The 143,764-nt window shown below is 34.9% G+C and overlaps 1 protein-coding gene and 2 long non-coding RNA genes across 4 annotated transcripts; 1 reads left to right on the forward strand and 2 right to left on the reverse strand.

The window, feature by feature from the left end:
• Nucleotides 1-24,962: 24,962 nt before the first annotated feature.
• On the reverse strand, nucleotides 24,963-25,631 carry LOC128093601 (uncharacterized). Its single transcript, XR_008212623.1, has 3 exons — nucleotides 25,521-25,631; nucleotides 25,126-25,455; nucleotides 24,963-25,064 (listed from the first exon to the last, which is right to left on the reverse strand). It is a non-coding gene; the product is annotated as an uncharacterized LOC128093601 (long non-coding RNA).
• Nucleotides 25,632-65,040: 39,409 nt separating this feature from the next.
• Nucleotides 65,041-108,779, reverse strand: LOC128093600 (uncharacterized). Of its 2 annotated transcripts, none has more exons than XR_008212621.1 (3): nucleotides 108,495-108,779; nucleotides 101,487-102,264; nucleotides 65,041-66,056 (listed from the first exon to the last, which is right to left on the reverse strand). It is a non-coding gene; the product is annotated as an uncharacterized LOC128093600 (long non-coding RNA). The 2 variants fall into 2 exon arrangements; XR_008212622.1 differs by lacking the exon at nucleotides 65,041-66,056 and adding an exon at nucleotides 92,353-92,764.
• LOC120422004 (uncharacterized) lies at nucleotides 91,394-92,241 on the forward strand. The gene is made up of 4 exons (XM_039585319.2): nucleotides 91,394-91,501; nucleotides 91,567-91,731; nucleotides 91,803-91,961; nucleotides 92,021-92,241. The coding sequence occupies exons 1-4, from the start codon at nucleotides 91,448-91,450 to the stop codon at nucleotides 92,180-92,182; spliced, it is 540 nt and encodes a 179-aa protein (XP_039441253.1). The 5' UTR covers nucleotides 91,394-91,447; the 3' UTR covers nucleotides 92,183-92,241.
• Nucleotides 108,780-143,764: the final 34,985 nt, after the last annotated feature.

Genomic DNA, 143,764 nt, shown 5'->3' on the forward strand with positions numbered 1-143,764 from the left:
TAGGCAATTTTATTGGAAATTTCTAAACTTTTCGAACAAAAATAAAAAAAAAATGGACATTCATGGATTTTTTTTAATAAAAAAACCGTGATTTTTTTTTGAATCTTGAAAATGAAGCACTTTATTCAAATATCTGTTCATTACTCTTTGATTGCAAATTTGATTTAATTTTTAAAACTGCATTAAAAAATCTTTTTGACTGAAAAATATTTTTTTTTTCAAAAAATTACACCTTGGCGGCAACATTTTTATCCCTACTTCTCAATGGCTTGAAAGTTGCTGTTTCTTGATCCCTAAAACATATCAATAAAGTTCAAAAGTTTTAAATTGGGTACTAAAGCCCTTTGTCAATTTTTATGTACAACGGTTAAAAACACCATTAAAAACCATTTCTGATCACTTTTTTTCATTTTAATGCAAAAAATTTCTATGACAAGACAACATTTTTTCGATGGATCAACTATGGTTCCCTTGGAACGAGCTGTCAAGTAGGAGCTTTTCTGTCAAGAAGGACCGCGAGGTTAATTTTTCAAAATTGATTTAAAAAACCATTTTAAACTCTTTGTGGTCGTACAAAGGGTCATTGTACTCAGAAAAATAAGCTTTATCGCTGCAAACAATAATATCAGCAATCTAAGCTTCATTTTAGGACCCAATTATGGATTTTATTCAGAATAGTCCTCATCAATACCGACAATTTTGCCGAAGGCAATTCCTTCAAAAGTTACAGGTTTTTGAATATTTACGTTCCATTTTAGTATGGACAGCTGTAACAATTGTATGAAGCCTTGTATGGGTGAACCAATGACGCAAATTGGCTTCTTTAGTCTCCAAAAAGTTTGAGTTAAATAAAAAAAATACAGATAATCCGTTTATTCTGAATAATCATTCTGACATAATATTTTTAGATTATTTGTTATACAGAATTATAGAAAATCAAAATCAAAGCTTAGTTTTTTTTGTGGCTCCCAATTTATAATCTTTTTCCCTTGACTTGGCCCATCAATGCTTCTAGAAGCTCAATTCTCAATATTTGATGAATGAATCTCAAGTGAAAATCCATATCGATATAATTAGCTCGTGCATCAGCAATAAAATAAATCTCCCATTCCTCGTTATCACAGAATTTCCCTCCCTTCTCGTTAAATTTTCCCTCACCCTCTGCTCTGAATAATGAACCAGCGCGCGTGTCATCTTCTGCTACGAGCTGCTCGTCAAAGTCAACAATGTATAAATTACTTCCCTTTCCCTTAACATCAAACGACAATCCTGGCTGGCACGAGACTTTGCCGGGGAGAGGAGGGGGTGCAGAGTGGATAAGCGTGAAAGAAAGTCAATTGTGACATCATCTATCCGTGTCGTGCTCACCCCGCCCCCTCCCCCCTCCTGCCCAGAGAGCAGTGTCACGCGACATGAAAACAGTGGGTGAGGGGTTGAACAAGGGGTCAACCCTCGATTGAATGTTGGAATAAGATATTATTGACTTCTAAATAATGACAAAAATAAAGAATACAACAAAACATATTTATTTCAAGCGATTTAAAAAATATTTTGAAAATTTCAGAGAAAATGGAACAACCGTCCCGATCTGAGCTCTTTCAAGGTTTCCGAAACATCACCGCCATCATCATTTCCTTGAAGATGTCGTCGCTAGGCACCGCTGAGACGGATTCCCCGGAATTGGAAAACGGCTTTCCGCGAATTGGAAATATCCAATATGGCATTATATTGCTAACGAACGAATAATAATAATACTTCGAGCTGTTGCGTGCATTCCGGCCTCGAACCAGGAGGAAGTGGATTCATATCGTGAAATTCTCGACATATTTGAATATCGTGCTGGAGAGAATTCCCCCGAGGCTGCGCGTTATGAAATGGATCGTGACGTCATTATTGCTTTCTTATCGCGAGTTGGGTTGGTGTGTGGGAGGTGGGTGGGAAATATATTGGTCTTGGACGTGTTTAGATCGAATGTTTGGATCCATGGGATAAGCCTCCAAGTAAATGAGCCTAATTATGTCAAATTATTTAGATATCTTTGTTTCGAGAATGAAAAATGGTTTTAGTTCGAACAAAGGATGATTAATTGTAGAGATTGAATAACAGAAGTTCCATTTGAAAAGAGCCTAATCCAAATTAAAAATCTCCGATCGGGCTCAAAAAATTTCTTGGGTTTACTTTGCCAAAATAATTAGACCAGTATTTTTATGATTGACCGTTAGGGTGACCTACACATGGCCATTTTCGTCATTTTCGTCAATTTTCATAATTAAATGACTTTTGGTACCCAAACATGGTCATCACTGAAATGTTCAAGTTAGAAAAGACAATATTTTCCCGTTTTCGTCGTTTTTTCAATTTTGCGCGTGGCGTGCCAAAAATCTCAGTTTTTATTTTCAAAAAATCATCATGTTAATGATCACCTCTCATTTATGAGTATGTTACGTAAAATTATCCAAGGAATCCGATACAAATATCTTCAGACATAGGCTTTTTGGTCCAGACACCGTCATTATTTTGGCAATGTAACCCCCAGACAAATGTTGAGCCTGATCGGAGAATTGCTGTATACTAACCTCTGAACTTTTCAAACAATTATATTTTCATCATTTGATAAAACTCATAATCTTTGACTAGTTCTAGCGTATGAATGATCTGGCAAAAAAATAAATGAAGATCTGGCATCCCCCCCCCCCCCCCCGGCACTTATCTGTATGAAACCGAGTAAAAATTCTAGCAACCCTGTCTCAAGTTATGACCACATATGAGATATTCATGCACTTTTTTTATAATCCACATCACTCTCATTGTGTGTGTGTGTGTGTGTGTGTGTGTGTGTGTGTGTGTGTGTGTGTGTGTGTGTGTGTGTGTGTGTGTGTTTTTTTTTTTTTTTTTTTTACAAGGTCGGAATCTGCTATCAGACACCTGAGAATTCATTTCTCAGGTAGTGTGGGGTTGGGAAAACAAAAAGAGTTTTCCCGACCCACTAAACCAGTCCTTGAACGCCGTGCCCTTTTCCCCCCGGGACCACCTTTCGGTATAACTTCGGGGGGAGGCGTTGCATTTTCTGCACTAGTCTACTTACAGGATCCATGCCGGGTGCTAGAACCATTTCCTGTTCTACATACATATGAGTCCATGCAAGGGTTTAACCGCGCCCAAGAATCGCGTTGCTTTTGATCGGCTAGTCATATGCAGCCCTCTCCTTGGACCATCGAGACGTGTACCGATTTGGTAGAGCCAACCGTCATAACGTGCTCTCCTTCACAGCCACACTCGTGGGTTCTCAACTCCTGTGACCATCGAGACGTGTACCGATTTGGTAGAGCCGGCCATCATAACGTGCTCTCCTTCACAGCCACACTCGTGGGTTTTCGACTAGGCTTCTAGTCGTTCCTCCTCTGGTCGTCTCTCCATCTCCGCTGGAGAGCCGAAGTGATCTGCGTCACCGCTCCGACGACAGCATTCCACTTGGCGATGTCGCTGCACATTATCCGGACTGGTGTCTGCTCCGATAATGGCCAGCATTTCGCTTCGCACTGCCTCGAAGCGAGGGCAGCCGAACACCACGTGCTCCGGTGTTTCCTCGCAATCGACGCAGTCCGGACAGAGAGGAGACTCTGCATGTCCGAACCTGTGCAGGTACTTCCTGAAGCAGCCATGGCCCGACAGGAACTGTGTGAGGTGGAAGGTGACCTCTCCATGCCTTCTGCTCACCCACGTGGATACGGACGGGATAAGCCGATGCGTCCATCTGCCTTTCTCCGTGGTGTCCCACTCACGTTGCCACCTTGCCAGCGATTCGGCTTTCGCAGCTTCCCGGATACCTCTCGTGCCTCTCCGGGTGTAGCGCACGGTGTCCTCCTCCAGTGTGATGCCGATGGGGATCATTCCGGCTATAACGCCAACCGCTTCCGACGAAATGGTCCTGTACGCGCTTGCAACCCGCATGGCCATCAGTCTCTGCGTTCTGTCGAGCAGCGCTCGATTTCGCTTCGTCCCCAGCGCCGTCCACCATACCGGTCCGCCGTACCTAAGTATGGACGTCGCGACACTTGCCAAGAGGCGGCGCCTACTGCTCCTGGGTCCAGCGTTGTTCGGCATAATCCTCGACAGTGCCATGATCGCCTTAGCCGCCCTCTCGCAGGCGTAATCGACGTGGCTGTTGAAGTTCAGCCGGTCATCCACCATCACCCCGAGGTACTTGAGCGCTCTCTTCGAGTGCACGACGTGTTCTCCAACGTGTATCTGGGCCTGCTGCACCTTTTTGTGGTTACTGACCAGTATCATCTCCGTCTTGTGGTGAGCGATCCGCAGCTTCACCTCGAGCATCCAGTTCTCGATCATTGCGATTGCCTCCATAGCCAGCACTTCGACCTCCTCGACATTTTCGCCGGTTACCGTCAGCACTATGTCGTCTGCAAAGCCAACAATCTCTACGCCGTTGGGTAGCCCCAGTGTCAACACTCCGTCATACATTCCGTTCCACAGTGCTGAACCCAGAATGGATCCCTGCGGAACTCCCGCGGTAACAACAACGTTTTTTTGTCCATAGGCAGTGTCGTAGACCAGCACGCGGTTCTCGAAGTAGCTCTTCAAGCTCATGCACAAATAGTCAGGCACCTTCATTTTGTGCAGCGCTGCTGCTATGGCCGCCCAGCTCGCACTGTTGAACGCGTTCTTGACGTCAATCGTGACTATTGCGCAGCAACGGTTCCCCCTGCGTTTTTTCCTCCGCGCTTCGTCGGCTTTCTCGACAACTTTCCGGATGGCGTCCACCGTGGATCTCCCTTTACGGAAGCCGAACTGCCTCGCTGCTAAGCCATGCTCGCTCTCCGTGTACTTGGTCAGCCGGTTAAGGATGATCCGTTCTAGAAGCTTTCCGAGGGTGTCCAGCAAACATATAGGCCTATACGATGATGGGTCCCCCGGTGGTTTGCCTGGCTTTGGCAGCAACACGAGCTTTTGAACCTTCCACGGGTCGGGGAAGTGTCCTTCGTCCAGGCATTTCTGCAGGACTGTTCGAAACCTATCCGGGAATGCTTGAACCGCCGATTTCAGGGCGAAATTCGGGATTCCATCCGGGCCGGGAGCTTTCTTCACCTTCAATCTCTTCGCTACTGCCACAAGTTCTTCGTTGGTGATCAGATGACCTTCGGCGTTGCTACCCCCTTCGTCGTTGTACGGTGTAGGAGGCCATGTCGTTGGGTCATGTCTTGGGAAGAGCCCTTCCACAATGACCTTCAGCTTGTCGGGACACGTTTCAGCAACCATCGATGGGCCTCTGATCTTCGCCATCGCGACACGATATGCGCTCCCCCAAGGGTTTGCATCAGCGTCTTGGCATAACTCCTTGAAGCAGTTTGTCTTGCTACATTTGATCGCTTTCTTGAGCGTGGCCTTTGCAGACCGGTACTCCTCTCTGCACTCCTCTCTAGTTGCTTCGGATCTTGCTCTCTGGACTCGTCTTCTGGCGCTGAGGCAACTTGCCCGAAGGGTACCGAGTTCTTCATTCCACCAGTAGGCTGGACGACGACAGTTCCTTGGCTCCAGTCTCCGCGGCATGGTTGTGTCGCATGCTGTCACCAGTTGTGCTGTTAGCACGTCGGCACTCAAGTCTTGGGGACCATCACACCAATGGAGCGCTTCCACGAAGAGACCCTCGTCGAAGTACTGCAGCTTCCATTTCCTTCCGTAGGACCGGCTGCTCCTATCTGGTACAGGGGCTCGTCTCCCGATGCTGTACCGGATCGCTTGGTGATCGCTATGGGTATAGTCCTCACTCACCCTCCAGTTCATGTCGGCCGCCAGTCGCGGGCTACAGAACGTAACGTCGATAATGGACTCACGACCGTCTTTGCGGAAGGTACTGCTGGTTCCGCGATTCGCCAGCCTAACGTCTAGCTTTGCCAGAGCTTCCATTAGGCTATGCCCCCTAGCATTGGTGCATCTGCTACCCCACTCGACCGCCCACGCGTTGAAGTCACCTCCGATAACGATCGGGCTTCGTCCGATCAGTTCATCGGTCAGACTATCCAGCATCTGCTGAAACTGCTCCAAGGTCCATCTTGGGGGAGCATAGCAGCTACAGAAGAAGGTTCCGTTTACTTTGGCGATCACGAATCCTTCAAACGCCCTCGAGACCACTTCCTGTATGGGGTACCGCCCCATCACGTGTATCGCCGCCATTCTTGCTGTATCCGCGGCCCAGTTTCCGTTGTCGTGTGGAACTCGGTACGGTTCTGCAATAATTGCCACGTCACACCCCGTCTCCGCGGTCGACTGCCACAGCAGTTGCTGTGCAGTGTCGCAGTGATTGAGGTTCACCTGGGACACCTCCATTACTTTTTGCCCGAGGCCAGCTTCTTGTACACCGGGCAATTAAAGCCACCCGTCGCATGGCTATTGCCATCGCCTTCTTTACAGAGCACGCACTTCGGCTTATTTTTGCAGTCTCTTGCCATGTGGCCTTCTCTACCACATCTTCTGCAACTGTTGGTTCGATCGGGACCGTCGCAATTTCTCGCCTGGTGGCCAAAACCCATACATCGGAAACACCTCGTCATCTGCTGGGTCACTCGAGGAACAGGCCTCAGTGGGCACACCGACCACCCTACTTTGACCTTGCCGGCTTCCAGCAGCTTAGACGCCGAAGGCGTCGATAGTCGGATCGACGCAATTTGCGTGCCGCCGTAGGCTTTCCTCAGCCGGATTGCCATCGGTGTCGTACGGTCATCCAGAAGAACGATCAGCGCATCTTCTAGCTCTTCCTCCGTCGTGATCTCGTCCAGGTTCCTGCACTCAATCGTTGTCTCCGGCGATAGCGCCCTTACCTTCGACTCGTAGCCTACGGCTTTCTCGACGAGGGACTTAAAAGCTGAGCTCTTGACCGCGGGGTCATTCTTCAGCTCAAAAAGCATCGCTCCGGTCTGTGTGTTCTCGCCAAGCTCCTTGAGTTCCGGATCAGTTCGTACTTTCCGGAGGAGGTCTGCGTACGAAACACCTTCCTTCACCTCGACCACCAAAGCCTCGCCTTTGTTACGCTGTATGTGTGTGTGTGTGTGTGTGTGTGTGTGTGTGTGTGTTTTTTTTTTTTTTTTTTTTTTTTTTTTTTACAAGGTCGGAATCTGCTATCAGACACCTGAGAATTCATTTCTCAGGTAGTGTGGGGTTGGGAAAACCAAAAGAGTTTTCCCGACCCACTAAACCAGTCCTTGAACGCCGTGCCCTTTTCCCCCCGGGACCACCTTTCGGTATAACTTCGGGGGGAGGCGTTGCATTTTCTGCACTAGTCTACTTACAGGATCCATGCCGGGTGCTAGAACCATTTCCTGTTCTACATACATATGAGTCCATGCGAGGGTTTAACCGCGCCCAAGAATCGCGTTGCTTTTGATCGGTTAGTCATATGCAGCCCTCTCCTTGGACCATCGAGACGTGTACCGATTTGGTAGAGCCAACCGTCATAACGTGCTCTCCTTCACAGCCACACTCGTGGGTTCTCAACTCCTGTGACCATCGAGACGTGTACCGATTTGGTAGAGCCGACCATCATAACGTGCTCTACTTCACAGCCACACTCGTGGGTTTTCGACTAGGCTTCTAGTCGTTCCTCCTCTGGTCGTCTATCCATTTCCGCTGGAGAGCCGAAGTGATCTGCGTCACCGCTCCGACGACCGCATTCCACTTGGCGATGTCGCTGCACATTCTTCGCACCACATTATCCGGGCTGGTGTCTGCTCCGATAATGGCCAGCATTTCGCTTCGCGCTGCCTCGAAGCGAGGGCAGCTGAACACCACGTGCTCCGGTGTTTCCTCGCAATCGACGCAGTCCGGACAGAGCGGAGACTCTGCATGTCCGAACCTGTGCAGGTACTTCCTGAAGCAGCCATGGCCCGACAGGAACTGTGTGAGGTGGAAGGTGACCTCTCCATGCCTTCTGCTCACCCACGTGGATACGGACGGGATAAGCCGATGCGTCCATCTGCCTTTCTCCGTGGTGTCCCACTGACGTTGCCACCTTGCCAGCGATTCGGCTTTCGCAGCTTCCCGGATACCTCTCGTGCCTCTCCGGGTGTAGCGCACGGTGTCCTCCTCCAGTGTGATGCCGATGGGGATCATTCCGGCTATAACGCCAACCGCTTCCGACGAAATGGTCCTGTACGCGCTTGCAACCCGCATGGCCATCAGTCTCTGCGTTCTGTCGAGCAGCGCTCGATTTCGCTTCGTCCCCAGCGCCGTCCACCATACCGGTCCGCCGTACCTAAGTATGGACGTCGCGACACTTGCCAAGAGGCGGCGCCTACTGCTCCTGGGTCCAGCGTTGTTCGGCATAATCCTCGACAGTGCCATGATCGCCTTAGCCGCCCTCTCGCAGGCGTAATCGACGTGGCTGTTGAAGTTCAGCCGGTCATCCACCATCACCCCGAGGTACTTGAGCGCTCTCTTCGAGTGCACTACGTGTTCCCCAACTTGTATCTGGGCCTGCTGCACCTTCTTGTGGTTACTAACCAGAACCATCTCCGTCTTTTGGTGAGCGATCCGCAGCTTCACCTCGAGCATCCAGTTCTCGATCATTGCGATTGCCTCCATAGCCAGCACTTCGACCTCCTCGACATTTTCGCCGGTTACCGTCAGCACTGTGCGTCTGTGTGTGTGTGTGTGTGTGTGTGTGTGTGTGTGTGTGTGTGTGTGTGTGTGTGTGTGTGTGTGTGTGTGTGTGTGTGTGTGTGTGTGTGTGTGTGTGTGTGTGTGTGTGTGTGTGTGTGTGTGTGTGTGTGTGTGTGTGTGGGTGTGTGTGTGTGTGTGTGTGTGTGTGTGTGTGTGTGTGTGTGTGTGTGTGTGTGTGTGTGTGTGTGTGTGTGTGTGTGTGTGTGTGTGTGTGTGTGTGTGTGTGTGTGTGTGTGTGTGTGTGTGTGTGTGTGTGTGCAACCAACCAACCAAACGGGACCACGCGGTGCTTCTTAAAAATTTAGTTGTTTCCATGTATTTTTAGATTTTATATTCTTATACATGCAAATAACTCGCATATGCATTTGGAAGGTGTTAGCTCTGCCGAGCTTCGGTGACCCATTTCTACGCTGGCTAGCCGAGCGTGAGGTACCTCAGCTTTATCGACAAGCCCCGCCCTGAAAAACGTTTGTATCAATCGGATTCAAACGTTAGCGCGTATATAGTTGATAGTAACAGTATTCCTAATTCCAGTCATAGCTCATCAAGCCGTTATGGCCTAGTGGTTAGCATTTTTGCTTACCAATCCAAAGAACGGTAGATCTAATCCCGAATCGAGCGGCTTTGATTTTTCGTTCATGTTCAGAGTTTCAAGATTAATTAAATACTTTCTCATTGGAAGCAGATGGGAATCGAACCCAGGACCATTCGCTTACAAAGCGAACACCGTAACCAGTCAGCCACGGCCGCTCCCATTTTTTTTGTGTGCTTCAAATAGTTGGAAAACATGTAAAATTATCAGAACCATCCAAAGTTCAACTTGAAAAAATGACTGCTTGGTAAACAAGTGCTAAGAATCGGTCACAACATTTTTGTATGGACAGCTGCCAAATTTGTATGGAAAATTATATGGACGAACTAATGATGCGAAATGGCTACTTTCGGCAAACCGAAGGCACCAAAAAAGTTTCAGTCAGATTAAAAAATACAAAAAAAACAAATGACCGAATTCTGAGAGAACTGCTCAGAAACAAAACGATTTTATTGTTGTGGAGAATAGGATTGATTTTACTTGCTGATAAACAAATAATACTTCTAATAAAATACTAATGATCATGTTTTGGTTTGGTATGATTTGAAAGACAGCTGGTAAAATTAGAAAAATTAAATATTTTCTTGAAGTTGTATAATTGATCTTCACACTCATTTTGACCATTTAAGTTGATGTTCTATACAATATTGATGCAAAATAATCATCAAAAAAGGATCAGAACAATTCTCTAAAAATTAAATATTTCCCGGGATTCCCGGGAATTTTGAAACTCCGGAAAATTGAACGCTCTCGACATTTTTCGGAATTGCAAAAATAAATATTGGACCCGTTGCAAAACTTAATTTTTTCAGCACTCGTCGTATTCATCCAACTCTGCGAACCTCGTTGGATAAATGTATGACTGGTGCTGAAAAAATCTTCTTTTTGCAACTGTTTGCATAAACTTCTGTTCCGATTCATTGCTAGTCTACAATCATTCTGCAAATTTTTGTTCTAAATGTTAGAATTACACTTCTGGGTCAATGTAGATTTGAAAAGTACATTAAATTTCCCCTCAAATGACATGTCCTTGTTTTTTATTGTTGAGTAACGAAAATTGGCAGAGTTTTTGTAACTATTTTTGTTATTCGTTTTATCGGTATTTCGTCACCAGATCGGGCGTTTTACATGAAAGTCCCTTTGACACCAAATTTCCATTTCATCACCATTTTAGGCTGCAAATTATTGAAAAACGCGTTTTTTTTCGAATGTTTTTGGATTCGTAATCGCGATCAAAAATTAAACCTTATGAAATTTCACGCAAATCCAGGAGGGTCGGAACAACTTATTCAGATTTCAGGTGAGTTGGCATAGAATGACTCGAATACGTTTTGTGATTTTATGAGAGGTGGTCATGGAATTATGACTTCTTTTTTTCTTTTAATACCGTCAGTGGGGGTGACTATGGGTCAAAAAATGATACACCTCTCGAAATTTCTTAATAACAAAAACAATTTAAATAACATCGAAAATCATTCAACGTAGATTTGTTCTTAGATAGTTTACTAACATTTTCCCAAAATATGGTGGATTTTGATGAACACTACCTTAAATGCCAATAGTTTGAAAATTGACCCAATCTCACCCCTTAGAGGGGGTGACATTGGGTCAAATGAAACTAAAATGATGCTCAAATACAACGATATGGTAAAAACAAGTCATCCAACAGCGTTTCTTGTTCGAGGGAACCGTATTGACACGCTACAATGTTTGAAGTGGAGATTTTCAAACATTTGGGTAGTTTTCGAGCAATTCTAACAAAAATATTAGAAAAATGATTTTTCGAGAGGTCATTTTTGACCAAAAACGTACCCCAACTTTAGATATCTGCCAAAATAACAGGATTTTTTCTAGGAACCAGATTTTTTCAGCGAAGTCATCTTAAGATGTCCCCTACACAACCCTTTTAACAGAATTCAGTTTCATTGAAAATAACCTGAAAAATGGTAAAATCCGTAAAAAATCACTTTGACCCAATCTCACCCCCCAGACCCAATGTCACCCCCACTGACGGTATATAAAAAGAATTCTTAGATCGTCATCTTAATTGACGACCACATTACCTCATGAGATGAAGTCGGCAATTTAAATTCTTTTTATGAGTGGTTTCTATCTAATTCTAAAAATTGAGCCTTTTAAATCGCAATACATCAAACTTTTTATTTCGTGTGAAAAACACCATCCTTCAATGCTCACTTCCTTCGCAAATTGTGCACCCGGAAAAAGGCAGCATAACGAGATCGTGTGAAGTAGTGCGCCACCATGTGCCAAGTGAGCATCGAAACGCCGAGGGAAGTGGAAAATCCTTTCGGCTGGAAAAACTGAACACAGAAACGGAAAATGGGGAAAGAGAGCCAGAGGAGGCCGTCGCCTGTCTGATGCAAAAAGGCTTTCCATTCAGTGTTGCCTCATGCGGGAATATCATGGTGAGCGGGAGGGGTGTTTGGGGAGCTACTTTTATCGATTTTCCCTCGATAATATACCATATCAGGTTACATAATCGAAAAACGAACGAACGAACGCGCGGGCTCGGCGTCGGCAAACGGAGCTAAATAAAAACGGAAGAAATCTAATTTTCCCTGGCGCGGCACCATAAATGCTCTTGGCCTTAAAAAGGGAGTTTGTTGCGGGGGTGGGTGGCTGAGCTGGGAGACAATGGAGGGTGGAATTGATTACATAAAAATCAAGGCAATTATTGTACACCTGCCCCTCGGTTTAAGCACAGCAGAGAGAAACGAGGGTATTAACAAGGTTGTGGGTGGTGGAATGTAACGACCCTGCTGGTTGAATGTTTGATAGTTAAATATTCAAACGAATTGAACGAAACCCGGACTGCTAGGAGAAAGTTCATATGGAAATTAGTTTAACGACTTGTATCTGTCTGTAAGTGCTGCAACAGGGGACTCAGCTTAAGTGTTACATGAATATTTCAGACGAGGTGGTTGATAGGACAATACCATTTTTTTCAATTGCAATACATTCTTTTATTCATATTAGTCTCCATACAAATGTTCCAAGTTATAGATGATAACTTTAAACATGCATTCAAATTTCTTCTAATAACAAAACTCTAATTTAATCGAATCACAAAATTTTATAAGACAAGCACTAAAATTGAGTACATCATTCAACAAAATTTGAACAATAATTATCGTCGCTCTTTAATATGTTAGTATTTGTGCAATTCTCCACCAATCCCTCAAAGAGATTTTACTTATATTTTTTTTTTTGAATTGGCTCAAATTTTGTTGGGGCCTTCCCTATGACCAAAGAAGTAATTTTGTGTCATTGGTTCATGCATAAAAGTCTCCATATAATTTTGGCAGCTTTTCATACAAAAATGGTAATTATTTGAAAATCTGTAACTTTTCGAGGAATATATTGACTGATTTTGTGTGTTGTGTTTTTTTTTTTCGTTATTGAAAAAAATAGTTACGCGGAAAAAAAATGATTTTTAAATTAACTTTTTTTCACCAATAATCAATTTCTTAAAATCCGTATTTTTGAATTTCTTTTTAATTTTTTAGGGGACAAAAACCCTCAGCCATTCAAAAGCTTGGACCAATATTTTGCCGACGAGTCATGATTTTTTTTAATAGTTATTTGTGTTTTAATTAAAATCTCGTTATTAAAATTTATTTGTCTCATTTTTTATGTTAAATTGAATATGCAATCGAAAAGTACTTAAAAATCATTTTTTAATAGGTGCAACGTTTTTGAAATATAGCCGTTGAAAATTAAATTTTGTCCGATAAATTCTGTTTTTTACTTTCAAAACAATGTCCATGATTGTCCATTCCTAATTATTTTTCGAGAATTTCAGAAAATTTACTATAAAATTGTCTAAGAGACATTGAAGGTTACCTCTGGTTGCTGAGTTACAGCACCTTAGTGAAAAAGAAAAAGGAAAATTAAAGTTTTTGAAGTTTCGTAAAAACAACCCTTCAATTTCTAAAGCCGATATCTCAACAACTAATGGTCCGATTTTCAATACGTGAAAAAATGATACATTCGTGAAATTGAATGTTTTCGAACAAAATATTTTTAATTTTTTTAAAATAGAAAATGACGTTTAAATGCGCCAAACATTATATATTATGCCCGTTTGAACAGTTAGTCTTGATTATTTAAATAATCAATTGATTGAAATTGATTTTTATGAAAATGTTAATTTCAAAATAATCAATTTTATTTCCCCATGTCTACTTTTTAATCCTCATTAAAAACTACAACTTTGCCGAAGAAACCAAGTCAATCAAAAAAAAAAAATACTTCAAAAGTTACAGATTTTAGAATATTTTTTTATCATTTTTGTAAAAACAGCTGCCAAAATTGTATGGAGACTTTTATGAAACAAAATGGCTTCTTTGGTCATAAGGAAGGCTTCAACAAAGTTTGAGCCAAATCAAAAAATATTAGTAAAATCCAATTCCGTGTTTGGTGGAGAATTGTTCATTTTTATTGTATTTTTGTATTTTTGTATTTTTGTATTTTTGTATTTTTGTATTTTTGTATTTTTGTATTTTTGTATTTTTGTATTTTTATATTTTTGTATTTTTGTATTTTTATATTTTTGTATTTTTGTATTTTTATATTTTTGTATTTTTGTATTTTTATATTTTTGTATTTTTGTATTTTTATATTTTTGTATTTTTGTATTTTTGTATTTTTGTATTTTTGTATTTTTGTATTTTTGTATTTTTGTATTTTTGTATTTTTGTATTTTTGTATTTTTGTATTTTTGTATTTTTGTATTTTTGTATTTTTGTATTTTTGTATTTTTGTATTTTTGTATTTTTGTATTTTTGTATTTTTGTATTTTTGTATTTTTGTATTTTTGTATTTTTGTATTTTTGTATTTTTGTATTTTTGTATTTTTGTATTTTGTATTTTTGTATTTTTGTATTTTTGTATTTTGTATTTTTGTATTTTTGTATTTTTGTATTTTTGTATTTTTGTATTTTTGTATTTTTGTATTTTTGTATTTTTGTATTTTTGTATTTTTGTATTTTTGTATTTTTGTATTTTTGTATTTTTGTATTTTTGTATTTTTGTATTTTTGTATTTTTGTATTTTTGTATTTTTGTATTTTTGTATTTTTGTATTTTTATATTTTTGTATTTTTGTATTTTTATATTTTTGTATTTTTGTATTTTTATATTTTTGTATTTTTGTATTTTTATATTTTTGTATTTTTGTATTTTTATATTTTTGTATTTTTGTATTTTTGTATTTTTATATTTTTGTATTTTTGTATTTTTATATTTTTGTATTTTTGTATTTTTATATTTTTGTATTTTTGTATTTTTATATTTTTGTATTTTTGTATTTTTTATTTTTGTATTTTTGTATTTTTGTATTTTTGTATTTTTGTATTTTTGTATTTTTGTATTTTTGTATTTTTGTATTTTTGTATTTTTGTATTTTTGTATTTTTGTATTTTTGTATTTTTGTATTTTTGTATTTTTGTATTTTTGTATTTTTGTATTTTTGTATTTTTGTATTTTTGTATTTTTGTATTTTTGTATTTTTGTATTTTTGTATTTTTGTATTTTTGTATTTTGTATTTTGTATTTTTGTATTTTTGTATTTTTGTATTTTTGTATTTTTGTATTTTTGTATTTTTGTATTTTTGTATTTTTGTATTTTTGTATTTTTGTATTTTGTATTTTTGTATTTTTGTATTTTTGTATTTTTGTATTTTTGTATTTTTGTATTTTTGTATTTTTGTATTTTTGTATTTTTGTATTTTTGTATTTTTGTATTTTTGTATTTTTGTATTTTTGTATTTTTGTATTTTTGTATTTTTGTATTTTTGTATTTTTGTATTTTTGTATTTTTGTATTTTTGTATTTTTGTATTTTTGTATTTTTGTATTTTTGTATTTTTGTATTTTTGTATTTTTGTATTTTTGTATTTTTGTATTTTTGTATTTTTGTATTTTTGTATTTTTGTATTTTTGTATTTTGTATTTTTGTATTTTTGTATTTTTGTATTTTTGTATTTTTGTATTTTTGTATTTTTGTATTTTTGTATTTTTGTATTTTTGTATTTTTGTATTTTTGTATTTTTGTATTTTTGTATTTTTGTATTTTTGTATTTTTGTATTTTTTTGTATTTTTGTATTTTGTATTTTTGTATTTTTGTATTTTTGTATTTTTGTATTTTTGTATTTTTGTATTTTTGTATTTTTGTATTTTTGTATTTTTGTATTTTTGTATTTTTGTATTTTTGTATTTTTTTGTATTTTTGTATTTTTGTATTTTTGTATTTTTGTATTTTTGTATTTTTGTATTTTTGTATTTTTGTATTTTTGTATTTTTGTATTTTTGTATTTTTGTATTTTTGTATTTTTGTATTTTTGTATTTTTGTATTTTTGTATTTTTGTATTTTTGTATTTTTGTATTTTTGTATTTTTGTATTTTTGTATTTTTGTATTTTTGTATTTTTGTATTTTTGTATTTTTGTATTTTTGTATTTTTGTATTTTTGTATTTTTGTATTTTTGTATTTTTGTATTTTTGTATTTTTGTATTTTTTTATTTTTGTATTTTTGTATTTTTGTATTTTTGTATTTTTGTATTTTTGTATTTTTGTATTTTTGTATTTTTGTATTTTTGTATTTTTGTATTTTTGTATTTTTGTATTTTTGTATTTTTGTATTTATGTATTTTTGTATTTTTGTATTTTTGTATTTTTGTATTTTTGTATTTGAGCAATTCCATGTCAAATAGAGAATCGGTTGTACCCGACCCTCTCCGATTCCGATGAAACATTGTAGACATGTTATCCTACGCTTATTTAAGCCATTTTTGTGAATATGGAGCGAGTTACACTCGATAATGACATTTGAGAAAGGCGTAAGTGTTTTAAATATTTTTGTATTTCGTAATTTGAATATTGCTGTATCTCAAAGCCGTTGCATCGTATTAAAAAGTGGTCAAAGACAAACTTGTAGGAAATTTGACGGGCTTTTCGAAAAAAATACACTGAAAGAAAAAAACACGCCACTTTTAAGAGATTTTTTAGATTTTTAAGTTTAAAAGTCAAATTTGAGGGAGACCAAACGATTTTTTTTCGTTCAAAATTTTTGTGAAAGTAGCCTAAGATGTTACAAAAAGACTCACGAAAAATGCAGGATGGAGCAACGAACCTTAAAAAAATACAAAACATCATTTACTGAAACTGTTTTTTTCAAAAGTGCTCTAAACATCAAAATTTTCAAAATCCGAACACGAGAGTCGATTCTCCAGACAATTTTACATAAAAGTCTCCATATTGACCATTATCCTGAGTCCAATCCTTTTGGCTTAAAAAATTAAAATGTTGAAAAAATAGGTTTTTGATGGTTTTTCGCAATTTCTATATGACAGACTTGATTTTTCAGTCTCGAAAATATTTTTACCGGAAAGCTCGTCCAATTTCGTTCCACATATCATTAAGCCCATACATCCAATTGAAATGTGGCCAACGACAAACTTATGGGAAATTGGACGAGCTTTCCGGTTAAAATATTTTCGAGACTGAAAAATCAAGTCTGTCATATAGAAATTGCGAAAAACCATCAAAAAACCTATTTTTTCAACATTTTTATTTTTAAAGCCTCTGTAACTTCACAAGGATTGGACTTAGGATAATGGTCAATATGGAGACTTTTATGTAAAATTGTCTGGAGAATTGACTCTCGTGTTCGGATTTTGAAAATTTTGATGTTAAGAGCACTTTTGAAAAAAAAAACAGTTTCAGAAAATGATTTTTGTATTTTTTTAGGTTCTGCATTTTTCGTGAGTCTTTTTGTAACATCTTAGGCTATTTTCACAAAAAATTTTAACGGAAAAAAATCGTGGGCTCACCCTCAAATTTGACTTTTAAACCTAAAAATCAAAAATTTAAATTATTTTATATCATAAGCCTTAAAACATATTCGTCGACGTGCCTTCCGATCCTCGATGATATGCAAAGGACTTAATCTAGCAATACGACTTGCTTGTCTCAAAAAACAAAAATCGGATCGTTTCTATCGGAAACTGTATAAAGAGAACAAAAAAAAAACTCATCGGCCAACGAACGCGAAAACTAAAAAAAAATGAAAAAAGAAGAAGAAGAAAATCAATCACCCCATGTACACAAATAGCGACGCAAAAGAGACGGAAAATAACACGAAAAAAAACGAACTGCGCGTCCCCACAGGCACCGCACTACTCCTTAAATAAGCATAGAATAACATTACTACAAAGTTTCATTGAAATTGGAGAAGGTCGAGAAAAAAAAGTACATAGAAAATTCCTGTTTTGGGCTGGAATTGCTCATTTTTGTATTTTTATTTTTGTTTTTTTTTTTTGCATATGCCTTTTCACTGAAAAGATTTGCTGCCAGAAAAACAAATTCTACGAAAAGCACCTCATTCACACTCTACAGTTTCGTTGATGCCTTCATTTATTTCATTTTCCGAAACGCACAGAATGGAAAACATATCATCAGTTTACGATGCGAATCAAACCAAACTTCCATTTAATTTCCTGGCACTCTTTCACCAGCCCACAGGCAGCGTTTTCCTGCAAAAGTCGATGATGGGGTGATTCATGGAAATATCTAGGCGCAGTCAAAAACTGTTATCGGCTTGTTCGCAGAATATTACCCGAGTTTGATGGGGCTTTTCTTCGAAGTGGTAAGCTACGTGAGGGACGTTGATAACGAACTGGGGAATTGTGTGCATCACCCAATGATGGTGTTGATGTAAAATCGAATGAATGTGTATTTAAACATTATTCGATTACGTTCATTTAACAAATTTTAAAGTTGCTGTCGAAATTTAAATAAAAACATAATATTGAGGAAATCGTCAGAATTTGCCGAACCCGCTAGTGAAACCACCTGACGACATCAGAACTGAAGCTTTTTTAGACTAGACTTTTCCACCATTTGCGATTCTTGCCACCACTCTCCATGCCTCCAAGTGAAACTAAGAATGTTGGGAACAATTTGCTAAAAGCACCCAGCTTCTACATCAACAGAGTTTAGGATCTTGGTTTTCGTTTTGGTCCGCACCCTTTGCGTCCAAATGCCAAAACACATTCCGGAATGTCCACTGGCTTAGAAAGAGGATAAATGTTTGCGGAAATAATCTGCTTCCTGCTGTGAATCGAATGGGCTGGTCTTTGGTAATTTTGTTTTCCAACTTTTTATGCTGTTAATTTTCATTGTATAAAGTAGAAAGAAATACTAAAAATGAATAAAACACAGAGTTAAATTTTATTGATTTTTTCAAAGCTAATCTTAGAAACTAATTATGTCTAGAACAGTTGAAAATCTTTGCTCAGTCAGATGTTAACCTTTTCGTAGATTGAACGATACCGTCGGATCCGGCATCGCGTTAATTATTTATGGTTATGAATTTTCGCCCCACCTTTTCCACTCTTTCTGTTTACATTATTAACACCAAAACAGTCCACCAGCTGCTGCTACCACCAAACTCTTCTCATCTCTCGTTATCTCATCTTTTTGTCTCTGTTTTCCCCCTTCGCGTGCCGCTGCAGGTTTGTTTGTTTAAAGGCAAAATTAACATGAAATTTAGAAACGGGTTCGAGATTTCCAGCATTTTTCCACGTTGTAGAAGGAGAAGGTGGAAAAAAAGAGGAAAACCCCAACTCTGGCTTGGCTCTAAAAATAAGCCACATGACAATCCGCTGCCGCCGAGTTCACGACTCAGGGAATAAAAAATTGACTCCCCAACTTGTGCTGTCTCGGGGAGTAGTGCGGACTCGGTGTTTTCGTTTTGTGTTATTTTTCACTCAGTGTACGCCGCCAGTTTCCAGTTTAAATATTTATCTTGTCCCCAAACGAAACGAAACCAAAACCGGCGAAAGAAAAACTGACAAACGAGGGGCCCTTTTTGCTGGGAGAGCGGTCTTTTTGAAACGTTAAACAGCCGCGAGAAAGGATTGCAAAATCTGAGCGCGTTTTTTTTTCTTGGAAATGGCAAAACCCGCTGAGATTGATATCTATCCAGGGGAGAAAATCTAATTGCTCAGAGTTGGATGTTTTGGTTATTTTGAACAATTTTAAAATTTAGCACAAAAATCATTTTGAAGAAAGCGACTTTGTTTCATGGGTAACACGATGAAATAACACTCAACCACTCAAAAACTTATTTTATAAATTGATTCTTCGAAGACGTTTAAAGTCTACTTTTGCAGAATATGTCATAACATTTTAGTTGAATATGAGCAAACACTTGCAGGTTGATTTTTTGGGTTTCTTGGGAAACGGGAATAATATTTTTTACAATTCCTCATGTGAAACTGACAACTTTTTCTGTCCTTTTGGAAAAACGAAACGGCCTACTTTTACCTACCAAAATTAACAGAATGGAAAATTAATACCTTTCAATACCATTGCTAAAAAAAATAATTTTCATCACTAAAATGGGTGCTTTTCATGTGTTGAACTTTTCAACACTTGTATCGAAAAGTAACATTTTTTCAATATTTTTTTTTTTCATTTTGAACGGTGAATTTACTAAACATTCATATGTTTGACATAAAATTCCATTCAAGAAGCGTTTTTTTTTTGGTATTGCAAAAAATGTCGTACACAGAAAAAAAAGTTGAATTTTGGAATGTTGAAAATCTGGTAGGTTGAATATTACATTTTTTTTGAGTAATATTACAAAAAAAAATGTGTAAAAATGTGAACCTGATGAATATTCATCAACAACTTATGAAAATTCATCATTTTCTGGGGTAAAATCAATCATTTTTTGACACGAAATCTGTCACCATTTCCTGATGAATATTACCATCATTTTTTTTTTCTGTGTAAGCAACTCGTTGCCAAACTTGATTTTTTCAACTTGCTACAAAAACCCCTATTTTAAAAATGAGCCACATGAATTCCCGGGATTCCGGAAAAAAATGAGCAATAAATCTATGATTTATATTATATTTAAAAAAAATCACGCTTAAAATTAAGAAAGAGCTCAATACTAAAAGATTTACCGAACACTTTTAATTAACCAAGAATAGAATCAGTAAAATAACTAAACTTTTTGTCAGTCACTAAAAATTGATTTGCAAAAACAAAACACAATTTTTTTTTGTTTTGAATTGTTTAAGAGGAAATAAAATGTCAATTTTTCAAAAATTTCCTGAATGTGCAATAACATCTTTGACCGAGTCATACAATTTTGAATCTAAACTTTTTTTTTTTAAATTGAAATATTGATCGCAAATATTTATTTTTTTTAAATCAAGCCTAAAATTTCAAAAAGGCTAAACATTCAAAATTACATACTTTTGAAATTTTAGTCTTGATTAAAAAATTTAAGCATTGTTTTCGGCAAGATCGGAAATTTTCACAAACCTTTCGTATTTTAACATTGAAAATCGGACCATTAGTTGCTGAGATATCGCTGTCAAAAAATTGTGGGTTGTTTGGGTGAGACTTAAAAAAAACTAACTTAATCCACCTATGTGGTTGATGCCTTCCTCACTTTTTACCAACAATGGGTAATATGAGTGGTTTGGACATATATTTCAGCTATTTTTTAAGGTCCAGAAAAATAAGTACACAGATATAACTTAAGTTGTCATAACTCGAGATAGGGTTGCCAGATTTTCAATTATGTAGACTCGTTGGAAAGGTCTCTTGATTACCTAACCAACGATGGGTCGGATGGTGGTTCCGGACATCGTTTACATACATTTAAGTGAGATCCGGCTTCAAAAAAGTACATCAATATCACTTAAGTGGTCATAACTCGAGACAGGGTTGCCAGATCTTCAATGTTGTGGACTCGTTGGAAAGGTCTTTCGATTATCTAATCAACGATGGGTCGGATGATGGATCCGGACATCGTTTACATGCATTTAAGTGAGATCCGGCTTCAAAAAAGTGCATAAATATCACTTAAGTGGTCATAACTCGAGACAGGGTTGCCAGATCTTCAATTATGTGGACTCGTTGGAAAGGTCTCTCGATTACCTAACCAACGATGGGTCGGATGATGGATCCGGACATCGTTTACATGCATATAATTGAGATCCGGATATATGTGAAAACACATTTTTATACATAACTTACTTATCGAAACTTCAAACAATTCAATAGCGATGTATGGGACCCGAATGCAACTGGTTCGGTCAAAATCGGTTCAGCCAGTGCTGAGAAAACTTGGCAAGATTTTTGAACACATACATACATACACACACACACACATACACACACACACATACACACACACACACACATACACACACATAGACATTTGTTCAGTTTTCGATTCTGAGTCGATATGTATATATGAAGGTGGGTCTTCGAGCTTTGCATGGCAATATCTCAGCAACCAAGGGTCGTATCAACAAAGTTCAAAAAAGCAAAATATAGAGAATTTTCTCAGCCTTTCAATATTTTTTTCAAAAGTGGGCAAACATGTGCACTAAATGGACCTGAAAATGGATTTAATTTGAAAACGGTGCACTTTATCAAAATTTCACTAAAATACTTCTTGATTGCAAATTCGATTTCACATCGAAAAATTAAGTTGACCAATTTTTGCGACAAATATTTCGATTTTTTGAGAAAATCAGTATTGATTAAAAAAATCATAACTCAGTCAAAGATTTTTTGCACAACCTGGAAATTTCTGAAAAGTTGGCATTTGATGTTCTCTAAAACATATCAAAAAATTAAGAAATTAAAAATAGTGTTTTTTTGCATATCAAGTTTTAGTGACAAAAAATTAATTAAAAAATCACCATTTTTTTTACCGTGTATAATTTTTTCCAGTGTAGTCCGTATCCATACCTACAACTTTGCCGATGATACCAAATCGATCAAAAATTCCTTCAAAAGATAGAGATTTTTGAATTTTCATTTATCATTTTTGTATTGGCAGCTGCCAAATTTGTATGAAATATTAAATGAACAAATAAATGATGAAAAATGACTTCTTTGGGCATACCGAAGGCACCAACAAAGTTTCAGTCGGATAAAAAAAATAAAAGACCAAAATCTCAGAGATTTACTCTCCTTTATAAGCCAAATGAATACTGATATATGCTGACATTATTTTATGCTGTTAAATTCTTTTAGTTTACTAATTATTAAAGTGTTCATTTATTCCACAACGAAATCTTAATTTACAGACCAAAAAAAGATTTTTTTTTCAAATTTCGAGATATCCCAGGACAAAACTAAAACGTTTTCGGGATTCGGTAATTCCCGGTTTTAGAAAAAATCCGGGATTTTTTTTCCGCAGAAATCTCACGATAGACGCAATAAAGTTATTATGAAATCGACCAATGTCATATATTTTCAAACGATACTGAACGTAAGGTTAGGATGACAACTTTAAAAAATTAAATATAAGAATAAGCTAAAATTTGTTTTAAAACTCAATAATATCTGGAAATACAATTAATATTTAACATTTAAAAACTAATGAAAATATACAATATTTCAGCTATTCGTTAAAAAATCAACTTCCTGCCTGCTTGCACTCACGTATAACTCCCTGTTCAAAAATTCAGTAAAAATATGCCACTCTCACACTCACAACCCAGGTGCTGCCCCAATCAGTCTGCGACGGCGCGTTTTGTTTACATGTTTTGACAGTTGACACATCTCTGTCGCCGCTTCACAGGCGGCGTGTGAAACCCCGTGAAAATTAATTGCTTGACACGGTTGCCCCCGAAAAGGGGGAACCGTCCATAAACTACGCTTTTAAAAATTGTGTTCTTGTTCTCATTAACTTTTTTCTTAATTTTGATTAAGACGCAAGAAATTGGTGGGGAAGTGGTTTACGAATGACCCTCCAAAGGCCCCCCCTTCCTTCTGCGAAGGAAAAGGGTCACGTCGTGTCTGGTCCGGGGCCACTTCTCGGAAAGATTTATCGGTGGCATTAGTCAGTTTTGTTGCCGCGATTAAGATTGAGCGGGCGGTGTTTAGGGGATCATTTGATCGTGCGAGGGGGGGGGGGAGGGGCGGGAAGGGCAAAGTTGCAGTAATTAAGGGGTCATTTGGTGCGAAAACGGTGCGACCCACGCGGGAAGATTAATCGGCGGGGCTGTTTGGAGTTTGTTTGGGTGACACGAAAGCAGATTTAATTCCGGTTATTTTGCGTCTTAATTTGGGACTTCCGAGTTAATTTGTAAAAACGAGCTGGATTTTGTACAATAAAGTTAGGAGAAAAAATGTTCATTTTTTTATGATTTTTTTAAGTATGTTTTTAGAGAATATTTGAGACATAGATTCTTTAAAAAACATATCAGCTTCGGATTTATCCAAAGATAGTAAAAGTGTTTTAAAATTTCTCATGGAAAAAAGTAGTTAAGTCAGACCTTGAGCTTCGGAGTTCCTCGCTCCAAAAAAACATCCTACTTATTGATTTATGATAAAATTAGTCAAGTGGCGAAAGTATTGAATAAATTTTCACCAGCCTTAAATACATAAATTTCCCTTGGAAAATGTAATTTCGTAAAATTTCTTGCCTGAAAAAACCCTAAATTGGCCATGAAAAACTGTCAACCACTTTGTGGATGTCCTGTTTTCAATGGTTGAACAATATTTCAGCGGCAATGTCCGTTTCAATTAATCTCAACTTGGTACCACCGGAGTCGGACTATTATGTGGCCGATCAAGTGAAATTCAATAAAAGATTTCCAAGAAGAGATTCATGAATTAACGACATGATCCGCAAATTGGTAAATTGATGGTAACAGGTTCGAAACGTTCCACGAAATTTGACACCTGAGCAATTCTCTGAGATTTTAGTCAATCGTTTTTTTTGTGGTATTTTTTAATGCAGCTGAAACTTTTTTGGTGCCTTCAGTATGCCCGAAGAAGCAATTTTGCAACCAGCTGTCCATACAAAAATGATATATAAAAATTCATTAATCTGTATCTTTTGAAGGAATCTATTAATTGATTTGGTGTCTTCGGTAAAATTTTAATTATGAATAAGTATTACCATAGACTAAATATATATAGATACGCCACTCCCCTGTTGGAGCTGGTGACACTACCGCCACGCCAAAATTGCGACTGGTGACAATTCACAGGTACTAATTTTGGGTGTACCCCTTTGGGAATGCCGAGAAAAAAAAATCTCCCAAGTTTCAGTTCAAGTGGTTGGGCTGCATCGTAGCAACTGTTGCCTTTCATGTTGTTTATTTTCTGTCAACGACAGCGGAACTGGAAATCATTGGTCGTTGGTTTTTTAAATCTCTTTATAAAATTCCTCGAATTCGGGCTGGCCCACACCCCCACAAATCACATGGAATCGATTCCTTCGGTGGTGCCCACCGTTAGGCATGGAGACGTGTCGGCAAGTGAGTAGAATTAAGTTCGACAAAAAAAATGAGTACTGGAAAAGCTACCCTGCCAATCATTCCGCCATTCCAGCCCACCAAAACGGACGATTTTTCAGCGCGCAGCCTTCTTTTTGCTGGACTCTCAAAAACCAGCGGAAATCGAACGGTCAATTTCAAATACATGCTGGAGCCTGTATAGCAGGATTCTACGACAAATCGAAGCTTCTGCTCTATCCGGCCTGATGGCAAAAGGATCAAACAAGATGCAAGGATTTTTGTCGCAATTTATTTATTTCTGTAAATATTTAATCATTTGATAATAAATTCCTTGAACAGTTAGGGTTCTGTATTTCTTATCATTTCGAGCCTGTCGGGGGTTCTATAATCGAAACACGTACGGCAAAACTGTGCGAAATTATAGCTGGATTCGCCTTGATGCTAGTCAGATTCATGCTTGCGTTCTGCCGGAAGCTTTGAAGTTTTTTTCTTATCTGAAAAAAGCAAAATGTCATCTTCACAAACCAGACTTCATGATGCTGTTTTGAAACTAACCTTCGTTCATCTTTTCGAAGATCAGAATTTTGCTAAATGCGCTCACCGTCGATTACCCGGTGACGTCTGAACACGTTACGTTTCAACCTGTACGGGCGGTACAAAACTGCAACGGTCACCGAGGGGGCACTGTCCATGATCGGCTTGAGGTGGATCAACTCTTCTTGTTCCTTTGTTTTGGTCTGCTGCTTGGTATCTCCTGGATTCGCCACTTCTGCTACCGCTGCCGCCACCTGCGCTGTTGGCATTGGCCTGCCATATTCCTGTTTTTTCGCGATTAATCGACGACGGAAAAGCAAATTGTGAAAGCGCGTGTGGAATATCGTGACACTTTGACAAAAAAACAAACATCAAACTGGCATAGAGTACTATGATTTTGTTTAACAATTTAGTACCTGTAACTCGACTGTGGTGGCGCTCGGAGCGCTAAAGGGGTGTCGCCAACTTGATGTATGGAAAAATCCCAAAGTGAGACATCTAGGTAATTAATAATCTATGGTATTACACTTAAAAAAAGATTGACGGTAATTTTTTTTTTTCAGTGTAGTCCTTATCCATTTAAACAATTTTGCCGAAGACAACAAATCGATCAACAAATTTCTTCAAAAGATACAGATTTTTGAATTTTCGTGCATCATTTTTGTATGGACAGCTTCCTAATTTGTATGGAAAATTATGGACAAACTTATGATGCAAAAGGGCTTCTTTGGGCAAACCGAAGGCACCAAAAAAGTTTCAGCCGGTTAAAAAAAACAAAAATGAAAATCAAAAAATAAAGACCTATTTTGTAGAGAATTGCTCACCTTGCTTTTATATTGATATTGAAAAAGGTTACATGATGATTGAGGTTCAATTGATCGATTTTATTCAAGGAAAGTGGTATTCAATGCTTAAAATATTCGAAGAATTTTACTTTATTATGTTTATAACCAAACAGAGTTTTCTGGTTTGATAGGATTCATTCAAAATTAAGTTCAGCAAAGTTACATGATTTTGATCTTGAATACAGCACCCATTGGCAACTTTACAACACGAAACCAAATAAATCAAACATAACAGATGATGTGTAATTGCAGCTGATTAAATCTGCCCAAGTGAACTGCATTGTGCCAACCGATCTCCGGCCAGTCAGCCAGCAATCCATTCCAATTTCGCATCATTTATGCATTTGTGATTTCGATATGAGACTGGTTCAAGGTTCTATTGTGGGCGCTGCTTGTACCTGAACCAGCTGGCTGGCTGGCTCAAGTAGTTGGTGTTTCAGGTGTGCACTCGCCCCCCAGATTAAACACATAACTCAACGATTTTGTACCATTAATATCTCACCGGGATCTGCCAGGGTTTGTTCTCTGGCAGATTGTGGATTCCAGCTAAAGTTACGCAAAAATACTTCTAGATTATTTCAATTTTGACCACTGTTGCACCTTACCATGGATCAACCCCGAGTCCAAGCCAACAGCATCCGACGAGGATGCTGGGTGATTATGATTTACGGTTTCGTTGCTAGTCGATGCACCCACCATAGCTGGGAAACTCCCCCCAGTCATAAAATTAGACAATAAATCTACACGTGTGCCAGCAAACCATTTTTGATGAGCTGCTGGGCCTCCGTTTCCGATTGCAATTTGAGGAACTTGTTGTTGTGTGTCGAACGACTTGATGGGCGGGTGTAAATATAGATCATCTGGAAAGTGATTAAACGTCACGTTTCTTTTACAGTGCGGTGGTTTGCTACTTCTCAATGCAACTGAACTTCTGAAAATGGTTTCAAGCTCATGTTCTTTTATTTGAATTCAAATTCAATAGTCACTTAAGATTTCAATTTCAATAGAAGGCGACGAGAGAGTTTACCCAGGGTTTTTTTTTCTGAGTCTTACGTGACATTTGCCCCTCTCGATTAACGTTAAATTTTGTTAAGATTCCCGGGAAGGTCAAACTTAATGCTGATCTTTTATAATTAAGATCAATCCTGGGAATTTCCGGGAGATGGAAAAAGTCATTCCCTAGAATCGAAACTGTTTAATTGACTTTGATTGGAACAGGGGATTTCAAACCATTCTTTTGCTTTTTTTTCTAAAGCATCTTTTTTGTATTTGTCTCTTCTACATTCTTGTAGAACAATAGTACACTCTGAAAAGTAATCCTGTACAATTTCGAAAAACGCGTAATATTAAAATATTTTTTATGTACCTAAATAAAAAAATCCAGAGATTTTTTGAAAAGGTTCTTTAACCCGAGCATGGGTAAATAACAAGGGAAATGCGTAATAATACCTTTCTCTGGTATCAATACCAAATTTTGGTATTCCTGGACCCTTTAAAATTTGTCTTAAGGATTATGCAAGAGCAAAATGTGGTATCATACCAATTTAAGGTATTGTTTTGGTATTGCAAAATTGCAGAATTTGTCAATGATCGAACACCACATTTTGGTATTCTTTTGGTATTACAGTATTTTATCAAATTCCTCTGCAACTATGGGAAAATTTTGACCAATTTTTTAAAATTATGTCTCAAAGCGAATGCTTTCATTCAAAACCGTAAATTTCAAACTATATTTTAAATATTTTTGATATGCCCCCTATAGAAATGACTTGAAATTGTGGAAAATATTCTGAGTCAGGATGGCAAATTTTGGTATTATTTTGGTATTAAAGTATTTTATCAAAATCCTCTGAAACTATGGGAAAATTTTGACCAAATTTGACAAAATAATTAATTTTTCGCTAAAATGATGTCTCAAAGCGAATGCTTTCATTCAAAACTGGAAATTTCAAACTTGATTTTAAACATTTTTGATATACCCCCTACAGAAATGACTTGAAATTGTGGAAAATTTTCTAAGTCAGGATGGCACATTTTGGTATTATTTGAATATTGAAAGGTTTCATCAATTTTCTCTGAAACTATGGGAAATTTGTTAAAAAAAAATTACGAGTTAATTAATTTTGCGCTAAAATGACTTGAAACCCAAAAATGTTAAAGATGATTTTAAAAATTAGTGTGATATACCCACTAATATTTTTTTCAAAAACGTTGAAATATCTCTATGTCGGGATAACCAAATACTTTGAAAAACGAGTCAATCGACAGATTTATGAATTTTGGTGAATTTCAATTCAGTTTCATTTTAATAATACTTATTTTTCAATCTTGTTATTTTTCAGAAGCTTCAAGAACTTAAAGCACAGGCCGTTCATCAATGACAAATGCATTCGGTGTGGTGAAGAATATTACTAATAACAACATGGAATCATCAGGTGAGTAGATTTGGCTGTTGCATATGAATAATTTCCGTTTTTTCACTAACTGCAACTGCTGCACTTAAAATGGTATGAAAATACCAAATTTTGGAATTACTTGTTCAAATACCAGCGACCATGTGCTCTTGGTTGCCCAGTAATAGATGGTAAAATACCATGAAATCATACCAAAATCATGTATGTGAAAGACCACAGAAATACTAAAATATGATTTTCCAAGGGCGCGGGAATACCTAAAAATAAAACCATGTCAATACCAAGTTTTGGTATTCAAGCAATGTTCAAAAATCCAGAAGACCTCAACTTGGTATTGAAATGGTTTTATTTTGAGGTATTATTTTACCCTTGGAATAACATGGTTTGGTATTGTTGTGCCCTTCCACATACAAGATTTTGGTATGATTTCATGGTATTTTACCATCTATTACTGGGCAACCAAGGGCACATTTTGGTCGCTGTTATTTGCCCATGTAATACAAAAATTTTTTATTCCCGTGTTATTTACCCCTGCTCGGAAAGCTATTGTGTTTCATATAATTACAGTACCTGATTAAAAAAAGTCTGGAAATGCATGGTTCAAAAATCCCTTAAATTTCCCAATAAATACGATTCTTGACAGTAGAAACGGAAAATGGTAGTGATTTAAAATTATGTTTTGACCTTTAATGAAAAAATACGAGATAATGTAGATCAAAAACAATTGTCTGAACGCAAATGTTAAATTGAATGCAAACCCCTAAAAACAAGTTGAATTTTGGATGGTTGAAAGTTTAGTTGGTTGAATATTACCTCTTTGCTGAGTTATTTAGCCAATACAGTAAAAAATAGTCTAAATTTTGAGGGTGTAATTTTGGATAAGTTGAATATTACCTCTTTTACGATGTATTTTACCTCAATTTAGACTTAAAAAGTGGCTGTATACCAGAAAAGTGGTAAAATTACACATTTTTTCCCACATAAAAGATGTTCCCCTTCTAAGATGTAATATTACCATGATTTTTTTTTGTGTTTTGATGAAAGTTCAAAAGATACTATATTACACATTTTGGTGTATGGTGTTTACTGCAAAGTTATAGATTTTGGAAAGAAAAATTTACACGCTGTGAAAAATCACCTGTATTTTATTTATTTTTGGCAAATTCAACTTGAATTCCTAAAATTCGTATATTTTCTTCAATTTTGAGCTTTTTGAGTATGAACAAAAAAAATCCACTGAATTATTTAGCATGCAGAAATAGACATTGTTTCTCAAAATATCCTATTTAAAAAAATCAATAGTGTTCAAAAAAATAGTTTCCGTAAAAAATCTAAGTTTAAATTCCGGCTTGACTATGATAGTTATAGTTTTCTTATTAAAATCATATTTAAGATGTACAAACTTCATTTGTACGTTAAATGTACCATCACTAAAGTAGCTGATATAGTTTTGAAAGACAAAAAAAATCTATGTTTATATTCAATTACTAAGTTTATTAGCATTTTAAAGAAATAATATATAAATCTAAGGTAAAATTGTTAAATAGTCGAAATTTTCCCTGAAATTTGTTAAAGCTAGTTTTGTTTATAAAATTGTCGATTTATATTGCATTTTATACTGAATTCGAAGCACGAATCACAAGTTTTTACATTTTATACGACATTTGTTCAACAGAAATTGCCTATAATTTTGGAGATTTTTTGAATTGTGTTTCAAAAACACATATTGATTTTTATTCACAAATATATGTTTAACCTTCTCCTAGTGTAAAGTTGTCCAAAGAATCCGAAAATGCATTCCGTTTCCCGATTCAAAATCATGTTCATTGAAATTTTAGTGAAGACTTATTAAACCAGTTCCGTGTGCCGATTTTCTAAAAGTTTATTTAAAAAAAAGAAAAAATATTTTTGTGGTTTTCATAGAAAAAATCAAGCTTCCCTGCACCGTGCGGTACACGCGGTTCACTTGTCCCTCGGGTTTGCTTTGCGCCTGCTTTGTTCGGTTTACACCCGTACCCGACTCTCTCGAGCCGAGGGTATTTTGGTTCAACGTACCAGCGCACCACGACACTCTCGGTTCGTCGCCTTGGTTGTGTGTCTGGCACTCACCCGAGGCATGAACCCAGCGTATAAACCAAGGTGCTTCACTCGGCACGAGCCGAGGTACGTGCCGTGGTACGCGCTGGCGGTACAAACCGGTTTCAATACCACGGCGCGTACCACGGCACGCTGGGTTCTTGCCTCGGGTGAGTGCCAGACACACAACCGAGGCGACGAGCCGAGATTGTCGTGGTGCGCTGGTACGATGAACCAAAATACCAACACACAATGGGTTCAGGCTCGTGCCGAAGCTAGAAAACCAAACCCGCGGTGTGCGTTGGCACTGGCGCATGGGAAGCTTGGAAAAAATCGTCAGTTTTTCATTTTTGTATTGACAAAGAACTTTGTCCTAAGGGCACTGTCTATGGGTGTCAATCCAAAATTTCGCGAAGCGAAAGTGTAACGATTTATTTAATTGTTCAAACGCTTATATTTTCATTTCATATTCCGAACCATACTTGTTTTGGTAATATTTTCGTGTGTTTCGTGTTTTCGTGCAATTTATTTCCACAGAGATGCCAATAATTGAAAACATTAAATAAGAATTAATTATTCAGGATTAAATAAATTGGAAAAGAATTTAAAAAAACCAAATAAAAATAGAATAATTTTTCAGAGTTTTGTACAAAGTTCTTTAACATATTGGTCATGTAGAGACATAACCACCTGCACCTTTATTTCAAAAAGGCAAAATTTAAAAACCGGGATTCGTCATGCAAATTTCAGCCAATTCGGTCCATCCCATCTCGAGATATCGTGGCACCCGTAAATCAACTCGGTGTTTCGAGAAAAACACCCAGAAATTTTGACAGTTCGCTTTTTGCATGGCAAAATTTTTAGCTAAAAACATTTCTTACTCAGTATAATAATGGAATATCTTCATGAAACTTTCAGGAGTGATAGAAAATCATCTTTTTGTGTATTTTATAAATTTTCTGTTAGATGATTTTTTTTTATTTTCTTCATGTATGTAACACCTTAACTAGTGCGTCCATTTCAAAAATTTCCTGGAAATTACAGGGTTTTTTTTCCTAAACAAGGAATTCCCGAAATTGAAAAAAAATCAATTTTCGGTCTGGAAACTCCGATTTAGTTGTAGAAATAGATGAAAGTTGAATACTTAGTAATTGATAAGAATTTTAAAGCATTAGAAAATTTGTATACGGCACATTTCAACATTTATTTGGCTTACAAGGAAAAATTATTAAAAATTATATTTACGAATTTGCAAAATGCCTAGCGCATTATTATTTTCCATAAACTTTTATTTTTGCCTTCCTCACTGAGGTAAGGCTATAATCCTGCTCTAAAAATGAACTTTGCAAAAAAACGTCGTAGACCCACCTTCATGTATACATATCGACTCAGAATCGAAAACTGAACAAATGTCTGTGTGTATGTGTGTGTATGTGTGTGTGTATGTGTATGTGTGTGTGTATGTATGTATGTGACCAACAAACTAGCTCATGTTTCTTGGCACTGGCTGAACCGATTTGACCCGAACCTGTTGCATTCGACTAGGTTAAGGGTCCCATAGATTAAGTTTTATACAGATTGAAGTTTCGATAAGTAGTTCAAAAGTTATGTATAAAAATGTGTTTTCACATATATCCGGATCTCACTTAAATGTATGTAAACTATGTCCGGGTCCATCATCCGACCCATCGTTGGTTAGGTTATCAGAAGACCTTTCCAACGAGCCTAAAACATTGAAGATCTGGCAACCCTGTCTCGAGATATGCCCACTTAAGTGATATTGATGTACTTTTTGGAAGCCGGATCTCACTTAAATGTATGTAAACTATGTCCGGATCCACCATCCGACCCAACGTTGGTTAGGTTATCAAAAAACCTTTCCAACGAGTCCAAAACATTGAAGATCTGGCAACCCTGTCTCGAGATATGGCCACTTAAGTGATATTTATGTACTTTTTGGATGCCGGATCTCACTTAAATGTATGTAAACTACGTCCGGATCCACTATCCAACCCATCGTTGGTTAGGTTATCAGAAGATTTTTCCAAAGAGCCTAAAACATTGAAGATCTGGCAACCCTGTCTCGAGATATGTCCACTTAAGTGATATTTATGTACTTTTTTATTCCGGATCTTAAAAATAGATGAAATTTTTGTACAATTCCATCATATCAGTCATTGTTGGTAATAAGTAAGGAAGGCTCCAACCACATAGGTGGATTAAGTTAGTTTTTAATATATTTATTCGTTTAAAGATGATTTGGAAAAAAACCATGATCAATTATTTTTCTTCAAACATGGGCATCTGGAGCAAATCAGGACAACAGTTACGAATGAATACAATTCAAGCCATTTTTTTGTATAATGTTCTGATATTTTTTACTGAATTGAAAAATTAGTTCACTGATTTTCAAATTAATTGCTCTTATATATCCTGTACCTATTCAGACCACAGTCCCGATTTCTCCCAATTGGCGGTAGTGACTTCAAGATGATTTGTAAAATATGTTTTGTAGAAAACATTAAATTTTCTAAAATATTACATTGGATGGTATCATTTTATTTGTTTTTGTTAGTCAAAAATTATGATTCATATAAAATCTGAAGCACAACTGTTGTTTTTATTTAGATTGAAGCTAATTTTAAGCAAGAAAAACATAACACATTTTATGAAAATGTAGATTTTATGACAGCTTCGAAAATTTTCGTGGAATTCGCGAGATTAAAAAAATCCCGTTTCCCGGGAAATTCAAAACCCGGGAAAGTTGATCGCCCTAAGTTTAACCATGTGATCTGTTTTCTTAATAATCGATTAATCTATTACAAGGGCACATTTTGGTACTTGTTATTTTGCCAAGTAAAGGGATAGAAATCCAGTAAGCTAATCCGGTAACTCTTTGTTGCCGAATTTGAAAATGTTTTCAAAATAGTTTCAAAATCAAGTTTGAACAAAACTTTTGCCGATTTTGAAAACGTTTACTCATAATAAAACTCTGTTTACAAATTCGACAGCGCAGAGTTATCGGGTTAGCTTACAGGATTTTCATCCGTGTAATAACAAAATATGGTATTTCCGTGTTATTAACTCCTGCTCGGAAAAGACACAGGTTTTCGAATGTTTGGATGCCTATTTTAGAATTGTGACGATTTCATTTTAATTAATCTTTTGAGTTAATGAGTCTATTGACTTTATTAAAATGAGTTTGTTCTTAAGTTGATTGTAGTAGTCCGTAAAAATGTTTAATTGTGATGTATTGTTAGAGGCTATTGCTCTGTTGAGTTTAAAGTATGACGAATCTATTTTTTAAGCACAATTTAAACAATTCCCACTAAAAATTGAGAACCTTCGCGTTGAAACCCTTCAGCCAACATAAAATACTGTCAGCAGAATTTTCTCCCGCACCTGAGTGGCATGCTGCCACTTCATCAAAGTGCTGCCAGAAACATTCCACCCAGGATGTGTGTGTTTTCACCGGAAATTGAAGTCATTTTTCGGAGTCACCACCATCAGGAGCCGAAAATGTTGCCACGGTAGTTGGCGGAAAACGTCTCTTGTTCAATCCGCCCGTATCAATTCACCCTTTTCTGCTTTCAATTTACTTTAAACAAACACAGACAAAGTGTGTCGCTTCTTGAAGATTGTATCTTGGTGAGGAGTCCTCTCACTTGCTTCGCTGTGTGCCTTTCATCGTCGAGTTACGCATCCTTTTCGAGCTCCAGCACTTTCGAATCTTTAGAGTCCTTAGTTTCTGGTTGAAAATGGGGTGAGTTTTGGTTTTTTTTCCATTTTCCCAAAATTTTAAAACAAAGTGAAATAGAGGATTAAAAATATTTTAATTTGGTAGTTTTTGAATAAATTCAAATTTCCAAATTTCAAACAATGTTCTTAACAATTTCTATTATAAAAAGTCACGAACATCGTTACTTAAATAATTTCCCGTGCTTAGAACGAAAAAAAAAACGACCTCCTTTTTCCAGAAAAAGTCTGAAGCTGGCGAACGGTGGCTTCCCGTAGCCATTCTTTCTGGGAAAACCGGTAACGCAACAGCTATTTCAGTAACGTTTGAAAAATGCAGCGAGAAGAACGAACAAAAAAATAGGTAAACACCGGCAGGAGGAAATAAGATGCCTCGAACGAGCGGGGTTCTTATCGTTTGCCGAAAATCTCGGCAAACAGCGTGTGAGGACGCCGTAGGGCGATGTCTGCTTCTGGGAGATAATCTTAAAGTTGAGGTTGAAAACGGAAGAAAGTGTGGTGGAAATGTTTGTTTTTCTTAGAATTTTTCTAATAAAAGAACAAAACAATCTAAAGTAAGAAGTAAGAAGTAAGAAGTAAGAAGTAAGAAGTAAGAAGTAAGAAGTAAGAAGTAAGAAGTAAGAAGTAAGAAGTAAGAAGTAAGAAGTAAGAAGTAAGAAGTAAGAAGTAAGAAGTAAGAAGTAAGAAGTAAGAAGTAAGAAGTAAGAAGTAAGAAGTAAGAAGTAAGAAGTAAGAAGTAAGAAGTAAGAAGTAAGAAGTAAGAAGTAAGAAGTAAGAAGTAAGAAGTAAGAAGTAAGAAGTAAGAAGTAAGAAGTAAGAAGTAAGAAGTAAGAAGTAAGAAGTAAGAAGTAAGAAGTAAGAAGTAAGAAGTAAGAAGTAAGAAGTAAGAAGTAAGAAGTAAGAAGTAAGTAAAAGATTTTTTTCAAGAAAAAGTGTCGATAATCAGCAAACAAAATGTTTCAAGTGACCATTCGCAAGTTCAGTTGTGACCCAAAACAAAGCTGTTTGTTAAACAAATCACCCTAGCTTAAGGTCAACCTCAATTTTGGCACGATCTTCCAACCTGCCGGTACGGTTATGCGGGGGTGTATATTTTTAGCAAATATTTCGTGGAAAATGATTTGTGCCACAAAACCGCCACCATCATCATCGTCGGAACCAGCCCACCTAAGCCTAGAGAAATTTCATCAGACAGGAAAGGCTAAACGAGAGAAGAAAAATTCAATTCTCCTGTTTGTACCGACAAAATATACACAGGCACACAGTAAGATGGGGGAAAAAAACGTCATCAAAGTTTAGCCGGCTTTAAAAAAGGGGCCCATTTCGCTCACACCGGAGACAGTGTTTGAGATTTTGGGTTTGGGAATGTTTGGACAGATTTGCGAAAGGCAAGGATTAGCTTTAAATGGGGCCTCTAAGTGTGAGGGAGGGATAAACATTTGGTCGTGGCAGGAATTTTGCTGTAATATTCGGGTCTTAAGCTCTGTACAAAAGCAGGTGCTGAGGACAGATTTGGGTCATCGTTTAGAATTCTTTGTGAAGTTCATAAAAAACTATGGAAAATTGAAATATCTGGAATGCATCTTTTTATTTCCCTTTATTTAATTTTTATTACAGTTAGTTGTCAAATTGTCAAATTGTCAAATTGTCAAATAGTCAAATAGTCAAATAGTCAAATAGTCAAATTGTCAAATTGTCAAATTGTCAAATTGTCAAATTGTCAAATTGTTCATTTGTTCATTTGTTCATTTGTTCATTTGTTCATTTGTTCATTTGTTCATTTGTTCATTTGTTCATTTGTTCATTTGTTCATTTGTTCATTTGTTCATTTGTTCATTTGTTCATTTGTTCATTTGTTCATTTGTTCATTTGTTCATTTGTTCATTTGTTCATTTGTTCATTTGTTCATTTGTTCATTTGTTCATTTGTTCATTTGTTCATTTGTTCATTTGTTCATTTGTTCATTTGTTCATTTGTTCATTTGTTCATTTGTTCATTTGTTCATTTGTTCAGTAGATATTTCTTTTTTTCACTTCTGTTTAATTAGATTGTTTGCAGAAAATTTAAAGACTGTTTTAAAACAGTTTGCCTAAATACCATTGCTTCATTTCAAAGTCCAACGGCATAACCTCAAAAAATCGTTTTCGCAAGCGTTGCATGAAATTCATTTCAGCTTCCCGAGAGCTGGGCACACACATACATTGCTCTATGTATTTAAAACACGACTGCTCTACCAGTAGAAAGCTTGCCGAAATTTCGTTCGTACAACAAACATACGCCCCAGGATTTTGTTTGGGATTAAGGGAATGGAGGTATTTGTATGAACTTTAATTTATTTTGAAGAGTCAAAATAATGATTTTGAAAGAAAAAATGAAGTTTTAACCTAATATTTTTTTTCTTCTTGAAAAACCACTCTCCCCTAAAACACACACACATACATACCGTGCAGTACGATTCACGTGCAAATCAAATACCGTCGGAATAAATGTTGGCAAATAAGCTTCCCGGAGCTAATTTCATGCTATTTACGTTTTCTCATAAATACACATCTATTCAATATTTATCATTCTAAATCCTACTCCCCCCCACCCCATTCAAAATGTTGTTCCCAATTCTAACTTCTAGCTCGATTCGTCCTTGGCCTCCAGTCTGGGCATTTCCTTTTTGCGTTTTCAACTTTTCCATCTCTCCGGAGACAGAGAGATAGCATAGCAAAGAAAGGAGGCCCAGCCAGAAGATTGGACCTGTTTTGGAAAATTTGGGAAATTTTCACCATCATTCAACATGGCAGCCGGGAAGAAAGCACAAACAAGTATACGTAACCAGCAAATAGAGAAGCACATTCGGGGCTGTTTTTTTGCCGCAAGCAACGAGTTGGTACTCTACAGGCAGTGGGAAAAGCGGTGGGTGGTGTTTGGGAGGAGACTAGTGGATTTTATCGGGATGGAAGAAACGGGATGGCTTTGTGCGTCACGCATGCCGGATCGTGGCAACAACAATTCCAGCTCAGGTTTTCCACCTGGGAAATAAAGTGTTGTGGTGCTGGTGGCTTTCAAACTTGCTGGATATTCGATGGATCAAGTGTGTAGATTAAATCTAAAACTACATGGCTATTCTTTTGAGGGGTTCAAACATAATTTCCCCAACTTTAAGAGTGTCTAGCATGTTCAAGTTGCTCTAAAAATAAGGTTGACAAGTTGAAATTAAAAAAAAAACACGGGATGCAAAAACTTAAGTTAAAAAAATTAACTAAATTAACTCAAGTTGCACAAGTGTTACTTAAATTGATTTAAATTTAAGTTAAAAAAATTAAGCAAAAAAAATCAAGATTGAAAACATAACATAAAAAAATTAACATTTCTTAGTTAAAAAAAACTCAAAATGCAAAAACAATTAATAAACAAATAAAACAGAATTCTCACTAGAAACAGAATACACCCCTTTCATTTGAAAAAAAATGTTCAAAAAAACATAATAAATAAAATTTCACTTTAAATTTACTTAAAAACAGATTAAAATGCATTTTCGTTCGTTTGATTTTTTTTTTAGTTTTTAAAAATGTTGTTAAAATTTCAATAAAATAAATATTAAATGAGTGATAAAAATACACTTTAATAGTGTAAACGCATTTAAGCAACTCTCTACCAAAACCGGAAATGGATATTATTTGTATTTTTGATTTGGCTCAAACTTTGTGGGGGTCTGTCTGTGTGGATCAATCGGACCGCGCACTGGACTCACAATCCAGAGGTCTCCGGCTCGAATCTCGGGGCGGACGCAAAAAATTCTAAGTGTAAATATAGGTATTCGGTGCCCTCTCACCGTGCCCATACCTTCACACTTAGGAGACCCGGGAGGCGGAGTCTTGTCGCAACCGCAAGGTTTAAGAGGGCCACATTATAAGGTGTTACGTCGATTCCGTTTGTGGGGGTCTCCCCTATGACCAAAGAAGCTATTTTGTGTCATTGGTTCACCCATACAAGTCTCCAAACAATTTTGGCTGCTGTCCATACAAAAATGGTATGTAAATATTCAAATAGCTGTAACTTTTGAGTGAATTTTCTGATCAATTTGGTGTCTTCGGCAAAGTAGTTGGAATTTGTGAGATCTATTGAGGAAAAATAAGTACACGATAAAAATTGCTGATTTTTAGATTAAAATTTTTTTCACAAAAACAAGTATTTTTTTATTTTCGAGATTTTTTGATATGTTTTAGGGGATAAAAACCCGAGAAATAGAGAAACATGGTCAAAAATTGTGAGTAATGATTTTTTTTAAAAAATAGTGTTTTTTTGATAAAATCTAAATTTAATGTAAAAGCAAATTTGACAAAAAAATTTAATGTAGAATTGAATTACCAATCGAAAAGTAGTTTACAAATTTTCTGATACAGGACTCTGTTTCCTAGTATAGTCACCGAAAGTTTGATTTAAGCAAAATATTTGTAATTTTTCTATTTTTGAAAATGGTGACCATGAGTGACCATTCCTAAACAATTTTTTTTTGAAAAGTTCAGAAAATTTGCCATAAAATTATCTAAGAGTCATTGAAGATTGGGCCTCTGGTTGTTGAGATACAGCGGCTTAAAGAAAAAAGAAACAGGAAAATTGAAGTTTTCTAAGTCTCACCCAAAACAACCCACCATTTTTTAATGTCGATATCTCAGCAACTATAGTTTCAATTTTCAATGTTAAAACATGAATCAGTCGTAAAATTTTGCGATCTTTTCTTAAACAATATTTTGAAATAAAAAATAAATCAAGACTTACATTTCAAAATGGCGTAATATTGAATGTTTGGCCCTCGAAAAATGTTTGTCTTGATTTAAAAAACGAAAATATTGCTTTCAACTTCGACTATTTTCAAAAAAAATACCGTAAACCGGGGTGACTTTGATAGGATTTCAATTTGTTTTTAGAATATTTTCCAACAGGTAAGGTTTTTCTCAAGATTATTATTTTTAAAACATGTACTGGGGTAGGCCACACAAAGTCCATGCACTATTTTGGAAAAAATGTTTTTTCAATAGTGTTTAGAAAAATAGTTACGTTAAAATTCTTGGTTTTAATTCCGGGGTGACTTTGATAGTCATAGTTTTTCTTGTTAAAATCATTTTTAAGATGTTCAAACTTTATTTGTACGTTAAATGTACCATCACTAAAGTAGCTGATATAGTTTGTAAGAAAAAAAATCAATGCTTATATTAAGTTAACTAAGTTTATAAGCTTTTTAACAAAATACATATAAATTTTAGGTAAAATTGTTAAAAAGTCGGAATTTTGCCTGAAATTTGTTAAAAATAGTTTTGTTTATAAAATTATCGATTTATATTGCATTTTATACTGAATTCGAAGCACGAATCACAAGTTTTCACATTTTACATGAAATTTGTTCAACTGAATTTGCCTATAAATTTGGAGATTTTTTTTAATTGTGTTTCAAAAACACATATTTTTTATTATTTACAAACTTATTTAACCTTCTCCTAGTGGAAAATTGTCCAGAGAATTCGAAAATGCATTCCGTTTTCCGATTAAAAATCATGTTCATTGAGAAAATCATGACACTTTGAGAAGTTTAAAATAATGACTTATATCCACATTTTCTTAACTATAGTTAACTAACTTTATAAACTTTTCAAAAATTTATGAAAAGTTCTTCATGAGGTACTTTGAACACTTCTCTACCACGGTCAGTATGTTTATGAACCATTCCTTTCGTATTTTAATTGTACTCTTCGTTTTGCGGAAAAATCGCAAACCTATCAAAGTCACCCCGGCTATCAAAGTCACCCCGTTTTACGGTACCTTAAAAATGGCTTTAACTTGAAAACAGTGCACTTTATCAAAAATTCACTCAGTTACTTTTCGATTGCAAATATGATTTTACATCAAAAAATCAAGCTAATTTTTTTTTGCGATAAATGTTTCGATTTTTTGAAAAAAATAGTATTAATTCAAAAATTTATAACTTGGTAAAAGATTTTTGGCACAACTTGGAAATTTCTGTAAAAAATGACAATATATAACAAAAATTTTTGCAAATCAAGTTTTAGTGGCAAAAAATTAGATTAACAATCACCAACTTTTTTTTGGCTGTGTATCATTTTTTCAGTGTATGCTTATGCTTGCTTATCCATACCTACAACTTTGCCGAAGACATCGATGAAAAAATCTCTTCAAAAGATACAGATTTTGAATTTTTATTCATCATTTTTTTATGGACAGCTACCAAATTTAAAAAAAATTTATATGGACAAACTTATGATGTAAAATGGCTTTTTAGGGCATCCCGAAGGCACCAAAACATTTTCAGACGAATTAAAAAGACAAAAATTAAAATTATATAAATCGGTATTTCGTAGAGAATTGCTTACCTGTACAATTTTTAGCATTCTACATTATCAAAAAAAAGTTTTTATTGAATGCATTGAAAGTAACACTTGGTATTGATTCATGAAGTCAATTTATAGAAAGATGTTATAAATAAATTATTGTCGGATATCGACGATAAGCTTTCTAAAATATTGCCAAGGCCTAACCTTAGTCAGGATGGCATATTTTGGTATTTAAGTGTTTCATGAAATTCCTCTGAAACTATGGGAATTTTTTTTATAAATTTTGACAAGATAATTAATTTTGCGCTAAAATGATTTGTAACCCAAAAGTGTTAAAGCTGATTAAGATTTTTTTTAAATACTTGAAATTTTTCTAAGTCGGGATAGTCAAATACTTTGAAAAACGAGTCAATCGACAGATTATTGAATTTTGGTGAATTTCAATCCAGTTTCATTTTAAAAACCCTTATTTTTCAATCTTGTTATTTTTTAGAATCTTTAAGAACTTCAAGCACAGGCCGTTCATCAATGACAAATGAATTCGATGTGGTCAAGAATATCACTAAAAGCAACATGGAATGCATATGGATCATTTCCGTTTTTTCACTAACTGCAACTGTTGCACTAAAAATGGTATGAAAATACCAAATTTAGGTATTTCTTGTGCAAATACCAGCGACCAAAATGTGCTAAAATATGGTAAAATACCATGAAATCATACCAAAATCATGTATGTGGAAAACCACAGGAATAACAAAACCTGATTTGGGGGGGTGCGGGAATACCTAAAAATAAAACCATGGCAATACCAAGTTTTGGTATTCAAGCAATGTTCAAAAATCCAGAAGACCTCAACTTGGTATTGAAATGGTTTTATTTTGAGGTATTATTTTACCCTTGGAATAACATGGTTTGGTATTGTTGTGCCCTTCCACATACTAGACTTTGGTATGATTTCATGGTATTTTACCATCTATTACTGGGCAACCAAGGGCACATTTTGGTCCCTGTTATTTGCCCAAGTAATACTAAAATTTGGTATTCCCGTGTTATTTACCCCTGCTCGGGTAGTTTCACTTAAATAACTCAAGATGAAAAAAAATTAGCTGAAAAAATTAACGTATTTAACTCAAGTTGCACAAGTGTTACTTAAATTGATTTGAATTAAAGTTAAAAAAAATATACCAAAAAATCCAACTATTCTTAGTTTCAAAAATTCAAGGTGCAAAAACAATAATTCTTAAAATTAAACAGAATACTCAAATAAGGACGATGTTTTTAATGATTTTTTCAACACCCTTTGCTTTTGAAAAATTTGTTCAATAAATCATAAAGAAAAATACAGAAATAAAAAAATAATTTAAATCTACTCAAAACAAAAAAAAATGCGTTTTCCTGCTTTTGATTTTTTTAGTTTAAAAAAAAAAAATGGTAAAATTTCAATGTTATAATTTCTAAATGAATGATAAAAATATACTGTACAACTGTATAACACATTCCACAACAATGTTTTAATGAAACTTTGAAACAATGGCTTCACATTAAAAATAAAACATTGAACAACCCAAATTGAAAAATACCACAGTTTGAAAACCTCAGTTGAAAAATGACAACTTGAAATAATGAAAACAATGTTAATTTATAACTAAATTCTAGTTGAAAAATGACAAGTAAAAAAAACAAAATGAAAATGTATGTAGAAAACTGATTTCTTTTTTTTTAATTTATGAATAGAATACTGACGGCAAATTCCTACAGAGAATCTAACTCAATTAAGATTTCGTCAAGCCGAGTCCTTCCAGCGTGTCATCGAACCTGGAAAAAAGGAAGACTCCAAACGTTCGTCACGGAAGAAAGTTTCTTCCGCTGGACACGGTCTGACGGATGATGCTGGCCGCCACCAACCGCCGCCCGCTCCCCCATCAGCACCAAAGGTGAAATGAAATAAACAGGACACGCAATTTTACGATTAATTTGTGTCAATCCATTACGACATCGGAGGTTGGGGAGCGACAAAACTGCGGAAAAAAATTGTGGCACACTTTGCACGCTTTTTCCCCGACGCTAACGGCCACTTTTCCACCACTTGGCTTGTCATGGGGTCTCCTTTTGGCAAACAGTCGTGAGCCACGTGGCACAGGCGCCGCAATAGGGCAATCAAAGGGAACGACGGCTTTTGGGGCGAAGGTAGGAGAGACTGTTTGGGAAGAAGGCTTTGGGTGGGTGGTGTGGGACACAAACTCATAACCGTGACCAAGCGTGAAAGTGAACGTAACAAGGTGCTGGCGGTTGTCCTGAGAGGGCACGGAGGGAATTATGATTTGTGATTTAGCATTTTTCAAAAACTTCACTAATATTGGTTATAATTTGACTAGAGCTCATAAAAAATTTAAAAAATAAAAAGCTTATCGCTAAACTTAAATATTTATAAAGGTTGAAGTCTATTAAAACGTTAAAACTGCTTGTTACATTATATTTTACTTATTTGTTAGCATCTCATCGTTAAATCCACTGGCATGGATTCATATTTCTTCAAGACCTTTTTTGGTCAAAATTACCAAACATTTTATGAGTAGTATGTATCGTGAACAAATCAATAAAAATCAACTATTTAATATAAAATTTTACAATTTTGACAACACTTTCCACCGTGTCTTCCGAAAGCTGAAAATTGTTTCGCCAAAAATATCTCCCCAACCCCCCACGACGTATTTAGTACCCATTTTGTTGTTCCGTGCCATTTTTTTTCCTCCTCCTCCTCCTAGACTCACCAGCATGAGGAAATACTTGCCAAGTGTAACCGTCTCACCTGAGCCCACCCACCAAATCCTCGCAAGCAACTTTGTTCGACCACCAAAGGTGCGAGAGTTTGGTCGCTGAAAAAAAAGGGCAAGTTAATTTGAGATCGTTTTTATTTTTGGCTTTTCTTTTTTTTCCACCCTCTATTTTTCTTCAGCCACCCCCGCACAACTCGAGTACAAAACTGCAAACGAGAGGCAATCAGTTCAAGTGGGTGCTTAATTTGAATCTGTTAATTTTACCCTGGAACAAAGTTCGCTGCCAGAGTGACGGATTGGGAGGTGAAACTGGTGAATGAAAAAAAAAATAACTTTGAAGATTTTTTTTTCTACTGGATGTTGTTATCAGTTTGATGGAGAATGTTTGGGGCATGGTTGCAGTTGAACAGGAATCCAATTAAAAGAACACTCGTATAACTCATCGAAGGGAGAGGCAGTCATTAGTAGGAATTTCATTGAAAACGATGATTTGAGTTCGTTTTGAGCTTATCGAGGTTATTTGGAAATTCAAACTATTGCGCAACTTTTATTTTATCGCATTTTGACCTTCGTAAATCCCGTTTAAAATTCATTCTTGTGCTGATTTTTGTGCTGATCACGAATCCGAGGTAGGGTAGGGTAGTCATCAATGAGACACTTTTGGTTTTTAACTTTCAACGATTTTTGTATTTTTTTCATCAGCATGTTTTAATGAGCTTTTTGTTGCATTTTCTTTCTTTTAATGTGTTCTAACATTGACCAAAATATGAGATCGATCCGACCTCTACAGCCAGAGCAATCCAACTGTCTCATTGTAGACGCACTTGGCAGGAACAATGAGACAGGTGGGGAACAATGAGACACTCTACGAAAATCAATACTTTTCTAGTAAAATATCATGCTTTTGTATTGTTCCATTGCAGGTGACTTACCTTGAACATTTTAAAGCAATTTTGCCAACTCGAAGCTTTCATTAACAAAAGTTATACTAAAAAGTATTTAAATTTAGTAAAATCCATTTATTTATACCATATAACTTTATATGTTTGGCTAAATGAAGTCAAAACTCAATAAATATGCCAAAAATCACTTCCGATTCATGTTTTGAAGGGTTTCCCAAGATTTTGAAAAGTTTAATGAAGAAAAATCAAAGTGTCTCATTGTTACCCTAAGGCTGAAAAGAGCGGGGAACAATGAGACAGCCCTGGATTCTGGGTATATTCTTAATTTTGGTCAATTCTAATGAAAGGCCATTGTAGCCCAACTCATGCCCTATGAAATGACGAAAGAAGTTTGGAGAAATTTTAGTTTTTGTATTATTGGCAGCCTATAAGCGAAAATGTAATTTTCAGTCATAATTTACTTTTACACCCAAAAATCAAACATTTATGAATAACTTTGCAAGGGAGCGTCCATAACCAAAGCCACAATTATAGCGGACGTGTATCCAGTAGATACACCTTTCCCCAAAATATGAGCCTGATTGGTTGAAACTACGACTTGTGAGAGCCATTTTATCATTGTTCCCCGTGTCTCATTGATGACTACTCTACCCTACAGTTTTTAATATCTCGTGACGGAGGGGCGGTACGGCCCCTTTCATTTTTGAACATGCGAAAAAGAGGTGTTTTTCAATAATTTGCAGCCTGAAACGGTGATAAGATAGAAATTTGGTGTCAAAGGGACTTTTATGTAAAATTAGACGCCCGATTTGATGGCATACTCAGAATTTCGAAAAAACGTATTTTTCATCGAAAAAAACACCAAAAAGTTTTAAAATTTCTACCTTTTTTCGTTATTCGACTTTAAGAGAAATTCAATGTACTTAATGAGTCTACATTGACCCAGAAGAGTCATTTTTTCATTTAGAACAAAATTTTTCATGTTCAAATTTCGTGCTTTTTCTAACTTTGCAGGATTATTTTTTAGAGTGTAAAAATGTTCTACAAAGTTGTAGAGCAGAAAATAACAAAAAAAATGATATGTAAACATAGGGGCCATCCATAAACCACGTGGACAATTTTTAAAGGAATCTCAACACCCCCCCCCCCCTCGTGGACAATTGTCCATAAAAAAAACTTTTTTGTTAGGGTGGTTCATGGATATATGAAAAAGACAAAAGTGTTCTATTTCGTTTGCATCAACCGGAATTTCAAAGTTCTATGACCCCAGAAGCTAGCCTGAAAATTTGAGCTCATTTGGTTAAGGTTTAGTTGCTCCAGTTTTGATCTGAAGTTATTATGGAACTTGATTCAATTTAATATGGAGAATTACATGTTCTTATAGAAAATTTCCCAAAACCCTATCAAATTTTCCTATTCATAGGTTTCTTATAGGTTTTCATCCGGGGAACAACTTTGTAGAACATCGCAAAGTGCTAAGAATTGATCCTGGAAAGATACAGGATGTTTTTTAGAGTTTACTTTTTTCGGCAAAATTTCAAAATATGCTAAAAAAATTAATCTGTATCTTTTCGGGATCATTTCCTAGCGCTTTGCGATGTTCTACAAAGTTGTTCCTCGAATCAAAACCTATAAGAAAACTCTTACATGATAAAGTTTTATCGGGTTGAGGAAAACTTCCTAGAAGAAGAGTTAAAAAGTGAAAAATAAATCAATTAAATTGATTGAAATTCCATTCTAACTTCATATCAAAACTGGAGCAACTAAACCATAACCAAATAAACTAAAATTTTCAGGCTAGCTTTTTGGGTCATAGTACTTCAAAATTCCGGTTGATGCAAACGAAATTGAATACTTTTGTCTTTTTCATATATCCGTGAACCACAATCGCCAGACCCCCCCCCCCCTCAAGTGTTCACGTGGTTTATGGATGGTCCCATATGGGGTTTGCTTATAAACATTATGAGTTATCGCGAATTTACAAAAAAAAAATGTTTTGAAGTAGTAGTTTATGCAACAAGTTGCAAAAAGAGGATTTTTTCAGCACGAGTCGTATATTTATCCAACGAGGTTCATCGAGTGCTGAAGAGTGCTGAAAAAATCAAATTTTGCAACGAGTTCCATATAACATTTTTTGCAATTCCAAAAAACACACACTGAGTGAAATTTTATGTCAAATTAGGTTTTATCCCTTATCCCCGAATCCCACTTTCCCGAATCCCATATCCCCGAAAATCATTTCCCCGAAAATTCCACATCCCCGAAAATCATTTTCCCGAAAATTTTACATCCCCGAAAATCATTTTCCCGAAAATTCTACATCCCCGAAAATCATTTTCCCGAAAATTCCACATCCCCGAAAATCATTTTCCCGAAAATTCTACATCCCCGAAAATCGTTTTCCCGAAAATTCCACATCCCCGAATGTCATTTACCTGAATGGCCATTTTACCGAACTGCTGTTTTCCCGAATTTACATATACCCGAATGGTTACTTCACCAAAAAATCATTTTTTTCCGAATGATGACCTAAATATAAACTAAATTGTTATTTAGAGATTTTTTTTATAAAAGAATGACGTTAATATTAAATTCTCCTACGTGTTTTGTAAGATTAAAAAAAAACAAATAACCGTAGAAGGCCATTAATAAACCACGCGGACACTTCAAGAGTGCGGGGTATTGAGATCATCCACGTTCCATAAAAAAAGACTTTTTTTTTGTAGAGGCCATTTTCAGCAAAGGACAATTTTCCAAAACGGTATCTACGTGGTAAGGATAGAACAGCAACGATAGCTTTATGCGACGACTCGATGCGCAGGATTCAGTTTGTTCTAGATTTTGTTTAACTGAACTAATTTGTCTTTATCAATTTTGGCTGGATGAAGGCTTTAAACAATTAATTTTTATTTTTTTACGCCCAATTCGAGTTCTGCGACCAACCCTTTAAATCTTATCTAAATAGTTGATTATTGAATTACAAAAAGCATTTTTTGAATATTTCATCACCGCCATTTTAGATTTAAAATTACTAAATCACTTTAAAGTAGTTTAGGAGCTATACTTAAGCTCGACAGCTGATTTTGGTTGCCAAGGTCCCGAGTAACAATTACAAATTTTTGCGGTAGTCGGGCCTGAACGTGTGTCAAACACGTTCTGACCTGAAATCCCTTTGGCCAGTTGTCGCACTTACATCAATTTGAATATTTAAAATTCAAGTGAAGCTCGGAATTTTTTGAACGTTCAATAGAGTAATCTACGTTCGTTTGTATTGCGTGTACGTACACAAAAATTAAGTGAGGTTAATTTTTTTCAGCCAGCAAAATCAAATGGTGCACTAGTGTGCGTACGCGAAACGTCATAAAGCTCTATTGTGGACATGATACTTTATTGATCGCTACTTCCCCGAACCCGGTCAGGCGGGTATGGCCGTTGTCCAGAACCGCGCGCGGTTCTGGGCAACGGCCATACCCGCCTGACCGGGTTCGGGGAAGTGGCGTTCGGGGAAATGGCCGTTCGGGATTATGGTCATTCGGGAAAATGATTTTCAGGGATGTGGAAAATTAGGGGAAGTGGTCATTCGGGAAAATGGTTTTTAGGGGAAGTCGCCATTCGGGGATGTGGCCGTTCGGGGAAATGGATTGTTCGGGGAAATGATTTTCGGGTAAATGACATTTCGGGAAAGTGTCTTTTCGGAGATGTGGCATTCGGGGAAATGTCTCTTCGGGAATGTGGGTTTCGGGGAAATGTCATAGATTCGTCAAATTATAATGTATTTTGTCAATAAATCGTTTGAATCAAAAAATGTTGAAAAGTGTTACTTTTCGAAACAAGTGCTGAAAAGTTCAACTTTTCAGCACCCATTTCAGTGCTGAAAAACAGAACTTTTCAGCATTTATTTTGAAAAGTGTTGCTATTCGATTCTGTTATTTTTGGTACAGAAAAGTAGGCTATTTCGTCGTTCAAAAATGACAGGAAAAGTAAGTAGTTTCACGACGGAATTGCAAAAAAAGCACTTTTTGTGTTTCTCTTTGTTTCGTCGTCCAACACTAAAGCGGGTGACGATGAACGGCCATGATCGACGACGAAAAAGATATTTTGATTTGATTTTTTGATATGTTTTAGGGGACTAAACCCGCAACTTTTGAGCCATAGAAAAGCATGGTCCAAAAATATGTAAAAAAAAAATATATTCCAATCACAAAGTACAATACAGATTTTTTGATAAAGGGCTCTGTTTTCAAGATATAGCCACCGAATGTTTAATTGAAGTGATATATTTGCAGTTTTTCGATTTTTAAAAATAGTGACCATGAGTGATCATTTTTGAAAAAAAAAATTTTGGAAATTTTACGAAAATTTGCTTTTAAATTGTCTAAGAGACATTGAAGATTGGACACCGGGTTGCTGAGATACAGCCGCTTAAAAAATAAAGAAATACGGAAATTGAAGTTTTCCAAGTCTCACCACAACAACCTACCATTTTCTAATGTCGATATGCGATATGTCAGCAACTAATGGTCCGATTTTCAATGTTAAAGCATAAAACATTCGTGAAATTTTCCGATCCTTTTGAAAAAAAATTGAAACAAATTAAATCAAGACTTGCATTTTAAATTTGCGTAATATTCAATGTTTTACCCTTTTCAAATGTTAGAGATCGGAAAATTTCACGAATGTTTCATGCTTTAACATTGAAAATCGGACCATTAGTTGCTGAGATAGCGATATTAGCAAATGGTGGGTTGTTGTGGTGTGTGGGTCTCGTGGCGCAGGGGTAGCGGCTTCGGCTGCCGATCCCGATGATGCTATGAGACGCGGGTTCGATTCCCGCCTTATCCACTGAGCTTCTATCGGATGGTGAAGTAAAACGTCGGTCCCGGTTGGCCATGCCCCGGGGGGCGTAGTGCCAATAGTTTCGTTTTTTCGGGTTGTTGTGGTGAGACAGAGAAAACTTTAATTTTCGTGTTTCTTTTTTGTAAGTGGCTGTATCTCAGCAACCCGAGGTCCAATCTTCAATGTCTCTTACAAAATTTTACACAAAAAAATTTTCTGCACTTAAAAAAATAGAAATGGTCGCTCATGGATGCTATTTTTAATAATCAAAAAACTGCAAATGTTTCGTCAAAACCAAACTTTAGGTGGCTATATCTTGAAAACAGAGCCCTTTATAAAAAAATCTCTAAAGTACTTTTCGAATGAAAATTCAATTTATTATAAAAAAAATAACGTCAAATTTGTTTATGAGTAAAATTTCAATTTTTTTTTCAAAAATCACTTTTTTTCAAAAATTCATAACTCGGCGGCAGATTTCTTGACCATGTTTCCTATAGCTCAAAAATTGCGGATTTTTGTCCCTCAAAACATATAAAAAATATCGAAAATAAACAAATACGTTCTTTGGAAAATTGAGTTTTTGTGAATAAAACGTTGATTAAAAAATCTGCAATTTTTTCCACGTACCTATTTTTTGTCAATAGCTACCAGTCCAACAAGATTTTGCCTCTGAGACGAGTATATGTGTTGCTAGTAGAATTTTGTCTGCTGAATCCGAATCCGGGTCCAGAATGGCTCCAAATGGTCCCAATTTTGAGATACACCCGTTTAGAAATGTTAGTTTAGGCCAAAATTAGCTACTTTGTCGATTATTTTACAAAAGAACTATTGAATAAACAACTAAACTAATACAAGTATCTTATAGTTCACGTTTTCCCCTTTCTGAAACACCCCTGGTTTTTTTTAAATTTGATTGTTTCTAGGCATATTTATAGCCATTTTAAAATTATATTTTCAGTTGGTTCTCATTCAAGTTTTTCCAACTTGCATGCAAGTCAAATTATGCTTGGATATCAATAATAAAAATAAAAAATGCTTTGTAGAACGTTAAATAAGTTTGTCTCGGTAATCTAATTGATCATATTTCATGTATTTTTGTCCGCTGAATCCATTCCAATCATTAGATTTTTTTTCAAAAAGGTCAGATTTTTGAGTAAAAATTGAATTTTCGATGATTTTTTCAAAATAAAATCTATTTTATGCTAAAGTATGACTCAGAAATGACTAAATGTCGATGTCTCGTCGGTTTTATTGATCATTTTTAATGTATTTTTGTCTGTCTGCTGAATCCATTCCCATCATTAGATTTTATCGAAAAGGTCAAGTTTTTGAGTAAAAATAGATTTTTTCAAAATAAAAAGCTATTTTGTGCCATTGGTTCACCCATACAAGTCTTCATACTATTTTGGCAGCTGTCCATAAAAAATTGTTCGTAAAATTTTAAACAGCTGGAACTTTTGAGTGAATTTTCTGATCAATTTGGCGTCTTGGGCAAAGTTGTAGGTATTGTTGAGGACTATTGAGAAAAAAATAGGTACACGGAAAAATTACCAAATTTTTTATTAACATTTTTTCACATAAACTCAAATTCCCATTTTTTTTTGATTTTCGAGATTTTTACATGTTCAAAAAAATTTACGATAGTTTCATTTTTTAACATTGAAAATCGGACCATTAGTTGCTGAAATAACTTAAAATGACTTAAGAAAATGGAGGGTTGTTTGGGTGTAGAGGGTGACGATTCTCGAGATTTTCAATTTCCCGGGAATCGAGAGTTGAACTTGGCAATTTCCCGGGAATTCCCGGGACCCGGGAGTCTTTTTAACTACGCCAACAGTTTCAAAAATTTAAAATAAAAAGTAATAAATTTGTTTCTTTTAAAAGAATTCAGTTACTGTTAATTCATACTCATTCTATGAAACGTTAATTTAAGCAGCCTCATTGTTTTGAGGAACTATATAAAACTTTTGATTTTTTTCTGAATCCGCAAAAACAAAATCGTTTCTTGAGTTTTTAAGACTCAAAATTGTAGTTTAAAATATTTACGAATATTTAAGAATTTCGCACTGAGTGTTTTTTCAAAAGGTTCACAAACTTGTTATTAGATTTTTGTAAAAAAAAAAATCACTAAAATAGCTTATATATAATTTCCCATTATCAGGAATTTTGCAATATGATAAACAACGACTCAAAACAACAAATTAAGTTGCTTTTGTTTTGTAATTTTTTAGTTGAACATTTAATATTCATTGAAGAAATATTTTCAGTTATCAGGAAACCTCAAACGTTCACAAAAAACTAGATTATAAGGATTGCGTTGCTCAAGAGAAGATATGGAAATTGAACTAAACTTGAAAAAGCTTTTCCTTTTTACAAATAATTAGAAAAAAATAATGTTTGAAAACAAAACATTTGATTCCATACCTGGGGTGTAACCGCTAAATAATTTTTAAGGTAAATTTTGGGGTCCACCTTTTTGGCTTCTCTCAATTATAGTTATTGGAATTTTTGACAAGTTAAAATATACACTTTCTGAATAAGAAGATTAAAGAAACATTTGTTTATTCGAACTTGAACATCGAACATTGAACATTAACTTTAACATTTTAAAAGGGCGTAATATTGAATTTTTGGCCCTTTTGAAATGTTAGTCTTGATTTAAAAATTTTGAAAATATTGTTTTCGAAAAGATCGGAAAATTTCACAAATGTTACATATATTAACATTGAAAATCGGACCATTAGTCGCTGAGATATCGATATTAAAAAATGGTGGGCTGTTTGGGTGAGACTTAGAAAACATCAATTTTCACGTTTTTTATACCTTTGCATTGCAATATCTCAGCAAATAAAGGTCGTATCAACAAAGTCCGAAGAAGCAAAATATAGAGAATTTTCTCAGCTTTTCAAAAGTATTTTTTTCAAAAGTGTGCAAACATGTGCACTAATTTAAAAAAATGAAAAACTGCGACTATTTTCAAAAAAGTCACCTAAATATGGATTTAACTTGAAAACGGTGCACTTGATCAAAATTTTACTGGAGTACTTTTTGATTGCAAATTTGATTTTACATCGAAAAATAAAGTTGAAAAAATTTTGCGACCAATATTTCGATTTTTAAAAAAAATCAGTTTTGATTAAAAAAATCATAACTCGATCAATGATTTTTTGCACAACCTGGAAATTTCTGAAAAGTTGGCATTTTATGTCCTCTAAAACTAAAAAATAAAAAAAATTCAAAATAGTGTTTTTTTTGCAAATAAAATTTTGGTGATTAAAAGTTAAATAAAAAAATCACCAAATTTTTTTTACCAGTGTAGTCCGTATCCATACCTACAACTTTGCCGAAGACACCAAATCGATCAAAAAATTCCTTCAAAAGATACAGATTTTTGAATTTTCATATATCATTTTTTATGGACAGCTGCGAAATTTGTATGGAAAATGATATGGACAAACTAATGATGCAAAATGGCTTCTTTGGGCATACCGAAGGCACCAAAAAAGTTTCAGTCGGATTAAAAAATACAAAAAAAAAATCGAATGACCAAAATCCTAGAGAACTGCTCTTAGACGAAATTGTAGGAAATTTTCGAAAAAATATTTTCAGGAATGGACAATCATGGACACTTGTTAAAAAAATCAATAAGCCAAAATTTACCGTTTACCGTTTAAATAAAAAAATGTTCCAGTTTTTTTTCGATTGCAAATTCGATTTTTCAAAAAAAAAAATGTGTTCAAAAAATGTAAAGTCCAAGATTATAATTTTTTAACAAAATTCACCATTTTTGAAAAAAAAAAATTATAATAACCCGACGGCAAAACAAATATTTTTTTTGTGATACGGAGTCGATTATAAGAGATGGAAAAATGGATACAGGAATCGTGGTCGTATTGTTTGAAATTCATTAATTTTTTTTTATTTTGTAATAGGGTGGTTTTCTATTATCGGCCTATCAGCACTTTGATCATGAATTACAGCTTAAATAAAATGTTTTTGACTGTGAATGTAATCACTCAAATAAAAGTGAGCAAGCAACTCATCATTGTTGATAACTCTGAAAATGTTGATTTAATAGCGGAAAACGGCAGAAATGATGAGAATTGGTCGAACGGCTTAGTGTGATTAAAATGGGTTTTTTTTTGACTGCCAAATTTTTATTCAAACCGAAAAAAATACAAAGAATTACAAATAATACAGATTATTTAAGGTTTTAAAAAGAACTTAAAAAAAAAATATATCGTTAATTGATCCTAAAATTGTATTGAGACCTGCAAACAATCCAACCAAATTCAACTTCTGAGAATTTTCAAGTGTGATTACTACTGCCATGTGCAGAAAGCTACTCTGATCCATTCAGTTGACAAAGTCCACTTGTGTAATTGCGTCTAATCCGAGTGTAAGTACCGTTCCGTCAGATTTTCAGACCCATCGTCACCAGCATCCAGCACTGGGTGAAAAAGTAATCAAAGTTGTACCTTTGTTGTGTGCAAAAGTTCGCCTTATCCTCCCCTCCCAGCTCAACCAACCAACACCCGTAAGCTTTCCAAATGCGGTAGCCAAAAGTTTTGCTACCCACCTCAGAGCGCTCCGAAGGAAATCGCTTTGCTAATTACAAATTGCAACAACTTTGTCCCCACCGAGTTGTCTGGAACTCGAAATCTCGTTTGCCGTTCCGAGAGTAGATCTTCGCTTTGATCTTATAAATAGAAGGGAAGGAATCTTACGCTCCCAGGCGATAACGCTCCGAAAAACATGACGGATTTACTCGCACTAATTGAATCACGGGAAAACTGTTGATCTTCGCTCGGGAGAAAAACTTTTGTTTCTGCGAATTGCTTCTTTGCCCACCAGTCTGCGGGATTTGGGGAAGGGTGCGGTTGTAACAGCCAAAAACAAACAAAGACATCAATTAAGACCTTTCCCGACTTGTAATGAAACATAATTCAGAGTTCTGAGAAGTTTTGGCGGAGCACGATACGACCACTCCAAATCTGGTATGTCAGGGACGTAAAAATGTAAAAATGTAAAAATGTAAAACTGTAAAAATTTAAAAATGTAAAAATGTAAAAATGTAAAAATGTAAAAATGTAAAAATGTAAAAATGTAAAAATGTAAAAATGTAAAAATGTAAAAATGTAAAAATGTAAAAATGTAAAAATGTAAAAATGTAAAAATGTAAAAATGTAAAAATGTAAAAATGTAAAAATGTAAAAATGTAAAAATGTAAAAATGTAAAAATGTAAAAATGTAAAAATGTAAAAATGTAAAAATGTAAAAATGTAAAAATGTAAAAATGTAAAAATGTAAAAATGTAAAAATGTAAAAATGTAAAAATGTAAAAATGTAAAAATGTAAAAATGTAAAAAAGTAAAAATGTAAAAATGTAAAAATGTAAAAATGTAAAAATGTAAAAATGTAAAAATGTAAAAATTTAAAAATGTAAAAATGTAAAAATGTAAAAATGTAAAAATGTAAAAATGTAAAAATGTAAAAATGTAAAAATGTAAAAATGTAAAAATGTAAAAATGTAAAAATTTAAAAATGTAAAAATGTAAAAATGTAAAAATGTAAAAATGTAAAAATGTAAAAATGTAAAAATGTAAAAATGTAAAAATGTAAAAATGTAAAAATGTAAAAATGTAAAAATGTAAAAATGTAAAAATGTAAAAATGTAAAAATGTAAAAATGTAAAAATGTAAAAATGTAAAAATGTAAAAATGTAAAAATGTAAAAATGTAAAAATGTAAAAATGTAAAAATGTAAAAATGTAAAAATTTAAAAATGTAAAAATGTAAAAATGTAAAAATGTAAAAATGTAAAAATGTAAAAATGTAAAAATGTAAAAAAGTAAAAATGTAAAAATGTAAAAATGTAAAAATGTAAAAATGAAAAAATTTAAAAATGTAAAAATGTAAAAATGTAAAAATGTAAAAATGTAAAAATGTAAAAATGTAAAAATGTAAAAATGTAAAAATGTAAAAATGTAAAAATGTAAAAATGTAAAAATGTAAAAATGTAAAAATGTAAAAATGTAAAAATGTAAAAATGTAAAAATGTAAAAATGTAAAAATGTAAAAATGTAAAAATGTAAAAATGTAAAAATGTAAAAATGTAAAAATGTAAAAATGTAAAAATGTAAAAATGTAAAATGTAAAATGTAAAAATGTAAAAATGTAAAAATGTAAAAATTTAAAAATGTAAAAATGTAAAAATGTAAAAATGTAAAAATGTAAAAATGTAAAAATGTAAAAATGTAAAAATGTAAAAATGTAAAAATGTAAAAATGTAAAAATGTAAAAATGTAAAAATGTAAAAATGTAAAAATGTAAAAATGTAAAAATGTAAAAATGTAAAAATGTAAAAATGTAAAAATGTAAAAATGTAAAAATGTAAAAATGTAAAAATGTAAAAATGTAAAAATGTAAAAATGTAAAAATGTAAAAATGTAAAAATGTAAAAATGTAAAAATGTAAAAATGTAAAAATGTAAAAATGTAAAAATGTAAAAATGTAAAAATGTAAAAATTTAAAAATGTAAAAATGTAAAAATGTAAAAATGTAAAAATGTAAAAATGTAAAAATGTAAAAATGTAAAAATGTAAAAATGTAAAAATGTAAAAATGTAAAAATGTAAAAATGTAAAAATGTAAAAATGTAAAAATGTAAAAATGTAAAAATGTAAAAATGTAAAAATATAAAAATGTAAAAATGTAAAAATGTAAAAGTGTAAAAGTGTAAAAATGTAAAAATGTAAAAATGTAAAAATGTAAAAATGTAAAAATGTAAAAATGTAAAAATGTAAAAATGTAAAAATGTAAAAATGTAAAAATGTAAAAATGTAAAAATGTAAAAATGTAAAAATGTAAAAATGTAAAAATGTAAAAATGTAAAAATGTAAAAATGTAAAAATGTAAAAATGTAAAAATGTAAAAATGTAAAAATGTAAAAATGTAAAAATGTAAAAATGTAAAAATGTAAAAATGTAAAAATGTAAAAATGTAAAAATGTAAAAATGTAAAAATGTAAAAATGTAAAAATGTAAAAATGTAAAAATGTAAAAATGTAAAAATGTAAAAATGAAAAAATGTAAAAATGTAAAAATGTAAAAATGTAAAAATGTAAAAATGTAAAAATGTAAAAATGTAAAAATATAAAAATGAAAAAATGTAAAAATGTAAAAATGTAAAAATATAAAAATGTAAAAATGTAAAAATGTAAAAATGTAAAAATGTAAAAATGTAAAAATGTAAAAATGTAAAAATGTAAAAATGTAAAAATGTAAAAATGTAAAAATGTAAAAATGTAAAAATGTAAAAATGTAAAAATGTAAAAATGTAAAAATGTAAAAATGTAAAAATGTAAAAATGTAAAAATGTAAAATGTAAAAATGTAAAAATGTAAAAATGTAAAAATGTAAAAATGTAAAAATGTAAAAATGTAAAAATGTAAAAATGTAAAAATGTAAAAATGTAAAAATGTAAAAATGTAAAAATGTAAAAATGTAAAAATGTAAAAATGTAAAAATGTAAAAATGTAAAAATGTAAAAATGTAAAAATGTAAAAATGTAAAAATGTAAAAATGTAAAAATGTAAAAATGTAAAAATGTAAAAATGTAAAAATGTAAAAATGTAAAAATGTAAAAATGTAAAAATGTAAAAATGTAAAAATGTAAAAATGTAAAAATGTAAAAATGTAAAAATGTAAGAATGTAAAAATGTAAAAATGTAAAAATATAAAAATGAAAAAATGTAAAAATGTAAAAATGTAAAAATGTAAAAATGTAAAAATGTAAAAATGTAAAAATGTAAAAATGTAAAAATGTAAAAATGTAAAAATGTAAAAATGTAAAAATGTAAAAATGTAAAAATGTAAAAATGTAAAAATGTAAAAATGTAAAAATGTAAAAATGTAAAAATGTAAAAATGTAAAAATGTAAAAATGTAAAAATGTAAAAATGTAAAAATGTAAAAATGTAAAAATGTAAAAATGTAAAAATGTAAAAATGTAAAAATGTAAAAATGTAAAAATGTAAAAATGTAAAAATGTAAAAATGTAAAAATGTAAAAATGTAAAAATGTAAAAATGTAAAAATGTAAAAATGTAAAAATGTAAAAATGTAAAAATGTAAAAATGTAAAATGTAAAATGTAAAAATGTAAAAATGTAAAAATGTAAAAATGTAAAAATGTAAAAATGTAAAAATGTAAAAATTTAAAAATGTAAAAATGTAAAAATGTAAAAATGTAAAAATGTAAAAATGTAAAAATGTAAAAATGTAAAAATGTAAAAATGTAAAAATGTAAAAATGTAAAAATGTAAAAATGTAAAAATGTAAAAATGTAAAAATGTAAAAATGTAAAAATGTAAAAATGTAAAAATGTAAAAATGTAAAAATGTAAAAATGTAAAAATGTAAAAATGTAAAAATGTAAAAATGTAAAAATGTAAAAATGTAAAAATGTAAAAATGTAAAAATGTAAAAATGTAAAAATGTAAAAATGTAAAAATGTAAAAATGTAAAAATGTAAAAATGTAAAAATGTAAAAATGTAAAAATGTAAAAATGTAAAAATGTAAAAATGTAAAAATGTAAAAATGTAAAAATGTAAAAATGTAAAAATGTAAAAATGTAAAAATGTAAAAATGTAAAAATGTAAAAATGTAAAAATGTAAAAATGTAAAAATGTAAAAATGTAAAAATGTAAAAATGTAAAAATGTAAAAATGTAAAAATGTAAAAATGTAAAAATGTAAAAATGTAAAAATGTAAAAATGTAAAAATGTAAAAATGTAAAAATGTAAAAATGTAAAAATGTAAAAATGTAAAAATGTAAAAATGTAAAAATGTAAAAATGTAAAAATGTAAAAATGTAAAAATGTAAAAATGTAAAAATGTAAAAATGTTAAAATGTAAAAATGTAAAAATGTAAAAATGTAAAAATGTAAAATGTAAAATGTAAAAATGTAAAAATGTAAAAATGTAAAAATGTAAAAATTTAAAAATGTAAAAATGTAAAAATGTAAAAATGTAAAAATGTAAAAATTTAAAAATGTAAAAATGTAAAAATGTAAAAATGTAAAAATGTAAAAATGTAAAAATGTAAAAATGTAAAAATGTAAAAATGTAAAAATGTAAAAATGTAAAAATGTAAAAATGTAAAAATGTAAAAATGTAAAAATGTAAAAATGTAAAAATGTAAAAATGTAAAAATGTAAAAATGTAAAAATGTAAAAATGTAAAAATGTAAATATGTAAAAATGTAAAAATGTAAAAATGTAAATATGTAAAAATGTAAAAATGTAAAAATGTAAAAATGTAAAAATGTAAAAATGTAAAAATGTAAAAATGTAAAAATGTAAAAATGTAAAAATGTAAAAATTTAAAAACGTCAAACGAAAAGAAGGAACAAACTATTCCTCGAAACACCCCTGTTTTTCCTGATCTGTCTAGTCGATTTCCAGCCCCGAACGAAAACGGGGCTTTTTCGCTCCTCGTTGGCGTTGCTAATCTCATTACAACTGTGGAAAATTAACTGCCTATCAACACGTGTATGAGTGCTCGCGTGTGGGTGGAGACCTCCAAACGTGTGTTTCTGTGTGCGTGTGTTTGAGTTTGTTGTAAGTATCTCCAACCTTATTAACGCGAGCTTTGGGTGGGGGGTAGAGTAAATTCCGAGAAAATCCTTTTTCTTCCCACAAATCGCTGTTTTCCCCATCGGTGAACGGGAAAGGGAGGAAGGACTAGGGTCTTGACTCGATTATTTATGATTTATTCCGGAAGGCAATTCATTACACGACATTTTACCGGTGGCTCCAACTGTGACGATAAAACTAGAACGAAGCTGCTGCCGAGGGTGGCTGCTGTTGGTGGGAATATTTATTCATAAACTTGCAGGACTAGACGAGCAGACTTTAGGGGTGGGGGAAAATGTCACCCCTTTTGCCTGGTCTAGCGCGGCATGAGTTCGGTTAAAGACCGCATCAAATCCAATATAAATGAGTGGAAATAAAAGAAAAGTGCGATCGTTTGCGCCTAGTAACCACTTAACTGTGCTCGAAATAAAAAAAAGTTTATTTATTTGTTATTCAACACAGCACAGCAAGATAAAAAAATGTTAAAATCACTGATCACCATTTGTTCGACCTTTCACTCCAGTTTGTTTAAGCACTCCGACAGTTTCAACCTGTTCCAGCTAGGATGCTATTCACACGAGAAAATTCCAACCTCCCTTCCTTTTGCTTTCACCACAATCCAAACAATAATTTCATTATGAAAATTACTGTTTGGGCCGCTTCAGCGCAACGCTAGCAATGTTATGAAATTATGTTAATTATGATCATTTGATTTCAGGTGGGTGTGGTGATGGTCCGACCCCGGAGTCAAATAATCTCACCTGCAACGTGTCCTTCGCGGAACTCCGGAACCACCTATCAGCTGTAAACACCGCACCTGCATCCCGGTTTGAGTTTTTCACCTGGCCCGGAACAAATAACGTAATTGAAATTCCATCAGGGTGCAATTAATCAAACAGTGTTCCCAGCGAAAGCAATTTTGCGATGTGCGTGTGTGGGCGGTGGGTGAGGGGGGGGGGGTCTTTATCTGAATGTTGGACGTTTTGCAGCTGTTTCGATGGGATATTTATGTGGCTCGTGCCGGAGAATAAAATTAATTGATAATTATGAAAAATTGATAAGGTCAGATTTTCCGGGAATAACGAAACCAAAATTTTGTAACGGATTTTCGTGAAATTGCATACACTGAACCGAATTCATAATGAAACAAACTGAACCACATTATAAATAAAATCCCGGGAAAAAAGTTCACCTCAATTTCGCCATGTCACAACAAACGAGAAAGTGACAATGGAAAAAGGCTTAATGATGATGATGCATCTGAGGCCATTGCCATGTTTCTAGTAAGTACACAAGAGTTGGCAGAAATTATTAATTGAACGTATCCTCAATAAAAATGTAAATGCATAAGGCTTTTTGTCCTCTCTTTAATTTTTTACTGAAATTTGTAATGCCGTTTAGTTTTACTCAAAATTTTTTAGAAACTTGAGTTATTTTGTTTTAAAAGAAAAGCTGATATAATTTTAGACATTAAAACGTAACTTAGACTATAAATCTTTCTAGCGCAAGGTCTTTTGATTACTTAACCAACAATAGTTTGCATGACAGATCCGGACAACGATCTCATCAAAATATCTGAGATCCGGCCAATAATAAAAATCGTTTTGCAATCATTGAAAATCTAGATTTAAAAAGTGCGGACCACTTCATTTTCTTCCATCGATATTGTTTGTTTCTGTTAAGCATTGCGAGTGTCTTTCCCAAGACTCAAATCATCGAGGAGAGGTGTATTCAAAGAAAATAACCATTTCCATTTCATTTTTTGACACCATAAGAAAAATTTAGTTATCCATAAAACCAACGAATAGCTTTGTTCATAATAATTAGACATAGTAGCTTTAAAAAAAAACATGTTTTTCGAAAAACATCGATAACACAATTCACTATCACGATTTTTTAAAAGGCATACATTACCGTGTAATGTCAACATAATTGAATTCTTTGGCCTTTCGGGTAAATATTTAAAACTTTTCGGGAAACTTTTTTCAATTTTTTAATAAATTCCCTTGTGGCGATTCCCATTACAAATCAGCTGGAAAAGTCAAAAAGCATTTTTTAATAAACTTCAAAGTTTCAATAGAAATAAATTCAACAAAATTGAAAACAACTTGAAATGCATTTTCCTGCGTTGATAATCAAATTAAGAATGCCTGAGATCGTATGAAAAAATAATTCAATGTTCAATACTTTTAAATGCTTAAAAAGGTTATTTTTGCGATTTTTTTATCAGTACCAAGCTTGTTTATTGTTAAAACTATCGTCGATAATATTATCGTCTTACGATATTGCTAATGGTTATCGTTATCGTTATTTTGATAGTTCTATCGGCGATAAGATTAGTCATTTTTCAAATCTTTCTAAAATTGATTGATTTCACCATATCATGTTAAATTTGGAATGCTTTCATAAAGATTTTTTTTTAAATGTGGTAAGTTTCAAAATGAAAATATGTACTCAAAGTTGTTCACAAAATACCGTATTTATTAGAAAATTCTCAAGTTTTCATAATTTGCAATATGCGTACTAAACATAGCAAAATTTTGTATGCTTCTACAGTTTAAATGACAATTCTTTTTCCACAATACCGTAGTTTTTCGAAAATACTCAAATTTTCAGAAAAAGCAATATGGGTATCAAAAAAAAAATGAAATTTCGTGTAATTTTTCAATTTATTACAGTTTTTTTTTTGAAAACACTAACATTTTCACAAATTACTGTATCTTTTTGGAAAATACTCAATGTATGTATGTATGTATGTATGATCCCCATACCCGCAGGCAACTTGGTCCTGGAACACATGTGAGCGCTAGGTGAACAATTCGATCATCTTTTACTCCGTAATCTGTACACCCACGTGCATAAGTTTTTTTGCACGAATTTTAGTGCTACAAATACCGGTGCATATAACAAAATGGTTTCCCTTTTCCCTCCCCAAGCGCCGGAAATTTGTAGCGGGTGTAGGGACACTTTGCATAGACGCCCTTGCTCCCATCACGTCACTGAGGGTATGGAGCGACGAGAAATTAATAAGCATGCCCCCCTAGTCGAACCTTCATTAGAGAAGCAGGCAATCCACAACTCACAGCGAACGACCAAGGGAACACCCTACCGCGTATTTAGTAAAATTGGCGTGGTTGGTCTTAAATGGATTGTATGAATGTTAGAATGAATGAAAGTATATTTTGCTATTTATATAGGAAAGATCTCACCAAATCGGGAAGCTTCAACTCCGGTATCATTGGTCTTGAATCTGACTTGAATCATCTGGGACTTCTGGCCTTGATTTGCTGGACTACCGGAACCGGAACTGGTACATCAAAACAGCAAACAACTTCCTGGTTGCCGATTAAATCTTGAGGGGACTCGAGATGAATGCTACCAATCCTGGCTGATAATCTGGTACATCGGGACTGGAACCACATGATGTTTGAACCGATGTCAATGTAGAGGTGCGGTTTATCCGCCGTTATTTTCCGCAATGGCCACTTCCTGTTCGTCACGAAGATACTTCACCGTTATGGTTATCACTGGTCAACAACAGATTTACCGGCGAATTATCCGTATTTCTACTACCTTTTAGTTTTTTTTTAAACAAAAAAAAATATTTGTTGAAAAATGACAGCACGAAAAAAGTTACGTCCGATCTCGCGCACGGATTGCTTCGATCAGCATCTTTTTGGAAAATACTCAAATTTTCAAAATATGCAGTATGAGTATACAACGATTATAGATTTATTGATAGGATTTTTCTTAATATAAAAATTTTCAATACTAAGATTTTCAAAATATCCAATATGGGTACCATACGAAGCAAAATTTAAACACATTCAAATGTTGTGTACTTTACATTTTTCAAACATTTGAGTATTTTCGAAATCATATAATATTTTATAAAAATGTTAGTGTTTAAAAAATCTCTAATAAACTGAGAAGGCATTTTAGTTTTAAAGTCGTTTGGTACTCATTTTGCATATTTAAAAAAATGTGTACTTTTGAAATAATACGGTATTTAGTGATTTTTTGTATTTTAAAAAAAAGCTCTATAAATTTGAACAATGAAGCCGATTTTTGCTTCGATTGATACTAATATTTTAAAATTTGAGTACTTTGGAAAAAATACGATAATTGGTGTAAATTTAAGAATTTAACAACAAAAAACTCTAAAAAAGTGTACAAAAAACAAACCAAACTTTTCTTCGATTAATACCCTTATTGCATATTTAGAAAGTTTTAGTATTTTCGAAAAAATCGGTAATTTGTGAAAAATTTTATATTTTACAAAAAAATGTAACATTATGAAAATCAAACCGCTTCGCTTGATACCCATATTGTGTATTTAAAAAAAATTGAGTAAATACGGTAATTTGTGATATATTTTCCAAAGAAATATATAACTGTGAAAAAGCAAACCCATTTTGCTTCGTAAGAAACTCATATTGTGTGTATTGAAAATTTGAGTATTTTCGAAAAAATAAGGTAAATTGTGAAAAAAATATCTTTTTAAATAAAAATATTATCGTGAAAAAGCAAACCAAATTAAGATTTGATTGATACTCATATTTTGTATTTTGAAAATTTAAGCATTTTCAAAAAAATCGGTACTTAGTGAACAATTTCGAGTTCATATTTTACTTTGAAACTTACTAGATTTCCAAAAAATGTGTTCTTTGTAAAATAATCGTTTTTAGAAAGATTAAAAAAATGAGTTATTGTCCATTATCGGCGTGTCGGCGTGTGTTTTCGTATAATTCCGGAAGTTAATTAATACAACCATTTACATGCGCAACCATGCACATAATATCATCATGTTTTATATCGCTTGATTGGTATTCGAAGACCTTCCCAACGAGTCCAAAACATTGACCATTTGGCATCCCTGTCTAAAGTTATGACCATTTAAGTGATATTTTTGTACTTTGTCAAAGCCGGATCTCACTTATCTGTATGAAAACAACGGATCAATCATCGGTTAGGTTATCGAAAGGCCTTCGAAACAAGCCCAAAATATTGAAGATTTGGCATTATTATCTCAAGTTATAAAAAAACATATTCGATGCAGGATTTATTTTTTTATGATCTTTTGATTTCTCAACTATTTCTCGATGAACAATTCACTCTTTGAATGCAGCGATGACTTTTTTCCTTAATAGTTTATTTTAGAAAAAATTAAATTCTTTGAAGCAAAAAAATCAGTTTTGTAATTTATTTTTACTTAATATTAGTGCTCAACATTTCTTTATTCGAATATATAAATATGCATTTCTATGATTTGCTATGAACCAAATAAAAATAGTAGTTTATGCAACAAGTTGCATAAAGAGGATTTTTTCAGCACGAGTCGTACATTTATCCAACGAGGTTCACCGAGTTGGATAAAAACGACGAGTGCTGAAAAAATCAAGTTTTGCAACGAGTTCCATACAACATTTTTTGCAATTTCGAAAAACACACATTGAGTGAAATTTTAAGTCGAATTTTCATGTATTTTGTCAAATAAATGTTGAAAAGTGTTACTTTTCAAAACAAGTGCTGAAAAGTTCAACTTTTCAGTATTTATTTCGAAAAGTGTTGCTATTCGATTCTGTTATTTTTGGTACAGAAAAGTAGGCTATTTCGTCGTTCAAGAATGACAGGAAAAGTAAGTAGTTTCACGACGGAATTGCAAAAAGGTAATTTTATAATTCCTTCCTGCTCAAAAATAGCGCGATAGCTCTGTCAGAGGTCAGGTGGCCGTGAGTTTGGCAACACTGCCGCAGCCGACTCAACTCGGGGGACGGGCATAATGCAAATATTGGTTTTGCCTGTTCGTGCAAGGCATGCCGGGGTTTTTTTTGTGTGTTGTTGCACTTTTTGTGCATTATCTGTTTGTTTTTGCAGCGGTGATATTAAATTAAGCATGAGATTTAAAAAATCACACATTAAACGACAAGTGAACGAGCTTTCAAGCTAATTGAATAAAATTGGACGGTCGAATTCGGTGGAGTTTACTTTTTTGATGTGAATTTTGCACGACACATGCATTGAATTGTATTTTCGGAGTGTAGATAGTCTGAGTTTCATTATACTTTATCTACTTGATTTTTTTTTTACTGTTTGATTTTGAAAATCTATTCTAAAAACATGAGAGGGCTGAAAAATTGACCAACCTTACCAAAATGTAATCATCACCCATGTGTGATCGCCAACATTGTGCTGATGGCAGCCATTTAAACCGCAATTTAATTTCGTGGCTTGCTGGTCAAATTAATAAATTCTGATGGGGGACGGTTTAATTTATTTTCAAATCAAACGCACTGTTGCTGAAACCCACGGAGATGTTTTTTTTCACTTTGGAATCATACACGGTTGATTCTCGTAGAGTTTAGTGAATTGTGAGATTTGAAAGTTGTTAGAACATCATCACCGATTAGTTTTTTTTTGTATATTTTAAATGTTATGCAAAATATATATTTTTTAAAGAAGATAACTAACGTTAACACTTTTGTAGGGGCGCTAAACTTCACAGATAAAAAAATCTTTAAAATTGTGCTGGGCAATATTTCAAACTTCCGCGAGCAATTCCTTCTCCAGCTCTGTACGTGCTCCACCCGGTTGAGACCACGTGTGGGTTCATTTCTACCGCAAACGAAAGTCCTTACTTTATGCGCGGGAAACTTTCGCCAATATTTACCTTTTCCATTTGTGCCGAAACTGCTGCTGCACCACTCACTTGACGAGGGTCCCAGAGCTCTCGGGGCCAGGTTGTACAAAGTTCACCGGAAGTGCCTCCACCTGCTGGGTACAATTCGAATTTGGAGCGTGAAATTTCGGAACTAAACCCCTTGTTCGTTGTAGTTTGGAGGTCTCCTAGGAAAAATGAGCTTCGTGAACGGCGCTAGCTATTGAAAAAAAAAATTGAAATTGTTCTAAATAACGCAAGTCGATATTCATTTTTATTGTTGAAATTTATTCAAAATTCAAGTTTTATGGAAAAAATTAAGAGTCTCTTCTAATTTATGCGATATTTATTCATGTTAAAATATAAAAAATAACACTGTTTTTTATTGATGATACTGTTCACATGTCTGCACATTTCTCTGTAAGAAGCTGTTCAAATGTTGTCTACATGAATTTTTCCTCCCCACTGCACTATTGCTTCGCAGAACCGTCAAAACTTGCACGAAAGCAAACAAGTTTCGCCTACACCAGCTTGGGCGAATTAATTGAGCAAATTATCCTTTTCTGCGGTGCTGTTTTTGGTTTGTTTTCTTCTTGCCTTGCCGACGACAGGCACTTTCACGAGCTTTCTTAATTTAATGGGGTGTTCTCACCTTGTAGTGGTTAGTCTTGTTTGGGTTGCTTACCTTAAAAATCAGCCATCCAAAAGTGGGGGAATGCTGAAAGGTAGAATAAATTACTGTTAGTAAGTTTTTTTTGTAAATCAAGTAAAGAAAAAGTTTAAAATTTACTAGACCTGATTTTTAGACCCCCATTTTCTGAAAAGCTTTCATTCCCGCAGACTTTTTTTTGCTCAAAAAACCGCCACGTTCAACTCAGTTTCACTCGCCCGTAATTGAAACGCGACGAAAATATTTGGTTTTTCTTGAAAACACATTTCCCTTTTCGTGCAGAAATGTGCAGAGCACACAACCTACACAGCATTTTACTCGTTTTATATTTTTCCTTCTCTGGATGCTAGAATGCGTGTAAGCGTGTGTGTTTGTGAACGTTGCATCTCTTGCAAAAAGCGCAATTCGTCGCTGTCGTCACTGCTTTGGCAGCATAAAATGCGGAAATTGAATCACCTATTGAGGTTTTATTTAGAAAAAAAAGAAAACAAATTACAAAACACTTTTTATTGAAAATATTATATAATTAATTTATATAATATAATTTATAATAATATTTAAAGCCGTATGTATGAGTTAGGAACGTCATTTTGTGCAGCTCACAATGCCTCATCTTTTGACCTTCACAGATCCCCAAAATTCGATTTCAATCATGAGATATTCAATAAAAACCGAAAAAACTTCGAGTATTTTTGTCACTCTTCATATGAAAAAAGTTTCAATCTTGTCGTGCTATCTTGACACTCACCAAGTGCGACAATTGGCCAAAGGGATTTTAGGTCAGAACGCGTTTGACACCGATACAAGGTCGAATAGCGTAAACATTTTCAATTATAACTCGGGACTCCGGCAACCAAAATCAGCCAAACTTTGGGGCAATGCTGGTCAATCAAACAAAACGTGTTTGTTAAAACGCGTTTCTCGGAACGTAAAAAAGCAAAGTACGACATGATTACACGACGGCGTCGATTTGCTCATTACTTCGGCAATTTTTTTTTATTTTTCCACGTTTAATAAGCAACGGCTTAGGTAAGGAGCAAAACAAACTCTTTCTTTTGTTTTGTTTTTTTTTTTTTGCTTTTTTGCATATCTTATTCTTTTTTGTCCACGAATTTTCGTTGTCAAAGGAAGTCATTTTGCATCATTCGTTTCCGAGTTGCCTGGGAATTGATAATTTCAAACAGAACCAACTCTTCTTGAACCAGATTTTCACCACCATGACCATGAAAGGTGTAGGCTCATTGATTTTTCACGCACAAAAATCGCAATTTTCATGGAAACCATAAATCCAAAACACCAAATTTCGCGGAACATGAAAAATGTTAAAATATCCAAGAAAATCTAATGTAAAAAGTGCAGAAAATTCATTTAAAACTTTATTTTACATCGTTTTAAATAAACTATAGTTATTTTTACTATTTTTTAACGTGATAACGTGAATTAATGAAAATTCTGTAAATTTCTTAGTTATAATTAAGCTACGAAAGAGAAGTGAAAGTAAATAATTTGTGAAACTGATTTTTTGCAGCGAAACAAGTTTGATTTTGTTCAATTATTCGCATTGTTTTACTTGAAAATATACCTGGCATAAATCTCAAAAGCTAAATGTCTTCTATTCTTTTTAGATATCAATGAACTTATTATTTTGGCAGAAACAGAACAGAATTAAAAAGGCTAGGTGAAAAGAATTAAAAAGGCTAAATGAAAAGCCCTGGATTATTTAATCTTGAATATACCAGGTTTGAATCTTCTACTTTCAGAATACTAGCTAGAAAAAAATAAATAGAAATATTAAGATTTTTTTCAGATTTCAAAAAAGTTTTTAAAATACTACGGGTAATTCTCAACCAACTCACACGAAATCGGGAAAAGTTGCCCCGAACCCTCTTCGATTTGCGTGAAACTTTGTCCTAAGGGGTAACTTTTGTCCTTGATCACGAATCCGAGGTCCGTTTTTGATATCTCGTGACGGAGGGGCGGTACGACCCCTTCCATTTTTGAACATGCGAAAAAAGAGGTGTTTTTCAATAATTTGCAGCCTGAAACGGTAATGAGATAGAAATTTGGTGTCAAAGAGACTTTTATGCTGTATTGTTACTTTTTTTTTGCTGTGTAAACCGATCAGACGGTAATAACTAAATTCATGCCATTTCAATAACAAATACTGTTAAAATAACAGAAAATGTTATGGATTCTTCTTGAAAAATCCATTTTTGCATAAGGGTTAAATAACAGTTTATGTTATCATAACAAAATTTGTTATTGGTCTGATATTGATTGAAAGTCAAAACAACTTTGGAATAACATTTTTTGTTATGGAAGAATACCGCCAACTGTTATTGGGATGATCGGATTAGTTGTTAAAATAACAAAAAATGATAAAAAAGATTTGTTCGAAGAATAACTTAAAATATTAATCGTCTGTTATTACAATAACAACAAAATCATAACGACGAATAACAAATCTTGTTATTAATAACATAAAATGTTATTGGCCTAGTATTTTTAAATATCAAAAAATGTTATTCCCAAGTTATTTCCGTCTGTTCGGGAAGAGGGGGCGTGCAACTGCTGAGCTGGTTGGCGGAGAATAACCCACATTTTTTAAGAAGCTTGATTTAACATCAACACATAAAGTTTTGGATGTGGGTCTCGTGGCGCAGGGGTAGCGGCTTCGGCTGCCGATCCCGATGATGCTATGAGACGCGGGTTCGATTCCCGCCTTATCCACTGAGCTTCTATCGGATGGTGAAGTAAAACGTCGGTCCCGGTTTCTCCTGTCTCGTCAGAGGCGCTGGAGCAGAAATCCCACGTTAGAGGAAGGCCATGCCCCGGGGGGCGTAGTGCCAATAGTTTCGTTTTACATAAAGTTTTGGATTTTTTTAAATGAAATTGCAATAAAAAATCCTAAACTCTAATTCACTGATTCCAATATTTTTTTGCTCAATCCCCACCTTCCATACATTCATAAAGTTTAAATTATTTATGCTTATAACATTTTTATTTTGCTTTTTTCATAATTTACACTTTTTTTCAATAATGTTTCAATAACAAATAAAAAGCTTTTATCTTCTCGAGCCATGACGAAACGAAAGATGGTCCACCGAGCCGTGATGGATGCGCTGCCATAACTCTTCCCAGCTGCATGTGCTGCAGTACATCATCACGTGCAGGCAAATGTAAACTAACATCCAAACACCCCCTCTGCCTCACCACCACCACCATCCACTAATCCATCCATCCATTTATCCCGCCATCTTTCCACAGACTGTGCTGCGATGGCGGTGAAAATTTAATTTTCTCCAAGCGCTTGCCCGCCATCGCCTTGGCGTAAAGATTTTCATCACCGTCCCGTGGTCGCCCCTGTAAGATTTCACCTCGCAAGGATTCATCTTCATCATCTGGTGTAAATCACGTTTGCCAGACGCTTGCCGTCAACGATTTTCCTCAGGATGGAAAATCCAGCGAAAGTTTCGAAGCTGTTGGTTGAAAGTTCAAATGAAAAGTTTTTAAAATCATTGAAGCAAGTAAAAGAATATTAACATAAAATTGTTAAAACAACAAAACTGGAAAGATTAATCTATTTATGAAAAAATATATTTAAACCTGTAATTTGTGATGGACCCCTGCCCATTCGTTATCCTCGTAGCGTTGAAGATCCTTCCAAGAGCTTTGCACACAAAAAAAAGTCCATGGATGAATGAACGAAAGTAACGACGACGACGACGACGATGATGGTGATGATGAAGATGACCCTCTCGTTTAATCCTTCCACCTTTTTTTTAACTCGCTCTACTCCTTTCACGTGGATTAAGGATCACGAAGCAACTGAGCTTCACAGAGTTTTTTTACCGACCACCTCCTCCGCTACCCAACAACTTGCGAAATTAATCGTGCTGTGATTAAAAACCGTGCTCTGCTGAAGCGAGTTTAAATTGCACCAAATTAAACCACTCCAAAGCGAGCGAGGTGGGAGTGCACAGGGTCTCACCGATGCACAGAGACGACTCCAAATTGAAACGAATATTTTAAAGCTCAAGAGCACGGTCCTAAGCGTGAATAAATGAGCGCTCGTTGCGGTAATTATTCGATGCATAAATGGCACCGTTTTTTTAAGAGTGGTCATTAGTTTTTGAAGAGAAAGGTGTGCCACCCAGATGCAGCGTGAGAAAATAGTCAATTTAAAAATATTCATGTTATGCAAGTTGAAGAAATTATTTGAAAAACTGCGCTGAAAAAAGCAAAAAAGGCAAGGTTCCCATTAAAATCATCATATTTACATGATTTTTTATTTAAAATCAGTTGTGGTAATTTCAATTTAGCAAAAAAAAAATAATTTTGAAGTATTTTAATCTTTGTCTTCGGCAAATTGTTGGTTTTGACTTTTCACAAACATTAGATATAGGAACAAAATAATTTTATTGATTTTGTTATTTGATTTGTTTATTTTCAAGTTGAATTTCCAAAAAAAAAAACTTTTTTTCTAATTTTATTACCATCATTAGGGATAACGTTGGGTCTGGGGGTGAAATTGGGTCAAACAAATTTCAGCATTTTTGTATGACCCAATCTCACCCCCAGACCCATTGTCACCCCTGATGATGGTATGTTTTTTTCAGTTTAAAACTGCTTCATCAAGGGAAAGCGAAGAAAAAAAAACCCAGTTACAATTAATTTGCCCCCCCCCCCCCCCCCCGTAACAAAATGTCCATACAAAATTTAAAAAATTTGTATGGAGCCTAACACAGCCTCCGACTCTCCCTCCCTCCTACTGCGTTACGTAATAAAAGAACGCTCCCTATGTGCATAACGAAGCCCGATTTGGAAATTTCGCTGAAAAAATTATTAAAATCAAAAACTGACAATTTTTCATGTGAAAATAAAAACAAAAAATTTTAAATTGATTTTTATTACATTGGCCTTCGGCATGTACACAGGGCTGGTTTGACGAGTCTTCATCGAAATTTTGGCCAAAGTAGTGTGTTCGCTACTCCCACATATTGCATGTAATTTTTGCTTGTACAAAACAGCGACGAACCGCCCTAATTTTCCATACAAAATTTGGAGAAAAACCATTCGGCTCTGCCTAATTTTTTTCAAAAATTCAAAGAGCACGTGTTTGGAGACCCCAAACCTCATGCTTTCCCTCAAGTTTAGCCTACGCAGAAATGTTGTTGGTCGGTGTAATCACATGAAAATTTTCTCAAAAAGTAAGTATTTTTCGTTTATTTTGAAAATGCAAAAAAAAATTGTTTTTAGCTGCATCAAATGGTCTGGATTTTTTTCATGCATTTCGAAAATAAAACTCAAATTTTTTATAGGCGAACGAAATTTTAGGTAGGCTTTTAAGGAAAACTAACTTAATCCACCTATGTGGTTGATGCCTTCCTCACTTTTTACCAACAATAAGTAATATGAGTGGTTTGGATACATATTTTAGCTATTTTTTTTAGGTCCAGAAAAATAAGTACACAGATATAACTTAAGTTGTCATAACTCGAGACAGGGTTGCCAGATTTTCAATTATGTGGACTCGTTGGAAAGGTCTTTTGATTATCTAACCAACGATGGGTCGGATGATGGTTCCGGACATCGTTTACATACATTTAAGTGAGATCCGGCTTCAAAAAAGTACATAAATATCACTTAAGTGGTCATAACTCGAGACAGGGTTCCCAGATCTTCGATGTTGTGGACTTGTTGGAAAGGTCTTTTGATTACCCAACCAACGATGGGTCGGATGATGGTTCTGGACATCGTTTACATACATTTAAGTGAGATCCGGCTTCAAAAAAGGACATACATATCACTTAAGTGGTCATAACTTGAGACAGGGTTGCCAGATCTTCGATGTTGTGGACTCGTTGGAAAGGTCTTTTGATTATCTAACCAACGATGGGTCGGATGATGGATTCGGGCATCGTTTACATGCATATAATTGAGATCCGGATATATGTGAAAACACATTTTTATACATAACTTTTGAACTACTTATCGAAACTTCAAACAATTCAATAGCGATGTATGGGACCCTAAACCAAGTCGAATGAAACTGGTTCGATCAAAATCGGTTCAGCCAGTGCTGAGAAAACTTGGCAAGATTTTTGAACACATACATACATACACACACACACATACACACACACACACATACACATACACACACACAGACATTTGTTCAGTTTTCGATTCTGAGTCGATATGTATATATGAAGGTGGGTCTTCGAGCTTTTAATAAAAAGTTCATTTTTAGAGCAGGATTATAGCCTTACCTCAGTGAGGAAGGCAAAAACAGTTAAAAGTTTCAAATATCTAGCCCAACATTTGAAAAGGTCGTATGAAATCTTAAAATGCTGTTATAAAAGATTTCGGGGCCACAGATCCTATGTCTAAAAATATTTTCACCGGATTTTTCGGAAAATCTGACATAACATATCAAAAAATTGTTAAGTTATATTTTCAATATTCTGAGATATGATTTTTTGAAAATAAAAACTGGGTTTTTCAACGCGCCACGCGCAAAAATGGAAAAATGACGAAAACGGGAAAAATCGACTTTTTTCAGTAAAACTGCGAAAACTTTGAACTTAAAGCGATGATCTAAACATGTTTGGGTACCAAAAGTTTCATCTTTTAATTCTGAATATTTTGGCAACATACTTTGGTATTCTTACTATTTTTCCTTAAAAGCCTATCTAATACCCTTTCATTTGCGTCCAAGACAGCTAAAATCGGTTTAAATGGTGCAGAGCTATGATTTTTTTAAAGGGGGTTTTTGCAAAAATCATCGAAAATGTCAAATTTTTTGGAACACCCTAACACGGCATAGATCACCCGAATGGGCAAACAAAAAATACGGGTCTTATTATTTCGGTCAACATTTTTTATGAATCTAAGAAAATTTCGTTGGGAATTTCTGCAAACTGGGTATAAAATGTTAGGGTTTTTTTTCGTACATTTCAGAAGATATCACAAATTTTTGAAAACAATGGAAATTTTAACAAAACTTAATTTAAAAATATACTAAAAATTTCAGTTTTTCACAAATAATAATCAGATTTTTTGATACGCATAAAATGATAACTGAAATTTTGAATAGTTTTTTTCAAATGTAAGCAGCTCTGAAAAAAATTTGAGCATTTCAAAAAATATTTATCGAAATATACATAAAAAAATCAGATTATTTTATACCCCTCTTTAAAAAAATACGTTTTTTCAGAAATACGTGCTTTTGTGAAAATTCTAAGCATTTCCAAAAATTTGTATTGTTACTTTCGAATTGATAAACTAAAACTCGATCGTTTGATATCCATATAACAAAAGCAATAATACAGTCGAATCTCTGGCTATCGATCTTCTCGATATCAATTTTGATCCTTCTACCGATGAATTCTCCAGTCCCTTCAAACTGCATACATCGATTCTCTTCACTCCTCGATATTTTCGCTTTCTTGACAGATCCTTCCTCGACGATCCCTTGGATTCTGTTTGCTTTAAAAATCTCTTCCGGTTGTCAATAATTTCATTTTCTCTTGCATAGACATTTTTCTTTGTTAAACGAAGCTTTGAAGGGTGTTTGACATTTGTTTGTTTTTGTTTGCTGGACGTTGCCATGATTTTCTCCCATAGCTAAGCGTCAAGGAAAATATAATTTCAATCGAGTCTTCATTTTACATCGTTCTATAAACTGATGATTCTTTTCCTCAACAGTCCCTTGAATATTGACAACCAGAGAGTCTTTTTGTCTTTTGAAGCTTCATATTTATTTTTTGTAACTATGCGGGGTAAATTTTACAGTACAAAATTTTTTTAGATAATAGTAGAGCAGAAAACTACAAAAGAATTGATACGTAAACATAAAAGGTAAGCTTCTGATCCTCATGAGTTATCGCGATTTAACGAAAAAAGGTTTTGTAAAAGTTCACCGTTGACACAAGGACACAACTTTAAAGGTAAGAACAAGATTGTCCGTTAGACCTGGACGCAAACGTAAAATTTTGCGCCTGTCATCATAGCCTGCCAGTCATCGACCATTGAACAAAGCAATCCCTGTAGATTGTTCGACTGACAGTTGTTGGAAAAATCGAACTGGCACAGCGTTCACCACTTTTGTTCTAAATGAAAATGACCCTTCCAGGTTATTGCAGATTCGAAAAGTACATTACATTTCTCATTTTACAGTCAAGTAATAAAAAATGTCAGAATTTTTGAAACTACCTTTTGTACTATTTTTCGATGAAAAATACGTTTTGTCAAAATTCTGAGTACGCCATCAAATCCGGCGCCCTATTTTACATAAAAGTCCATTGACATCAAATTTCCATATCATCACCGTTTCAGACTGCAAATTATAAAAAAAAACACATCTTTTTTCGAATGTACAAAAATGGAAGGGGTCGTACCACCCCTCCGTCACTATATATCGGAAAATGGAGGCTGGATTCGTGATCAGGGACTATCAATGCAAAATAAATCTAAACTTTTTTTGATAAGGTCCTATCCATTTATGAAATGCATGAGCTTATGGGACATTTCCAAAAAAAAAAACTCTAGAGATGCATGTTGGTTTGTTTTTAGTTGATTAGGTTTTTATTTCCATTAAAAATGAATGAACATTTTTAAGATTAATTTTGAAAAATATTTGAAATTGCCGTATTTCAGTTTAATTTTTCACAAAACTGAGGTATCGTAGTTTTTTTTCGCTGCATAAAGATTTGTTCAGCTAATATTGAAAGAAGACTTCACTATATTGAACCTCCTGTCAAAAGCATCATCATATCATGCAAGGGCAAAAAGTTAAACCCTTCCCCGACTGCCATCAAGTGGATTCTAGTTTGAAAAAGTTCCAACCAACAGCAAAAAAAAGAGCACCTCCACAGTGTGAAGCTCGATTCGTTAGACTGATTTTGAAACCTGGAAAGGGCCGAGCTGGGCGGCGAAAAGTTAACAAACTAAAAACAAACTCCTGCCTGCCTGCCTTCTTGCTACTTTGCCCCCTCCCGATCCAACCCTTAATGAACCGGTCTGGAATGTACGCAAAGTTTTCCCCTTTTATGTTGATTTCGTACGTTTAACACCTTTCCCATAGACCAGCTCACCTGGGTTACACAAGTTCCCTCACTCAACCCGTTGAATTAACCCTGGCGTGACTTTTTGTTATCAATGTTTTTAAAAGGGTTACATTTATTTAAACAAAAAAACCTTTTTCAATGTTTTATTTGCGATCATCCCTAGGAAAACTCAAATAAATATAATTAATAAGACAACTCACCAATTAAGTCGTGCAGGGTTAAGTGTCAATTTTCAATAGAAAGCATTTTTGTGTCACTTTTTGAACTTTTCCTACAAGTGTGAAATTATGCAACGCTGAATGTGAGGCATGAAAACTCACCCAACTAGAAAAAAGTAGAAAAAACAGCAAACTGCACTGCTTCGCTAATTACAAGTTGGTAAATTGGTTTTCTCATAATGAAGGAATTTGGTTTTAGATAATTTGCAATAGGGTTTTTTTCTTAACTTATTTATTAATTGATTGATTCTTTTTTTTTGCTTTTTTTCTTAAAATATGCACAAAATAACAAAATCCTGTTTTAATGTCGATAAAATCGATAAATTCTAATATCATGATTAAATGCTTATTCTGTTGCCGTTCGCCACAAACTCGTCAAGTGTAAAAGCTTTCAACTGTTGCCACCGCCATCATCGTCATTGCTTTCGAAAAGTTGGAGGCGTTCGTCTGGAAAGTGAGAAAATCTTGTGAACAACACTAAAAGTACCGTAAACCGGGGTGACTTTGATAGGATTTCAATTTGTTTTTAGAATATTTTCCAACAGGTAAGGTTTTTCTCAAGATTATTATTTTTAAAACATGTACTGGGGTAGGCCACACAAAGTCCATGCACTATTTTGTAAAAAAAAGTTTTTTTAATAGTGTTTTAAGAAAATAGTTACGTTAAAAATTCTTGGTTTTAATTCCGGGGTGACTTTGATAGTCATAGTTTTTCTTGTTAAAATCATATTTAAGATGTTCAAACTTTATTTGTACGTTAAATGTACCATCACTAAAGTAGTTGATATAGTTTGTAAGAAAAAAAATCAATGTTTGTATTAAGTTAACTAAGTTTATAAGCTTTTTAACAAAATACATATAAATTTTAGGGAAAATTGTTAAAAAGTCGGAATTTTGCCTGAAATTTGTTAAAAATAGTTTTGTTTATAAAATTATCGATTTATATTGCATTTTAAACTGAATTCGAAGCACGAATCACAAATTTTCACATTTTACATGAAATTTGTTCAACTGAATTTGCCTATAAATTTGGAGATTTTTTTAATTGTGTTTCAAAAACACATATTATTTATTATTTACAAACTTATTTAACCTTCTCCTAGTGGAAAATTGTCCAAAGAATCCGAAAATGCATTCCGTTTTCCGATTAAAAATCATGTTCATTGAGAAAATCATGACACTTTGAGAAGTTTAAAATAATGACTTTCATACACATTTTCTTAACTATAGTTGACTAACTTTATAAACTTTTCAAAAATTTATGAAAACTTCTTCATGAGGTACTTTGAACACTTCTCTACCACGGTCAGTATGTTTCTGAACCATTCCTTACGTATTTTAATTGTACTCTTCATTTTGCGGAAAAATCGCAAACCTATCAAAGTCACCCCGGCTATCAAAGTCACCCCGTTTTACGGTACTCTTTTTTTCCTCAGAATTTTCCATTCCACCCACACACACTCCCATATTTTCCCACTCATTTCATCGCTTTGACCCTTCAACCAATAGGACGCAACCATCAGACCAGAGTTGTTTCATTCATTTTTTTTTTCAAAAACTTTTCCCACAAGGAAAATATCGTCGGTGACGATCCAGTCCAGGGCAGCAGCGTTCCATTAGTCAAGCATTTTTGCTCGTACATTTTCATCGTCGCATTCATTTTCATTTGAACGAGCTCTCTCCGAGCCGGCTTGTAGATCAGTGATGGGTGCAGCAAGGGGGGGATGTGGGGCTGGGTAGACATATGTTGTATGTTTTGTGGTCTTAGATTTTTTTTCTTTAGATATAAATTTGAAACAATCTGGACATTTATCTTCTCAGAAGTAGCTAGAATCAATGTTTAGAACCCGAACCAAAAATATTAAATACTATTTTATTTTGCAAACAAGAACTAGCACGAAACGAAGACCATGGCCGAGTTAAATGAAATTTAATTTAGGCCTTACTTTTGCTAAAACCCAAAACTGTATTCGATCGATGACCTTTTTGCTTTTGCTTTTGCTTTTGCTTTTGCTTTTGCTTTTGCTTTTGCTTTTGCTTTTGCTTTTGCTTTTGCTTTTGCTTTTGCTTTTGCTTTTGCTTTTGCTTTTGCTTTTGCTTTTGCTTTTGCTTTTGCTTTTGCTTTTGCTTTTGCTTTTGCTTTTGCTTTTGCTTTTGCTTTTGCTTTTGCTTTTGCTTTTGCTTTTGCTTTTGCTTTTGCTTTTGCTTTTGCTTTTGCTTTTGCTTTTGCTTTTGCTTTTGCTTTTGCTTTTGCTTTTGCTTTTGCTTTTGCTTTTGCTTTTGCTTTTGCTTTTGCTTTTGCTTTTGCTTTTGCTTTTGCTTTTGCTTTTGCTTTTGTTGGTTTAATTTATCAATTATGATTTATAGGCATCTAAAATTGTCCCACTTCACCCCGTTAGACCCGGGCCTGACCAACTTGAACGGGTAGCAGCTGCCACATAGGTATAAACAGTACAATGTTGCCCTCGCCCTGCTCCTTGGAGGGTCCTCGTGAATGTCGGAGGAAATGTACGATGTTGAAGCACCGTTTGTGGCTCTGTCTGTGTCACTGAGCGTGTGTTCATTTGAGGTTCGGCGGGGGTGTTTCTGTGCAAGATTGTTACAGAGCTTGCAGCTTCCGACCACCGGGCATGACATGTGTTCACTGACAAGTCGCAATAAATATAAAAATCAGTGCAACTAACCTGGGAGGTGGAGGGAAAAAAGAAAAGCAAGGAAAAAGGAAAGAAAAGCAAAGCTCAAGGCAATTTCTCCGCCGGAAACAAGCTGTGGTCTATGGGTTCAACCTTGGGGTACGTGGGACAACGATAATGGTTGCCTGCAAACCGGCAGCTAGGTCACTGTGTGAGTGAGGTTTGAACCTTTTTGGGTTTGCAGAGAGAAGAGAAGCGCTATGGCGTGTGCTATTTTTATTAATTTAGAGCTAGACTTGTTAAAAATTTATGTTTTTTTTTTCTAATAATTGGCAACTCTGTCAAATTACTTTAAACCAACTTGTGCCATAGCCCTAAAGCCAACTTAAAAGCTATAAAATATAATCAATGTCCGAAGTATCAGAAAATTGCTCAATGGCGAAATTGAACAAAAACAAATTGGATCAGAAAGCGCAAATAGTTCCGCTCATTTCCCGAAATTCAAAACAAACTTTCTCAAACAGCTGATGCATCATAAACTTCCCTACCGCGGCACTGAATCAACACACACTACATTAGACAGGAAATAAGCAAAAAAAAAAGTGCTCTCTTTTTCCTCAGATTGGCCGCAGCCCAGCTCCACCATTGCAAACATTGGGGCATCCTTCCGGGGATGGAGGCGAAGGCGCAAACGATAAAAACGTAAATTTATTCAAATTATCCGTAAAATGATCAGACCGGGCCAAACCGAGGTCGGGCCACGTGCCGGAGACCCCCAGCTGATGGAAGTTGAAATGGTTTAAAGATGATCTCGCGAGGATTCGGGATGGAGGGGGGTCAAGGGGAAAATCGGGGCAAACTTTTCCTCGTATTTTTTTTGTGGCTCTGAGTTTGCCACATTTTTCCTCTGCGTTGGCACTGGTCAGGTTCTTGGAAACTTTTTTTTGCATTTTACTGAGCATCTTTCTGCAGGGATATTTAAAGCTTGGCTAGATGTTATACTATTGAAAAAACGGATGGAAATCCAGTTGGAATCAAAACACTTTTACAGTGTTTATTTTTCTTTCTATTGAAAATTGTTCAAATGAATCAGATCTGATTTGTTTTATTGGTTTTTTTTGTTGGCCTATTAATTTTGATGTTTTTAATTGTTTTAACGAACAGTTTTTGAGAGCCTTATAAATAAATTTAGCAAAAATCAGTTTGATTTTTATTATTTCACAATCACTTTAAAACAGAGCACCCAATTCTTGTTTGTTTGTTTACAACATTTATTTTATAATTCACTTTAATTTGATATAAAATTTTAACTTTTTTTCGTAAAATCGAGATAGTTCGTGATGGTAATCAGTTATTGTCTGCTCTACAACTTTGTAGATCATTGCTCAAATCTAAACAATAACCCTGCAAAGTTAGAAACATGAAATCTTAAAATGATGAGTTTTGTTCTAAATGAAAGAATGACCCTTTTGGCTTATTGCAGACACCAAAACACATGAAATTTCCCATAACATGTCATGTCCAAAAATTTCACGGGAAATTTTAACCTTATTTGAAATTTGTTCAAATCCAGCTAGGAACACAATTTTAATGGTAAAAATAAGATTGAGGATCATTTTATGGCTTGAGTGTTTGTAAAAAAATCATTAGTCTTGAAGATATTCATTTCGAATCGTTCAATAAATTAGAAAATCACGCTCTACAGCATTGCCTTGGCGTTCTCGATTGCGAGAATCCTACTCGAAAGTAGGTGTCCGAAGGCCTGACCTGATTAACAGTGTAAACTAACAAGTTGTCGTACCCAATAAACCAACAAATTACAAAATTACCTAAGCCTCCATCCACCCCGGGATTCGAACTGACGACCTTTGGATTGTTAGTCCATCTGCCTACCAGCGACTCCACCGAGGCAGGACCCAGGGAGACGACTCCTAAACCTGGACTGAGCTACCGACCTAACCCTTTAGGTAAGACCGGGGCCTACATTTACTTCCCCATCCAACGGAAGGCGTGGTCAGACAAATCTTGTCTCGAAAAATGCCACCGGGACCGTCTGGGATCGAACCCAGGCCGACTAAGTGAGAGGTAATCACACTTACCCATACACCACGGTTCCCGGCGAATGTAATAACAATTAACATTAACACTATTTACAAACTATTTAGTTGAAATGCAAAAATAAAATAAAAATAAAAAGCAGACATACTATTTCTAGGACTTGAAGCATTTTCAGAACAAGTATTATAAGTAAACAGTAAAGGGTAAAATTTTCCATAAAAATCAATCTGCTTTTTCTAAATGAAAGCCGTTTTTTCTATGACTCAACACAACTCATTTTTCAAATAAATAGCGAGTATCTGAAATTGGTTGATTTTTTCTTTAATATATTGCCTTTTTTGTTGGGCAGATATCTGCAAAACAAATAACTTCGGTAAAAATATATTAAAGCACAATAAGTTGTTTTGCGTTAAACGATAAATTGACATCACTGAAAAATCGGCAAACTTTTTTTTATATTTACGGCCATTGCAAATATTTTGCAAGGTTAATGTTGCCCTTCAAATCGGTCCGAAAAATCAGGGTCAAAAAATATTTTTTCAAAAAACATCAAAATTTTAATGGAATTAGAAGTCTAATCAACTGAGAACAATCTAAAATGCCTTTTCCTGTATTGTACAGCACCGCAAATGTTAATATCGTGGCCTGTAATTTCATTTTTTTTTTTACTTTTTTTTGCCCCTCCACCACTCCTTGACTTTGATCAGAGTCGAGGGACACAATCTTTTGAAATATTTGTAACGACTTTACATTAAAACGGTAAACATTTTTTGGTGATTTTTAATTTAACTTTTTGTTACTTAAACTTGACTAGCAAAAAAAAACATTATTTCTATTTTTTATTTTCTGATAAGTTGCAAAAATTCTTTGACTCAATATATTTTTTTTTAAATAGTCACAGTTATTTATTTTTTAAATTATTATTATTATTCGTTTATTTATTCATGTTATATAAGGCTTATGTCTTTTAATTCATACATTGTGGCGGGTCTTCAGTTAGTGATGGAGTACTACAAATTCACTTTATTTAAATTAGCTATTGCTAATTTTCTCAAATTTTTTACACATTTTCTCAAATATATCACTGATTCAGGTTGTTGAGCTCGGCCAGAAGTTTGCAATGGTAAAATATGAAACATTCGTGAAATTTTGTATTTTTTTGGAAAAAAATATTTTCATTTCTTTCTGGGTCAAGGCTAACATATCAAAAGGGAGTAATATTGAATTTTTGGCCCATTTAAAATGCTATTCTTGATTTAAAAACGTTAATTAATCCACCATTACGTGGTTGGTGCCTTCCTCACATTTAGAGTGTAATGCTAAATAGTATCTGAGATCCGGCCTCCACAAAGTTCATAAATAGCACATAAGTGCTAATAACTTTTGATAGGGTTATCAGATCTTCAAACTTTTCAACTCGTTGAAAAGGTCTTTTGATTACCTAACCAACGACAAGTTGGGTCCGGACAACGTTTTTATCCAAATATATGAGATCCGACCTCTAAAAAGTTCATAAATAACACTTAAGTGCTTATAACTTTTGATAGGGTCGTCAGATCTTCAGTGTACTTAACTCGTTGAAAAGGTATTTCGATTACCTACCCAACGACAGGTTGCATGATAGGTCTGGACAACGTTTTCATCGAAATATATGAGATCCGGCCTAAAAAAGTTCATAAATAACACTTAAGTGCTTATAACTTTTGATAGGGTAGTCAAATCTTCAATCTTTTGAACTCTTTGAAAAGATCTTTCGAATACGTATCTAAAAATGTATAAAATAACGGGTTACGGTTTCCTCCCTTTTGACAATCTTCCGGAGTTTTGCTGAAATCTTTTTTTAGCATAACTTTTGAAGTACTTAACTAAATTTTATAATTTTCAATAGCGACTTAAGGGACTCTAAGACGGATCGAATGAGACCAAAACGGTCCAAATCGGGTCAGCCAGTGCCGAGATAACTCAGTGCAATTTTTTTTATCAACGTCCCACCACACACACAGACATTTGCTCAAAATTTGATTCTGAGTCGATATGTATACATGAAGGTGGGTCTAGGAGGTCAAATTAAGAATTTTGTTTTTTGAGTGATTTTATAGCCTTTCTTCAGTAAGGTGAGGAAGGCAAAAACATTTTGTTTTCGAAAACATCGCAAAATTTCACTAATGGGGAATCGGTTGTACCCGACCCTCTCCGATTTCAATGAAACTTTGTAGACATGTTATCCTACGATTACATAAGCCACTTTTGTGTATATGGAGCCAGTTTCACTCGATAATGACATTTGAGAATAGGGTAAGTGTTTTGAATATTTTTGAATTTCGTAATTTAAATATTGCTGTATCTCGAAGCCGTCGCATCGTATCCAAAAGTGGTTAAAGAAAAACTTGTAGGAAATTTGGATGGCTTTTCGAAAAAATACACTAAAGATAAAAAACACTCCACTTTAATGAGATTTTTTAGTTTGAAAGTAAAATTTTTATTCGTTCATAATTTTTGTGAAAAAAGCCTAAGATGTTCCACAAAGACTCACGAAAAATGCAGGATGGAGCAACTTACCTAAAAAAATCAAAAAACATTTAATGAAACTGTTATTTTCAAAAGTGCTTTACATATCAAAATTTTCAAATACCGAACACAAGAGTCGATTTTCCAGACAATTTTACATAAAAGTCTGCATATTGACCATTGTCCTAAGTCCAATCCTTGTGAAGTTATAGCGGTTTTTTTTTTTTTATTTTTTGAAAAAATAGGTTTTTGATGGTTTATGGCAATTTTAGACTTGATTTTTCAGTCTAAAATTCTAAAATTCTCAAACATATTTTTACCGGAAAGTTCGTCCAATTTCCCATAAAATTTTCTTTAACCACCTTTCAAAATAACTCGTTTTTTATGATATATGCTATGTTAGTATTAATTCCGAAATTCATAACTCGGTCTAATTTTTTTTGCACATTCTGGAAATTTCTGAAAAGTTGACAATCGATGCTCCCTGAAACATATAAAAAAATCCAAATTTTAGTGATTAAAAGTGAAACTTAAAATCACAAAAAAAAATTACCGTTTATCATTTTTTTCATTTTAGTCCATATCCATAAATAAAACTTTGCCTTGATGTCTTCGGCAAAGATAAAAAAAAAATCCTTTAAAAGATGCAGATTTTTGAACTTTCATATAACATTTTTGTATGGACAGCTGCCAAATATGTATGGAAAATTATATGGACAAACTTTTGATGCAAAATGGCTTCTTTGGGCATACCGAAGGTACCAAAAAAGTTTTAGTTAAGTTACATTTTTTTTTTTCAAAAGTTATGGTGAAATTTGTTCGGTGCCGAAAATTTGACGTTTTTCTTCGGTTTAGAGTTAATTTTCATTGGTAAATTCCAAGAAAGTTTTTGATGAGTTTTTTCGGATTTGCTTGTGATGTAAGTGAATCTACATGCTGAAGACAAAAGTAAAACTCTGCGCGATTTTTTTTGTGTGGCGTAACGGAAAGGATTTCCGTTTGGTTCCAGCCGTTCCGGCAAGGCAAGAAGCTGTGCACAACCCGCGGATGTCTGGATTCGATGATGTTCTTGTGAAGCAACAGCATCGTATACGATGTATATTCGGTTTGTCGAATTCTTTGAAGAACCTTGGTGAAATCTTTCCATACTGTTTTTTTTGCTAGATAATTTATATAATATTCTATATTCCATCTCAGCTTCCATGTCCTTAATCTCAATTCCACCCCCTCCTCCCTCTTCTCCCTCCTAAAAAAAATAATTACTTGCCAAATTTACACTTACACACCCAATCACAACTCATTCAGAGCGTTTGGAACGGTATGTCCACGCATCCTTCCTCCCCTGTTGATTCTGTGAAATGTGATCCGTTCTCAGAATTTGTCTCTGCGGTTAATGCAACGCAGTAGGCCTGGCCGCTTTAATTTTTTGCAATACATGTTCGGGGTTACTCGGATGTAATGCAATCATTAATATTGACAAGAAAGGACTTGGGGCGTAATCTAACCACATGTTCTTCCAGGACGCTTTCTTCGGACTGGCTGCGCTTGTATTCGATTAGATTAGATTAGATTAGTTACAATTTTTTTCAAAAGTTCAAAAAGTTTCTACATAGATTTCCATAAACATAAAAATAAAAAAACTACTTTTCGTATGCTAACTTGCTTACTCCCTGCCGTGTTGCGTTTAGCTTCGAACGCAACCATTCTCGGCTTGTCGTCCTTTTTGCTCAAGACACGTTATTTATGGTTGTGGCGTTGCGGGTTTCTTGGCACAATATATCAAGTCTCTCTGAATCGTGGAATGTGCAGTGGGAAAACATGGCGGTGCAAGGAAACTAAAAAAAAGCGGCAATTCCAAAAAGTGGAGCGAATTTTCCGCAAAAGTTTCACTTTTGTTCTACACAAATTTAAGGGACGTGCGCTTTGAAACACGTTTGTGTTCAATTATTTTAGGTAAAACTGAATATCCAAACAAAAAAATATCACCTTTTCACTTGTTTTAAATTTTAACTACAACTCTAAGGGCTAAGGCCAACTCGTGACAAAGCCATCCAACATGAAAGCTCTCCCAGTGCAATTTCTGACAATTCCCCGGCGTTGCAGTTTCGCTAATTGGACACCCCGAGACAGGAAGCGCCCGACGACGACCATTGTTGCTCGGACAGCTCTCTACGGCAACAAAAAAAAAAAAGAGAAGAGGAGGCGATAATTGAATGTCACTTGGGTTCAGGTCTGGGAAGCAACAAAAAAAACGAGAGAGGAGAAACAACGAAGTGAAAAAGTGAGAGCCAGTTGAATTGCATTGAATGACATTAAAAAGTTTTATCCTCAGCTTTTTGGAAGCTGAAATGGGTTAAAAGTTTTGGAGCGAATTTAATTATTAAATATGGCTCAAAGGCACTTAGAGCGGGCAATAGAACATGCACACCCTTCAACCTGTTGGATTAGTTTGAAATGGATTTGAACTAGTTTTTAATTTAATTTGGCGACTTCAATTTGGAATGCTTCAAGAATTTTGATACAAAATGGGCTCTTTTAATTATAATTAATTTTAACAATTTTCAACGACTTATTTTCAAAATCATTTGAAAGGTTTGTAAGTTTTATTGTGTATTGATATGGCGATTTTACTCATGTTAAAAATCCCTTCTTCTTACTGCTCGATAATCGTGTTCAATCCCTAAAATCCAACATCATCAAATGCTTTCTTCAAGTACTTCCCACACCTTTTAAAGGATCACTATACAGTTTACAGTAAATATTCTAAAGCAAACAAAACTGTTTGCTCCCATTAAATAAGAGCACACGTTTCTACAGGAAACTCACATTGTACTATTCAACGGAATGAATTACCGAGAACCCGTTAAATGCCTTGAAATTGTGACTTTACAGCAAATCATTAAAATATACCTGTCCAAAACCACAACCCTCTCCCCTAGCCAAAGTGCTGGTGCAATCCACCACTCAGCGCCCTCATCAGCTATTCCCGGCCATGCTTGCGCTCTTTCGATTGATCGCAAATCAAACGGAAATGCTCGTTCGTGCTGCCAGCACACCATCCACCCACCCAACTTCAGCTCGAGTTGTGTGCAAAGATAATCCGCTCAAATTGCGCTTCCATCCACCCCCGCATCGTGTATTCCGGATGGTGGTGGTGCCCTCGAGTCCCCGTGGATAAATGAAAAATTTTCACCATTCTTTGCGACTGCAAGCAGAAATATTTCCCTCTCCGCTCCATTGTAACTGCAGGAAGGAACTGATGCACCTAGACGTGGAAAACCTAGACGATTGGCGCTCCCACGGGAGCTTTTGTATGATGAAAGGAAAGCTGCAAGAGTTGAAAAATAACTTCTAATTAAGTTGAATTAGTGAGACCTTTGTATTTTGCCTCCAAAAGTTATTTGATTAAGTAAAAATAATATGCCAAATTCTTTCAAAGACATCCTACACACATAGGAAACAAGAGTTTTAATATCTGTCATAGTGGATTTATTACAAAAAATGTTATATTTTAAAACAAACGTTGCAGCAAGCTCGTACATCAATTTTGCCGTGTGAGCAATTCTCTACACAACCTTTTTTTTAACTTTATTGTTTGTATTTTTTAATTCAGTTGAAACTAATTTGGTGCCTTCGGTTTGCCCAAAGAAGCCACTTTGCATCATTAGTTTGTCCATATAATTTTCGATACAAGTTTGGCAGCTCCATACAACAATGATATATGAAAATTCAAAAATCTGTACATCTTTCGAAGAAATTTTTTGATCGATTTGGTGTCTTCGGCGAAGCCTACAGTATGTATAAGGATTACAGTCATGCCTCGTTTTAGCACCGAGACGTGCATAACCGAGGCACAGAGTTTATGGGATTTTGGCTCTATGAGAGACATTGGCTTTACCCTTATGAAAAATTATCCAAACACCTAAAAAATATAGTGGAATCGAGATGATGTCAGCTATCCATTGCAATTATAAATACATTAAAAATTTCCCAAAAGTACGTATTTTCCTGTATGTTAAACATGTACTTTTTCCGAAAGAAAAAATTATTTAAAATTAAAAAAAAATATTATTTTTCTATATGGTTATCAAATGATCGGGATTTTTCATACATTTCGAAAGATATATTAGACATTTTTGAATATTCTTGAAATTTTCACAAAACTTATTATTTTTGAAAAATTACTAAATATTTCATTGTTTTAAAATATGGGTATCAAATGATGCGACGTTTTTCATACATTGCGATAGTAATAATATTTTTTTAAATACTCAACATTTAAAAAAAACTACGTTCTTTCGAAAAAATGTACTCAAAATTTCAGTATTTTGCAATACTGATATCAAATGATCGGAAATTTTTCATACATTTCAATTGTAATAATATTGTTTATATTGAAAATTTTAGAATTTTAACAAAACTACGTCTATTTGAAAAAAAATACTTTTTTTTCAATGTGGGCATAACATTATTAAGATTTTTTCATACATTTTATTAGATTGAATTATCACAAAACTAAGAACTATTAAAAATACAAGACATTTTTGTTTTCATTAGGCCGTTGCAAATATTTTTCAAAGTTTGTGTCGCCCCCCCCCCTCCCCCCTTCAAAATTGGTCCGAAAAATCAGGGAGCAAAAAAAAAATATTTCAAAAATCTTCAAAATTTTAATAAAAATAGAAGTCAAATCATCAACTTCAAACAATCTAAAACGCATTTTTCTGCAGTTATAATCATATTTGGCATGTTTGGGCTGGATTAAAAATGTTTTGATGTTTAATGAAATTTCAATGTACAGCACCGCAAAAACTTTTTTTTTCAATACTTAGGTATTTTGGAAACTAATGATTGTAAAACAACTGGGCAGGTGTAAAATGCATTTTTGAACACTTTATTCATCCAAATGTTGAAACCATGGCTTGTAAATTTGATGTTTAAACTTTTGTTTTGCCCCCTCCCCCCACCCCCTCGACTTTGGTCAGGGTCGAGGGACATAAACTTCAAAAAATATTTGCAACGGCCTTATGTGGGTATCAAAATACCCGATTTAAAAATTACTGCAATTTTGAGTAATTTTTGAAGGTCAGTAGTTTTATTAAAATTTTGAGTAAAAAAAATGTTAGTGCTTTTGAAATATATGAAAAAAACCTGATCATTTGATTCGCATACGATAAAAACATGAATTTTCAGTATACGCAATACGTTGTTTTGCGATTTTTTTTTCTCATATGTAAAAAATAATGTGTTATTACTTTCGAAATGTTTGAAAAATTCCGATCATTCGATACCCATATAACATTTTTTTTTAATTTTAAGTATTTTCTTCGACAATACGCAGTTTTCTAAAAAAAAAATCACTGTCGGAATTCATGAGAAATGTCTGATTTCTTGATACCCATATTGTAAAACACTGAAAATTTTAGTATTTTTTCGAAAAAAATGTCTTGTTGTGAAAATTTTGAGTATTTCACAAAACAGATTTTTGCTATCGAAATGTTTGACAAATTTCCAATTATTTGATACATATATTGTAAAATACTGAAAATCTGAGTATTTTTCAAAAATACGTAGTTTTGTAGTTTTAAGTATTTTCAAAATTGTATATTTTAACTTACGAAATGTTTGAAAAATCCCGATCATTTGATACACATATTGTAAAAACTGAAATTTTCAGTGTTCTTCCGAAAATACATAGTTTTGTGAAAATTTTGAGTATTCCAGAAATAATATTAATGCAATATGTCTGCAAAATTTCCGATTATTTAATACCCATACTGTGAAAAACTTTATTTTTTAGTATTTTTCCAAAAACACGTTTTTTAAAGTTTCTGAGTATTTTAAAAAAATATGCTATAACTTTCTAAATGTATGAAAAATTCCGATTACTTGACGTTTAGTTGAAACATCAATGTTGATTATTTTTGGAGAAACATTGAATTTTCAAAATACAGAAAAAATACATATTTTGAGAAAAAAATGTAATTATAATTTCATTAGATATTTGACATCATCCCGACTCCAAAACACTAAAATATTTTAAATTTGATTGATTTTTCATAGGATTATGTTTCCCATATAGCCACAATCCTATAAGCGCTGTGCTTCAGCTAAGCACTAGGCCGTGCTTAACCGAGGCAACTACACGAATCATAACCGGGGCAGTGCAAAACCTAGACATGACTGTATAGTGTACACTTATGATACAAAGTGAAAATTTTGTTTTCTAAATCTCACCCAAACAACCCACCATTTTCTAATGGCGATATCTCATCAACGAATGGTCCGATTTTCAATGTTAAAATATGAAACATTCTCTAAATTTTCCGATCTTTTTCGAAAACAATATTTTATTTATTTTTTCAAATCAAGACGAACCTTTCAAAAGGGCCAAACATTCAACATTTCAATATTTGAAGTTTGTCCAAGCTACAGTCTTTTAAAGATTTTCGACGTTTTTGAACCATAAAAATTGGTGTCCCGATTTGCCCCACTTCCCGTTGACCTATAGTGCTCATATTTTGGCAATATGCTAGTTTTTTTATGTACAAACAATCCCTGAAAATTTTCAGGCAGATTAGTGAGGTCAATGTGTTTGCTTTGCTTGTGGACTCACTCTTTAAACTAACACTCGTGCTTCTTAAGGCACTAGGGTGGTGCCTTAACACATGCTGTAGTGATTTAGAATTTTCAAATCCAAGATGGCGGCCAAAATGGCGGAGTTGAATTACTGAAAAAACGTAATTGGTATGCTAAAAAGCAATCAACAACTCAAATTTGATCAAAATGGGGTCACAGATGTCGAATGTTATGTTTAAAATTAGAAAAAAAATGCGAGGTTTTTTATTTGTTTTTGATTCAATCATCTGAAGTCCTTTACAATCCTGTATGCACTTGTTTTTCCATAGAAAATTTGAAGTTTTTTTCGATTTTTTTTAGGGTGACAAAAACTTTTAAAAATATTTCTACCTTATCAGCCAAATACATTGATTTTTGTTTTTTTAAAATTTACTATCAAGTACTCAATAACAATTTATCGTAAAATCGCGATAACTCATGATGGTTACAAGCAATCCACTTATGTTCATTAATCATAATTTTGTGATTGTTTGCTCTACAATTGTGTAAACTTTGTTACACTTTAAAAAAAACCTTGTCAAGTTAGAAAAATACAAAGAATTTTTAAATGATTGTTTTGTTCCAAATGAAAAAAAGGATTTTTTTTACAATTAAGTATAGTAAAAAACATAGTTTTCGAAAATATATTTTTTTCAATAATAAATAGTTTTTTCAGAATTCTGAGTACGCCAATAAATCTTATTTTACATAAAAGTCCCATTGACACAAAATTTCTAAGCTATCACTATTTTAAGCTGTAAATTATCGACAAACGCATTAAAAAATGAAAGGAGTCGTACCGCCCTTTCGTCACAAGATATCAAAAACCCGATTGATTATCTCCAAGAAGTGAAATAGAGCTTTTCTTACAAAATGATGAAACTCCGATAAAAATATTGGAACAATTTATTTTTCAGTAAATCAATGATACCACCCAGTAAGAATTAGACCTAAAACTTCGAATCTTTTCAGGCTAAATCACGAATTTCATATTTTTTTAATTTCAGAAGTACATTATGGGTCGCAAGATTATTATATAAATATAGAAAAACATATTGGATACACAGTATTTAAAAAAAGGTTCTCATGCTGCACTTCTAATCACTTATTTTGAATTTTCAATCATCCACATAATAATAAGATCAATTCGTGTCAACATTCTCTGAACACAATACAACACGATTTTTTTTGAAAACGTCCTATAAGCATATGACACACAAACCTTTTCAAAAAAAAAAAAAAAACTCCAGACATGCATTTTATTATATTCCATCAGCTCCTATTTAAAGCTTTTTCATTTATGTTTTTAATTTTTCTTTTTTTTCTTTTTTTTTCTTTTTTTTTTATTTTATAAAACTAAAAAAAATTTGTTGAAAGTTATGGCATTTGTACCTTTTTTATCTTTTCAGTTACCAAATGTTGTTGAATTTAAATTCAATTGAAAAAAAAAATATAAGTGGTAAGAAAACAGCACTTCATGATTTGTTTCAATAATCCAAAAAAAATGTGACACCATTCCAGTGCATTGCACAGTGGGCGAAATGGAACCCAAAATCGGACTTAATTGAACGCGGCTAATTCTCTGGTATGAAAAATAGTGTTTCTTATGTAAAAAAAACCCAGGGAATCAATTATTGCTGATGATTTCATCCACCGCACGAAACGGCAAAGGGTCCATTTTGCCTCAAGTCCCCATTTTGTTTGCATCTTTTCTTGATAATCTGTCTGTATTTAGAGCGGTGACTTTATGTGGCCATCCAAAATGCACTCTTTTTATTTAGTTTAATTTCTATATTAACATAAATGTGTCAAACTATCAAGTGCAAATTGGCATTTTTGTATAAAATTGACTGATCTCTACGATAAAAATATTTTTAATTTTTTAAAATCTGACCTAACATTTGAAAACAGCCAAAAATGCTTTTATAGTGGAATTGGGGTTAAATGGATTCTAGATGATTTTTGCGGTGCAAGTGGTTATTTTTCCTGAACTTGGGACATTTTCACATAAGTTCACACTACTTTTCATACCAGGGAACCAGCCGCGTTCAATTAAGTCCGATTTTGGGTTCCATTTCGCCCACTGTGCATTGCATGTGAATGGTATAGAATATGTAGCAAATTTAATAAAAATCAACAAGTCGTTACTCCGGAAGGTGTTACAACGTAGCTGAAATGTGTAACTGCTTATCGCAAACTGCACGCAACCCGGACGCCTAATGCCACGTGTATCCAAATGAACCAGCTCATTTTCAATGTATTAAAAGCTATAAATTTATCCCCAATTGATTAGCGCTTCCCTAGTCAACTTTTGTTCGTGCTTCAAAGTGGTGAAAATGCATTGCAGTAATGTGTTGATAATTTTCGGAACCGTAATTTCATTGATTAAGGTTTAATTTTATGTTTTTTTTGTCTACTTTTTAGTCAAAATGAAATATGTTTTTTTTTCTGCTAGGGCGAATACGTCGTGGAGTTCACCGACTACGGTGGTGACTGTGAAAATGGAAAGCCCATGCCGAACGTGGACTTTTCCGACCTCGAAACCGTGGAGGATGAAGACGGGAATGGCTTCCTGACCGGGAAAATTGTGTTCAAAAGCGAGTACAACGACCCGATTGAGGTGAGTCAAACTACACAATTTTTGTAGTTTTTGAATAATTCACATAAATGATATTTCAAATCATACTTTAGTTAAAAGTGTACACGGAACGTCAGAAGCAGGGCGCTTGGACCGCCGGTGAAATCTCGCGAGATGTGCTGAACATGTGCCCGCTGCTGACGGCCCCCTCGGAACCGTGGCACCTCTTTACCTCGGCCATGAAGCATCAGGAGTGTCCTTTTCCGGCAAATGTTAGTAAATTGGCGATTTCACAAAATACTTATCATTAAAAAAAACATTCATCCGGTAGCACGAGGAAACGTTCGACATGCTGCCCCTGGGCGACATCAACATGCAGTTCCCGGACACGTTTGCCGGCAACTGGCGCCTGTTTGCCGAGGTCACCACCCCGCGGGAAGGCGTCAAGGTGACCGAGTGCATGCGGATTGGGTTTTTGATTAAAGAAACTTGATACGGGTGTGGTGAGTACCAGAGCATGCATGGTAGCAATAAAAATATTTTTAAAAGAAAAAGTTACTTTATATTGCAAGAAAAGAACTTTCAAAATATTGAAAACCTTTAACTGCAACCGCTGATTTTACAATTTGTTTAGATGTAAGTTCTTTTCGAAGCAGCTGGATTAGGTAAGCTTTCATCAAAACTTCGACTCCAGCTTCGCCAGATTTGTCTAGATAAATCTGAAAGCAATGATAGCCATTCATGTATCAAACATACACCCCCAACTGCAGTAACCCGTAGACTGCATCCGATGCAACATAGTTTAGCACTCTAGCCTAGCTTTACGGAATAGCGCACATGCACAAAGAACATAATCAACGAGTAGAGCGCGAGCGCGCGCAAATTCCACCTCACAGAACATACCTGCTTCTGACGAGGCAGACTGCTGCAATTTCCTTCCAGCGGTCTAGTCAGGGAGGAGGAATTGAAACGCCAGCGTAATTGGATTGTTCACCAGTTTTCCAGCCGGATTCAGTTCCTCGAAGAAGAGTTCCCCGTGAATGGCTGCAAACAAGTGAGCCTACCACCTGAGCAGCTAGGCGAGAAATGAGATGATTACTTAACAAGAGAGAGATAAAGGAAAATAGTCGAGTTGAGTCGTAGTCAATTGCAGACCTATTCACTGGCCATTATTACCTGGTAGGATTTTTTGTACTTTTTAATCCGGCTGAAACTTTTTATAACCAAAAATTCACGAAACTTTCATATTTTAACATTGAAAATCGGACCATTAGTTGCTGAGATATCCACATTCGAAAATGGTAGGTTGTTTGGGTGAGACTTGGAAAACATCAATTTTCCTTTTTATAAACCTTTGCATGGCAATATCTCAGCAACTAAAGGTCGTATCAACAAAGTTCAAAAAAGCAAAATATAGAGAATTTTCTCAGCTTTTAATTTTTTTTAAAGTTTTTAAACATGTGCACTAATTTAAAAAAAAATGAAAAACTGCGACAATTTTCAAAAAAGTTATCTAAAAATTGCTCTAACTTGAAAACGGTGCACTTTATCAAAATTTCACTGAAGTACTTTTTGATTCACAATTTTACATCGAAAAATGAAGTTGAAAAATTTTGGCGACCAATATTTCATTTTTTTGAAAAAATCAGTATTGATTCAAAAAATTATAAATTAAATCAAATCAAAAAAATATTGAAAAAAATGTTTTTTTGCAAATTTAGTTTTTGTGACAAAAATTTTAATTAAAAAAAAAATTACCGTGATGATTTTTCAGTATAGTCTTTATCTATACCTACAACATTGCCGAAGACACCAAATCGATCAAAAAATCCTTCAAAAGGTACAGAATTTTAAATTTTTATACATCATTTTTGTAAGGAAAGCTGCCAAATTTGTATGGAAAATTATAAGAACAAACTAATGATACAGAATGGCTTCTTTGGGCATATCGAAGGCACCAAAAAAGTTTCAGTCGGCTTGAAAAATATAAAAAAAATCGAATGACCGAAACCTCAGAGAATTGCTCATTAAATTTCCAGAATTACGGGTTGTTGAATTATTGTTTTGAATTATTTTTATTCTTATAATTTCTTTCAATTTATGGATTAATATTGCATGAATCATCTGTCCAAGCCTCTGCTGAAAAAATATATGAAAAAGTTAGAGAAACCTTGAAAATAAGTAAAATTTGAACTTTTTTTTTGCCCCCTGATTTTTATGGCCGACTTTTAAGGAAAGTGCGGGGGGGGGGGGGGGGTTGACAAAAACTATAAATAGCATTTGGGTCATTCCACCTGAAGTGTGCAAGAAAAAATGCAAATTTGAAAATTACCATCTCCGATTCTTCTCAAATTTGGCAAGGCCAACTATCAAAACATGCAAAAATCCCAAATTTCATCTAAATCGGACCACCCCCTCCATTTTTGTACCCTCCCAAAAAATCTACTTTTTGGCGATTTTTGAGCGAATCCCCTATCTTCAAACGACGATAACTCAGGAACCACAAATCTTAAAGGGTCGGTCTTAGACTCAAATTTGTAGGAAATTGGACGTAGAATCCATTTCCGTGATCAAAATTAAGATTAAAATATTTTTTCCTACCTGTATTGCGCAATTGAAAACTTTAAATGGCCGTATCTCAAAACAGCCCCATTTATTTTTTAAATTTGACCTCATCATCGTATTCCCCGGCCAATTTTACATAAGAATTACTTATCGATAGAAAGGAATATGCTTCGTTCCACAGATACCGAATTTCAAAGTTTTAAGTATTTGAGATTACCTAAATTAGCTTAATTCGCCGCATCTGCTACAAGCACTCGGGCGCGGTGATCAATTACCGCTACCTGGTTATTTTTTGAAATAATATTTCATCCCAAATAATCATTAGCTAATTAGCCCACTGTACAGAGCAAGAACGACACGCAATACAGGGCAGAATGGAATTCCCGCAGAGCTAGCAGGAAATTGATCTTGTAACACTTAAGAAAAAGTGTACGATAAATTATCGTGTTAAAAATTATGAATTAACATGAATAAAACTCTAAGGAGGATTTTTTTTTGAAAAGTATAGAACTGAAATGTGTAAGAAAATCACAAAGATTAATCTGATTTATTACCTGATGAAGATCAAATTCAATTGTGTTGATTTCGACACCGTCCGAACATTAATCTTTTTTTGTTTATCAATCATTTCGCAATCTTGGCAAACGATACAGCTGATGTGCACATGTATCAGACGTATATGGTTTTGTTTTTTTTTCAATTAAATGTACCAGAATTGAAAAAAAATACTCAGATGAAACTGGCTCACAATATAAAAAAATCGGTTTAAAGTGATCAATCTTTCAACCCGTAAGACAGATTTTGGGGGTTTTGTTGAATGGCACTATTTGGCAAATGGCAAATTTCACTTAATATGGTGCAGTGCATTAAAAATTACCCAATAAATATTCCTTAAACAAAAAATTGTTTAAGGTATTAATTATCTCAAAATCGGATTAAATTATAAAAAATAATTCATCTTACAGAACACCAGGTAGTAATTTTTGATCAGCACGACTGAGTGCTTATAGCAGATGCGGCGAGTGTAGCTGATGTAGGTAATCTCAAATACTTAAAACTTTAAAATTCGATATCTCTGGAACGAAGCATATTCCTTTCTGTCGATAAGTGATTCTTATGTAAAATTGGCCGGAGAATACGATGATGAGGTCAAATTTAAAAAAAATGGGGCTGTTTTGAGATACGGCCATTTAAAGTTTTCAATTGCGCAATACAGGTAGAACACATATTTTAATTTAAGTTTTGATCGAAGAAATGGGTTCTACGTCCAATTTCCTTCAAAATTGAGTGTGAGACCGACCCTCTAAGATTTGTGGTTCCTGAGTTATCGTCGTTTGAAGATAGGGGTTTCGCTCAAAAATCGTCAAAAAGTCGCTTTTTCGGGAGGGTACAAAAATGGAGGGGGTGGTCCGATTTGGATGAAATTCGGGATTTTTGCATGTTTTGATAGTCTCAACAGCTCTGCCAAATTTGAGCAAAATAGGAGATGGTAATTTTCAAATGCTGTTCCGCCTCAGATGGAATGACCCATTTTTAATTTTAATGATAATAATATAATTTAGATAATTACTTTAGGGACCATCCATAAACCACGTGGACACTTTAGGGGGGGGGGGGGGTATGGCGATTGTCCAGTGGACAATGTCCACGCTCCATACAAAAAAGATTTTTTTTGTATGGACAATTGTCCACGATGGGGGGGGGGGGGTTTGAGATTACCAAAAAAAGTGTCCACGTGGTTTGTGGATGGTCCCTTATTTAAATAATTAATTTTAAAATAAGTTCTTAATTTTTCTTGCACCCATATTCAACATATCTCTAAATTTTGAAGTACTTGGAATCTTTAATTTAATTGATATTCCGAAAAAAAACGCATTGGGAAAAAAATTCAATAACCGTAAATAATAAAATTTTCAGCACGAGTCGTACATTTATATAACGAGATTCACCAAGTTAGATGAATACTACGAGTGTTGAAAAATCAAGTTTTGCAACGAGTTCCATACAACGTTTTTTGCAATTCCGAAAAACACCCTTTGGACAGAATTATAGGAGAAATGTCCATGCATTGAGTCAATGAATCGTTCAAATCAAAAAAAATGTTGAAAAGTATAAGTTAAGAATAAGTATAAGTAAAAGTTCTAGTTTTCCTAACAAGTGCTGAAAAGTTCAACCTTTCAGCATCCATTTCAGTGCTGAAAAGTAGAACTTTTCAGCATTTGTTTTGAAAAGGGTTACTATTCGATTCTGTTATTTTTAGTACAGAAAAGTAGGCTGTTTCGTCGTTCAAGAATGACAGGAAAAGTAAGTAGTTTCACGACGGAATTGCAAAATAGTAGTTTATGCAACAAGTTGCAAAAAGAGGATTTTTTCAGCACGAGTCGTACATTTATCCAACGAGGTTCACCGAGTTGGATGAATACGACGAGTGTTGAAAAAATCAAGTTTTGCAACGAGTTCCATACAATATTTTTTGCAATTCCGAAAAACACTCATTGAGTGAAATTTTAAGTAAAATTTTCATGTATTTTTCCAATAAATCGTTTAAATAAAAAAAAATGTTGAAAAGTTTTACTTTTCGAAACAAGTGCTGAAAAGTTCAACTTTTCAGCACTCATTTCAGTGCTGAAAAGTAGAACTTTTCAGCATTTATTTTGAAAAGTGTTGCTATTCGATTCTGTTATTTTTGGTAGGAAAAAGTAGGCCGTTTCATTTCTTCAGAAGGACAGGAAAAGTTGACAGTTTCACAGCGGAATTGCAAAAAAACATTTTTTGCTGCTGCTTAATTTTTTTTTGCAACTCTGAAAAAAATCTTTTTGAATGGAGGAATTTTATGGTTAGCATCCATGTGTTAAGTAAATTCACAGTTTAAAACAAAAACAAATATTGAAAATTCTGCTACTAATGCTGAAAAGGTCAACTTTTCGACACTGATATTGAAAGGAAGTGATTCTCTATTCAATTATTTTTTGCCTTCCTCACTGAGGTAAGGCTATAATCCTGCTCGAAAAATGAACTTTTGAAATACAGCTCGTAGACCTATATTTATGTATACCTATCGACTCAGAATCGAAAACTGAACAAATGTCTGTGTGTGTGTATGTGTGTGTGTGTGTATGTATGTATGTGTTCAAAATTCTTGCCAAGTTTTCTCAGCACTGGCTGGACCGATTTTGATCAAACCGGTTGCATTCGACTTGGTTTAGGGTCCCATACATCGCTATTGAATTGTTTGAAGTTTCGATAAGTAGTTCAAAAGTTATATATAAAAATGTGTTTTCACATATATCCGGATCTCACTTATATGCATGAAAACTATGTCCGGATCCATCATTCAACCCATCGTTGGTTAGGTTATCAAAAGACCTTTCCAACGAGTCCAAAACATTGAAGATCTGGCAACCCTGTCTCGAGATATGTCCTCTTAAGTGGTATTGATGCACTTTTTTGAAGCCGGATCTCACTTAAATGTATGTAAACTATGTCCGGATCCACCATCCGACCCATCGTTGGTTAGGTAATCGAAAAACCTTTCCAACGAATCCAAAACACTGAAGATCTGGTAACCCTGTCTCGAGATATGGCCACTTAAGTGATATTGATGCACTTTTTGGATGCCGGATCTCACTTAAATGTATGTAAACTATGTCCGGATCCACCATCCGACCCATCGTTGGTTAGGTTATCGAAAAACCTTTCCAACGAGTCCAAAACATTGAAGATCTGGCAACCCTGTCTCGAGATATGGCCACTTAAGTGATATTGATGCTCTTTTTGGAAGCCGGATCTCACTTAAATGTATGTAAACTATGTCCGGATCCACCATCCGAACATCGTTGGATAGGTAATCGAAAAACCTTTCCAACGAGTCCAAAACATTGAAGATCTGGCAACCATGTCTCGAGATATGGCCACTTAAGTGACATTTATGTACTTTTCTGAAGCCGGATCTCACTTAAATGTATGTAAACTATGTCCGGATCCACCATCCGTCCCATCCTTGGTTAGGTTATCAAAAACCCTTTCCAACGAATCCAAAACATTGAAGATCTGGCAACCCTGTCTCGAGATATGTCCACTTAAGTGATATTGATGCACTTTTTTGAAGCCGGATCCCACTTAAATGTATGTAAACTATGTCCGGATCCACCATCCGACCCATCGTTGGTTAGATAATCAAAAAACCTTTCCAACGAATCCAAAACACTGAAGATCTGGCAACCCTGTCTCGAGATATAGCCACATAAGTAATATTTATGTACTTTTTGGAAGCCGGATCTCACTTAAATGTATGTAAACTATGTCCGGATCCACCATCCGACCCATCGTTGGTTAGGTTATCGAAAAACCTTTCCAACGAGTCCAAAACATTGAAGATCTGGCAACCCTGTCTCGAGATATGTCCACTTAAGTGATATTGATGCACTTTTTTGAAGCCGGATCCCACTTAAATGTATGTAAACTATGTCCGGATCCACCATCCGACCCATCGTTGGTTAGATAATCGAAAAACTTTTCCAACGAATCCAAAACACTGAAGATCTGGCAACCCTGTCTCGAGATATGGCCATATAAGGATCTCACTTAAATGTATGTAAACTATGTCCGGATCCACCATCCGACCCATCGTTGGTTGGTTATCGAAAAACCTTTCCAACGAATCCAAAACATTGAAGATCTGGCAACCCTGTCTCGAGATATGTCCACTTAAGTGATATTGATGCACTTTTTTGAAGCCGGATCCCACTTAAATGTATGTAAACTATGTCCGGATCCACCATCCGACCCATCGTTGGTTAGATAATCAAAAAACCTTTCCAACGAATCCAAAACACTGAAGATCTGGCAACCCTGTCTCGAGATATAGCCACATAAGTAATATTTATGTACTTTTTGGAAGCCGGATCTCACTTAAATGTATGTAAACTATGTCCGGATCCACCATCCGACCCATCGTTGGTTAGGTTATCGAAAAACCTTTCCAACGAGTCCAAAACATTGAAGATCTGGCAACCATGTCTCGAGATATGGCCACTTAAGTGACATTTATGTACTTTTCTGAAGCCGGATCTCACTTAAATGTATGTAAACTATGTCCGGACCCACCATCCGTCCCATCCTTGGTTAGGTTATCAAAAACCCTTTCCAACGAATCCAAAACATTGAAGATCTGGCAACCCTGTCTCGAGATATGTCCACTTAAGTGATATTGATGCACTTTTTTGAAGCCGGATCCCACTTAAATGTATGTAAACTATGTCCGGATCCACCATCCGACCCATCGTTGGTTAGATAATCAAAAAACCTTTCCAACGAATCCAAAACACTGAAGATCTGGCAACCCTGTCTCGAGATATAGCCACATAAGTAATATTTATGTACTTTTTGGAAGCCGGATCTCACTTAAATGTATGTAAACTATGTCCGGATCCACCATCCGACCCATCGTTGGTTAGGTTATCGAAAAACCTTTCCAACGAGTCCAAAACATTGAAGATCTGGCAACCCTGTCTCGAGATATGTCCACTTAAGTGATATTGATGCACTTTTTTGAAGCCGGATCCCACTTAAATGTATGTAAACTATGTCCGGATCCACCATCCGACCCATCGTTGGTTAGATAATCGAAAAACTTTTCCAACGAATCCAAAACACTGAAGATCTGGCAACCCTGTCTCGAGATATGGCCATATAAGGATCTCACTTAAATGTATGTAAACTATGTCCGGATCCACCATCCGACCCATCGTTGGTTAGGTTATCGAAAAACCTTTCCAACGAGTCCAAAACATTGAAGATCTGGCAACCCTGTCTCGAGATATGTCCACTTAAGTGATATTGATGCACTTTTTTGAAGCCGGATCCCACTTAAATGTATGTAAACTATGTCCGGATCCACCATCCGACCCATCGTTGGTTAGATAATCGAAAAACTTTTCCAACGAATCCAAAACATTGAAGATCTGGCAACCCTGTCTCGAGATATGTCCACTTAAGTGATATTGATGCACTTTTTTGAAGCCCGATCCCACTTAAATGTATGTAAACTATGTCCGGATCCACCATCCGACCCATCGTTGGTTAGATAATCGAAAAACCTTTCCAACGAATCCAAAACACTGAAGATCTGGCAACCCTGTCTCGAGATATGGCCACTTAAGTAATATTTATGTACTTTTTTGAAGCCGGATCCCACTTAAATGTATGTAAATTGTGTCCGGATCCACCATCTGACCCATCGTTGGTTAGATTATCAAAAACCCTTTCCAACGAGTCCAAAACATTGAAGATCTGGCAACCCTGTTTCGAGATATGTCCACTTAAGTGATATTGATGCACTTTTTTGAAGCCGGATCCCACTTAAATGTATGTAAACTATGTCCGGATCCACCATCCGACCCATCGTTGGTTAGATAATCGAAAAACCTTTCCAACGAATCCAAAACACTGAAGATCTGGCAACCCTGTCTCGAGATATGGCCACATAAGTAATATTTATGTACTTTTTGGAAGCCGGATCCCACTTAAATGTATGTAAATTGTGTCCGGATCCACCATCTGACCCATCGTTGGTTAGATTATCAAAAACCCTTTTCAACGAGTCCAAAACATTGAAGATCTGGCAACCCTGTCTCGAGATATGTCCACTTAAGTGATATTGATGCACTTTTTTGAAGCCGAATCCCACTTAAATGTATGTAAACTATGTCCGGATCCACCATCCGACCCATCGTTGGTTAGGTTATCGAAAACCCTTTCCAACGAGTCCAAAACATTGAAGATCTGGCAACCCTGTCTCGAGTTATGATTACTTATGTTATATGTGTGTACGTTTTTTTCTGGATTCAAAAAAATAGCTGAAATATGTGTCCAAACCACTCATATTACCCATTGTTGGTAAAAAAAGAGGAAGGCATCAACCACATAGGTGGATTAAGTTAGTTTTTGTAGATAAAATTTGGCCGTTTTAACGCTCGAAATTGACAAGAAAAGTGAGTTAAATCACGACGGAATTGCAAAAAAGACTGTTTAAAACCTATGATTCCTATGCTCTATTTTATCAAAATATAGCAATCTTGCGGGTTAAATTTTAAGACACGATAATTAAACGAAACTAACATTTAAAAGAAGCTGTGACAACAGCTATACAATTGACGAAGTTGGACCTGGATTTTCCCTTAAAATATAATAATATGTCTTTTTCCCACATAAAACTTACAAATGAAACTTACCCAATTAGCCACCAGCACTTTCCGCCAACGATCGAGCTGTTTAGTGTCCAAAGTCCAGACCAGTGCAAACGAACGGAGCCACTTATTCGCTCATTAATAGTTTAACGGAACGAGAACTCGAGGAAAAACTCGGAACCAAAACACAACCCAACAACTTGTTGACGGAAAATTCTTGGGTCGGCAAGAGGAAAAAATAAAAAAAAAGAAGCGAAGAAACAGCTCGTTCGAACCGGCAATAAATATCACTTTTCACTTGTTTCGAACTGGTCGGTGGTTGCGTTCTGGGGAAATTCAATCGCTAAACGCACATTTCTTCTGGCAAAGAAACGGGAGATGAGATTCGTTTTTGAGAAAGTCGAGACATCAACAACGGTTGAAAACAACAACAAAAAGAGAGGAAATTGTTGTTCACAACTTGTTTGCAAACAAATTTGGGCTTTGATTGAGTTTATCGCCAAAAATTGACCAAAAATAAGCAGCCGCCTTCAACCAATCGGGAATTTGAGACCGAGAAGGGGCGTTGGAAATTCGAGCAAGGTCAGACGGCGGGGGCTGGGAAAGTTGTGTCGACGCCCCCCTCTCCCCGTTTGGAAGCCTACAAACACTCCACTCTGGGTGGGTTGTTTGTTTGCTTTTGGGTCTAAATTGGGCTCCGTATGTCTTCTCTCGTTACCCCCACGAGACCTCGCCGAGATTTGGAGCACGATGGCAAAAACAGATACGTGTGTTCTGGATATTGAGTTGAGTTCTGGTTTATTTGGTGTGTCGACTCTGGTTACTGAAAATAAAAGATTAGAATAAAACTATTTTAGGTTAAACCAATATTTATTAAAAATTGTAATCATCAGAAAATGGCAAATGTTTGCGATAACTTTCCGAACTTCGCATTTTGGTGTAAACACGAACGTTTCAAAGCAACCAACTCGCGTAATATAACGTTAAGGTTGTTGTGTTAGCACTAGTTAAAATAGTTTCGCTCGATAGCACACATTATGCGGGCGAAATTCCTCCCCATGAACTCAGCGGTTTTAATATCATGTAGCATGAAGTGAATTTCGCTGAATATGGTTAACAATAAACACAAAAGTTTCAAAAATTCAATTTTCCGATAACAATAAGATCAGTGTTGAAGTTTGAAGTTTTATTGCATGCAATTTTTGCTTGTGTGCAAAAGCGACGAACCACCCTAATTCTCCAAACAAACTTTGGAGAAGAACCATTCAGCCCTGTCTAAATATTTTTGAAAAATTCAAAGTGCTCGTGACTCTGGAGACCCCAAACTTCAAGCTTCCCCTCCAGTTGAGTCTGCGCAGGATTTTTTTAGGTCGGTGTTATCGATATCAGGGATACCTTCTGACCGAACTTCTTATGCAAAATATGTAACTGTGCCAATTTTGGTTTTACTTTGAAATTAAAAGTTTAAATCGCTAATAACTCGCCAGGGTTAACTCGGATCGTTTTTTAGTCTTAGACAAAGTTGTTTGTCATAAAATTTTACACAAGAATCTTACACGTGATGATAATCCGACACATTTACCGCACCCTTTTGGTGGAAATTGGAAATTTTAGCATTTCGCCATATTTTTTTTTATTTTTCCGTACAAACTTTAACGATCAATAACGACTCTGAAACCTTAACCGATTTGGCTCAACATTGCCATAGTTACTTAAACCTAAAGAATAGAGCAAGATTTTCAAAAAATCAATTTTACTTGTCACCCTAGTGCACAGCAACCAAGAAACTAACCCAATCCTGCTAAACTTTGTAAAAGTGTTGATTGTTAAACTTTGTTGTAAATTGTGTTGAAACAGTGCTTTAGGGGATGATGAATAAAAAATTATAAGGAAACTTTCCGTAGTTTCGAAGATGGGTCATTCCTGGTCAACTGGGTACACTTTTGGACTCGACCTCCACCAAGTTGGACCAAACGTAAAAAGAAAGTTCATCTATCGATAATTAACAAAAATCCCTCTTTTTTTGGCACCACCCTATTTTTTGACGATTTTCTATAAAACTTTTTTTTACTCGTAACTTTCCTACTATAAGATCAAAAGACTTTCTACTGGTTGCATTTTAAAGGAAATTGTTCAAGGAAATAATAAAATTATAAAATGTCAACTCTCAATTGCCTTCCAATATTGATTTTGATGATTTTTGCCCATTCCTCAATTTAATTTTTATTTATTTGATCACCATCATGTTCCTCAAAAAGTTTTAAATGAAAATCAATGAATATCTCAAACTAAACCAATCCGTTTCCGAGAAACAGCTTTTCCAAAAGAAAAATAAAATACATGAAGAAAATCACAAAATTTCATATTACAGAAAACTCTTTTTAAAAATCAACTAAAAAGATGATTTTCAATCCTTCCTGAAAGTTTCCCGAAGATATTTCATGACTGAACTGAGTAAGAGACGTTTTATGTTCACAATTTTGCCATTCGCAATGTTTGACAGTTCAAATTTGTGAACGTTTTTCTCTAAACAAGGAGCTGATTCACGTGTGCCACGATATCTCGAGATGGGATGGACCAAATTGGCTGAAATTCGGGGTGAAGACTCCCAAGGCATATCCCGTGTGCATGACGAAGCCCGATTTTGAAGTTTTGCTGTTTAAAAAATACAATAATAAAATCTGACGTTCTTTACAATGAAAAACAGTTAAATGAAAGCAGTGATGAGATATCGTGGCACCCGTTTTTTGAAACTGCTATCTTAAAATAGCTTTAATTCGGCAATGGTACATTCAAATGTCTTCATATTTATTTTGTTAATAGATGTAAATATACATTTAAATGCCCTTCAACAATATTATGAAAAAGTTTAAATGTGTGCTCACATCAACCTCGAACATGTTTGACGATTTACATGTATGTAACACCTTAATCTACGTGGTTGGTGCCTTCCGCACTACTTACCAAATAAAAGCCACGGGCGTACAATTTTACGTAAATGTCCCTTTGGCACTAAATTTCTATTGATGGTTATAAGTTTTTGTTCAGTTGCTTCAAAAGATCCTTCTGTCACCAAACGATAAAAAAAGAAATAGTTGCAGAGACGCTCTATGAACCAGCCAATCACACAAACTATAAAATTGTTCTTTCGGTAAATAAAATGAACTGAATAGAACTGCCCAAGGGAAAACTTTGAGCATGTTAGCTTAAACTTGTTGTATTTATACCCGAAATTCTAATTGAACGAAAATCATGTTTTCAGTGCCTAATTGCCAAACATTTTTTTCTTATGCTCTCATACTTGGCTGGACCATTGTGTGATCCTTGACCTGAAGAACTTGCTGCTGTAGCCGTTCGTTTTCAAAATACGACGATGGCTCAGTTTACAGCAGGTGGCAGCACTGTGTGAAAACATAATCAATTTTTCAGCTTATTGATGGTTTGGTATAGCCATCCCTCATATTTCTGTTAATATTCAAAAAATCATGGCAAATCGATAATTGAACTTAATGATTCGCTTTTACCATCATTTGAAAGCATTTCTTACGTTCTTTCGAATGCTGTATCGAACAACTGCAAAATTTAACTTTTATAGCAAGTTTTTGAAGAAAAACTTTGACCGTTGAAATCCACAAATTTGGAACCCTATTGTCTTACGTATGTAAACAAACATTGATTCTCTCCATGAGTACAAAATTTTATCAAAATAATGACTTCACACACTGAAATCAATGAAACTCCAGCTTAGTAATGTTTTATGAATGGCCTGATAACTTTTTTTATGAAAATATCAGTTAAATTCAAGTGTTCCACGATTGTGGGAGGTACAATAAAATCACACAATTATAGAACAGGCAATTTGGAGGAAGTGTTTTGCTGCTCTGAAGGAAATAGTCTTGAGCTTCCGAATTTGTGGGTGTTCCGAACAGGGCTGCGGAGTCGGGTCATATTTCAAACGACTCCGACTCTGACTCCGACTCCGGCTTTCTCAGATTAGCTGACTCCGACTCCGGCCTACCAACTCTAGCCGACTCCGACTCTAGCTTTCAATAAATGGTTGGCTCTGACTCCAACTCCGACTCCACATGTTTTTAAATGTTTCAAAAGTTAGTTAACTATTATTAGTTAATTCTTTAATTATTTAAATACTCTCTAAGCGTCATGTTTTTCTCAAGAAAAATAAGTTAAGTAAAAGTAAAATAAAGAAAATGAACGGAAAAAAGTTTCTAGTTTACATGTACGTTATGGAAACAGAAATCAAAAATATCTTCAGTTTTGGAGGCATTTTGAGAAAAACAGTTTTGTAAGTAAATTTGGATTTACTTGCTTAACCTCAAATTTGAAAATATTTTTTCAAAGCTAATAAATTTAAATATTAAATTGTTATTTTTGAATGATTAACTAAAAGAAATCTGGCCTTAATGATCTATTGAACATTAAAATTCAAATTGCTCACTTTCAGGCTGACATTTGTAAGAAGCACAGTGACAGGCACCTTGTTTTTTAGATGACAATTTTAAACGAAACTTTTTTTTGTTTTTTTTTTGTTAAGACGTACATGAACATCACGCCATGGCTGAAGGAGATAAATAAAATAAAAATAAATGTATCTAAACAAATTCTTCGTGGAAAGGACGCTTAAGATGTTCTTTTCAAAAATCTGTGACATGGAAAATATTTTTAACCTGGAAATTTTTAATTTATTTTAATTTTAAAATTTTATATACTTCAAAAGGAGGTGCACGATACTTCATGAATCTTCACCTAAAACGAAGCTTTATGAATGATCTTGCGCCTCCATCAAAATATATGAAAAAACTTAAAATATAATAAAAAATAAATATCCAAAAGTAAAATATTTTCTAGGTCACAAATATTCAATTTTTTTAAGGTACATTGATTTGCAATGATTATCACCTTCCGTCATATTGGCGTAAGACATACAGTATGAGAAAATTCGTACCAGTTGATAATATTTTGATTCTGTGTTTTTTATGTATAATATTTGAAAAATAAATTAAAGTCCTACATTTTGTTCTATACATTTTTTTATAAGTTCATTTTTGTACTGAATTCTTGAGATTTGTTCAACGATAATTTACTACGATATCAAAATAGTTTACCTAAAATCAACATCAACATCAACAATCAATGATTATTTCAAATTTGTTGCAACTTCTTTTGACATTTTTTGTTAGTTTAAATTATTTAAAATACAACACTTTGATTTTCTTGTACTCAGTTATAAACAAAATGCGCATCGTTGATCATTTGTTACAAAAGTTAAACTGTCAGTGACTCTTTTTCGATATGCAAAAACAGTGATTACTATTTATAATCTTTTTATGTACCTCGTAATTTTTTCCTAAAAAATGATTTTACATAAAACCTCTAAGACATTCGCTATCGGGGTAAAAGGTGACTTTGTGTGTACTTTTTTCAGAAATAACTGGATGAAATTTGGTCAAATTTGAATTGAAAGGGAACATAAATATAGTCTGACTACATAACCAATTTTTTTTATTATTTTTTGAATTATGATACTACGTACTTGGGTAAGAGGTTATCATTTACTGCCCATGATCGCATAAATGTCCCATATGCATTTTCATCAATTTTGAGTTAATGATGCAGTTTGGTTCAAAATCGTGTGCTCTTTCAGAAAAGCATATAACATCCAGTACTTTGTTCTTGAAATCATTAGAAAATCCAGTTTTTTTCGCGAAAACCTAAAAGTAGCCTTATGTGTGGGACAAACTTCAAATGCGTTTTTCTCAGCTTGCTGTTTTTGCATATGGGACATTTATGCGAACATGGGCAGTTTAGTGATTATAGTGTAATAACACAATTAGAGCTTTTCAATCACAATAAAAAGCTTCAAATACATAATGGCATCTGATAAATCAATTAAACATATAAGTTGTTTTGTAAATTAAGCTGTTATATAGGATATACTGAACAATAAAAAAAACATATTTTTGTTGAATTTAAGATAACTTCGGCTCCGACTCCGACTCCGGGTTATCAGAAATCTTTGGCTCCGACTCCGACTCCGACTCCAGCTCATAAAATTTAGCTGACTCCGGCTCCGACTCCGACTCCAGCTGTTCGAGTTTTTACGACTCCGACTCCGACTCCGACTCCAGGTCCCCAAAAAGACCCGACTCCACCGACTCCGACTCCGACTCCACAGCCCTGGTTCCGAATATGTGGGACGACTGTACCATGGGGCAAACAAAACAATTTCCTAACACTTGGGAATGATTGGTTTAGTCTCCACTCTGAGTAGAGCAATTGATTTTTGCATGGTTCGTGTTAAACCCACTCCAGCAGAAAGGCGACATAAGCTTTAAAAATATTGTGAAGTGTTGCTTAAAACGGGAATGAAAAAATACTGTTCACATGAACATCAGCATTCTTGTACAATTCATCCCTCAAATAGGTGGCGAACACCAAAAGCAACATCACAACAACAGTGAGCCATCGACCTTGCGTCTGTACAAACCGGAAGTCGCACGCCAACATATCGTCGCTGTCGTGCTAACTTGTCGCACGTGCAAGCATTTTGGGACAAATTGAGTTAAGAACGTCATTTTGTGCAGCTCACAATGCCTCACCTTTTGACCTTAACAAATCCCCAAAATTAGATTTCAATCCTGAGATATTCAATGAAAACCGAAAACTCCGTTTTTTGTTGTCACTTTTCACTTAGTTCAATCTTGTCGTGCTATCTTGACACACCCTGAAAATTGATGTGAGTGCGACAACTGGCCAAAAGGATTTCAGGTCAGAACCCGTTTGACGCACGTACAAGTTAGACTATCGTAAACATTTGTAATTATAACTCGGGACTTCAGCAACCAAATTCAACCAAACTTCGGGACAATGCACATTATGTTCAACCAAACAAAACGTGTTTGTTATTGTTTACATTGTGTGCTCTCGTTTTTGTTTATTCAAGGTTCAACACGTTTTTCTCGGATCGTCAAAAAACGACGTGCGCCAAGTTAGCACGATAGCCTCGATGTAGTACCTGTAACCACATTCACTCACCCGCAGATCGATGCGTTGAACACGTCAACACTCCGCAAATTATTGCATTACACACGCAAACCCCACACGCACACACAAACACATCTGAACGGCTAAACACAACCGCTTGTAGTACCACCGCACTAGTACGACAGCTGGGGACGGGGGATCTCCCGGAAGCAAAACACCGACACCGACACGAAACTTCCGGAAATGTTCCACGCGACCACGACGACGGTCACCAACCCACACGCAAGTCGTAACGCTCCGACGATTCCCAACCGACTGACTTGATAATCCACCGGAGCTGCTGGAAGCTCGTCGGAACAAAATCCCGAGACGGCGGAAGCGGGTGGAACCGGCCACCTTCCGCCATCGCGACCGGTGCATCGCCAGGTCACCGGGACCGGTCAGGCGCAGTCACCGCGAGCGGGCGCTTCGGAATGTCGCGCGACGCCCGGAACCTGTTGCACGATACAAAAAGTGGTGGCGTCGCGCGACACGTTACCTCATCCCTTAAGTTTGGAGCGTTCGCTCCCGGGAGAGAGAACCTTTGTATTCACTCTCCGGAGAGTGAGTTCCACCACTCCAAGCTCCGACCTTGCCGTTAACCCGAAGACGATTCTCCGCAGTTCGTCGAAGTGGTCCTCGGCCGAAGATCCGGATCGTCGGATGCTGGCGAGCTTGTGACACAGTTCTTTGTCTGCCGGTGTTGTCGGACAAAACCGGGGAGTAGTGGGTAGTTGGGCAGCTCAACAAGTTGTGCCTGTCGGGCTTGCGGCGGCTTCCTTGGAAGGGTAGGGGAAACTCCCCATGGGGGTTGAGGGGACGGTGGGCATCGGACATTGGGTCGATTTTCCTTTGCCTGCAGATCTAATTGGTTGCGTGTAGCAACTGAAGGTGTCACACACACACGCACTTACACTGAACATGATGTTTCAGCGGTGGGGCAGCAGTGTGCCTGTCTGTGTGTGTGTGTTTGGACGGTGCAATGTATCAATTACGGTGAACACGTCGATGAGGCAATCGTGTTAGTTGATCAGCAATTCAATTTGATGCACGCATCTTCGATTAAGCAATATTGGGTACAATTGGTGACACAATGACTGGTTTTTGAATGTTTTATTGTCAACGCACAATCACAGACAAGTAGAATTGTAAACACGAGTATTGTTACCAAAACCTTATACCAAAAGTGAAAAAAAACCTAAAAACATAAAAACATTAAAACTATATAGCTTAAAAACTTTGAATTTTTTAAACTTTTAAACTTAAAAACTTTAAAACTTTAAAACTTTAAAACTTTAAAACTTTAAAACTTTAAAACTTTAAAACTTTAAAACTTTAAAACTTTAAAACTTTAAAACTTTAAAACTTTAAAACTTTAAAACTTTAAAACTTTAAAACTTTAAAACTTTAAAACTTTAAAACTTTAAAACTTTAAAACTTTAAAACTTTAAAACTTTAAAACTTTAAAACTTTAAAACTTTAAAACTTTAAAACTTTAAAACTTTAAAACTTTAAAACTTTAAAACTTTAAAACTTTAAAACTTTAAAACTTTAAAACTTTAAAACTTTAAAACTTTAAAACTTTAAAACTTTAAAACTTTAAAACTTTAAAACTTTAAAACTTTAAAACTTTAAAACTTTAAAACTTTAAAACTTTAAAACTTTAAAACTTTAAAACTTTAAAACTTTAAAACTTTAAAACTTTAAAACTTTAAAACTTTAAAACTTTAAAACTTTAAAACTTTAAAACTTTAAAACTTTAAAACTTTAAAACTTTAAAACTTTAAAACTTTAAAACTTTAAAACTTTAAAACTTTAAAACTTTAAAACTTTAAAACTTTAAAACTTTAAAACTTTAAAACTTTAAAACTTTAAAACTTTAAAACTTTAAAACTTTAAAACTTTAAAACTTTAAAACTTTAAAACTTTAAAACTTTAAAACTTTAAAACTTTAAAACTTTAAAACTTTAAAACTTTAAAACTTTAAAACTTTAAAACTTTAAAACTTTAAAACTTTAAAACTTTAAAACTTTAAAACTTTAAAACTTTAAAACTTTAAAACTTTAAAACTTTCAAACTTTCAAACTTTCAAACTTTCAAACTTTAAAACTTTAAAACTTTAAAACTTTAAAACTTTAAAACTTTAAAACTTTAAAACTTTAAAACTTTAAAACTTTAAAACTTTAAAACTTTAAAACTTTAAAACTTTAAAACTTTAAAACTTTAAAACTTTAAAACTTTAAAACTTTAAAACTTTAAAACTTTAAAACTTTAAAACTTTAAAACTTTAAAACTTTAAAACTTTAAAACTTTAAAACTTTAAAACTTTAAAACTTTAAAACTTTAAAACTTTAAAACTTTAAAACTTTAAAACTTTAAAACTTTAAAACTTTAAAACTTTAAAACTTTAAAACTTTAAAACTTTAAAACTTTAAAACTTTAAAACTTTAAAACTTTAAAACTTTAAAACTTTAAAACTTTAAAACTTTAAAACTTTAAAACTTTAAAACTTTAAAACTTTAAAACTTTAAAACTTTAAAACTTTAAAACTTTAAAACTTTAAAACTTTAAAACTTTAAAACTTTAAAACTTTAAAACTTTAAAACTTTAAAACTTTAAAACTTTAAAACTTTAAAACTTTAAAACTTTAAAACTTTAAAACTTTAAAACTTTAAAACTTTAAAACTTTAAAACTTTAAAACTTTAAAACTTTAAAACTTTAAAACTTTAAAACTTTAAAACTTTAAAACTTTAAAACTTTAAAACTTTAAAACTTTAAAACTTTAAAACTTTAAAACTTTAAAACTTTAAAACTTTAAAACTTTAAAACTTTAAAACTTTAAACTTTAAAACTTTAAAACTTTAAAACTTTAAAACTTTAAAACTTTAAAACTTTAAAACTTTAAAACTTTAAAACTTTAAAACTTTAAAACTTTAAAACTTTAAAACTTTAAAACTTTAAAACTTTAAAACTTTAAAACTTTAAAACTTTAAAACTTTAAAACTTTAAAACTTTAAAACTTTAAAACTTTAAAACTTTAAAACTTTAAAACTTTAAAACTTTAAAACTTTAAAACTTTAAAACTTTAAAACTTTAAAACTTTAAAACTTTAAAACTTTAAAACTTTAAAACTTTAAAACTTTAAAACTTTAAAACTTTAAAACTTTAAAACTTTAAAACTTTAAAACTTTAAAACTTTAAAACTTTAAAACTTTAAAACTTTAAAACTTTAAAACTTTAAAACTTTAAAACTTTAAAACTTTAAAACTTTAAAACTTTAAAACTTTAAAACTTTAAAACTTTAAAACTTTAAAACTTTAAAACTTTAAAACTTTAAAACTTTAAAACTTTAAAACTTTAAAACTTTAAAACTTTAAAACTTTAAAACTTTAAAACTTTAAAACTTTAAAACTTTAAAACTTTAAAACTTTAAAACTTTAAAACTTTAAAACTTTAAAACTTTAAAACTTTAAAACTTTAAAACTTTAAAACTTTAAAACTTTAAAACTTTAAAACTTTAAAACTTTAAAACTTTAAAACTTTAAAACTTTAAAACTTTAAAACTTTAAAACTTTAAAACTTTAGAACTGAAAAAAATACTAAAATACTAAAATACTAAAATACTAAAATACTAAAATAATAAAATACTAAAATACTAAAATACTAAAATACTAAAATACTAAAATACTAAAATACTAAAATACTAAAATACTAAAATACTAAAATACTAAAATACTAAAATACTAAAATACTAAAATACTAAAATACTAAAATACTAAAATACTAAAATACTAAAATACTAAAATACTAAAATACTAAAATACTAAAATACTAAAATACTAAAATACTAAAATACTAAAATACTAAAATACTAAAATACTAAAATACTAAAATACTAAAATACTAAAATACTAAAATACTAAAATAATAAAATACTAAAATACTAAAAAACTAAAATACTAAAATACTAAAATACTAAAATACTAAAATACTAAAATACTAAAATACTAAAATACTAAAATACTAAAATACTAAAATACTAAAATACTAAAATACTAAAATACTAAAATACTAAAATACTAAAATACTGAAATACTAAAATACTAAAATACTGAAACACTATAATAATGCAAAACTACAAGTAATCCGATTTGGCTCAAATTTGCCAAATAATATTCCCCGTATTTTTAATGGTAATAAGGGTGGTCCTAGCAAAATCTATAAAAAACTTTATACCGGAACTACATTTAAGAGCGAGTTTTTCACCAATGTGTAACAGGTCGAATCGAGGTGCTCCGATTTGATGAAACTTTCAGCGTTTGTTTTTCTATACATGAGATGAACTCATGCCAAATATGAGCCCTCTACGACAAAGGGAAGTGGGGTAAAACGGGCTTCGAAGTTTGAGGTCCAAAAAACATAAAAAAATATTAAAATTGCTCGCATTTTCGTAAAACAGCATCAATTCCAACTCTCTTAGATGCATTCAAAAGGTCTTTTGAAGCACTTCAAAATGAGCCATAGACATCCAGGATTGATTTAACTTTTTCTCATAGCTTTTGCAAATTACTGTTAAAAATGGATTTTTTAAAACCTTAATATCTTTTTGCAACAGCCTCCAACACCCATATTTCCATAGGTCAAAAGATAGGTAATTTCATGGAATATAAGCCTACGGTATTAACTTTTTGGCCAATTGGAGTTTTTCTCATAGTTTTTCGATTTTTCTACAACAAGCATTTTACAACGTTAGTTTTTGCTTATTTACCCTGTAATCAATGCGTCAAATGCTGTATCAAGTAGGCGAAAACCTGTTTCACCCCTAATCCAACAAAATGTTAAAAAATATTTTAATTCATTCTAAATGGCAATTTTCCAATCAAATCTACAACTCCAATACTTCTAACTAACGTGAAATTTTCCGAGGATTCCAAATATGACAAAATTGAGACCAAAAAGTACCGCTATGGAGGCCTAAAGGGCAAAAACTAACGTTGTAAAATGTTTGTTGTAGAAAAACTATGAGAAAAACTGCGATTGGCCAAAAAGTTAATACCGTAGGCTTATAGTCTATATAATTACCTATCTTTTGACCTATGGAAGTATGGGTGTTGGAGGCTGTTGCAAAAAGATATTAAGGTTTTAAAAACAATCCATTTTTAACAGTAATTTTCAAAAGCTATGAGAAAAAGTCAAACCGATCCTTGATGTATATGGCCCATTTTGAAGTGCTTCAAAAGACCTTTCAAATGCATTTACGAAAGTTGAAATTGATGAAGTTTTACGGAAATGCTAGAAATTTTAAGATTTTTTAGGTTTTTTTTTTACCTCAAACTTCGAAGCCCGTTTTACCCCACTTCCCTTTGTCGTAGAGGGCTCAGATTTGGCATGAGTTCATCTCATGCATAGACAAACAAACGCTGAAAGTTTCATCCAAATCGGAGCACCTCGATACGACCTCTAGAACAAACCGAGCAGAATTTACAAATACTGCCTCTTAAAGGTTTTAAAAAAACTGTTCAAAATTCGTCAAAATCATACTTAAAAAGGTATTCTTAAAATTCTGTTAACTGATGAAGAATGCATGAAAATATCTTATGATTACACTGATCTACAACAAAAATGCAAAAAATGAAGAAAATCGGGCGTCCATTTCATCAACAAAATTCCCTTTAAAACCACATTACTACCTCTTCAAGTTTTCGAGCAAGAAATTATTGAAAAATGTATCCTAGAAAAAAAAAACCAGAACCCCACCGTCGCGAGATTTCATTAAATGACTCTCAGATTCGTGTTCAGTGTTGTTCGTGTAAATGTGCATTAGGAATAACACCTAATTGTTTGTTTTGATTAGTTCTCATTATTCCAGTAATAAATATGCAGCGCTATGAAACACATTCATCAGAAATGTCAATAGCCATTGTCCCAGTACAACAGTTTCTACAAGACCAACTCTACAAGCGATGATTGATTTGTTATGGAAATTGGTCAAGTTCGCAGTAAAGTCCCACAAGTGGCCGTCAGGCCGATCTAAATACATGAAAACATATTTGGTAGAAATTGGGAAAAATAATTTTCGCGATAATTTAAGCAACCGAGATGAAAGGAAGCCCCACGTCAAAAAAAAATGGTTTGCCAAAACCAGCCAACCGTCAGCAGCATGGTCGTCAATAATAGGCAAAGTTGGAACACTGACTCACACAACACACAGACTTAATAGCTGTCGATTGTTATTGATGAGTTTTATTTTCTCCACCCTCCTTCCGCCCCAAAAATGGGCCTGCACTCGTAGGCACGTGCCTCCCGTTTTCGGTAATTAGTGGGTAAAAATGTCACAAAAATGAACTTTTTTTTCGCCATCAAAATGCTCGACAAGCAGAAGAAAAGCCGAAAACTCATTAAATTATCGCGGTCACCAGTCGTGGCTACGTGGGAGTGGGGGTGGTCCTTTCCCCTGTTGCACACGCGGACGCAAAAAAAAACAACAACCCCTACACCCCGTTCGGTGAAACCATCAAAAGAACCGGGGCCCCAAAATGCTATTAACTGGTATTTATTACTGGCGGGGCGAAAACACTGATAAATACGACTATTAATTAATTAGGCGAGGTTTTCTCTTGGGCTCCCTTTCCAAGGGAGAGAGCAATCAGAAATTGACTGGACCTGTTATGCGTTAGTAGGGCCCATCGATTTGCTTCGATGATGGACTGTAGGAAGTTGGGCCGAGGAGGACGACCTCCTTCCCCAGAGAGTTGAAGGGAGATTTGAGTCGAGGGGTTGCTCATTTGTGGGGTATTGGTGCCAAAAATTCAAATTTTCTGAGATGAATGTTGACACCTTGTCAACAACCAAACTTTAAACAAACAAGTATAAATTACATTTTTTACTGAAAATTGATAATAAATTTACAACACACGTCTAAGGTGGCTGCATGTTAAAAATAAAACAGCAAATTTGTTATTTTTCAATTACTTTTGAATCGTTTTAGACAAAATATCTTTAAAGCCATTTGAATATTTAGAACTTTATTTTCTAATATTTTTTTTTCCTTTTTGCAAAAAGTAATTTTTTCGCTTGTTATAGTTTTTTTAAAGATGATTTTGAGAAAATATTGATTTTTTTTAATCAAGTGCACATCCAAGGGTTTTAACCAGTGTTGCAAATGAGTGATAGAAAAGCTATCAATTGATTATCTCTGCACCAAAAACATCGGAGAGTATAGCGGCCATCACTATAGCATCTGAGATCTCTTCTTATATCTCGTGATTCCCAGCGATAACATTCTCTCTCAATCACACTTCCCCTTTTCCTCGACTATGCGCTCTCACCGCTGAGTCTCTCAATCGCTCCGAAAATTGAAATGAAAAAACGCGAGATGGCGATCAGGCTTCATCCATAAAGTACGTCACACTAAAATCAGCCTAAATTTACCCCCTCCCCCCCCCCTCAACCTCTTTGTAACGCTTTTCCTATACTTATAACATTGAATGTCACACTTGCTCAGACCCCCCTCCCCCCTAGAGCGTGACGAATCTATGACATTTCCCCGAAACCCACATTCCCGAAAAGACATTTCCCCGAATGCCACATCTCCGAAAAGACACTTTCCCGAAATGTCATTTACCCGAAAATCATTTCCCCGAACAATCCATTTCCCCGAATGACCACATCCCCGAATGGCGACTTCCCCTAAAAACCATTTTCCCGAATGGCCACTTCCCCTAATTTTCCACATCCCCGAAAATCATTTTCCCGAATGACCATATCCCCGAACGGCCATTTCCCCGAACGCCACTTCCCCGAAACCCGGTCAGGCGGGTATGCCCGTTGCCCAGAACCGCGCGCGCGGTTCTGGGCAACGGGCATACCCGCCTGACCGGGTTCGGGGAAGTGGCGATCAATGAAGTATCATGTCCACAATTGAACGTTCAAAAAATTCCGAGATTTTTACGAGCGTTTTATTCCAGCTCCACTTGAGTTTCTCCCAAATCCCAAATTTTGCGTTACGTAATAAAATAACGCTCCCTTATTTCTAATGAACAAATCTAAATAGCTGCGTGCCGTTTAATTCATTTGCCTATTTTTCTCATTTCGTCGCATTCGAGCTAACTTGTCGTACGTCGATTTTGGGCCAAATTGAATTAAGAAAGCCATTTTGTGCAGCTCACATTGCCCAAAACTCGATTTCAATTCTGAGATATTCAATAAAAACCGAAAAATTTTGTCTCGTGCTAACTTGACACACTCTGAAAATTGCTGTAAGTGAGACAACTGGCCAAAGAGGTTTCAGATCAGAATGCGTTTGACACACGTACATGCCCGACTACCGTAAACGATTGTAATTATAACTCGGGACCTCAGCAACCAAATTCAAACAAATTTCAGGACAATGCACAGAATGGTCAACAAAATATAACGTGATTGTTATTGTTTACATAGCGTGCTCTATTTTTCGTTTATTCAAGGTCAAACACTAACACGCATTTTTCTCGGAACGTCAAAAAGCGACAAACGACAAGATAGCACGACAGGGTCGATTTGATACATTGATCATTTCGGTGCTGTGCAATCCTTACCACGTGGATACCGTTTTGGAAAATTGTGCTTTGCTGAAAATTGTCCGATACAAAAAAAAATCTTTTTTATTGAACATGGATGATCTCAAAACCTCGCTTTCTTGAAGTTTCCGCGTGGTTTATGAATACGGTCATTTGTTTTTTTTCATATTTAAAAACACACGTAGGAGAATTTAATATTAAGGTCATACTTTTGTAAAAATATCCCTAAAAAACAATTTAGTTTATATCTAATTTAATATCATTCGGGAAAATGGAACTTTCGGGGAAATAACCATTCGGGTATATGTAAATTCGGGAAAACGACAGTTCGGTAAAATGGCCATTCAGGTAAATGACATTCGGGGATATGGAATTTTCGGGAAAATGATTTTCGGGGATGTGGAAATTTCGGGAAAATGATTTTCGGGGAAATGGCACTTTCGGGGAAATGATTTTCGGGAATGTGGAATTTTCGGGGAAATGATTTTCGGGGATATGGGATTCGGGAAAGTGGGATTCGGGAATATGGGATAAAACCGAGCGTGACATACTTTATGGATGACGCCTTAAGAGCCAACCACGCATGACGTCCCGTTAAACTGCGTTTTCGAAATTGGTTTTGTGGCGGCTATTGTGGTTAACAACCCTGTTGTTAACGATAATATTATGGAGGATAGATAACGATAACGATAGTTTTATCGTTATCGTTATTCCGATAATTCTATCGGGGATAATTTTATTGACGATAATGGGCGGTAACTTATGTTTAATATATTTCTAAAAATGACTAAAACCAACCAAATTATCTTGAATTTTTAAGCTTCTTGTTAGTATACACTTTTCTGATATATGGTTAGTTTCAAAGCAAAATCTCAAAATACCGTTTTTTAAAGTGATCAAATAAATAATAATTTACCCATATTATAAAACGATTCAAAATTTTGCATCCATTTTCACTGTTTAAGAGTTTTTTGAATGAAATACTCAAATTTTCACAAAATACCGTATTTTCTCGAAAAGACTATTTTTTTGGAATTTGCAATATGGGTATGCAACGATTCGAAATTTCAAATGTATTTTAACAGTTTTAGTGATTTTTAAAAAAATACTCAATTTTTCACAAAATACCGTATTTTCTCAAAAATAATATTTTTTTTTATGATTCGCAAAATGGTTATCAAACGTTTCCAAAATTGAATGTATTTTAACTGTTTTAGAGTTTTTTGACTGAAAAAAAAGGTAAAATTTCACTTCTTTGATACTTTCATTTGATATGTTCGAGAAAATACGGTATTCATTCGAAAAACTCTAAACCAGTTAGAATACATGCAAAAATTGCAAATCGTTTGATACCTTTATTGCGAATTATGAAAATTTGAGTATTTTCGAGAAAATACGGTATTTTGTGAAAATTTTAGTATTTCATTCAAATATCAGTTTAAATACATGCAAATTTAAAATCTGTTGATACTTATATTGCGAATTCTTGAAAAACTTAGAATTATTGAGAAAATACGGTATTTTGTGAAAATTTAAATATTTCATTAAAAAAAACTATAAAACAGTGAAAATCCATGCAAAATTTAGGATCGTTTGATACCCAAACTGCAATTTAAAAAAAAATTGAGTGGTTGAAAAAGTACGGTATTTTGTGATTTTTTTAAGTATTTATACATTGGATCTTACCATATTATCAAAAAATATTTACCAAGAAGAAACTTGAAAATTCCTCATAATTTAGTTGTTTTAGTCAATTTTAGAAATATATGAAAAATAAGTTATCGTCCGTAATCGTCGATAAAATTATCGGAATAACGATAACGATAGCGATAGATTATCGTTATCGTCACAACGATAATATTAGCGACGATAATTTTATCGATTTACAACCTTGAGTATTACAAAATATTTCATTTGGAAAAGCGACCAGAGCAAACAATATTTCCGAAAAGCTTACAAAATTTTCTAATTAAAAAAACATGATCGGACAGCTGTTTGTTTAGATACAGTAATAAAAATTTAAATTTGTGAAAAATTAGTTTGTCTCAGTGTCACCTTATTAAGTTCCAATTTTCAAATTACGATAATTCATATTTCGGAAACTAATGAATCGATTTTCAATGTGAATAATTTTTGAGCAATTGTTTAGAATTTCACAAAAAAAAATTGCTGTAATATTTGTGTTTTTTATTTGTTGTTTTTATTTTGATGAAAATTTGGACCATAGGTCCTACCTGGGTGCAAAAGAGTGGTCCGCAAAGCGGCCTCAATTTAGAACTGTCAAAGCGGAACCAATTTACTGTTTGAAAAATGATACTAAGAAGTGGCAAGTATTGTAATCGATCTATAATTTATTTTGTCAGGAAAAAACAAGTTGAGAACGTCGAGCTTTACATGCAAATTTAAAATCTGCTGATACCCATATTGCGAATTCTTAAAAAACTTAGAATTATCGTGAAAATACGGTATTTTGTGAAAATTTAAATATTTCATTCAAAAAACTCTAAAACAGTGAAAATTCATGCAAAATTTAGGATCGTTTGATACCCAAACTGCAATTTAAAAAAAAAATAGTGCTTGAAAGTAAGGTATTTTGTGATTATTTTTAGTATTTATACATTGGAACTTATTATCAAAAAATTCCACATAATTTAGTTGATTGTAGTCAATTTTAGAAATATATTAAAAATAAGTTATCGTCCGTTATCGTCGATAAAATTATCGGAATAACGATAAAGATAGCGATAGATTATCGTTATCGTCACGACGATAATATTAGCGACGATAATTTTAACCTTGGGTGTTACAAATATTTCATTTGGAAATGCGACCAGAGCAAACAATATTTCCGAAATTTCTGTAATATTTGTGTTTTTAATTTATTGTTTTTATTTTGTTGAAACTTTGTATATCGATACCATAGGTCCTACCTGGGTGCAGAATAGTGGTCCGCAAAGCGGCCTCAATTTATAACTGTCGAAGCGAAACCAAATTTACTGTTTGAAAAATGATACTAAAAAGTGGCAAGTATTGTGATCGATCTATAATTTATTTTTTCAGGAAAAAACAAGTTGAGAACGTCGAGCTTTTGAGGTATTCGAAGTCAACACATTTAAACCCTCTAACGCCCATGGTTACTCCAGAGCACCAATAATTTTTGTCTTCAAAACTAAATTTCTCTGCAACCATGTATTTTTTTTAACCTGATTCAACTTTAGCGTTAGTTTATATAGATTGTTGGCTTATAACTATTAAAATGTCATCCAATTCAGTCGATCCAGTTACGAGTTATGGTGAAAATCGCAAAAAATCTCGATTTTGCTCTGGGCGGGAAGGGCTTAAGAAGAGGGTTTTTTTGAAATGTTAGCGGCGAATTACCAATAACTATGAATGGCACCAGCCAAATAATATTTAATAAACTTACTCCGATATTATCACTGCGCTTCAAAAATAGCAGCACCTAATAGGACCTAATAAAAATAAGTTATGAATAAAAAAAATTCTTGTGCTATTCAACAGGAATTTTGAAACACTTGCTATTGATATATAACATCATAAATATTCTTTAAAAAACAGTCCTTTTTTGTTTAATTCGAAACTTGTATGAAACCTTTTTTTCAGTATAACTTTTGAATTAATTATTTTGCATAATTTTAAATAGGGACAAATGGGACCCCAATACGAATCGAATGAGGCCAATACGGTCAAAATCGGTTCAACTAGTGACGAGATGTTCCAGTGACATTGATTCGGTACACATGTCTACATACAGCCAAACAAACAGACATTTGCTCAGCTGGTGATTCTAAGTCGATATGTACAAATGAAGGTAGGTCTAGGAGGTCTAATTAAAAAGTTAATTTTTCTAGTGATTTTAAAGCCTTTCCTCAGTAAGGTGAGGAAGGCAAAAACCTTCAATTTAATTCTGAAAAATTAATTAAGAAATGATTAGAATGAAATTCAAACAAAAGGAACGTTTCAAAACAATTTGGAACTAAATTTTATGGTAATTTTACTTGGAAACCCAAAATATGACCAGAAATCAATATTTTGATACTTTGGCTCAATTTTGAGGACAGATTCAGATTCAGCGGGAAAAATTACATGGAAATACATTTAGTTGGACAATTTCCGTATTTCGTTAGGGTGGTTCCATATACATTTCCCTTGAAAATTAGATATTTTCAAATAAAGACATCTCGAGTTAAATGAAAAACATCCTTGAGATTTTTCAGCGTTTGTAGTGTTGGATCTTCCATTTCGAATGCAACCTAGTGCTTAAAATTTGGCCTGCGCCTTTTCGAGATATTTAAGTTTTAAATTTGCATTTTTTTTTTTTAGTCTAAATTGACTTGCCGAAAAATATAAATGTTCGTTTTCTAGAGCTCGAAGTATGCCCCAAAGATCACTTTTCTTCAAAACTTATCCCTGAATTGCCACGATGATGCCTTCTATAAATTTGGTCGTAGAAGGCGTAGATTACGGGACAAAATTATGAAGTCGTGAACAAGAAACTTTTGCTTGGATTGGCAAGAAATAATTTTTTTTTTGAAAATCGTTTCTGATAAACTCGAAGATTAAGCAACATAACAACAAACTGGGAACATCGCCACTTGACTTACATTCCAACTCAAACACACAAAAGGGCAACTGGGCAGCCCCTCGGTCAGGCCGGTGCGAGCTTCGATTTCATCGATCTTTACAAAAGCGACAAAGCCGACTCAAGTTCGATTGGTTGAGAGCCACATCCTGATGGCATTCATTTATTGGCCCCGGTGGGAAAACGGCTTTGTTTTCGCCTTCTCCGTTTCGAAACTGGGTGGGTTTTTGCTGGTCAAGGTTTTTCAGTGGGAGTTTTCCACCGTGTACGCAGAAAAGGCCGCAGCTTTTCGTGAAGAATAAGCCTTGCTCGGAAAACCACCGGACAAAGAGGACAAAAGCAGAATTATTTATGATTATTGGAGCTGTTTTTGATTAATTGATAACTGAATTAAATTGATCATTTTATGTTCAATGTATTTTTTTTGAAAACAGCTTTAAATATTTTTTTCTACAGATTCCTAAAGGTACATTCCCAACCTTTTGTTTAGGTGGATTAACCAAACTTCCTTCCTGGAATACCCATCACTGCAAGCAACGTTTTCCGCACGAGAACCCTACATCGGAGCCTTCCAGTCACATCAAACGCGAACGCTTCTTGACTGGATTCATCTGGAATCGACCTTAACCCTTAAGGTGACGAATTTCATTTTTACAATGATTCACATGATGTTTTGTTCTAGTAAAAAAAAAACAAGTTATTTTCTTGAAAATATTTCAATTATTCAAATGTCAACACATTTTTCCTAAGAAAAATCATTATTTTGTTCGCTCAAATGGATGCTTAAAAGTACTTTTTGCAATTCCGTCGAGAAACTACTAACTTTTCCTGTCATTCTTGAACGACGAAATAGCCTACTTTTCTGTACCAAAAATAACAGAATCGAATAGCAACACTTTTCAAAATAAATGCTGAAAAGTTCTACTTTTCAGCACTCAAATGGGTGCTGAAAAGTTGAACTTTTCAGCACTTGTTTTGAAAAGTAACACTTTTAAACATTTTTTTGATTTAAAAGATTTATTGACAAAATACATGAAAATTTGACATAAAATTTCACTGTGTATTTTTTGGAATTGCAAAAAATGTTGTATGGAACTCGTTGCAAAACTTGTTTTTTTCAGCACTCGTCGTATTTACCCAACTCGGTAAACCTCGTTGGATAAATTAACAACTCGTGATGAAAAAATCTTCTGTTTTGCAACTTGTTGCATAAACTACTATTTAGTGGCTACGGTCAATTTGTATGGATAATTGATAGTTGATTGAAGATTTATGTAAAATATGGTGTAGAAAATACTGTTGCGATATTCTAGGTCATTTGGATACAATTTGTATTCAAAAAGTCATTTGCTACAAATTAACTCTATGGTTTCAAAAGCTTAACTGAAAAAAACGCTATTGTTTTGTATGTTTTGAATTATGATCTAAATTTTACAAATAATATTAAAAATTAAACAGGTAGTAGAAGGATAAATCTAACCAAAGCCCCTTAGACATCGAACGTTGCGAGCGGCTCATGCAAAAGTCAAACTTTTCACTCTGTTTTATTTTCCAAAAGAGGGGAAAAAGGCAAACTTCTGCGTCCTTTTGAAATGCGTCACCGTCGCCAGAACAGCCGAGATGAAAGCTTGGCCTGCCATACATCGTGACCAGAGCTGAAAGGGCAGCTTGGCTTTGTGTGTGGTGACTGAGCGGCCTACAAAGGAAACGGTGCTGCTGGGAAAGCACACGATACCCAATAGCAGAGCTGGTTGGTATCAAGAAAGTCAAAAGGGGACATCCGCATGAGGTGATCAATATAATTAATTTGATGCTTTGGTTCGGCTTTTTCTTTATTGTGCCGATTCTCGGGAATGGTTGAATGAAAGAAAAATATGTCTGGATCAAGCATAACGAGAGAGAATAACTGTGACGAGAAATTCTAGACGCATTTTTTTTGTTTTCCATGGAAGGATGCTTGCAGGCATGCATAATTAATCATTGATTATTGTTAGATATAACATTACTTTTCATCAGAATGTATGCTGCGAGATGTAGTTTGTTATCGAGTCCGATGATATGCTCGTGGTCAGATGTAACGGAAAATGGCAGAGTTTTTAAAACATTTTTAAGTGTTTTTTTTTATGAAAAATAAGTTTTTTCGGACATCAAATCGGGCGTACAATTTTACATAAAACACCTTTGACACCAAATTCCTATCTCATCACCGTTTCAGGCTGCAAATTATTGAAAAACATCTCTTTTTTTGCATGTTCAAAAATGGAAGGGGTCGTACCGCCCCTTCGTCACGAGATATCAAAAAACGGTCCTCGGATTCGTGATCAGGAACAAAAGTAACAAAGAGGGGTCGGGGCAACTTTTTTCCATTTCGTGTGAGTTGGTAGAGAATTACTCAAATACAAAAATTAAAATTGAAAAATGACCGTGGTCAGATGCAATTTTTTATTTTATTTTGATTTTGTCGCTAAAATTGATTTTTTGTGAAATTTATCTTTTCAATGAATACAATTTTGTTTTTTTTTGTTTTTAAATTAGCATTCAACTTGTGAGAGGAATTAGCACATGTATCGTTTTAAATGCTATGCTTGATTATCAGGTCTTGAAACTATTTTTATTGAAAATGAAATCAAAATTTATTGGATAACACTGAGATAAACTCATGTTTCAATTATAAAAAAATAAACTATGGGAAGCTCTCAGTAACTCAGTAAACAGTAGTTTGATCAAAAAAGTTAATAAGAAAATTTGAGAAAATTTTGATTGCTTTTCAAAATATGTTTTGCATTTCTTTTTAAACATACCCGAGCAGACGGAAATAACTTGGGAATAACATTTTTTGATATTTGAAAATACTAGGTCAACAACATTTTATGTTATTTATAACTTTATTTGTTATTCCCCGTTATGATTTTTTTGTTATTGGGTTGTTATTGTAATAACAGACTAATAACATTTTCAGTTATTTTTCGAACCAATCTTTGTTATTATTTTTTGTTATTTTAACAACTAATCCGATCATCCCAATAACAGTTCGAGGTATTCTTCCATAACAAAAAAATGTTATTCCAAAGTTGTTTTGGCTTTCCTCCAATGTCGGACCAATGAAAACATTAACTGTTATTAAACCCTTATGCAAAAATGGATTTTTCAATAAGATTCCATAACACTTTCTGTTATTTTAACAGTATTTGTTATTAAAATGACATGAATTTTTAAATACTTGTTTAGGATATTCTACCTTATATATTGTAGCGATTTTTGTGGAATGTCCTAATTAGAACAACCTTCAACTTTGCAAATATAGCAAATCGATCAGGAAAACTTGAAACATAGAAAAATGAATGATGCAAACTCGCTTTTTTAACGGAAAAAAATTAATTCGAAAAAAATCTCAATTAAAAATTTAACGAACATTTTGGTAATGGTTTTCGCATTTTTTTGTTTTGCCATTTTTTTAAAAGATTTTAACTGAAGCTAAAAATACATGAATACTTTTTTTAGATTTTCAATAATTTCACGACAAGAATAGTTTACAGCATATTTAATTTTGTTCATACCATGTTTGCCTTCCTCACTCAGATAAGGCTATAATCCTGCTCTTAAAAATGAACTTTTGTCAGGAAGTTCGTAGAGCCACCTTCACGTATACCTATCGACTCAGAATCGAAAACTGAACAAATGTCTGTTTGTATGTGTTTTATGTGTGTGTGTGTTTCTGATGAATATTCATCAGGCTCACATTTTACACATTTTTATGTAATACAGGTTTTTCCCGGCAAACTTCGTCCTTCGCTTTTTTGTTTTGTTGTATGAATTTTTGAAGAACACACTCCAAACATCTGTTGTTCAAGTTTTTTTTTCTTTTATACCTGTTACCCTTATCTCGATGTTTTTTTTTTGACTCATCGCTCTTTTTAACTATCTTCATCTTCGCTTTTTCTATCATTTTTGATTCGTGTGCTTCTAATTATTTTGTGTCTGTTTTTCATTTGAGCAATTCCAGCTCAAATCAGGATTTTTTCTGATACTTTTGTACCCGACCCTCTCCGATTTCAATGAAACTTTGTAGACATGTTATACTAGGCCTATATAAGCCATTTTTGTGCATATGGAGCAAATAGTACTCGAGAATAACATTTGAGAAGGGCGTAACGTATTTAAATATTTTTGTATTCTGTAATTAAAAAATTACTGTATCTCGAAGCCGTTGCGTCGTATCAAAAAGTGGTCAAAAACAAACTTGTAGGAAATTGAACGGGATTTCTGATAAAAATACACTGAAACAAAAATACACGCCACATCTATGAGATTTTTTGATTTTTACGTCTAAAACTTAAATTTGAAGGTGATTTCACGATTTTTTTTCGCTCAAAATTTTTGAGGAAATAGCCTAAGATGTTACGAAAAGACTGACGAAAAATGCAGGATGGTATGTCTCTCATAAAAAAATACAAAAATCATTTACTAAAACTGTTTTTTTGAAAAGTGGTCTAAACGTCAACATTTTTAAAAACCGGTAGTGGGAATCGATTTTTTAGACAATTTTACATAAAAGTCTCCTTCCCAAGTAGCAAGAAAAACATCGATCTTTATTTTTTTGTTGAACAATTGCTGCATAAGTGTTTTTATTCGTTAATTATTCAACAAGTGGCAACACATTTGGTCAATTGTTCACATTTTGATCAAAAAACCATTGTTCAACATGGCTGTGTAACACAAATGCCAAATCTAGCAACGGATTACGAATAGTTCATTTTGAAGTTTATTCTGACCTCAATGAAACATGCTTGTAGAACTCGTAAAGCAAAATGACATTTGCAGACATGATGTTTCATTTCAGTTTACTGAACATGATAACATAGTAGATTTGACCTTTCTCTTTGGCTGGGATTTCTCGTAAACAAGTTGTTTATGTGAAGTTCGCGTTCGTGTTCTAAAATCCGAGCAAGGACATGTTGACGAAACAAGCAAGGATAGTTCTAAAAATAGAAACAGCTTACGTTCGAAAGAAGTTTGGGCAAACTAGTTAGATGACCGCAGACTTCTTATTGACGTTTAGGCCTGCTCATCCAACATAACCCCTCGTGGAAAGAAGCAGACGCGCGCCCGGACTTGACATTTGGAGTGATCTTGGGTTCGATACTTGCCCTGAGCATTCTTCATCAAAAAGGAAAACTGAAAATGCAGCACCGGGAACCAGCAGCAGTAGTAGAGTAGTAGTAGCAAGCGATGTTCATTAGCACTCAAACATAATTGAAAAAAATCCCCAAGGGCATAACTAGGAAACTGAATGATTTTTTATGGTTGATATTTTTGTATTATCCATCATTCTTATTATTTTTATTCATAAATGACGTATCCCTATCCAAACTAATAAATAACAAAAAAACTAGTAGTTAAAGTATCGTAAAGCGACATTACTCACAAATAAAGGATTAAATAAAGAAAAAACAACTTTTGAGCGAACACCTTGGACGTATTTTATGAAAAGCCTGTTAAACATTCTTTTCTGCCACGATATGTTCTTGGACGGTTATAAAAACGTTTGCCTAACTCCCTCCTGAATCTTAAAGGCAGAATGTTGTTAAACGGTTCTAACGACGTTATCCAACCCGGTTCAGAATCTTATAGTCAAGAGTTCTTATGACATGTTCAACTAACGTTCTCTATGCAAGTAGGACGTGCGCTGGTAAAACTTAATTAAACCACGCACATTTCTTACAGGTTAAGAGATGTTCAACAACAGAAAAACGTGCGCTTTTTCCAGCGTTCAAGAGTTCTCAGGGACGTTGGGAAAACATAGTAAATGAGTTCAACAACAAGTTCGGAAATCTTTTGGCGAACAAAGTGTGCTACTTGGGTTATTGACCATTGTCCTATGTCCAATCCTTGGGAAGATACAGCGGTTTAAAAAATAAAAATGCTGAAAAAACGGGATTTTTTGGTGGTTTTTGGCATTTTCTATATGACAGACTTGGTTTTTCAGTCTCGTAAATATTTTATACGGAAAGCTCGTCCAATTTCCCATAAGTTTGCCTTTGACAGCATTTCAATTGGATGTAAGGGCTTACAGATATAAGCTTAATTACATTGCTTATAACTGAAAATAGAATATTTTTTTCAGTGTGGTAGAAACCAGGATAGTAAATTTGATAACGTAAATATAAAAACGATATAAATCAAAAAGCTGTCAAAGGCAAACTTATGGGAAATTGGACGAGCTTTCCGGTAAAAATATTTACGAGACTGAAAAACCAAGTCTGTCATATAGAAATTGCCAAAAACCACCAAAAAAACCATTTTTTCATCATTTTTATTTTTAAAACCGCTGTATCTTCCCAAGGATTGGACATAGGACAATGGTCAATATGGAGACTTTTATGTAAAATTGTCTGGAGAATCGATTCTCACTGTGGGTTTTTGACATAGGACTATGTCTCTACTTACTATATTGGGGGGCCAGTTCAGAAATTCGATCCAAAGCGTCACTTTTAAGCGTTAAAAAAGGGGACATTTTGAACGCTTATATCTTTTTTCCCTGTGAATCAATTCAGATGGTTGGACCACCAATCGAAAGAGGAAGACTTCAGCTATTGTTTAACTACATAGATAGTCTGACTAAACATAGTTAAAGCACTTAAAACATGCAATCAAAATGAGTAATTTTTCAGTACAAATCGGACAGATGACCAATCAGAGCGAGCGTATGCATTCGAGACCGCGCCCCTTTTGTGCCGTTCTCCGGCTGTGCCGCTATTTAAGCAGAAAATTTCGCAAAAGCAAGTCACATTGAAACGAGCACTCGAACTGTGCACGTCGGGCCGGCGCGGAGCAGCAGCAGCAGCGGCCAATAGAAGAAGAGGACCAGCAATCAGAAGGAAGAACCACCGGTAGCAGAAGGAGGAAATTCGAGCGAAGCGGACGGAGTGGAAGTCGCTATGATGCGGCGGTTCTCATGAAAAATTGCCAATTCGACAGTGGTGAAAAAAAAGCTGGAGTGGCCGGTGCCCTCGAAGAAGGTTCCCCCGGGGCCTGGGGGGACATTTACAGAAACATACGAGTTGTGGCAATATGGGTATCAAAATTCATGGTTTTTGATACTGAACATAACAATGGCCATTTCGCCAGTAGTGGCCACAACCTGGAGTGGCCGGTGCCCTCAAAGAAGGTTCCCCCGGGGCCTGGGGGGACATTTACAGAAACATACGAGTTGTGGCAATATGGGTATCAAAATTCATGGTTTTTGATACTGAACATAATAATGGCCATTTTGACAGTAGTGGCCACAACCTGGAGTGGCCGGTGCCCTCGAAGAAGGTTCCCCCGGGGCCGGGGGGGATATTTACAGAAACATACGAGTTGTGGCAATATGGGTATCAAAATTCATGGTTTTTGATACTGAACATAATAATGGCCATTTCGACAGTAGTGGCCACAACCTGGAGTGGCCGGTGCCCTCAAAGAAGGTTCCCCCGGGGCCTGGGGGGACATTTATAGAAACATACGAGTTGTGGCAATATGGGTATCAAAATTCATGGTTTTTGATGCTGAACATAATAATGGCCATTTTGACAGTAGTGGCCACAACCTGGAGTGGCCGGTGCCCTCAAAGAAGGTTCCCCCGGGGCCTGGGGGGACATTTACAGAAACATACGAGTTGTGGCAATATGGGTATCAAAATTCATGGTTTTTGATACTGAACATAATAATGGCCATTTTGACAGTAGTGGCCACAACCTGGAGTGGCCGGTGCCCTCGAAGAAGGTTCCCCCGGGGCCTGGGGGGACATTTACAGAAACATACGAGTTGTGGCAATATGGGTATCAAAATTCATGGTTTTTGATACTGAACATAATAATGGCCATTTCGACAGTAGTGGCCACAACCTGGAGTGGCCGGTGCCCTCAAAGAAGGTTCCCCCGGGGCCTGGGGGGACATTTACAGAAACATACGAGTTGTAGCCATATGGGTATCAAAATTCATGGTTTTTGATACTGAACGTGAAAATTGACATTTCGACCGTAGTGACCACAACCTGGAGTTGCCGGTGCCCTCTTGGAAGGTTCACCTTGGGAAAACATTTATGACAATTTTGCCGACAAATCTATGAAACAAAATAAAATAATGTTATTTCAGATTTCACTAGCAATCCAAAAACACATTCAAATTGTTTGGTCCTATGTCTTTCGGTTATGTCTCTGACATACCATCTTGAACTTTTTTTAAATTTTGACGTTTAGACCACTTTTCAAAAAAAAACAGTTTTAGTAAATGATTTTTGTATTTTTTTAGGAGAGACATACCATCCTGCATTTTTCATCAGTCTTTTGGTAACATCTTAGGCTATTTCCTCAAAAATTTTGAACGAAAAAAAATCGTGACAACACCTTTAAATTTAAGTTTTAGACTTAAAAATCAAAAAATCTCATAGAAGTGGCGAGTATTTTTGTTTCAGTGCATTTTTTTCAGAAAGCCCATCCAATTTCCTACAAGTTTGTCTTGGACCACTTTTTGATACGACGCAATGGCTTCGAGACACAGTAATTTTTAAATTGCAAAATACAAAAATATTTAAATACCTTACGCCCTTCTCAAATGTTATTTTCGAGTACTATTGGCTCCATATACACAAAAATGGCTTATATAGGCCTAGGATAACATGTCTAAAAACTTTCATTGAAATCGGAGAGGGACGGGTACAAAAGTACCGGAAAAATTCCTGATTTGAGCTGGAATTGCTCACCAGCCTTATAATCCATGTACCGATTTTTGTGGAATGCCCTAATTAGAACAACCTTCAACTTTGTCAATTGTAGCAAATCGATCAGGAAAACTCGAAACATAGAAAAACGAATGATAAAAACTCACTTTTTTAACGGACAAAATTTCATTCGAATTAAATCTGAATTAAAAATTTTACGAACATTTTGGTACCAAAAACTGTAAAGGTTTTCTAGTTTTTTTTGTTTTGCTATTTTTTTAAACAGTTCAACTGAAATTAAAAATGCATGAATACTTTTTTTAAGATTTTCAATCATTTCACGACAAGGATATCCCAAGTAACATTTTTTCTAGGAGTTCTACAAGAGCTCTTCAAGATAGCTACAGCATAGCAGTTTGGACCGCGGTAAGATAAAACTCTCTTCAAGTACTCTTCCAAACTCCTGAAGAAGTATTGAAGAGAATTTTATCCTACTGCGGTCCAAACTGCTATGCTGTAGCTATCTTGAAGAGCTCTTGTAGAACTCCTGGAAAAAAATGTTACTTGGGATAGTTTACAGCATTTTTAATTTTGTTCATGCCATGTTTGCCTTCCTCATTCAGATAAGGCTATAATCCTGCTCTAAAAATGAACTTTTGTCAGAAAGTTCGTAGAGCCACCATCACGTATACCTATCGACTCAGAATCGAAAACTGAACAAATGTCTGTTTGTATGTGTTTTTTATGTGTGTGTGTGTTTCTGATGAATATTCATCAGGCTCACATTTTTACACATTTTTTATGAAATACAGGCTTTTCCCGGCAAACTTCGTCCTGCCTTTTTTTGTTTTGTTGTATGAATTTTTGAAGAACACACTCCAAACATCTGTTGTTCAAGTTTTTTTCAATGTTTTTTTGACTCATCACTCTTTTTAACTATCATCATCTTCGCTTTTTCTATCATTTTTGATTCGTATGCTTCTAATTATTTTTTGTCTGTTTTTCATTTATTTCTTTTTGTGTGAAGATGAATCAAATATTTTTTAATTGACTTTTTTCTGATTTTCTCTTCTTTTTTAAGATTATTATCCTAAGAGTTTGTTGTCATTTGTATGGATTTTTACTTTTTACTAACACAAATCAGCTTTGCATTTTCAACCTTTTTGCCTTCCTCACCTTACTGAAGAAAGGCTATAAAATCACTCGAAAACTGAACTTCTTAATTCGACCTCGTAGACCTACCTTCACGTATACCTATCGACTCAGAATCAAATTCTGAGCAAATGTCGGTGCGTGTGTATGTCTGTAAGTCCGTGCACCGAAAAATATGCACTCGATTATCTCCGGACTGGCTTATCCAATTTGGGCCGTTCTGGTCTCATTCGATCCGTCTTAGGGTCCCACAAGACCTATATTAACTATTATGAAGTTTTGTTAAGTATTTCAAAAGCTATGCTAAAAAACGATTCTGGCTAAATTTTGAAAGATTGTAAAAAGTGTGGTTTTTGTAAGAAACCCCGTCTGATCATACATTTTAGAAATGAGGAGCGGCCGTGGCTGACTGGTTACGGTGTTCGCTTTGTAAGCGAATGGTTCTGGGTTCGATTCCCATCTGCTCCCAACGAGAAAGTTAAGTACTTAGAATTTGAAATGATGAATATGAACGAAAAATCAAAGTCGCTCAAGGCGGGGTTCGATCCCCCGTCCTTTGGGTTGGTAAGCAAAAATGCTAACCACTAGGCCATGACGACTTGGTAAGCTTGGACTGGAATTAGGAATACTGTTACAGAGAGCGAGTTGTGGCGCTATAACCACGGCAAATAGTGTCCAGGGCATTCGTGGAAATACAATGTCCCATCCCAGAGGGTCCCGGAGTACCAAACCTTCTTAGCATGGTGCTCCCAACGAATATAACCAAATCTCGGAGCGTATGGTGGTGTGTCCCCACGCTTCTTCCTCCCCTGTCGATTCAGAATTGTGTTGTTGTTCGAACACTCAGTGCTCAAACTCAACCCAATTACGAATCATCTCTGCGATATGGCTTTACGCAGTAGGCCTGGCCGCTTTAACGCTTGTGATGTTTCAATGCATTCTAATGCAATGGCGCACTGCAAATGTTAATAAATGACAAGAAGAGTGCTAGGCGTCATCTAACCTAAGGCACTCTCCAGGATCCCTTCGAAAGATTGGCTGCGCTAGGGTCTGATTAGATTAGATTAGATTAGAAACCCCGTCTGATCATACATTTTAGAAAGGTATTTGAAAGATCTTTCTAATGAGCCCTAAACATTGAAGATCTGATAACCCTATCAAAAGTTATGAGCTTTTTAGTGTCATTTGTACACATTTCAGAGGCCGGATCTCAAATATGTTGATGAAAAAGTTGTCCGGAACTATCATGCGACCCATCGTTGGATAGGTAATCAAAAGACCTTTCCAACAAGTCCAAAAGATTGAAGATCTGATAACCCTATCAAATGTTATGAGCACCTAAGTGTCATTTGTACACATTTCAGAGGCCGGATCTCAAATATTTTGATGAAAAAGTTGTTCGGATCCATCCGGAGATCTGACTCCCGGGATTTTGTTGATTTGAAACTCCCGGGAAAAATTAACAGATGTATTTTTTTACTGCCTTAAGGCTTAAAAAACTTTAAAGTAATATAACTATTGAAAGTGAACAACTTTCATGAAACAGCCCCGTAGGTGTTGTTCTAATATTACGTCCAATGATTTTTGGGATTCTAGACCCCATACTCCATGTAGATATGTTGTAAGAAGTAAAATTTAGATAGATTTGTGAGGAAGGCACCAACCCACATAGGTGGATTAAGTAACGTTTTTTTTTCTTTGAACTTACCTTGACGCCTCCTTTGAACCAAATTTGTATTTTTGAACCGTTATCCATACCAACGACAGGTGTTCCGGAATCGGTCCCAGAGTGGCCAAAGTGGCAATTTTTTAGCATATAAACCTTCCTTGGACTTATACGAACCCTACACAACAAAGAGCACCTCGATCCGACACTCCGTATTGAACTGACTCGCGTTCGAACAAAACCGTCGAAATTACTCAAAAAAGTTAGTTGATAGTTAAAATTCAACCTACCAAATTTTCAAACTTCCAAAATTCAACTGTTTGTTGTTGTGTAGATAAATGGCCAAATATTGATTTAAATGTAATCATGTTACACATTGTTAGATAGGTAAGTAAAATACCTCCCTCCATCGAGTTCAAAACATTGATGATCTGGCAAATCTGTCTCAGGTTATGACCACTTAAGTGATATTCATGCACTTTTTTGAGGCCGAATATCACATAAATGTATGTAAACTATGTCCTGGCAACCCAATCTCGAGTTTTTAACTCCTAAGTGATATTTGTATAATTTTTTATAGCGATTCTTTAGAAGGATTGTTTGTTAATTTTTGTCAATAGCAAGCCAGCAAGAGCAATACAATATTGGGGTGACTTCCACCCGTTACTTACTCTAACTGAAATTTGATCTGACTTCTCCAACACAGGTAATACAAACAATTTCGACAGAAAGCTGTCAGCACTCTTACACTTTTTGCAATGGAAGTGCATGGTACTTTTGCACTCACTAAACCGCCATCTCTCGCCAACTAGCGCAACTACGGCTCTCACTCTCCCAAACCACTCTCGCCTTGCATTCCCACTCTTGCTACATTCTATCTCCCACGCAACATTTGTCACATCGCCACTCTCTCGCGCAACCTCACCGAACCTCCACAAAAGAATCAAAACAAAACCACCCCAACCTGTTGCACCCAGGCAAGCTCATCGTGACCCCGATTTTCCCAACCCGGTGTTGTCACGCACCACCCTTTTTTTGTATGGGAACCCCCCGCGTGACACGTGAGCGAATCTCACCTCTCTCCCTCTCACCGTTAACGAGTCACTCACTCGCCGAGAGGGGGAGAGAGCTTTTGGCCGCCGTTTGCCTCCGACACCGGTGGTGGGCGCCCCCTGCCGGAAGATCCGCGCGATGCGCGTCCTTCCGAGGGTTCGATCTCGGTTCCGTCGGGTTCGCCAGTTCGCTGTCAGACCATTCCGGACGTGGACGTGTGCGGGGCGAGAGCGAGCATCGAACACGTGTCGTGTCGCGCGATTTTTGGGATTTGGCTTTCGGGCGAAGATTTGTAGCCGCCTGTGGAATTTTTGAAGGCTGCCGGGTGTGAGTGCGTTGTGGAATTTTTCCCTGGGCCGGGGGGACTGCAGTGTTCGAGGGCGTAGTGGCGCCCCCTATGCAGTTGTGAATAATTTAAGCGTCGAGAACGGACCAAGAGTTCGCTGAAGAGATAGTCCCGTTTACTGGGGATGAAGCAAGGAAGCAAGTGTGAGCTGCCCGAGTGACGTTGCGGACACGTACACACATACACGTCGTTGCACAGTTTGGCTTGGTTGGCTGGTTTGCGGAAATTTATGGAAAAAGCGTGCCAGAACTTGGTCCGGGAGGATTAGGGGGGGCCGGTGAAGACCGGATGCTGAAATCCATACCCTTCCGTATATTCCCAGGACACACACACACACTCACGGTGTACCGCGCGTCGACTGGACGCGACCTGGGGCGGCTGGCTTTACATGATTAATGGTTGTGCAAATTTGCTCTAATTACTAATAATCGCCCTGAGGTCACACGGCCAGGCGCGCTCCGGCGAATCCCAGCGCGAACTCCTCTCGAGGGAGCCATAAATCAAGGCTGCTCCTATTAATCATCGTGACGCTCCGAAAAAAGGGGTGCACCACCAAGAACAATTCCCCACGACAACAACAAAAAAATCAAATTCCCAAACACAACAAAGCGGAAACAAACAAAAAGTTCGAGCTTTTACTTATTCACACACACAAAACACATTGTGTGTTGGGTCCCGAAACTCGTGACTCTTTTTCGCACCCAAAAAGTTGGAGCATCTAAAACCCACACCCAAAAAAATAAAAATAAATAAAAAAACAGTCATCACAAACCAACGGTTACGGTGAAATAAATTTTCAAATATTGTCACTCCGGAGTCCGGAGCACCGCGCGCACCCGAGGGCGTAAAGCGGATTATAGAATTTTACACCCCCGCCGCCCCACTGCCACCAAAATTCAAACCCGAGCGCGCTCAAAACGGATTAAACCGTCGAACGGGAAATTATACGCAAAACGAAGCGTGTTGCGCTAGCGATACATACCGAGAGCGAACAAGGTGAAGGCGGAGAGCGAAAAAAGAGCTTGCAGCGCGACGCGCTGTTGTGTGGAATTAATTGTTGGACGAGCTTTCGCGAGTGAGCGTTTGTGTGTGCGTGTGAAACGCGAACTCATCAATTGAAAGCTTGAGAGGGGGGGAGGTGCTTTTAAAAAATTGTGCAGATAAAAAAATAAAAAAAGTGTGAGGGAGAGCGGGAAAAAAACAGAGGGATCAAGATCGCCGACACAAACATACACATATACAAGCGCGTGGGATCGTCAATCCGGTTGAGTTGGTTGCGTCCCCCAAAACGTGCGGGAAGTGGAATAAGGGATTAAACTTGATAATACGTGATTGACAACGTTTAAATACTGATAAAAGAGGGGGGTGTGAGAGTGAAAGCGCGCACTTTTGGTGTGTGTTTGTTTGGAGGTGTGTTTATTTGTGTGTGTGCGTGATTATACAATCGGTATCAGCGAGTGATAAAAACGGAAAGTAAGCCGATAATTTTGGATTTTCGATTCGATTGGATTGGACAAAGGAGAAGCGACAATATCCCGGACGGACGCGCAGCAAGAATTAAAAGGTAGGTATTGATGCATGCTTTGTGGCTGTCAAGATGATTGAGTTGTGGGTGTTTACTGAAAAGCTTGAGAGGAATGCGAGTTGATGCAATGTTGACCTATTTTCATATATGAGTTACTAAGGACATTTTGCAGTAATAATTACACGATTTTCAGTTCTCAATCAACAAAAATCGAAAAAAATACGTGCATTGTTGCCACTCTTTATACACCCAAAACTGGCAGCGCTAGTCCGAGAGAATGATGGTCTCGAGTCGAGAGAATAGTGGTACCATTCACGGACGCAGAGAACACAGCTCGAGATGGGCGATAGAACTATTCTCTCGAGGTTCATTTGCAAAAAAAGTTCATCCGTCAAACAAAAAACCAAAAGTGTCGACAACGGGAATCGAACCAGAGACCTTTGACAAACCAATCCAATGACTTAGCTGCCTCGGCCACCACAGCTTGGTGACCAAGGAGAAGTCAGAAGTCGATGTATGACACTTGTTGGAGATTTATTGATTCAACTAACGAATGAACTCATTTGTTATGATGGTGTGAGTTGGTACCATTATTCTATCGATTTTGGCACTGAGCCCTCAATAAATTTTGAGAGAACGATTATCTCGACTCTGAATTTTGGGTGTAGGAAAGAAGTTTCAATCTTGTCGTGATATCTTGACACACTCTGAAAATTGCAGTAAGTGCGACAACTGGCCAAAGATTTTTCTGGTCACAAAGAATTTGACACACGTACAAGCCCGAACTACAGTGAACATTTTTAATTATAACTTTGGACTCCGGCAACCACATTCAACCAAACTTCTGGACAATGCTCAGCCTCAACCAAATAGTGCGTCCATAACGAGAATTTCCAGGTTTTTCCGGGGGATTAAAAAAATTGAATGGTCTGGAAATTGTAATAAATGTATTATTTTAAGCTTTGAAAGCTTTACTAACAAAATGAAAACATAGACTTTATGACTGTTTCAAAAAATTCCCGGGATTCATAAAATATTTTTCTCATTTCCCGGGAAATTCATAACCCAGGGTAATTGAACGCCCTAACATCGGGACCCAGCGATGTGCGGCAAAATAACACGACAACGTGGATACACTTCATACTCTAAGGCGATATTTGTATGGATAATTCGGAAAAATGTATAAAAACCATATTTTCTTACGGTTTCATCTCAAGTTACCGCTACTTCCATCCACATTTTTTAATTTCAATATTCTTCAACTTTGACGACCATACCAAATCTAATCTAATCTAATCAGAACCTAGCGCAGCCAATCTTTCGAAGCGATACTGGAGAGTTCCTTAGATTAGATTAGATTAGTGCCTTAGGTTAGATGACGCCTAGCACTCTTCTTGTCATTTATTGACATTTGTAGTGCGCCATTGCATCGGAATGCATTGAAACATCATAAGCGTTAAAGCGGCCAGCCCTTTTGCGTAAAGCCGTATCGCAGAGATGACTCGTAATTGGGTTGAGTTTGAGCACTGAGTGTTCGAACAACAACACAATTCTGAATTGACAGGGGAGGAAAAAGCGTGGGGACACACCACCATACGCTCCGAGATTTTTGGTTGTATTCGTTGGGAGTACTATGCTAAGAAGGTTTGGTACTCCGGGACCCTCTGGGATGGGACATTAGGGTGTAATATCAAAATCAATTTTCCAGCACAGCACTTTTTCAGTTCCTTTTGGGGTCCTAAACAACTCCTCAAAGTTTGGGACCGATTGGTTTAGTCCTCACTTTGCGCAAAGCAATTCAATTTTCCATACAAATTTGTATGGGGAAAACCATTTTTTTGGATTTTGATATTTAACAATTCGACGTTTCATGCTATATCAAAACCGGACTTATATTTGGATGCCCTGAAAGGTGCTCTACAACTTTGCCGAAGAGGGTATGGTGCTAACTTGCTCCTGAAAGAAGATACAGCGTCCTCAAAACTCGTCTTAAACGTGATTTTCGAGCAAAAAACACGTTTTAGACGAGTTCTGAACACGCTGTATCTTTTTTTAGGGGCAAGCTTGCACCATATTCTCATCGGGAAAGTTGTAGAGCACATTCCAGAGCATCCGAATATGAGTCCGGTTTTGATATAGCATGAAACGTGGATTTTATAAATATCAAAATCCAAAAATATGGGTTTCCCCATACAAATTTATATGGAAAATTGAATAGCATTGCGCAAAGTGAGGACTAAACCAATAGGTCCCAAACTTTGGGGAATTGTTGAGGACCCCAAAAGGAACTGAAAAAGTTCTGCGCTCACTAAATTTGGACAACTTTAATTTTTTCCATACAACCATATTACACCCTAATGGGACATTGTATTTCCGCGAATGCCCTGGACTCTAGTTGCCGTGGTTATAGCGCCACAACTCGCTCTCTGTAACAGTATTCCTAATTCCAGTCGAAGCTCACCAAGTCGTCATGGCTTTATGGCCTGTCTACAATCACTTAACTTAGAAAATTTCACTTAGCTTAGGAGTTTGAATCAATGGAAATGAATCTGATCTTCTACAATGAAAAGGAATAAAATTAGAAACTTGACGTATGGTTTGGAAAATTTCAAAATCTACGGTAAGTTGACGTTTCCATATCAAAGGTAAACAAACAACTGCATAGCAACGTATATCAGCCCAGCAAATTTTCTAAGTTGATTGTGGATGACGGCCGTAAGTTGTGTACATTTTCTAAGTTTTACTTTACTTAACTATTCTAAGCTAAGTGATTGTAGATAGGCCATTAGTGGTTAGCATTTTTGCTTACCAATCCTAAGGACGGAGGATCAAACCCCGCCTCGAGCGACTTTGAATTTCAGTGTTCGTAACTTTCTCGTCGGTAGCAGATGGGTATCGAATCCAGAACCATTCGCTTACAAAGCGAACACCGTAACCAGTCAGCCTCGGCCGCTCCCCCAACTTTGACGAACATACCAAAGCTGTAAAACTCGACCCTGAAAAGGAATTATTGATTTTAAAATTATTATTTTTTTTTGTAGAAAATATTGGTATCAGCTTCAGGCTCAAGTATTTATCAAAAAGTTAATCTCACCCGATTTCAGTCACTTTTTTGGTCTAGTAATCCTGCGATGATGGGTCACTTTATCGTTTGACACTTTTTAGTTCGCTCCGATAATACGTAGTTCGCTTCGATCGAAAAATTCGCTGAAAATCCCATTTTCCACCAATTTTTGATTATCATTGGAATGAAGAACTCATTTAATTTAAGAAAACCTTAGGTTTGGAAGCTTTGCTTGTTTTATGTCACTTTGTCATACATACCATACATACCAAACAGCTTACGCGGTGCCCGTGCTGTATCAAGAAGGTTGTTCCATGTTGCTCGGTTCTGGGCTGCAGCTCGCCAGTCTCCTAGGTTGCAGATCTTTCTTAGGTCCGCCTCGATCTGATTACCCCATCGTGCACGCTGCGCTCCTGCTCTTCGGCCAGTGCCGCCATCCGGTCGTGCGCGGTCAAAGAGCATCCTGACAGGATGGTCTTCGTCCATCCTCGCGACATGGCCGGCCCACCTGAGCCTCCCAATTCTCGCCAGGGTGACGATGGTCGGTTCTCCCAGCAGCGCGTGCAGTTCGTGGTTCATGCGCCTCCGCCACTCGTTCTGAGCTGTACGTACTCCACCGTAGATCGTTCGCAGCACCTTCCGTTCGAAAACTCCAAGGGCTCGTTCATCCTCTTGCCGCAGCGTCCAGGTCTCGTGGCCATAGAGGGCAATCGGTCTTATCAGTGTCTTGTACAGATGTCACTTTGTCAATGTTTTGCCTTCCTCACCTTACTGAGGAAAGGCTATAAAATCACTCGGAAAATGAACTTTTTAATTAGACCTCCTACCTAGACCTACCTTAATTTGTACATATCGACTCAGAATCACCAGCTGAGCAAATGTCTGTGTGTTTGGCTGTATGTAGACATGTGTACCAAATCAATGTCACTGGAATATCTCGTCACAGGCTCAACCGATTTTGGCCGGAATGGTTTTAATCGATCCGTCTTAACGTCCCCTAAGTTGCTATTTAAATTCATGCAGTTTTATCATGTGTTTAAAAAGCTATGTTAAAAAAACTGTTTCATATTAAATTGAAATTATGGTAAAAAGGGTGTTTTTTTCATGAAACTCTCACATGTTATATATTTTTAGAAAGCATATGAGAAGACCATTTAGGTGGAGTAAGAATTTTCAAGATCTGACTTACCTATCTTAAATTACAAGCAGTTTAAAAAATGGTCTGAATTCACATAACCTCAACTGGTCGGGTCTGATCGCCACGAAAAAGCCGTGTAGAGGGATGCCATTTTCCTCAAAGGCTGTGTCTGTATAATCTTGAGAAAAAGTCTGTAGGTAGTCTGTTATTTTTATTAGGACCTCTTAGGTGCTGCGATCACGTTAAGGGAGATTCATAAACCATGTGGACACTTTAGACGGGTTGGAATCACTCTATAAATGAGAGGAAGGCACCAACCACCTAAAGGTGGATTATGTAACGTTTTTTTTTTTAAATAAAAACATGTATTTTCTTCTGGGGTCAACTTTTGTTGTGTTTTTCACCAACATTTCCAAATTTTTTTTTTTTGTAAAAATAAGTACGCAGTAATATTTGTTATGATATTACGGGACAGTGGTATCGTCCCGCCCGTGTGGATCAATCGGACCGCGCACTGGACTCACAATCCAGAGGCCGCCGGTTCGAATCCCGCGGCGGGCGCTCTAAAATTCTTTGTGTAAATATGGGTATTCGGCGCCGTCGCTCCGTGCCATACTTTCATACACTTAGGAGCCCAGGGCGGCGAAGTCCTTGTAGATAAAAAGGAAGACACTAGTGGTTGGTACTAGCAATGGTGGCCGACAGCTATAAAGTCAACTTCGTTTTTTCGGTATCGTCCCAAGAAACAATATAGCACTAAAAGAAATCACAAATTAGTTGATCAGATCAGCTCTAAAACAACTGCTCTAATAAAAGCTGGAATAGATCTGATTTAAATCTATCGCTGGCAACACCGTCCTGATTTTTTTTAGGAAAAACTGGCAGCACTGTTAGAATTGTGGGAGCGAGTGCGAGAGTGAGTGAGAAGAATAACAACTCTTGAACGTTCGCTGCGATGTTGATGTAATTGGTATTTACATCAACATGGCAATAAAACTCAAAACCGGGAAAAAATGCAGCATTTTCTACCATTTTCGTAATTTTTACTCATAATGCACAGTTTTTTATAATGAGCAATTCTCTACCAAAACCGGAAAAAGATTTTACTTGTATTTTTTGGTTTGGCTCAAACTTGTGGGGGCCTTCCCTATGACCAAATAAGCTGTTTTGTGTCATTGGTTCACCCATACAAGTCTTCATACAATTTTGGCTGCTGTCCATACAAAAATGGTACGGAAATATTCAAAAAGCTTTTTTTTTAAATCGTAAAATTTCACGAATGATTCATGTTTTAACATTGAAAATCGGACCATTAGTTGCTGAGATATCGACATTAGAAAATGGTGGATTGTTTAGGTGAGACTTAGAAAACTTAAATTTTCTTGTTTCTTTTTCTTAAAGCGGCTGTATCTCAGCAACCAGAAATCCAATTTTCAATGTCTTTTAGACAATTTAAAAAAAAATCAGAAAAAAAACTAAAATCCAACTTTCGGTGACTATATCTTGAAAACAGAGCCATTTCTCAAAAAAATCTGTTGAGTACTTTTCGATTGAAAATTAAATTTTACATTTAAAAATTACTTGCATGTAATTTCGGTTTTTTTTCCAAAAATCACTATTTTTTCAAAAAATCATAACTCAGTGGCAGATTTTTTGACCATGTTTCTCTATGGCTCAAATTTTTTTCCGTGTACCTATATTTTTCCCAATAGTCCTCAACAATACCTACAACTTTGCCGAAGACACCAAATTGATCATAAAACGCACTCAAAAGTTACAGTTGTTTGAATATTTACGTACCATTTTTGTATGGACAGCAGCCAAAACTGTATGGAGACTTGTATGGGTGAACAAATGACACAAAATAGCTTCTTTGGTCATAGGGAAGGCCCCCACAAAGTTTAAGTCAAATAAAAAAATACAAAAAATAAAAATGGTCGAGATCGGCCGATTTCGTAGAGAGTTGCTCTAATACATAAATATACAAATATCTTTCAGGAAGCAGGAAATCAAGAATTGTAACTTCAAAGTGGGATCTACGCTGAGGGAACATCTGTTTGTTGGACAATGGATGGAAAGGTGTTTTAAAAATTAATAATTTCTAAGCTGATTCATCTGATTTTGGAAGCGGCCATGATTCTAGTGTAGAAAATGTGAGAAACAAGCAAAACCAATTAAAAAATGGCTGTAAAAGTATTATAAAATTGAAAAAACAAGAGATGATGGTAGGGGGTGGTGGAATAAGCCAAACACTAACAAAAACAAACAAATACAAACACAACAGAAAGATTTTCTTTCGTAGACCAAAAGATGCTCAAAACTACCTCCTAAACAGGTGTAAAAATGTGAACCTGATAAAAGTTCACCAAAATCTGATGAAAATTCACCATTCTTGATGCAATTATACACATTTTTTTACACAAAATCTGTCATCATTTCCTGATGAATACTGCCTTAATTTTGTTTTCTGTATAGTTCAAAAGTGTTTGTATGAAAATGTGATTTCGCATACCACCGGATGTCAAAAAATTACCAGAAATCAACTCAAATACCATCCTTTTATAAATATCGTTGGTTACATTAAGAAAAAAAACCTTCCCAAGCGAAATTTCCTTGACGGAGATTTGGTGAAAAACTCTAAAACGCGTTTTTTCTCGGAATACTTGAATTGGCATAATAGCCGAATTTGCAATTATGGGCAGTTAATTGAAATTTTCAAAACAGTGTCCACGTGGTTTTAAGATGACCCCGTTGAATCTATTCAAAAACACAGCTTTACTGCGCTCTTGGTTTTCAATAATTTAATACGGGACCATCCATAAACCACGTGGACACTTTTTTGAGAATCTGTTATCCCTCCCCCCCCCCCTTTGTGGACAATTGTCCATACAAAACAATTTTGTTTTGTATGGATCATTGACAATCGCCTTACCACTCTTTTCATTATAAGAAGGTTTTTACATTGCAATGCAGTACTATAACACACTTAAAAAGTTCTTTTCTGATGCTTAATACCCATATTTATTTTATATTGTGCAAAAACAAAAATCACTGGCATCTTCTAGCTGAAAGTGTTCCCAAATTCACCTTAACACAGCTCTTGCTTCCAAAATCAAATTAGCTACAACAATCGATCTGGTCCATCTCCTTACACCTCCTTTATGTCGAACGCGATCCTCATGCACTCGGTTACGCTTTGACCCCCTCTCGACGTGCTGATCTCGAGGTACATTCGCCACTCACCGGCAAACGTTGACGGAAAGTTTATGGGAACATCTCCAAGAGCCACATTCTCCAGATACTCCTCGTGCTGTTGGAGTAAATAGAAAAATATTATACATGACTAAATGATGCTTTTTTGACAACAAACTTCTTTTTCAAAGGGGCAGCCCTGGTTTTTCATCGCACTGAAGAACGGATACCATGGCTCGACCGGGACGGTCAACACCGAACACAAGTTCGTGACGTCACGGGAAAT

The sequence above is a fragment of the Culex pipiens genome, chromosome 3 (genome assembly GCF_016801865.2).
Source record: "Culex pipiens pallens isolate TS chromosome 3, TS_CPP_V2, whole genome shotgun sequence".
NCBI classification, from domain to species: Eukaryota; Metazoa; Arthropoda; class Insecta; order Diptera; family Culicidae; genus Culex; species Culex pipiens.

Coding starts and splice junctions, on each gene's coding strand:
- LOC120422004 (XM_039585319.2), top strand. CDS start 91,448: ATGCATTGCAGTAATGTGTTGATAATTTTCGGAACCGTAATTTCATTG. Junction 91,732..91,802: donor AGTACAACGACCCGATTGAG/GTGAGTCAAACT, acceptor ATCATACTTTAG/TTAAAAGTGTACACGGAACG. Junction 91,962..92,020: donor AGTGTCCTTTTCCGGCAAAT/GTTAGTAAATTG, acceptor TTCATCCGGTAG/CACGAGGAAACGTTCGACAT.